The 144,179-nt window shown below is 47.0% G+C and overlaps 1 protein-coding gene across 1 annotated transcript; it reads left to right on the forward strand.

Moving 5' to 3' along the window:
• Positions 1 to 10,931: 10,931 nt before the first annotated feature.
• Positions 10,932 to 113,353, forward strand: LOC144827871 (embryonic protein UVS.2-like). The gene is made up of 12 exons (XM_078686036.1): positions 10,932 to 11,438; positions 47,534 to 47,558; positions 48,051 to 48,116; positions 59,524 to 59,664; positions 59,767 to 59,884; positions 77,108 to 77,283; positions 79,385 to 79,466; positions 88,124 to 88,251; positions 94,378 to 94,493; positions 95,911 to 96,136; positions 97,743 to 97,861; positions 113,081 to 113,353. Exons 1-12 carry the CDS (start codon positions 11,370 to 11,372, stop codon positions 113,351 to 113,353), a joined length of 1,539 nt encoding a protein of 512 aa, XP_078542162.1. The 5' UTR covers positions 10,932 to 11,369.
• The last annotated feature ends 30,826 nt before the right edge of the window (positions 113,354 to 144,179 follow it).

Raw genomic sequence — 144,179 nt, forward strand, 5'->3', positions numbered from 1 at the left:
ATAAATGTGACGGCATTGCAATATGTATATAACAAAGATTTATAAACAGGATAATCACAGTTCAACACAGTGTGTACTGCTTTATTTGCAATCTCCAATTTTCAATTCTTCAACACAGCATCCAACATTTCACAATGCATTTCGGTGCTGGCTGATCAGGGGAACACTGTAAAAACATACATGTACAATCCATGTATTCCATGTCTATTTGAATTTTCCAAAATGACAAAATAAATTATAAAGTTTTTCAAATGATTATGTGAAAACACCACTAGCCAAAGCAAAGGAGCACGAAGGTAGTCCCCCAATCTGGTGTGAAATTTCTCAAGACACTTTAGAGCCCAAGTGTGCATATGACCCGAACAATAACGTTTTTTTACGCAACCCCTGTTTTTTCTAAAAAGACACGCAAAGTGAAATGAATAACATGTGAATCTCCAAGGTCATGCTATGTGAAAGTATATACACGTGATGATAATCCACACAGTGTGGCATGCTTAATGTGCAAAAAGTGACTTAGAGTACTCAATTTTCGTCAGTCGGCTCACTCACCTAAGATGCTTGTAGAGACAACCAACTATGCAGTAGCCTCATAATACCAACAGGGAAGCCCCGTACTCTATATAGAAATCACATGAGCCAAACAAACAATATCCCAATCAGCCAAAATAACTTATAAAAACTAGGCCCCATAACTGGATAAAAATATCTGACTTGCACGTACCTGTGCTCGTATTCGCTAACACCAACTCTCTCCCCACTCTCTCTAAACTGAAGTTCCAACGTTGTTACACGTGCTGCAGAGAAGAACGCTACAGTCAATACTCGAACCTGTAGCATAATCATCACTATTTTCTAGAGAGATATTGGTTAGTTCACTCACATTCTTACCTATGGTTTAAAAGGTACAAGGTCCTCCGAAATCACTCGCGATGTAATTGGGTTGGGCCCGAGGTGTTCTACACGCTTCTATTTCAACTTCCTCCTTAGCGCCACGTAAGGAAAATCGTACATATAAACGACAGACTCCCGTTGTCTGTATGCTAAACCTGAACAGAGGACAGACTCCGCGTGCTACTTAAACTCTAACATCTCAATGCCAATCGAGCGCTACACTATTGCACCAAAAGTGTTAAAATGAATCAGAAGAATACCAATAAGTCGCTACACCCTTTTTTGATAATATAACCACCAAAAGTGTAAAAACGAATCAGAAAAAATTAAAGAAAGTGAAAAACAGGTTGCCCCAAGTACATTGTACGGGCACATTCTACATTTGATGAAGCATAAAATAGACTCCAAGTATTCAAGACCACAGAAATCTCTAAGAAACCACCGGGTGGCCCTAATGCACAATAACCTGGATCTGTAAGCCCAAATCCATCCAATGACCATAGTAGCTCACCATATTCGTCCTTCTGTACAGAAAGTACTATGTGGGTCTATTGTTGCATGTATTTTTAAAGAAAACCATATAATACGGTCATATGTTTGAATGGACCCTATACACATTTTCTTGTAAGAAACATTTATGCAAAAAAAGGTATATGTAAAAGAGATTATGTGAGAAACCATATTCACTTCCATACATGCATATTTACAAAAAGCATGTGAATTCAATTTTATCATTCAACCCGCAAGGACTCATAGTCTTCAAAAATCGGATACAAAATGTCTCTCTTTGTGCCAGATATGGTGTGTTTCCGCTCTCCCCAGTGCAATGCTAAACATGACTTCACATTTGCGGTTCTAATTATGCTTTTGTTTTCTGTCATTCTAATTTTTACTTTTCTGGTGGTTCTTCCAACATATACAAGTCTGCAAAAACACTTGATGGCATATATGACCATGCTGGAATTGCAATCTGATATATGTTTGAGCTTGATTTATTTCCCTGTATGTGGCTGTGCAAACTTGTCACCCACAATCATGTTGCCACAGTGGCCACAGTTATGACATTTTCGCATCCTGTGTGTGATGGTTGGCATACGATCTGTGTTTGTCTTGCTAAGTATCTCCCTAAGGTTTTTAGATCTGGAGAAGGCAAAAATTGGGCTACCTTCAAACCCTTCACTGAAATCATGTTCCTGCTCTATTAATTCCCACCGTTTCTGAATGCACCGCTTAATTGTCATAGCGGCTGTGGAATATTTTAAAACACAAACTTCTCAATGGGATGTGGATTTCGCTGACTTTTGTAATAGTTGGGATTTATTGCGCTATAAAGCTTTCTGCTTGGCCATCTCTAAAACCACCGTAGGGTACCCTCTCATGGAGTATTTCGTGATAGTTCATCAAAATCTATTTGGGCTTGCTCGTCATCTGAACTAATCCTTCTGATCCTAATAAACTGTGATAGTGGTAGATGGATGTTAAGGGTGAATGAGTGGAAACTGTTATAATGTAGATCGTTGTTCCTGTCCGTCTGTTTTTTAAATACCCTGGTCACTAAACTGTTCCCTGTCCTTTCAATGAGAATGTCCAGATAGTTTATGCTTGTTGAATCCATTGTATGTGTGAATTTTATCTGAGGGTGACAGGTATTCAGCATGAGTATAGCATTCTCAAATGTATTCCGTGTTCCTTTCCATAGGATCAGGATGTCATCTATATATCGAAGGTACAACATTAGATGATCTATCCAGACACTGTTGTGTAAAATGTGTGTATCTTCGAATTTAGCCATAACAATATTGGCGTATGTTGGTGCCCCGGTAAAACCCATAGAGCTTCCAGTCCAAAATAACTGTGGTAGTGGCTGAATTGTAACTTTCCAATAGAAAGATGCTTAAAGATTCTTCGTAATCATGAGGCAGCAGCATCCACTCAACAGCTTGAATACCTTCTCCATGGGGAATGGATGTGTACAATGCTGATACATCAATGGTTCCCAGCCAAATTTCTGTATCTGATGGTATATTAATGTCATGTAACTTGATTAGACAGTCTGTCGTGTCTTGCACATAGGTAACCCAGTTCTGAACAAGGGGTTATAAGTGATGATCTAGAAATGTACCCACAGGTTAGTGCAAAGAGCCACACCCTGCCACTATAGGGCAGAATGGGGGATCAATTATATTTTTGTGCATTTTCGGGAGCATATACATATGCAGCCTTTTTGGATAATCAGTAATCAAATATTTGTAAGTATTGTCATCTATCCATCCAAGATCTTTTGCTTTCTTCAGAATCTGCAGTAAAATTGTTTGGAATGCATTCATGGAATCAGATTCCAAAAGTATGTAGGAGTCAGTGTCCTGTACATGCTGGTCAACTGTGGATTCATAATATGTGGTGTCCATGCTCACCAACGCTCCATCCTTATCAGCAGGCTGGAATGTCATCTTTTCGTTAGTGGCCAAGTTGCGTAAGATGGTCAACTCCTTTCTGGACATGTTGTGCTGTGTGTGTTCCTTCTGATGTAATGCAACCAAATCTTTTTTGACCATTAATTCGAATAGGTCAAGTGTCTTATGCGAAATAGGAGATATGAAAGTACTCTTTGGTTTAAAACCTTTTTTATGCTCTGCTGGTGACGTTTCTTGTGCTACATGATGGAAAAACCAACGCAATCTCAGTTTTCGCATAAATTTGAACATTGATACTTCTGTTTCTAATGCATTAGTATTGTACGTAGGAACGAAAGACATGTCTTTCTTTAAAATTGACCGTTCACAGGGTGTCAACTCGGTACTTGAAATATTCCTAATTAATTCCTATTCAGATTGCGTCGTGTTCCGTTTCGTTTTTTTGACCCCTTGTCCCCTCCTGTTTCGTTTGATTTTCCAACTGCTGCCTCTTCCGGTGGATGATTGGTTGTACGTCCCGTTTCTGAAAAAGACTGTTTCGGTGTTCCACTGGTGGCGGCAGTGTCATCTGTGGTTTCAACAGTTCTGGACTGAGCTCCAATTGGAGGATGTGTTGGCAGTGTATCCTGTTCTGTCGCAATACTCTCTTCTGATGTGGAGGCTTCTGATTTTTTAAAGGTGCATCTTTGTGCGTACATATCTGCCCAAGTATAAACTTCGTCCAGTTTATAATCCATTGTGTCCCGTCTGAATTTGCGCAGTTTACACTCGTGCATCTCCTTTGCGTGTAAATCAAATGTTTCATTCGGGTCCTTAAGTGTTTGGTCTAATTCCTTCGAAGTCATTCTCGTGGATAAATCAGTTTTCAGATCATGTATTTCTGTTTCAAGTTCCTTAAGTATATCAGAAATCTCTTCTATGATCAGAAGTATCAAGTCTAAGGAGCATGCGTTCAATATAGCATACCATTTAGTCATAAATGGTTTATTAAATGTAAACAACATAGGTCTTAATTCTATAGGCAGTCCTCTAGGAATACGCCTCGCCTTGTGGTATTGGATGAGGGTGGTGGCATGTAGCCGTTGATTAATTTCTCTTCTAAGGGTGTATTGTAACTGTTTAATGATTTGGCTAGTGGATCCAGGTTTAGCTTGAAATGCTCTCGTTTCTCGAATCAGAGAGTATATACTCTTTGCTTCTTCTACTGTATAACTTTTAGTTTCTGCCTGATTGGCTGTTAAATGCGCAATATCATCAAAATCCATAACTCTGGGCGCTGGTTATCAAATGGGGTCAAAAATGTATCTACAACAACAGATGGATAACCTGCACACCTAATTCAGTGCTCCAAAAAATTATTCTCTTATTAACAACGTGCACAAAAATTTTAACACCGTTTTTTTACAAAATGGTGCAACCCCAGACAAACCTGACTAACCCCCGTCAGGTGAAAATATGTTAAAACGTCAAACAGAACCTGCTTGAATGCTAGGGTGCACTGTTCACATGCACAACTGGTGCTATATGTATTCCATTTTTCAAGTGGACATTTCACTTAATGCAAAAATCTATGCAAAATCACTTCATCAACATTGAATAAATGTGACGTGATTCCTCAGTTGTACATCAACCGTAATTGAAGGTTAAAGATATTTCAAAATAAACGAGATGGTATTGCAATATGTATATAACAATCATTTCTAAACAGGGTAATCACAGTTCAACACAGTGTGCACTGCTTTATTTGCAATTTGCAATTTTCAATTCTTCAACACAGCATCCAACGATTCCCAATGCATTTCGGTGCTGGCACCTTCATCAGGGGAACACTGTGAAAAAATATATGTACAATCCAAGTATTCCATGTCTATTTGAATTTTCCAAAATGACAAAATAAATTATAGATAAAGTTTTTCAAATGATTATGTGAAAACACCACTAGCCAAAGTAAAGGAACATGAAGGTAGTCCCCAATCTGGTGTGACATTTCTCATGACACTTTAGAGCCCAAGTGTGCATATGAACAGAACAATAAAGTTTTTTATGGGCAACCCCTGTTTTTTCTAAAAATACACGCAAAGTGAAATGAATAACGTAGGAATCTCCAAGGTCATGCTATGTGAAAGTATACACAAATGTGATGATAAACCACACAGTGTGGCATGCTTAATGTGCAAAAAGTGACTCAGAGTGCTCAATTTTCTTCAGTCGGCTCACTCATCTAAGATGCTTGTAGAGACAACCAACTATGCAGTAGCCTCATAATACCAACACGGAAGCCACGTACTCTATATAGAAATGACATAAGCCAAACAAACAATATCCCAATCAGCCAAAATAACGTATCAAAAACGTATAAAAACTAGGCCCAATAACTGGATAAGAATATCTGACTTGTACGCACCTGTGCTCGTATTCGTTAACACCAGCTCTCTCCCCACTCTCTCTAAACTGAAGTTCCAATGTTGCTACACATGCTGCAGATAAGAACGCTACAGTCAATACTCGGACCTGTGGCATAATAATCACTAGTTTCCAAAGAGATATTGGCTAGTTCACTTGCAGTATTACCTATGGTTTAAAAGGTACAAGGAAGATACTTAGCAAGACAAACACAGATCGTATGCCAACCATCACACACAGGATGTGAAAATGTCATAACTGTGGCCACTGATTGTGGGTGACAAGTTTGCACAGCGACATACAGGGAAATAAATCATAAATGAAGCTCAAACATACATCAGATTGCAATTCCAGCATGGTCATATGTGCCATCAAGTGTCCTTGCGGACTTGTATATGTTGGAAGAACCACCAGAAAAGTAGAAATTAGAATGACAGAACACAAAAGCATAATTAGAACCGCAAATGTGAAGTCATGTTTAGCATTGCACTGGGGAGAGCGGAAACGCACCATACCTCAGCTACGGTTCACTATATTAGATTAGGTGTCAGCCCTGCCACATGTTGATATAGCCAGATATCTGGCGCAAAGAGAAACATTTTGAAGACTATGAGTCCTTGTGGGTTGAATGATAAAATTGAATTCACATGCTTTTTGTAAATATGCATGTATGGAAGTGGATATGGTTTCTCACATAATCTCTTTTACATATATCTTTTTTGCATAAATGTTTCTTACAAGAAAATGTGTATAGGGTCCATTCGGGCATATGACCGTATTATATGGTTTTCTTTAAAAAGACATGCAACAATAGACCCACATAGTACTTTCTGTACAGAAGGACGAATATGGTGAGCTACTATGGTCATTGGATGGATTTGGGCTTACAGATCCAGGTTATTGTGCATTAGGGCCACTCGGTGGTTTCCTAGAGATTTCTGTGGTCTTGAATACTTGGAGTCTATTTTATGCTTCATTAAATGTAGAATGCACCCGTACAATGTACTTGGGGCAACCTGTTTTTCACTTTCTTTCATTTTTTCTGATTCCTTTTTTACACTTTTGGTGGTTTTATTATCAAAAAATGGTGTAGCAAATGGCGAAGGACGAAATTACCATGACTAGGCATAGAGTATACGAGATGGGGGATAAAGCAGGGAAGATGCTAGCCTGGCTAGACAGCAAAGAAAGGGCGAACAAAGTCATTGCACAGCTGGCCTCGCCCACGGGCTCCATGGTCTCCGATCCTGATGGGATAGTTAACACCCTGGCTGACCACTATGAAACAATCTACGCTCCCCGGGCACCATACACGATTGCGGAGGCATATGACTACATAAAAGATCTGACGATCCCGAAACTCTCCCCTGAGGCGGCGCTCCAGTTGGAGGCAGACATTACCACTGAAGAAATTCAGGCGGCTACCTTCTCGCTGGCGTCCGGCAAGGCGCTGGGACCCAATGGACTCCCAGTGAAACTCTATAAAAGGACAGTGCAGTCTACGGCTCCTTTTTTACTGAACATGTTCCATGATAGTCTCCAGGCGGGGGAACTGCCGAGAGATCAGCGACTCACAACAATTGTCGCAATTCACAAACCCGGTAGGCCCAAAACAGATTGCGCGTCCTACCGTCCAATTTCGCTAATAAATGCAGAACCTAAGATCCTAGCTAAACTACTGGCATTAAGGCTGACTCCACACCTTTCCTCCTTAGTAAATCCGGACCAGTCTGGATTTATGCCTCACCGCAGCACGGCTCTCAATTTGCGTCGGCTGTATGCGGTCCTGGCGCGCCAAACGTATATTCAGGAACCTGCAGTCCTCATTTCCTTAGACGCCACTATGGCGTTCGACACAGTCGAGTGGCCTTATCTGCCAGCTGTGCTCCTTCACATGGGTTTTGGTCCGGAGTTCTGTGCCTGGATTCGCCTGTTATACAATAAACCCCTGGCGCATGTTGCCGCTAATGGACAAATCTCAAGAGACTTTCCTCTTGGGCGTGGCACGAGGCAGGGATGCCCACTGTCCCCGTTGCTTTTTACACTGATCCTGGAACCACTTGCGATCTGGATCAGATGGGAACCCTCTATCAAAGGACTCTATTGGACCTATGTGTGGAAGGACCGCATATCCTTATATGCGGATGATATCCTTCTATACCTCACCTCCCCCAAAAAGCCGATTCTTGAATTATTAAATGTATGCGAGAAGTTCGGCAGGGTGTCAGGTTACAGGATTAATTGGTCCAAATCCATCCTCTATGTTCTTGTGCTGCTTTGTCTTACTCCAAATCTATGCAGCCATGCAAAGCTCTCAAAGTGGCTTTGCGTGGCCTCGTAGATATGGTTGAGAGGGTTGCGCCACTGGAGCGTCAGAAAAAGTGATAATCCGGTGGTGCCAGCCTCTCATAAATAAGCCCTTCAGGGAGCGCGTAGCTGTGGCCACAGCTGATGGTGTCATGTAGCACTTAGTACTATGTGCATAAAGTACATCCTCAGGCCATTTTGGACATAAAGGAGCATTTTGCGCTAAGAAAATAGCGCTATATGCTGGATTACACTTGCCATGTACTTACGCATAATTACGAATCATTTCGCAGTAATTACGAGTAATTTGGCTTTAGAGAATTACACCCAGCCCTAAAAAATCGAAAGACACCAGGCTCTATGAAAGAAAACAAACGATTGGAGGTTAAAAATTGCAGCTTATTGGTGAAAAGCTGGCAGGCAGTGGACGGGCTCTTATATTGTGTCTGAATTTCTAAACTATGGAGATGTTGAGCTGAGAGTGGGGTATGTAATTCGGGAAGGGGCACCATATCCAATCATGAGGGGGTAAGGTTGAATGTCCCTGGTACCATCTTTCCATCCATCATTTTACTCTTTCACCCTTCTTTCCACCCGCCCTGGCCTTGCACCTTTTTTTAACGCAAGTAGCCTTCTACAATCCTTTTCCTCAACCCACCCTTCCTTACGTCCAGCCTCCACCACGCTTTTCATCCACACGTGTTCATACTCCAATCCTGTCTTTCATTCTTTCACCCTTCTTTCATCCTCCCACCCTTCCTTTCATCTGCCCACCATGCCTTACATAGTCCCACTCTGCTTTTCTTCCTACTCTGCCTTCTATCCTACTCCCCTGCCTTTCGTTCTTATACTCATCCTTTCATCCTTCCACCCTTCCTTCCATCATTTCACACCCATGCCTTTCATTCTTCCACCCTTCCTTTCATACCCCCACCCTTGCTTTCATCCTCCCACTCTGCCTTTCATCCTCCCACCACGCAGTTCACTCTTTCACCCTTCCTTTCATCCTCTCACTCTTCCTTTCATCGTCCCAGTATTTCTTTCTTCCTACTACTTTGCCTTTCATCCTACTCCTCTGCCTTTCATTCTTATACTCATCCTTTCATCCTCCCACCCTTCCTTTCATCGTCCCACTCTTCCGTTCGTCCTACTACTCTGCCTTTCATCCTACTCCTCTGCCTTTCATCGTACACCTCTGCCTTTCGTTACTCCCCCCACCCTTCCTTTAGTCCAGCCTCCAGCAAGCTTTTCATCCACGCATGAGTTCCTCCTCCAATCCTGTCTTTCATTCTTACACCCTTCCTTTCATCCTCCCACCCTTCCTTTCATCCACCACCATCCATTTCATTCTTCCACCCTTTCTTTAATCCTCCCACCCTTCCTTTCATCCTCCCACCAAGCCTTTCATTCTTCCACCCCTCCTTTCATTCTCCCACCCTTGCTTTCATCTGCCCACCATGCCATTCATAGTCCAACTCTACCTTTCCTACTACTCTGCCTTTCATCCTGCTTCTCTACCTTTCGTCCTACTTCTCTGCCTTTTGTTCCTATACTCATTCTTTCATCCTCCCACCATACCTTTCATCATCCCACTCCTTTCTTCCTACTACTCTGCCGTTCATCCTTCTCCTCTGCTTTTTATTCTTACACTCTTCCTTCCATCCTCCCACTTTGCCTTTCATCCTCCCCCATGCTGTTCATCCTTCCAACCTTCCTTTCATCTTCCCACTTTTCCTTTCTTCCTACTACTCTGCCTTTCATCCTGCTCCTCTGCCTTTCATCCTACTTCTCTGCCTTTTGTTCCTATACTCATTCTTTAATCCTCCCACCATACCTTTCATCGTCCCACTCCTTTCTTCCTACTACTCTGCCGTTCATCCTTCTCCTCTGCTTTTTATTCTTACACTCTTCCTTTCATCCTCCCACTTTGCCTTTCATCCTCCCCCCATGCTGTTCATCCTTCCAACCTTCCTTTCATCTTCCCACTTTTCCTTTCTTCCTACTACTCTGCCTTTCATCCTGCTCCTCTGCCTTTCTTCCTACTCCTCTTCCTTTTGTTCTTATACTCAGCCTTTCATCCTTCCACCCTTCCTTTCATCTTCCCACATTTCCTTTCTTCCTACTACTCTGCCTTTCATCCTGCTCCTCTGCCTTTCTTCCTACTTCTTTTCCTTTCGTTCTTATACTCATCCTTTCGTCCTCCCACCTTACCTTTCATCGCCCCACTCTTCCTTTCTTCCTACTACTCTGCCTTTCATCCTACTCCTCTGCCTTTCTTCCTACTCCTCTTCCTTTTCGTTCTTATACTCATCCTTTCATCCTCCCACCCTACCTTTCATCGTCTTACTCTTACTTTCTTCCTACTACTCTGCCTTTCATCCTACTCCTCTGCCTTTATTCCAACTCCTCTGCCTTTCGTTCTTCTACTCATCCTTTCGTCCTCCCACCCTACTTTTCATCGTCTACCTCTCCCTTTCTTCCTACTCCTCTGCCTTTCATTCTACTCCTCTGCCTTTCTTCCTACTCCTCTTCCTTTTCGTTCTTATACTCATCCTTTCATCCTCCCACCCTACCTTTCATCATCTCACTCTTCCTTTCGTCCTACTACTCTGCCTTTCATCCTACTCCTCTGCCTTTCTTCCAACTCCTCTGCCTTTCGTTCTTCTACTCATCCTTTCGTCCTCCCACCCTACTTTTCATCGTCTACCTCTCCCTTTCTTCCTACTCCTCTGCCATTCATCCTACTCCTCTGCCATTCATCCTACTCCTCTGCCTTTCATTCTTACACTCTTCCTTTCATCCTCCCGCCCTGCCTTCCATCTACAGCTGTTTAACTCTGATCCATCTACGAAGCTAACTAACTTTGCTTGAAACATTAAATCTGCTCTCCAGACCCAAGCCCAGCTCATCAGATGCACTTTTTGTGTCTGCTGTGATCTTCTCCAATCGGGTCTTTTGGTTCCTCGAGGACTTTTGCTGTTGTTTGAGGAGCCAATCCCTGAAGGTGTGCCTGTGTCCAATCCCAACTTCACCCTCCTACAGAAAGAATACAGGCAACACGAATATATCACGGTGCAGGGACTGTAACAAACCCAATTTACCACACTCGAAAGCTGCTTATTATTATCTTAGCTCTGCCACCTCAGAGGCGATCCCAGGGCAGTCTCTCCAGGACAGACACACCTTGTGATCTGTGCAGAAAGAGACGTCATCCTTGGGGCTGAAGGCTGATTGGAGGATGCTCAGCCTCTTCTGGGTATATAAAGGACTGGGTCTAAGGTCAACGAAGCATCTCTCTGAAGGAAGAAAGATTGTCTGGAGGTGACCTGAGCTCTGTTCCAGAACCAGAGAATGGACAGCAGAGCATGGACCCTGGTGGCAGTGTGCCTGGTGGGCACCTGCTGGAGCTTACCTGTACAGGTGAGACCCCCTTTAACAATGGTATATAGAGCTGAGTGCAGGTACAGGTGAGACCCCCTTTAACCATGGTATATAGAGCTGAGTGCAGGCACAGGTGAGACCCCCTTTAACAATGGTATATAGAGCTGAGTGCAGGCACAGGTGAGACCCCTTTAACAATGGTATATGGAGCAGTGTGCAGGCACAGGTGAGACCCCTTTAACCATGGTATATAGAGCTGAGTGCAGACACAGGTGAGAGCTCCTTTAACAATGGTATATAGAGCTGTGTGCAGGCACAGGTGAGACTTCCTTTAACAATGGTATATAGAGCTGTGTGAAGGCACAGGTGAGACCACTTTAACGATGGTATATAGAGCTGAGTGCAGGCACAGGTGAGACCCCTTTAACAATGGTATATAGAGCTGTGTGCAGGCACAGGTGAGACCCCCTTTAACAATGGTATATAGAGCTGAGTGCAGGCACAGGTGAGACCCTCTTTAACGATGGTATATAGAGCTGTGTGCAGGTACAGGTGAGGCCCCCTTTAACAATGGTATATAGAGCTGAGTGCAGACACAGGTGAGACCCTTTAACAATGGTATTTAGAGCTGTGTGCAGGCACAGGTGAGGCCCCTTTAACAATGGTATATAGAGCTGAGTGCAGGCACAGGTGAGACCCCCTTAAACAATGGTATATAGAGCTGAGTGCAGGCACAGGTGAGACCCCCTTAAACAATGGTATATAGAGCTGAGTGCAGACACAGGTGAGACCCTTTAACAATGGTATATAGAGCTGTGTGCAGACACAGGTGAGACCCCCTTTAACAATGGTATATAGAGCTGAGTGCAGACACAGGTGAGATCCCCTTTAACAATGGTATATAGAGCTGAGTGCAGGCACAGGTGAGACCCTCTTTAACGATGGTATATAGAGCTGTGTACAGGTACAGGTGAGGCCCCCTTTAACAATGGTATATAGAGCTGAGTGCAGACACAGGTGAGACCCTTTAACAATGGTATATAGAGCTGTGTGCAGGCACAGGTGAGGCCCCTTTAACAATGGCATATAGAGCTGAGTGCAGGCACAGGTGAGACCCCCTTAAACAATGGTATATAGAGCTGAGTGCAGGCACAGGTGAGACCCTCTTTAACGATGGTATATAGAGCTGTGTGCAGGTACAGGTGAGGCCCCCTTTAACAATGGTATATAGAGCTGAGTGCAGACACAGGTGAGACCCTTTAACAATGGTATATAGAGATGTGTGCAGGTACAGGTGAGGCCCCCTTTAACAATGGTATATAGAGCTGAGAGCAGACACAGGTGAGACCCCTTTAACCATGGTATATAGAGCTGTGTGCAGGCTCAGGTGAGACCCCTTTAACAATGGTATATAGAGCTGTGTGAAGGCACAGGTGAGACCTCTTTAACAATGGTATATAGAGCTGTGTGCAGGCTCAGGTGAGACCCCTTTAACAATGGTATATAGAGCTGTGTGCAGGCACAGGTGAGACCCCTTTAACAATGGTATATAGAGCTGTGTGCAGGCACAGGTGAGACCCCCTTTAACAATGGTATATAGAGCTGTGTGCAGGCTCAGGTGAGACCCCTTTAACAATGGTATATAGAGCTGAGTGCAGGCACAGGTGAGACCCCTTTAACAATGGTATATAGAGCTGAGTGCAAGCACAGGTGAGACCCCCTTTAACGATGGTATATAGAGCTGAGTGCAGGCACAGGTAAGACCCCTTTAACGGTGGTATATAGAGCTGAGTGCAGGCACAGGTGAGACCCCTTTAACAATGGTATATAGAGCTGAGAGCAGGCACGGGTGAGACCCCCTTTAACAATGGTATATAGAGCTGAGAGCAGGCACAGGTGAGACCCCTTTAACAATGGTATATAGAGCTGAGTGCAGGCACAGGTGAGACCCCTTTAACAATGGTATATAGAGCTGAGTGCAGGCACAGGTGAGACCCTTTAACGATGGTATATAGAGCTGAGTGCAGGCACAGGTGAGACCCCTTTAACGATGGTATATAGAGCTGAGTGCAGGTACAGGTGAGACCCCCTTTAACAATGGTATATAGAGCTGTTTTCAGGCACAGGTGAGACCCCTTTAACAATGGTATATAGAGCTGAGTGCAGGCACAGGTGAGACCCCCTTTAACAATGGTATATAGAGCTGAGTGCAGGCACAAGTGAGACCCCCTTTAACGATGGTATATAGAGCTGTGTGCAGGCACAGGTGAGACCCTTTAACAATGGTATATAGAGCTGTGTGCAGGCACAGATGTGACCCTCTTTAACGATGGTATATAGAGCTGTGTGCAGGAACAGGTGAGACCCCTTTAACCATGGTATATAGAGCTGAGTGCAGGCACAGGTGAGACCCCCCTTTAACAATGGTATGTAGAGCTGTGCGCAGGCACAGGTGAGACCCCCTTTAACAATGGTATGTAGAGCCGAGTGCAGGCACAGGTGAGACCCCTTTAACAATGGTATATAGAGCTGAGTGGTGCAGGCACAGGTGAGACCGCTTTAACAATGGTATATGGAGCTGAGTGCAGGCACAGGTGAGACCTCTTTAACAATGGTATATAGAGCTGAGTGCAGGCACAGGTGAGACCCCCTTTAACCATGGTATATAGAGCTGTGTGCAGACACAGGTGAGACCCCTTTAACCATGTTATATAGAGCTGAGTGCAGGCACAGGTGAGACCCCCTTTAACAATGGTATATGGAGCAGTGTGCATGCACAGGTGAGACCCCTTTAACCATGTTATATAGAGCTGAGTGCAGGCACAGGTGAGACCCCCTTTAACAATGGTATATAGAGCTGAGTGCAGGCACAGGTGAGACCCCCTTTAACGATGGTATATAGAGCTGAGTGCAGGCACAGGTGAGACCCTCTTTAACGATGGTATATAGAGATGTGTGCAGGTACAGGTGAGGCCCCCTTTAACAATGGTATATAGAGCTGAGTGCAGACACAGGTGAGACCCTTTAGTAATGGTATATAGAGCTGTGTGCAGGCTCAGGTGAGACCCCTTTAACAATGGTATATAGAGCTGTGTGCAGGCACAGGTGAGACCTCCTTTAACAATGGTATATAGAGCTGAGTGCAGGCACAAGTGAGACCTCCTTTAACAATGGTATATAGAGCTGTGTGCAGGCTCAGGTGAGACCTCCTTTAACAATGGTATATAGAGCTGAGTGCAGGCACAAGTGAGACCTCCTTTAACAATGGTATATAGAGCTGTGTGCAGGCTCAGGTGAGACCTCCTTTAACAATGGTATATAGAGCTGTGTGCAGGCACAAGTGAGACCCTTTAACAATGGTATATAGAGCTGAGTGCAGGCACAAGTGAGACCTCCTTTAACAATGGTGTATAGAGCTGAGTGCAGGCACAGGTGAGACCCCTTTAACAATGGTATATAGAGCTGTGTGCAGGCACAAGTGAGACCTCCTTTAACAATGGTATATAGAGCTGAGTGCAGGCACAGGTGAGACCCCTTTAACAATGGTATATAGAGCTGTGTGCAGGCACAGGTGAGACCCCTTTAACAATGGTATATAGAGCTGTGTGCAGGCACAGGTGAGACCCCTTTAACAATGGTATATAGAGCTGTGTGCAGGCTCAGGTGAGACCTCCTTTAACAATGGTATATAGAGCTGTGTGCAGGCACAGGTGAGACCTCCTTTAACAATGGTATATAGAGCTGAGTGCAGGCACAAGTGAGACCCTTTAACAATGGTATATAGAGCTGAGTGCAGGCACAGGTGAGACCCCCTTTAACGATGGTATATAGAGCTGAGTGCAGACACAGGTGAGACCCTTTAACAATGGTATATAGAGCTGAGTGCAGGCACAGGTGAGACCCCTTTAACAATGGTATATAGAGCTGAGTGCAAGCACAGGTGAGACCCCCTTTAACAATGGTATATAGAGCTGAGTGCAGGCACAGGTAAGACCCCTTTAACGATGGTATATAGAGCTGAGTGCAGGCACAGGTGAGACCCCTTTAACAATGGTATATAGAGCTGCGAGCAGGCACGGGTGAGACCCCCTTTAACAATGGTATATAGAGCTGAGTGCAGGCACAGGTGAGACCCCTTTAACAATGGTATATAGAGCTGAGTGCAGGCACAGGTGAGACCCCTTTAACAATGGTATATAGAGCTGAGTGCAGGCACAGGTGAGACCCCCTTTAACAATGGTATATAGAGCTGTTTTCAGGCACAGGTGAGACCCCTTTAACAATGGTATATAGAGCTGAGTGCAGGCACAGGTGAGACCCCCTTTAACAATGGTATATAGAGCTGAGTGCAGTCACAAGTGAGACCCCCTTTAACGATGGTATATAGAGCTGAGTGCAGGCACAGGTGAGGCCCCCTTTAACAATGGTATATAGAGCTCTGTGCAGGCACAGGGGAGAGCTCCTTTAACAATGGTATATAGAGCTGAGTGCAGGCACAGGGGAGACCCTTTAACAATGGTATATAGAGCTGTGTGCAGACACAGGTGAGACCCTTTAACAATGGTATATAGAGCTGAGTGCAGTCACAGGTGAGACCCCTTTAACAATGGTATATAGAGCTGTGTGCAGTCACAAGTGAGACCCCCTTTAACGATGGTATATAGAGCTGAGTGCAGGCACAGGTGAGGCCCCCTTTAACAATGGTATATAGAGCTCTGTGCAGGCACAGGGGAGAGCTCCTTTAACAATGGTATATAGAGCTGAGTGCAGGCACAGGGGAGACCCTTTAACAATGGTATATAGAGCTGTGTGCAGACACAGGTGAGACCCTTTAACAATGGTATATAGAGCTGTGTGCAGGCACAGGGGAGACCCCCTTTAACCATGGTATATAGAGCTGAGTGCAGTCACAGGTGAGACCCCTTTAACAATGGTATATAGAGCTGTGTGCAGACACAGGTGAGACCCTTTAACAATGGTATAGAGCTGTGTGCAGGCACATGTGAGACCCCCTTTAACCATGGTATATAGAGCTGAGTGCAGGCACAGATGTGACCCTCTTTAACAATGGTATATAGAGCTGTGTGCAGGAACAGGTGAGACCCCTTTAACCATGGTATATAGAGCTGAGTGCAGGCACAGGTGAGACCCCTTTGACAATGGGATATAGAGCTGAGTGGTGCAGGCACAGGTGAGACCGCTTTAACAATGTTATATGGAGCTGAGTGCAGGCACAGGTGAGACCCCTTTAACAATGGTATATAGAGCTGAGTGCAGGCACAGGTGAGACCCCCTTTAACCATGGTATATAGAGCTGTGTGCAGACACAGGTGAGACCCTTTAACAATGGTATATAGAGCTGAGTGCAGGCACAGGTGAGACCCCTTTAACAATGGTATATAGAGCTGAGTGGTGCAGGCACAGGTGAGACCGCTTTAACAATGGTATATGGAGCTGAGTGCAGGTACAGGTGAGACCCCTTTAACAATGGTATATAGAGCAGTGTGCAGGCACAGGTGAGACCTCCTTTAACAATGGTATATAGATCTGAGTGCAGGCCCAGGTGAGACCTCCTTTAACAATGGTATATAGAGCTGAGTGCAGGCACAGGTGAGACCCCCTTTAACGATGGTATATAGAGCTGAGTGCAGGCACAGGTGAGACCCCTTTAACAAGGGTATATAGAGCTGAGTGCAGGCACAGGTGAGACCCCTTTAACAATGGTATATAGAGCTGAGTGGTGCAGGCACAGGTGAGACCCCCTTTAACGATGGGATATAGACCTGTTTGCAGGCACAGGTGAGACTCCCTTTAACAATGGTATATAGAGCTGAGTGCAGGCACAGGTGAGCCCCCCCTTTAACAATGGTATATAGAGCTGTTTTCAGGCACAGGTGAGACCCCTTTAACAATGGTATATAGAGCTGTGTGAAGGCACAGGTGAGACCCCTTTTACGATGGTATATAGAGCTGAGTGCAGGCACAGGTGAGACCCCTTTAACAATGGTATATAGAGCTGAGTGCAGGCACAGGTGAGACCCCCTTTAACGATGGTATATAGAGCTGAGTGCAGGCACAGGTGAGACCCCCTTTAACAATGTTATATAGACCTGTGTGCAGGCACAGGTGAGGCCTCTTTAACAATGGTATATAGTTAAAGTTCAAGTTCAGAAATTTGTATAGCGCACTATTCACCCAGAGGGTCTCAAGGCGCTTGAGGGAGGGGGGGAGCTTTACTTATCGAATATCCAAGTTTTTAGTTGCTTTCTGAAGGAGAGATGGTTCTGTGTAAGGCGGATGTGGGTGGGGAGAGAATTCCAGGTTTTGGCCGCTAAGTAGGAGAAGGATCTTCCCCCCATGGTGGATCTATGGATGCGCGGAATTGCGGCGAGGGCTTGATTGGACGATCGTATTTGGCGGGTGGGGGTGTAGAAGGACAGTCGCGTGGTGAGGCATTCGGGTCCTAGGTCGTATAGGGCTTTGTGTGCGTGGGTGAGGAGACGGAACGTTATTCTCTTGTTGATGGGGAGCCAGTGGAGGTCTTTCAGGTGATCGGAAATGTGAGCTTGGCGGGGGATGTCCAGTATGAGTCTGGCTGAGGCGTTTTGGAGGCGTTGGAGTTTTTTCTGTAGTTTGGCTGTGGTTCCGGCGTAAAGGGTGTTTCCGTAATCCAGTCGGCTGGTGACCAGTACGTGGGTGACCGTCTTTCTTGTTTCGGTGGGGATCCAACGGAAGAATTTTTTTGAGCATGCGTAGGATGTTGAAGCATGATGATGAGACGGCGTTGACTTGTCTGGTCATCGAGAGGGAGGAGTCAGGATGAAGCCCAGGTTACGTGCGTGATCCGTAGGTATGGGTGCGGTTCCCAGGGCCGGAGGCCACCGTGAGTCGTCCCAGGCAGAGGGGGATGAACCTAAGATGAGGACTTCCGTTTTGTCCGAGTTTAGTGCAGGCACAGGTGAGGCCCCTTTAACGATGGTATGTAGAGCCATGTGCAGGCACAGGAAAGGCCCCTTTAACAATGGTATATTGAGCTCTGTGCAGGCACAGGGGAGAGCTCCTTTAACAATTGTATATAGAGCTGAGTGCAGGCACAGGTGAGAACCCTTTAACAATAGTATATAGAGCTGAGTGCGGGCACAGGTGAGACCCCTTTAACAATGGTATATAGAGCTGAGTGCAGGCACAGGTGAGACCTCCTTTAACAATGGTATATAGAGCTGAGTGCAGGCACAGGTGAGACCCCCTTTAACAATGGTATATAGAGCTGAGTGCAGGCACAGGTGAGACCTCCTTTAACAATGGTATATAGAGCTGAGTGCAGGCACAGGTGAGACCTCCTTTAACAATGGTATATAGAGCTGAGTGCAGGCACAGGTGAGGCCCCTTTAACAATGGTATATGGAGCGGTGTGCAGGCACAGGTGAGACCCCTTTAACAATGGTATATAGAGCTGAGTGCAGGCACAGGTGAGGCCCCTTTAACAATGGTATATGGAGCGGTGTGCAGGCACAGGTGAGACCCCTTTAACAATGGTATATAGAGCTGAGTGCAGGCTCAGGTGAGACCCCCTTTAACAATGGTATATAGAGCTGAGTGCAGGCACAGGTGAGGCCCCTTTAACAATGGTATATGGAGCCGTGTGCAGGCACAGGTGAGACCCCTTTAACGATGGTATAAAGAGCTGAGTGCCGGCACAGGTGAGACACCTTTAACAATGGTAAATAGAGCTGAGTGCAGGCTCAGGTGAGACCCGTTTAACAATGGTATATAGAGCTGAGTGCAGGCACAGGTGAGACCCCTTGTATCATTTGTATATAGAGCTGTGTGCAGACACAGTTGAGGCCCCCTTTAACAATGGTATATAGAGCTGTGTGCAGGCACAGGTGAGACCCCCTTTAACAATGTTATATAGAGCTGAGTGCAGGCACAGGTGAGACCCCCTTCAGCGATGGTATATAGAGCTGAGTATAGGCACAGGTGAGACCCCCTTTAACGATGGTATATAGAGCTGAGTGCAGGCACAGGTGAGACCCCCTTTAACGATGGTATATAGAGCTGTGTGCAGGCACAGGTGAGGCCCCTTTAACAATGGTATATAGAGCTGAGTGCAGGCACAGGTGAGACCCCTTTAACAATGGTATATAGAGCTGTGTGCAGACACAGGTGAGACCCCCTTTAACGATGGTATATAGAGCTGAGTGCAGGTACAGGTGAGACCCCTTTAACATTGGTATATAGAGCTGTGTGCAGGCACAGGTGAGAGCTCCTTTAACGATGGTATATAGAGCTGTGTGCAGGCACAGGTGAGACTCCTTTAACGATGGTATATAGCGCTGTGTGCAGGCTTAGGTGAGGCCCCTTTAACATTGGTATATAGAGCTGTTTGCAGACACAGGTCAGAGCTGCAAGAACAGGGTGTATATGGTTCTGCGTTTGCCTAAACTCTCAGGTGTGCATCACTGTAAGTACACCTGTGCAGGTGAGAGCCGCAGTACCAGGGTTATATATGGTTCTGTGTAGGTGCAGACTCTCAGGTGTGTATCACTGTATGTACACCTGTGCAGGTGAGAGCCGCAGTAACAGTGTTGTATATGGTTCTGTGCAGGTGCAGTCTCTCAGGTGTGCGTCACTGTAAGTACACCTTTGCAGGTGAGAGCTGCAGTAACAGTGGTGTATATGGTTCTGTGTAGGTGCAGGCTCTTAGGTGTGCATCACTGTAGGTACACCTGTGCAGCTGAGAGCCGCAGTAACAGCGTTATATATGGTTCAGTGTAGACTCCCAGGTGTTCATCACTGTAAGTACACCGTGCAGGTGAGAGCCGAACTAACAGTGTTATATATGGTTCTGTGCAGACTCTCAGGTGTGCATCACTGGAAGGACACCTGTGCAGGTGAGAGCCGAACTAACAGTGTTATATATGGTTCTGCGCAGACTCTCAGGTGCAAGTACACCTGTGCAGGTAAGAACTGCAGTAACAGTGAATATATTTATGGTTCAGTGCAGTCTCTCAGGTGTTCATCACTGTAAATGTAAATACACCTGTGCAGGCGGGAGCCAAACTAACAATGTTATATATGGGTCTCTGTAGGGGCAGACTCTCAGGTGTGCATCACAGAGAGTGCACCTGTACAGCAAGAGTATATGAGTGACAGTATCACAAAGCCCTGAGTACAAGTAACTCTTCTCAGGTGTGCTTCACTGTCAGCGCACCCGTACAGCAGAGTGTATCAGTGACAGTATTACACAGTCCTGAGTACATGTAATAACTCTCAGGTGTGCTTCGCAGAGAGTGCACCTGTACAGGAGTGTGTATCAGTGACAGTATCACACAGCCCTTAGTACATGTAGTGACTCTCAGGTGGGTTTCATTGAGTGCACTCTTGAGCAGGGGAGTATGTCAGTGACAGTATCACACAGCCCTGAGTACATGTAACACCTCTCAGGTGTGTCTCATAGAGTGCACTCTTGAGTAGGGGAGTATGTCAGTGACAGGATCACACAGCCCTGAGTACATGTAATGCCTCTCAGGTGTGCTTCACAGAGAGCGCACCTGTGCAGCTGAGTGTATCAGTGACAGTATTACAGAGCCCTGTAGAGGAGAGTGTATCAGTGACAGTATCGCACAGCCCTGAGTACATGTAACGCCTCTCAGGTGTGTTTCGTAGAGTGCGCTCTTGAGTGGGGAGTATGTCAGTGACAGTATCACACAGCCCTGAGTACATGTAACGACTCTCAGCTTTCTTTCATATAGTGCACTCTTGAGCAGGGGAATACGTCAGTGACAGTATCACACAGCCCTGAGTACGTGTAACGACTCTCAGGTGTGTTTCATAGAGTGCACTCTTGAGCAGGGGAGTACGTCAGTGACAGGATCACACAGCCCTGAGTACATGTAACGCCTCTCAGGTGTGTTTCATAGAGTGCACTCTTGAGCAGGGGAGTACGTCAGTGACAGTATCAAACAGCCCTTAGTACATGTAGTGACTCTCAGGTGTGTTTCATTGAGTGCACTCTTGAGCAGGGGAGTATGTGAGTGACAGTGTCACACAGCCCTGAGTACATGTAGTGACTCTCAGGTGTCTTTCATTGAGTGCACTCTTGAGCAGGGGAGTATGTCAGTGTAGGAGATATAACCGCGAGGATTATAAGGCACCTAAGAGTATATGGTATGGCCTTATCCTGAAACAGCTTAGGGAGTTGTTCCCGACGGCTGCAGACAGGCTCAGCTCATGCTAGAGCTCCATCTCACATTAAACCACGCACTCTGCCTCCAGGATTGATGAGGCCTTCCATAGGAGTGGCTCACAGGTTAATATGTGTCCAGATATAGGTTTAGATATAGGTATACTATATCTAAGCAAGGGGTGGTTGCACCACCTTACCCCAGCTGAGTGATCAGCCAGTTGTGTCAATTGAAGAACCAGCCAGGGGTGGCAAAAGATATGCTGCAGCCCCTGGTAGGCCTTGGTGGCCCCTATGCCCTGGGCACCTATAGTGCATTATACAGGGGCTGACAAGGAGTCCATTTCCAATTGGGGTATGTACCTATAGCACATGTATTAGTAATTTAGTGAGAGAACAGCAGGCTGGGGGTCTGATCAGCAGGCCCACAGCCTCAGTAGTCGCAAACCAGTGAAGCAAAAAGCAAAAATTTGGGGTGACCATAGGATAGCAGACCCTACTCTCCTACACAACCCCCACCCCCCCCCCCCCCCAAACGCAGGGACATTAAACTAACCTTGACCAGATAAGTCTTCATGTTCTAAGTGGAAGTACCTGGAGAGACCATCTGCATTACCATGGTCAGTCCCTGGGCGGTGCTCCACTGTAAAGTCCATCCCCTGTAGGGAAATGGACCACCTGAGTAGTTTGGGGTTTTCACCCTTCATCTGATTTAGCCACAAGAGGGGCTTATGGTCTGTCTGAACTAGGAAGTGAGTTCCAAACAAGTAGGACCTCAACTTCTTCAGGGCCCAAACCACAGCAAAGGCCTCCCTCTCAATGGCTGACCAACGTTTCTCTCTGGGGGTCAGCCTTCTGCTAATGAAAGCAATGGGCTGGTCTTGACCATCTTGATTAAGTTGTGAGAGCACAGCTCCCACCCCCAACTCAGAAGCATCTGTCTGTACAATGAACTGTTTGGAGTAGTCAGGACTCTTTAGGATAGGTGCAGAGCACATGGCCTTCTTCAGGTCTTCAAAATGCCTTTTGACAGCTAGCTGTCCACTGAACCTTTTTTGGCATCTTCTTGGATGTCAAGTCATTTAATGGTGTCACTATAGACCCATAGTTTTTCACAAACTTTCTGTAATACCCAGTCAGGCCCAAGAAGGCTCTGACTTGTGTCTGGGTAACTGGAGGAGCCCAGCCCTGTATGGTCTGGATTTTGCTCTCCAGTGGCTGAACCTGACCCCCACCTACTAGGTGGCCCAGGTACACAACCTTACTCTGCCCTATCTGGCACTTAGTAGCCTTGATAGTCAGGCCTGCCTTTTGCAGGGCCTCCAAAACCTTCTTCAGGTGGATCAGGTGATCCTCCCAGGTGGAGCTAAAGACAGCAATATCATCTAGATACGCTGCACAAAAGTCATCCAACCCAGCAAGGACTTGGCTCACCAACCTTTGGAAAGTGGCAGGTGCATTCTTCAAACCAAAGGGCATTACCACAAACTGATAATGTCCACTAGGGGTAGAGAATGCTGTTTTGGCTTTGGACTCCTCAGCTAGTCTGATTTGCCAGTAGCCAGCTGTCAGATCAAATGTGCTCAGAAACTTGGCAGAAGCCAATCTGTCAATGAGCTCATCTGCTCTTGGAATGGGGTGAGCATCTGTCCTAGTGACAGCATTGAGACCCCTGTAGTCCACGCAAAATCTCATTTCTCTCTTTCCATCTTGGGTATGAGGTTTTGGCACAAGGACTACTGGGCTGGCCCATGGGCTCTCTGATGGCTCAATCACTCCAAGCTCCAACATCTTTTGCACCTCAGCCTTGATGCAATCCCTGACATGGTCAGGTTGCCTGTAGATCTTATTCTTCACAGGCAGACTGTCACCAGTGTCCACCACATGGGTACACCAGTCAGTCTGGCTGGGTGTGAGTGAAAACAAATGCCTGTGGGCCTGCAAAACTTGTCTGCAGTCCATCTGTTGCTGGTCCGTGAGGCTGCCCGCCAAGACTACTCCATCAACTGAACCATCATCAGGGTTCTGAGAAAGCAGGTCTGGGAGAGGGTCACTCTCTTCCTCCTGATCCCCATCTGTGGCCATGAGCAAGCTCATGTCCTCCCTGTCCACAAATGCTTTCAAACGGTTTACATGGATCACCCTGTGAGGGCTCCTAGGGGTTCCAAAGTCAACCAAGTAGGTGACTTCTCCCTTTTTCTCAATGATAGGATAGGGTCCACTCCATTTGTCCTGGAGTGCTGCTGGGGCCACTGGCTCCAGTACCCACACCTTCTGTCCTGGTTGGAACTCTACCAGTACAGCCTTTTGGTCATGCCAAGCTTTTTGCAATTCTTGGCTGGCCTCCAGGTTTTTGGATGCTCTCTCCATGTATTCAGCCATCCTGGAGCAGAGACCAAGTACATAGTCCACTATGTCTAGCTTAGGCTTTTTGAGAGGTAACTCCCATCCTTCCTTCACCAAACACAATGGACCCCTCACAGGGTGGCCAAACAAAAGTTCAAAAGGGCTGTAGCCAACCCCCTTCTGTGGTACCTCTCTGTAAGCAAAGAGCAGGCAAGGTAAAAGAATGTCCCATTTCCGCCTGAGCTTCTCTGGTAATCCTTTTATCATGCCTTTTAGGGTCTTGTTAAATCTCTCCACAAGCCCATTGCACTGTGGATGGTAGGGGGTGGTAAACTTGTAGTTTACTCCACACTCCTTCCACATTGCTTTCAGATAGCTAGACATAAAGTTCGTGCCTCTATCTGATACTACCTCCTTTGGGAAGCCCACTCTTGAGAAAACTGCAATGAGGGCTTTTGCCACCACAGGTGCTGTGGTGGTCCTCAGGGGAATAGCCTCTGGATACCTGGTGGCATGATCCACTACCACCAGTATAAATCTGTTCCCAGATGCTGTTTGGGGGTCCATTGGACCCACAATATCAATTCCAACTCTTTCAAAGGGGACCCCCACCACAGGTAGTGGTATTAGGGGGGCCTTTGTTGTGCCACCTGACTTACCACTGGCTTGGCAAGTGACACAGGAGCGACAAAACTCCTTGACATTTTCTGACATGTGAGGCCAGTGAAAGTGTGAAACAAGCCTGTCCCACGTCTTGTTCTGGCCTAAGTGTCCTGCAAGGGGAATATCATGGGCCAAGGTAAGAAGTAACCCCCTAAACTTCAGAGGTATAACCAACCTCCTGGTCATGCCAGGCTTGGGGTCTCTAGCCTCTGAGTAAAGGAGTCCATCGTCCCAATACACAGTATGGGTACCTTGGGCATCCCCAGCAGCCTCAGCAGCAGCCTGCTGTCTGAGGGGTTCAAGGGAAGGGCAATCTAATTGCGCCTGCCTCAGGTCTGCCCTTGAGGGTCCCCCTGTCCCCAGAAACTCAACCTGGTAAGGTTCAAGTTCCTCAGAGACAGTCTCCTCTTGGACTGCAGAATCAGTTTCCTCTGAAACTTGATCCTCAACCTGGGGCAAGGTGGAAGGCTCAGCCTTTCCTCTATTGCTCCTCCTCTTGGGTTGTGGTTGGTCTATTGTTTCAAGATCCACCACTGGTTCAGGAAGGCACTTCTTAGCCTGAGACCTTGTCACTGCAAGGACATGGGCTGAAATCCCTAGCATTTCTGCATGAGTCCTGTACTCCACTTCTGACCAAACTGAGCTTTCAAGAGCATTGCCTAACAGACGGTCTACTGGGAGATCTGCATTCACAACAACTTTCTTTAGGCCATCTACCCCTCCCCAGGAGAAGTTCACAACTGCCACACTATGGGAAGTAGTGGAGTTGCTGGCGTTGGTCACTAGGTAACTTTCACCTAGTACAATTTGTCCAGGGTCCACAAAGTCAGGTGTCACCATTGTGACACTGGCACATGTGTCCCTGTAGGCCTGAGCCAGTTTCTCATTGATTAAAGGCGTCTGCCTATATTTGCCCAGGTTACTGGGGCTCACTGTAGTGGACAAAGTCAAGTCCACATCATATAGGAGAACTGCCTGAGTAGGGGTTCTGACTAGGCCAGATCCTACTTCAATACCCAGGGTCAACCCTGCTACACCCTTGGACTGTGTTCCACCACTGCTTACTGGACTAGGGGTTGCAGTTGCTTTAGGAGCTGGAGTGGTGGGGACTGGATTTGTCTTAGTGCATTCACTGCCCCAGTGTGAAACTGATTTGCAGGTATTACACCAAGGTTTCTTTGGGCCATTATTCTTCTTCTTCTTGTTTCCATTTTGGGAACCACCCTCCTTACTATTAGTTTGGGGGCCTGAAGACTTCTGGTCTTTTTCTTTATCTTTCTGATTTCCACCCTTCTGGTCTGTTTTCTTCTGGTCACCACCTTGGTTCTGGGGTTTCTGCTTGATCCTTGTTCTGACCCATTTGTCTGCCTTCTTTCCCAATTCTTGGGGAGAGGTCATATCAGAGTCAATAATGTATTGATGCAACAGCTGGTTTGTACAGTTATTAAGGATCTGCTCTCTCATGATAAGATTGTACAATCCTGTATAGTCTGAAACTTTACTTCCCTGCAACCAACCCTCCAGAGCCTTAGTGGCACAATCTACGAAATCAGTCCAGTCTTGAGTCTGTGCTTTTTGGGTGTCTCTGAACAACAACCTGTATTGCTCAGTGGTTAGGCCAAACCCTTCAATAAGAGCACTCTTCAAGACAGAGTAGTTTTTGGCATCCTCAGGTCTAACTGTGAGGAGCCTGTCCCTCCCTTTCTCAGAAAAGGAGTACCATAAAATTGCAGACCACTGATCCTGAGGAACCTGCTGTACCATGCAGGCTCTCTCAAGAGCAGTCATCCATTTGTGGATGTCATCCCCTTCCTTGTAGGGGGCCACAATTTTTGTCAGGTTTCTATTATCATAGCTCCTGTCTTTTTCTCTAGGAATGTTGCTGCCACCAGTGGCATCTAAGCCACACAATTTCCGCTCTCTTGCCAAGGCAAGTCTAGCTTGAGCCAAGGCTACCTCCTCCCTCTCTATTTGGAGTTTGACAGCCGTCATTCTGGCCCTATGCTCTATCTTCTGAGAGGCAGTCATACCTCTCTGAGATTCTCTTGAGGCACTAGAAATATGAGAGTCCCCTGAGGGAGATCTCACTCTTCTGTTGCCTGGGAGAATGATACTGTGGGATCTGGGGAGGTGCTGGCCCTCTCCATTTCCCAGTAGGTCTAAGTTGGCCTGGTTAAGCCTGGCAACTAGGACCTGGCTACCCCTCTGATCCTGATCTTCTGGGTCCTCTACATCTGAGTCCTCCTCTCCCTCCTCTCCTTCTTCTCCTTCTTCCTCCTGAGGGGCATCAGTTACAGTGGGGTTCACTCCATCTCCTGACTCTAAGGTAACTTCATTCACCTTCTCTAAGTCATCCTGCTCTAGAATGGCTATCAGGATAGGACAGGTGGGACTTCTGCCCCTTTTTAACCCTCTTGAGATGCACAAGGCAATCAAGTCCTTTCGGGTTAATTTGTCATAGCTGGAAGTTGCCTTGGTAAGGTCAACTGTCGCAGGAGTGGACCCTGAGGCTACTCCTGTGTCAGACATGACTCTAGTGTGGTGTAAGTGATGCACCTACCTACACTAAGTGTTTTCCTACTGTACCTTGCTAGTGAGTTGTAGTCAGGGTGTGCTAATCCCTTTAATCTACAACTACTAAGTTCAGTAGAACTTAATATGCTAAGCTTTTGATTTATATGTACCTAGAGGTACTTGATGTGATCTTTCAATTTGATAAAAGATTGCAATGGTAAAACAACAGCAAGCTCAAATCCGCACCGCTGCTCACCAATGTGAGAAGTTGGCCTGATAGGTGATGTTTCCAATTCTGGATCCACCTGTTATCAGACCAAACAATCCCTTATGGTGTTTGGTTGTAAGTCAACCTTATTAGACAAGCTATCCTAGGGGTAGCATGGACTAAGCAGCCTAAAGGCTTAACTTAAGAGGTCGTGTTAAGCGAGCTGTTTTACCACATACAATCCTGTAATATCAAATGAAAGGACACCACACAAGTATATATTATAAAAATATATGTGTTTATTACTAAAAACAATCCCCAGTATTCTTTATGAATAAAGGGGCACAAGCGGTAAATCAAAAGCACAGTTTAAACATACAAAGTTGCACAATTATGGATGAGGGCAGGGGCCACTCAAACCATATACTAAACAAGTGGTATAAGAGATACCAATCGAACAGTGGTTAGGCCTAGGGCCTAGGGAATCGCTGGGAGCAGTCAGGACAAGCAGTGCTGAAGTCGGGAAAAGCCCGCGGGATTCGGGTGCAGTGCGGAAAGCGCACGCATGCACCAATGTTAACCAATGGTGCGTAAAAGTTGTAAAGTTAAAGTTTAAGGACACTTCCGCTGAACCTAGAGGAACAAAACTTAAGACACAGACCCTAGAGATGTGTACCAGTGTGGGAACACCGGCGGAGCAAAGTTACCTCACCCACAGGAAGCGGGTGCACAGGGTCGAAGTTGAGTCGGGTTTCGTCACGCAGGCTCTTGGTGCTTGAAGCTGAAAGGGCTGCAGGTGGGGTGAAAGAGAAGTGTCCAGTGGAGTCCAAGGGTGGACTCAAGTCGAAAAGTACCTGAAAGCAGAGGGGACAGAGTCTGGGTCACTCAGCAGTGACCAGGGTGGAACCAGGACGGAACCAGGCAATGTCGGGCGCAATCAGGTGGTCGTCGAGGAGCTTCTCTCCGCTGTCACGTGGGCTCTGGGGCATCTGCGACATCCAGGAGCAGGTCACGATCTGTCCCACGAGGGCTCTCACCGTCGGCGCAGTCGGCTTCAAGTTTGGAGCAAACAACACTTGGCAAGAGCAATCCACGCGGAACCGGGAGATTGCTTCTCACTCGAACCAGGAGGGTCAGAGTGGGGGCTCCTTTTCAGGGGAGCTGGTGCAAGTCTGGGGTAACCAGAATCACAAGTCGTCTTTGTAGTTTCGTCGGCACAGGGACCACTAGCCAGCTGGCAAGTGACCGGGCCAACGCGTTGAGCCAAATGGAGCAGAAGGGCCCCACGCAGCACTCGTCGAGTGTGGAGGGCTGAACTTCGGTGCAAGAGTGGCTCAGGGTGGGGGCTTCTCAAACCCCGGTGTACAGCTTCGAGGGTCACTCGTGGGCTGCACGGTCAGCGTCTCGTGGTCAATTCAAGATGGCGTGCCCCACGCTTCCGGTCGCCTCCACGGGTCTCAGCTCTGCAGGGACTGTGGATTGGGCTGTTGGAAGGCAGGCAAGCTTGATCTCGTCGATCTCTGTCGCTCGAGTTCCGGCGGGAACTGCGAAGACGACTTGTGATTCTGGTTACCCCAGACTTGCACCAGCTCCCCTGAAAAGGAGCCCCCACTCTGACCCTCCTGGTTCGAGTGAGAAGCAATCTCCCGGTTCCGCGTGGATTGCTCTTGCCAAGTGTTGTTTGCTCCAAACTTGACGCCGACTGCGCCGACGGTGAGAGCCCTCGTGGGACAGATCGTGACCTGCTCCTGGACGTCGCAGATGCCCCAGAGCCCACGTGACAGCGGAGAGAAGCTCCTCGACGACCACCTGATTGCACCCGACATTGCCTGGTTCCGTCCTGGTTCCACCCTGGTCACTGCTGAGTGACCCAGACTCTGTCCCCTCTGCTTTCAGGTACTTTTCGACTTGAGTCCACCCTTGGACTCCACCGGACACTTCTCTTTCACCCCGCCTGCAGCCCTTTCAGCTTCAAGCACCAAGAGCCTGCGTGACGAAACCCGACTCAACTTCGACCCTGTGCACCCGCTTCCTGTGGGTGAGGTAACTTTGCTCCGCCGGTGTTCCCACACTGGTACACATCTCTAGGGTCTGTGTCTTAAGTTTTGTTCCTCTAGGTTCAGCGGAAGTGTCCTTAAACTTTAACTTTACAACTTTTACGCACCATTGGTTAACATTGGTGCATGCGTGCGCTTTCCGCACTGCACCCGAATCCCGCGGGCTTTTCCCGACTTCAGCACTGCTTGTCCTGACTGCTCCCAGCGATTCCCTAGGCCCTAGGCCTAACCACTGTTCGATTGGTATCTCTTATACCACTTGTTTAGTATATGGTTTGAGTGGCCCCTGCCCTCATCCATAATTGTGCAACTTTGTATGTTTAAACTGTGCTTTTGATTTACCGCTTGTGCCCCTTTATTCATAAAGAATACTGGGGATTGTTTTTAGTAATAAACACATATATTTTTATAATATATACTTGTGTGGTGTCCTTTCATTTGATATTACAGGATTGTATGTGGTAAAACAGCTCGCTTAACACGACCTCTTAAGTTAAGCCTTTAGGCTGCTTAGTCCATGCTACCCCTAGGATAGCTTGTCTAATAAGGTTGACTTACAACCAGACACCATAAGGGATTGTTTGGTCTGATAACAGGTGGATCCAGAATTGGAAACATCACCTATCAGGCCAACTTCTCACAGTCAGTGACAGTGTCACATATCCCTGAGTACATGTAACGCCTCTCAGCTGTCTTTCATAGAGTGCACTCTTGAGCAGGAGAGCATGTCAGTGACAGTATCACACAGCCCTGAGTACATGTAACGACTCTCAGGTGTGTTTCATATAGAACGCTCGAGTAGGGGAGTATGTCAGTGACAGTATCACACATCCCTGAGTACATGTAACACCTCTCAGCTGTCTTTTATAGAGTGCACTCTTGAGTAGGGGAGTATGTCAGTGACAGTATCACACATCCCTGAGTACATGTAACACCTCTCAGCTGTCTTTCATAGAGTGCACTCTTGAGCAGGGGAGTATGTCAGTGACAGTATCACACAGCCCTTAGTACATGTAACGCCTCTCAGCTGTCTTTCATAGAGTGCACTCTTGAGTAGGGGAGTATGTCAGTGACAGTATCACACATCCCTGAGTACATGTAACACCTCTCAGCTGTCTTTCATAGAGTGCACTCTTGAGCAGGGGAGTATGTCAGTGACAGTATCACACAGCCCTTAGTACATGTAACACCTCTCAGCTGTCTTTCATAGAGTGCACTCTTGAGCAGGGGAGTATGTCAGTGACAGTATCACACAGCCCTTAGTACATGTAACGACTCCCAGGTGTGTTTCATAGAGTGCGCTCTTGAGTAGGGGAGTATGTCAGTGACAGTACAACACATGTGAGGCCTCCACATCTCCTGCACCAGTGGAGACAACATGGCGGACGCAGCTCCTTGCACAGCCGAGGGAGCTTCTTGTAAACTCAGATGGGGTGACAGGTCACCACAACCAAGGTTTTAAGGTACACCTTTTACAGCGCTTTGAGGCTATGAGACAGGCACCGCAATGTCAGCAGTGTAGCAAGAGTGCCGTAGGCCCTATGCAAGAAAGAGAAATGTCCCCTCCTGTGCAGATGTTGTGTAGTATAAGACAGGCATAGCAGCCGCCACAGTAGGAGTAAAGTGGGACTCTCTCCCCTGTGGGCCCTAATGCCGCAGCAGCATTGTAAACTACAACCCTGATCCAAGTGCCTAGACACCGAGAGTAATCATACCTACTTTGCCTGTGACTGGGTCGGATTGCTGCTTGACCCCAACAGCCGTTCTTCCTGTAACTGCGGATTTTCCAGTAACTGCTAGCGGAACCCGCTTCGCGGGTCCCGCGTCGCCCTGGGTCTTGGGCAGAAGCATTCTTGAACACCTGTGGCCGTGGACTGGGACAGAGGGCTGCGAGCGAAGGGGTGTGGACTCACTTTCCCAGGAGTCCAAGGGAAACCCCGCACCCGTAACACCTGGGCTGCTCTCCCTCATCGTCCCGCCTCCTGCCTCCTCGGATCGAGATAAAGTGCCCCGCTTGGTTCACGAACGCGGGACACATACCTACTTTGCCTGTGACTGGGTCGGATTGCTGCTTGACCCCAACAGCCGTTCTTCCTGTAACTGCGGATTTTCCAGTAACTGCTAGCGGAACCCGCTTCGCGGGTCCCGCGTCGCCCTGGGTCTTGGGCAGAAGCATTCTTGAACACCTGTGGCCGTGGACTGGGACAGAGGGCTGCGAGCGAAGGGGTGTGGACTCACTTTCCCAGGAGTCCAAGGGAAACCCCGCGCCCGTAACACCTGGGCTGCTCTCCCTCATCGTCCCGCCTCCTGCCTCCTCGGATCGAGATAAAGTGCCCCGCTTGGTTCACGAACGCGGGACACATACCTACTTTGCCTGTGACTGGGTCGGATTGCTGCTTGACCCCAACAGCCGTTCTTCCTGTAACTGCGGATTTTCCAGTAACTGCTAGCGGAACCCGCTTCGCGGGTCCCGCGTCGCCCTGGGTCTTGGGCAGAAGCATTCTTGAACACCTGTGGCCGTGGACTGGGACAGAGGGCTGCGAGCGAAGGGGTGTGGACTCACTTTCCCAGGAGTCCAAGGGAAACCCCGCGCCCGTAACACCTGGGCTGCTCTCCCTCATAGTCCCGCCCCTCATCTAACTGGAGGTACAGCCCTATAAGAATTGTAGCGCCTTGCTGCGCGGGAGCGCGCGGGAGTGCCCGGGGCTAAGCCCGGGCAAAGGGCGGGCCCTCTGTGGCCCTCCGTGGCCTGCAGTGCCTGGCCTGGGCATACCTCTATTTTTCTTTGTATCCTAGTTCCTATATTTTTCACTATTGTCTATTGACTCTATGCTTGAGGCCAACCGGCCAATCACTTGTCTGGTTTTCCACTTTCTGTGTGGCTAGATTTACTCGTTTTTGTGCCTATTGTCAGTTTGGGGTCCTTTGCTAGTATTGTCTTATTACCCTTAGCTGCTTTTTGTCTTGCCAGAGATGTCCACTCGTAAAACCAGGAGCCAGAGAGCTGGTAACGATAAAACTAAAAAAGTTATTGGCACCCTAGATAATTTTATTTCTCGTACGAATTCTCTGATAGACCAGGGTATTTCTCTAATGGAAAGGAGGGTTTTGCTTGATCTTGCTCAAGCGAAAAGGTCATCACTCGGCAACATAGCATTGATACATTCCCCGCCCCAAGGCCGAAACAACCTTGCTCTTCCTGCTGGGAAACCGATTGAAGATATTACCCCTGCCATCTGCCCACCATCATTACCCACCGATGCCCCCGTTATGAGTATATCACCTTCCAATATCCCCCATCTATCTGTGACAGTATCTCACGGTGATATTGATTCCCCCCAGGTGGGTGGGTCTGACACTAATATGTCAGCTTCAAATGTCCCGAATTTGTTAAACCCTCCAACTGTTAACCCCGTCATAATTCCACAAGGGGCTATGGGGTCTAACTCTGGGGGGGATAACCTGGGTGTGACGATGGTAGATGATGGGACCTCTCAGGCTTCCATTAATCAACCTGAGTCTGACTTATTAGACGCCACTCCTCATTTATTATCTCTAGGGGTTCCGGATGATATATCACATGATAGCAGCCTGGCCAGTATTTTGGATATTAGTGGAAGTAGTGTCTCATCAACCATTTCAGGGGAAGGGCTTGATTCTTTAATGAATTCTATGTCTACCTTGATTAAATCATTGCTCTTGCCCCTGGAGACTAGGCTCGCTAATATAGAACATCAACTTGTTACCATCCTTGCGTTGCAAGACCCTAAGTCGATTCTTCGTGGTCCCTGCACTTCGGTGGTTTCACCGCCTGTCGCTAATACTGTGCCCGGCAATAAAAACCCATCCACGGGGAGTATTCTGGCACCCACAACCAGCTCATCAAACACTTCTCAGCCGGTAAACAACACACAGAACAACAATAAACCCTCCACCTCTATATGCCCAAGCGCAGCGATTAGAAAGGTACCTAGCATTCCAGCTCCTGCTATTCCCCAGACACAGCCCAGAAAAACCACCACACGACGTAACATCAATCTACCACCTGATGCATGTCCGTTTGTGGTCGTTCTGACGGGCATTCCTGAGTTGCCCACGTCCACCTCTGAGCCTTTCTGGGCGATTAAAAACAAAATATGCCACTGGCTTGACAAAAACTACCCTCCACCCCCTGGTCTAAATAAGAACATACTCATGGTAGAACGGGCCCCTTGGGTAGGTGGGAAGAAGAAAAGTATAAAGGGTGATTGTGTCGTTATCACGTTTGAGGACCCACGATTAGTAGAATTTATTTGTTCTTTTCCTCCATGTGATAACAAATCGGTGGTATCAGCCAAACCCCTGTCTTTTTTCTATGCGCAAGAGGGTCATGAGGATGTCAGATGGAGTTGGTTGAGGCCGGCTAAAAAAGGTCTGGGGAGAGGTAGTAATGGGAATGCTATATCTACCTATCAGAACCCCCAACAATGGGGAATGGTTGCGGAGGAAGGTTGGAACTTAGTCCATAGGAGGAAGGGGCATCAGTGGAAGGGTGATCCTCAGTTTAATGGAGAAGGGTGGGGCCCACAACTCAACTATCCTTTATTCCCTTGCTACAATCGTTTTAGTGGGCTGGAAGAGGTGGACTGACCATCACCTAAGTCCCCTGAAGCTGTCATTGGAAGTGGGGTACTTACTCCCCTAGATAGTGGCACTATCCTTAATGCTAGGGAGGGATTACCCATCCAGGATAGTATCATTCTAGACCCACTGGCAGGGGATATTGATATTTTGGCACCCTTGGAAAAACCTTCATTGTCCCCTTCCCTGGTTAAAATCCTGTCTTGGAACATAGCGGGCTTAAAGAAAAATCTGTCTAATCCTGCATGGAACAAATTCCTAGAGGATTACCATATCTGCATGTTCCAGGAAACCTGGTGTGTCGAGCCAGAACATAAGCATGGTTATTCTACATTCTTTGTCCCTGCAACTCAGCAAGGGAAGGGGCGTCCATCAGGAGGCCTACTTATTTGGATTAGGATAGATTTGAACTGTGAGGTTAATGTTAAACACATCCCCACCAACGACATACTCCACATAACTGTTAAAAGGCAGTCTGCCAGAAATGTTTTGGAACTCTTCTGCATTTATGCCAGGGGGCTCCCAGGGGGCCAATCTTCACCAATATTAGAGCTGTTAGACAACAGGCTTTCAGTCCTCCCCCCTAAATCCTCAGTACTGGTGGGAGGTGATTTTAATTGTACATTTGAGCCCCTCGATGAGGAGGATTCCCTGGGTTTTCATAATAAACCAGGGAACCAGCTCATTCCATCTTTATCACTGGCCCCAATTAAGAAGTGGTCTGCCCGAGCCATCCAGTTAAATGCCCTGGTGTCTGCCCATGACCTATGGGCCTTAAACGGCCGCACTACATCAGACAGTATGGGCGCAATGACTTTTAATCGAATAGGCTGCCCGTCACGGATTGATTACATCCTTTTAGATGTTTGGTCATGGGCTAAGCTTGTTGATATGGAGGTCATTCAGAGGATCGATAGTGACCACAATCCGCTCTGTATGGGCATGTTTTGGGGTGATAATACTTGTAAAGATGTCTCAAATGAGCTGATCACCAAAGAATTAGTTCCATCTAACTGTAATCGCAGGATTAAATGGAATGTGGTCAGGTGTAATGAAGGGACACTCGAGAACATCAGAGTTCTAGTTTTGGCTGCTTCAAACGCCTTGGCATCAGTGCACCAAACTCCCCCCCAGCCTTGGGGGTCCACGCTAGCAGTTAAGTACAAAGACCTAATAGGGGAGATTAGTATGTTTTTTTCGAAAAAAACCAGGGGATTCCCAGTGATCAAACACACCCAAATGAAGGGGAACCCTTGGTATACTGCCTCCTGTAGGGAAAAAAGAAAAGCCATCTGCCTGGCTATAAAAAACAAGGATGCACCAGCAGCCAGATCAGCGAGACAAGATTACCGCACTAGTATTGTGAAAGCCAAAAAAGATTGGGAAGAGGAACATTGGCAAGCATTAAAGGAAGCGGCCCATGGGAAAAATGCCACTGTATTCTGGAAACTGATAAATATTCTTGATAGAGGTGGTGCTGAGACTATTCCTAACCACATAACTGAGTGCCAATGGCATGCCCACTTTTCTAAATTATATGGTGTAGGCACCTCGGAAGTTGCGTTAGCACTCCCAACAATTGATACTGGCTGTCTGGCTCAACCAAATGGTGGCTTTACAGATGCATTGTTCACGCCTTGCGAGGTCCAGGAAGCCATCCACAAAATAACACCGGGTAAGGCACCTGGCCCGGATGGAATACCGGGTGATTTACTGTTGCATAATCCAATGGTTTGGGCTGAACTTATTGTAAATATTATGAATCTTATTCAGCTGGGTCACCAAGTACCTGACTCATGGAAAGGTGCCGAAGTTGTCACCATTTTTAAAAAGGGCGAGAGAGAGGACCCTGCCAACTACAGACCAATTAGTTTAATTGATGTTATTCAAAAAGTAGTTGGTAGGGTAATTGTAAATAGGATTGAGGGCTGGCTTATGGAAGAAAACATCCTTTCCCATTTTCAGGCAGGATTTAGAAGTAATGTAGGAGCAATCGACCAAGTTTTTAGATTCTGTGCAGTTTTTTGGAAAACAGTGTCAATAGCCAGAGGGAGTCTTTACCTGCCTTTTATAGACTTAAAAACTGCATTTGATGTAATACCCCGTGTCAAATTATGGAATGTCCTATTGGATATGGGCTTCCCATCCTATTTGTTAAATCTTATTATCAAACTTCATGAGGGTACCTATGCTAGGATACGTTGGGGGACGCAGGGGCATCTGACTAAGAGTATCCCTGTTAACAGAGGGGTGCGGCAAGGGTGCGTGATGGCTCCTACTTTGTTCTCCCTCTTTATAAATGGGGTGGTGAAACATCTGCAAGAGTTACCAGCAGATGCCCCCATTATAGCGGGGGAGAAAACACCATCGCTCCTCTTTGCTGATGACACCCTTCTGTTATCAAAAACTCCCACAGGTCTCCAAACTCTCCTTGACCAGTTTAGTGTTTTTTGTCAGGAACGGGGACTCACAATAAACACAACTAAAACTAAATTAATGGTTATGACCGCCAAGAGGAAATACAGGAATATTCACCTGACTTTGAACGGATCTCCCCTCGAGGTGGTCGAAGAGTTTGATTACCTCGGTGTTAGGATTAATAATAGTATGAAGTGGGAACCCCATATAAACAAAATGATTTTAAACCTCAAAAGAGTTTCCGGCACTATTTTAAAAAACCAGCGTCTCTCTGTGAGCAGGCCAGTTGCTCCTGCTTTGTCAGTTTATGAGGGTAAAGCAATAGCCTCAGCTGTTTATGGCTCAGAATTATGGGGCATTGAGAACACCAACGATCATGTCCTAACTGAGAATAAGTTTATGAGGGACCTGGTTTCATTACCAACTTCCACCCCACTCAAACCCTTATTTGCAGATCTGGGTAGGAGGTCCATTCGGGACATTCTCCAGCTTCGTCCCCTCCTATATTGGGTTCGTTTGAGGAGGACCCCCGAATTAGCTAATTATGCTTTAGTGTTAGATGAAATGCTAAAACTAAACACTTCAGGCAAAATCAGGTGGCTAAATGTCTTAAAACAACTTGTAGCTAGTGTGGGTTTAAGTGACGCATGGGCCTCTCAATCTCCCCCACCAAAACAACTGGTGAAAAAACTATACTGGGACTGGATTGAGGCCAATGCCTTACAGAACCCAAATTGGGGACACTTAACTGAGATCTTTTTGACCCACAAGTGTAATATAAAGCTAGAACTGTTCTTGGATTTTATTCAGATTCCTCGGGATAGGACACTTTATCTGAAATTTAGATATGGAACATTGCCCCTTAAAATTTTCACATCTAGATGGAATAGAAGGAGGGAAGAGGATATAAAGTGTCCAGGTTGTACAAATCCTGAAGAATCATTAGGCCACTTCTTTTTTGCCTGCAAAGCGTACATCCTACCTAGGAACAAACGGTTAAAACCTGTATTAAAGAACCTTGGAGTTAGGGACTATAAATCAGCTTTGCGTATCCTTACCTCCAACACCTCTTCCATGGTTATTATTTGTGGGGTTGCAAAGTTTTTATCATGTGCCTGGATCATTAGGACTAAATTGTTGGAAAATGTCTTTTCAGTCAATATCTCCACATGACTTTTATATGTATTCCTGTAAATGATGAATTGGTTTTATATTTATGTGTGTATTACATGTTTGTACTTTTTATGATACATGTGTCGAATAAAAGTATAATGACTGACAGTAATCTTAGAGGCGCATCACAGGCGTAAGAGGGACTTCCCTGAGCACATGTGAGGTATAGGTCTGGTAGACCGGGGTCACCATAAGGGATCGAGCTGTGATCAGAGGTCCCCTTACCTGCACAGGTGGTAAGTGTCAATCACACTTGAAGTGACTTTGAAAGTATGATTTCCACCTGGGCTTACTTTACAAATCCTAATAGAAGTAAGACTGCGGGTGGGGTGGGGTGGTCGTAGTGACACTCCCAGGACATCCTCCAGTACCCAGGTCCTCATTGTGGGCTGGCATCCCACCAGGAAGTTCACACGTCTCTGATTGGGCCATGTAATTCCCGCATCAAACCGAGCTCATTGTAAGCGGTGGTACTGTGTGGGGTGGTATTTAGTGTAGTGTTCACACGGTGTACGGCCACTGCACAATCTGCTCACTTTTCTGCATTTGAGGTCTCAGAATGGGGGGGTGAGGCCTAAATCACATGTGCTAGAAGATGTAAATATATTTGGATACTCCACCATGGATTTTGTGGAGTGTGCCTGCTCGATTTTTGACACTTTTTACCAGGAAGAAATTTTTCTCGCCAAAAACCTGTGGGTATGGAATTACCAGCAAGTTTGAATTCCGATTTCGGCGCAAAGAGGAGTTTGCACCAAAATCAGGATTAGTGCGGCCATCTGATGGTCCTACTTGAGGTACCTCAGAGACAACTCACAGACTCTTCTGTTCCATTATACGAGATTTCTGTACATCCTCCGAGCCATCTGTGCTGCTGAAGGCCATTTGTTCTTGTGACACATTTTACCGAAACGTTCCTCCAGCAGTTAAGTCAGCATCCAAATAGGTAGAAGAGCCACAGACTTCACCCTTGACATCTGTGCAACCCTGAGTGCATGAAACAAGGGGCGAAACCATGCCAGGAGCCACAGTGTTTAACCACCATATGGACGCTTTATTATCGACTGCAGCAATATTGACGGCAAGATATCAGCTGCCCAGTATCGACAAGGAGAGTTAACAAGGAGGCATCGGAACAGTAAATCCCCGCATCCCAATATACTCTTACCTTGATGATACTGTGCAGGGTGATGTCCTGCAGCTCAATCCATTGCAGGTCGAGGTTTGCTGTGTCCATATTTTGACATAAAGCCCAACGTACATCTTGTGATATTTTTTAAAACATTGCAAAAAACACAGTTGATGGACAGAATGTAGAACAATGTCATACATTCACCCCAGTACAAGGATCTGGGCCTAAATCCATCGTTTTTTTGCACTCCACACCACCCTGGCTATATGCAAATCAGCTCTGACCCTGTGCCTCATGGGAACAGTCCAGTCCAAACTACCAAGCCATGTCTTTCCCAGACCGGAATCAAGTATCCAAGGACCGGTTTCTGGCTATCAGCCTTCATCAGCCTGGATAGCTTAAGTCCAGTGCTGTGGAGAGCCTGGGACTCACGTCTGAGCATCCCCAGCCCACTCGGGGTGAAATTGCAAAAAACACAGTTGATGGACAGAATGTAGAACAATGTCATACATTCACCCCAGTACAAGGATCTGGCCTAAATTCATAGTTTTTTTGCACTCCACACCACCCTGGGTTAGACACTGGCTATATGCAAATCAGCTCTGACCCTGTGCCTCATGGGAACAGTCCAGTCCAAACTACCAAGCCATGTCTTTCCCAGACCGGAATCAAGTATCCAAGGACCGGTTTCTGGCTATCAGCCTTCATCAGCCTGGATAGCTTAACTCCAGTGGTGTGGAGAGCCTAAGACTCACGTCTGAGCATCCCCAGCCCACTCGGGGTGAAATTGCAAAAAACACAGTTGATGGACAGAATGTAGAACACTGTCATACATTCACCCCAGTACAAGGATCTGGGCCTAAATCCATTGTTTTTTTGCACTCCACACCACCCTGGGTTAGACACTGGCTATATGCAAATCAGCTCTGACCCTGTGCCTCATGGGAACAGTCCAGTCCAAACTACCAAGCCATGTCTTTCCCAGACCGGAATCAAGTATCCAAGGACCGGTTTCTGGCTATCAGCCTTCATCAGCCTGGATAGCTTAACTCCAGTGGTGTGGAGAGCCTGGGACTCACGTCTGAGCATCCCCAGCCCACTCGGGGTGAAATTGCAAAAAACACAGTTGATGGACAGAATGTAGAACAATGTCATACATTCACCCCAGTACAAGGATCTGGGCCTAAATCCATCGTTTTTTTGCACTCCACACCACCCTGGGTTAGACACTGGCTATATGCAAATCAGCTCTGACCCTGTGCCTCATGGGAACAGTCCAGTCCAAACTACCAAGCCATGTCTTTCCCAGACCGGAATCAAGTATCCAAGGACCGGTTTCTGGCTATCAGCATTCATCAGCCTGGATAGCTTAACTCCAGTGGTGTGGAGAGCCTGGGACTCACGTCTGAGCATCCCCAGCCCACTCGGGTGAAATTAAAAAAAACACAGTTGATGGACAGAATGTAGAACAATGTCATACATTCACCCCAGTACAAGGATCTGGGCCTAAATCCATCGTTTTTTTGCACTCCACGCCACCCTGGGTTAGACACTGGCTATATGCAAATCAGCTCTGACCCTGTGCCTCATGGGAACAGTCCAGTCCAAACTACCAAGCCATGTCTTTCCCAGACCGGAATCAAGTATCCAAGGACCGGTTTCTGGCTATCAGCTATCATCAGCCTGGATAGCTTAACTCCAGTGGTGTGGAGAGCCTGGGACTCACGTCTGAGCATCCCCAGCCCACTCGGGGTGAAATTGCAAAAAACACAGTTGATGGACAGAATGTAGAACAATGTCATACATTCACCCCAGTACAAGGATCTGGGCCTAAATCCATCGTTTTTTTGCACTCCACACCACCCTGGGTTAGACACTGGCTATATGCAAATCAGCTCTGACCCTGTGCCTCATGGGAACAGTCCAGTCCAAACTACCAAGCCATGTCTTTCCCAGACCGGAATCAAGTATCCAAGGACCGGTTTCTGGCTATCAGCCTTCATCAGCCTGGATAGCTTAACTCCAGTGGTGTGGAGAGCCTGGGACTCACGTCGGAGCATCCCCAGCCCACTCGGGTGAAATTGCAAAAAACACAGTTGATGGACAGAATGTAGAACAATGTCATACATTCACCCCAGTACAAGGATCTGGGCCTAAATCCATCGTTTTTTTGCACTCCACGGCACCCTGGGTTAGACACTGGCTATATGCAAATCAGCTCTGACCCTGTGCCTCATGGGAACAGTCCAGTCCAAACTACCAAGCCATGTCTTTCCCAGACCGGAATCAAGTATCCAAGGACCGGTTTCTGGCTATCAGCCTTCATCAGCTGGTTAGCTTAACTCCAGTGGTGTGGAGAGCCTGGGACTCACGTCTGAGCATCCCCAGCCCACTCGGGGTGAAATTGCAAAAAACACAGTTGATGGACAGAATGTAGAACAATGTCATACATTCACCCCAGTACAAGGATCTGGGCCTAAATCCATCGTTTTTTTGCACTCCACGCCACCCTGGGTTAGACACTGGCTATATGCAAATCAGCTCTGACCCTGTGCCTCATGGGAACAGTCCAGTCCAAACTACCAAGCCATGTCTTTCCCAGACCGGAATCAAGTATCCAAGGACCGGTTTCTGGCTATCAGCCTTCATCAGCCTGGATAGCTTAACTCCAGTGGTGTGGAGAGCCTGGGACTCACGTCTGAGCATCCCCAGCCCACTCGGGGTGAAATTGCAAAAAACACAGTTGATGGACAGAATGTAGAACAATGTCATACATTCACCCCAGTACAAGGATCTGGGCCTAAATCCATCGTTTTTTTGCACTCCACACCACCCTGGGTTAGACACTGGCTATATGCAAATCAGCTCTGACCCTGTGCCTCATGGGAACAGTCCAGTCCAAACTACCAAGCCATGTCTTTCCCAGACCGGAATCAAGTATCCAAGTACCGGTTTCTGGCTATCAGCCTTCATCAGCCTGGATAGCTTAACTCCAGTGGTGTGGAGAGCCTGGGACTCACGTCTGAGCATCCCCAGCCCACTCGGGTGAAATTGCAAAAAACACAGTTGATGGACAGAATGTAGAACAATGTCATACATTCACCCCAGTACAAGGATCTGGGCCTAAATCCATCGTTTTTTTGCACTCCACGCCACCCTGGGTTAGACACTGGCTATATGCAAATCAGCTCTGACCCTGTGCCTCATGGGAACAGTCCAGTCCAAACTACCAAGCCATGTCTTTCCCAGACCGGAATCAAGTATCCAAGGACCGGTTTCTGGCTATCAGCTATCATCAGCCTGGATAGCTTGACTCCAGTGGTGTGGAGAGCCTGGGACTCACGTCTGAGCATCCCCAGCCCACTCGGGGTGAAATTGCAAAAAACACAGTTGATGGACAGAATGTAGAACAATGTCATACATTCACCCCAGTACAAGGATCTGGGCCTAAATCCATCGTTTTTTTGCACTCCACACCACCCTGGGTTAGACACTGGCTATATGCAAATCAGCTCTGACCCTGTGCCTCATGGGAACAGTCCAGTCCAAACTACCAAGCCATGTCTTTCCCAGACCGGAATCAAGTATCCAAGGACCGGTTTCTGGCTATCAGCCTTCATCAGCCTGGATAGCTTAACTCCAGTGGTGTGGAGAGCCTGGGACTCACGTCGGAGCATCCCCAGCCCACTCGGGTGAAATTGCAAAAAACACAGTTGATGGACAGAATGTAGAACAATGTCATACATTCACCCCAGTACAAGGATCTGGGCCTAAATCCATCGTTTTTTTGCACTCCACGGCACCCTGGGTTAGACACTGGCTATATGCAAATCAGCTCTGACCCTGTGCCTCATGGGAACAGTCCAGTCCAAACTACCAAGCCATGTCTTTCCCAGACCGGAATCAAGTATCCAAGGACCGGTTTCTGGCTATCAGCCTTCATCAGCTGGTTAGCTTAACTCCAGTGGTGTGGAGAGCCTGGGACTCACGTCTGAGCATCCCCAGCCCACTCGGGGTGAAATTGCAAAAAACACAGTTGATGGACAGAATGTAGAACAATGTCATACATTCACCCCAGTACAAGGATCTGGGCCTAAATCCATCGTTTTTTTGCACTCCACGCCACCCTGGGTTAGACACTGGCTATATGCAAATCAGCTCTGACCCTGTGCCTCATGGGAACTGTCCAGTCCAAACTACCAAGCCATGTCTTTCCCAGACCGGAATCAAGTATCCAAGGACCGGTTTCTGGCTATCAGCCTTCATCAGCCTGGATAGCTTAACTCCAGTGGTGTGGAGAGCCTGGGACTCACGTCTGAGCATCCCCAGCCCACTCGGGGTGAAATTGCAAAAAACACAGTTGATGGACAGAATGTAGAACAATGTCATACATTCACCCCAGTACAAGGATCTGGGCCTAAATCCATCGTTTTTTTGCACTCCACACCACCCTGGGTTAGACACTGGCTATATGCAAATCAGCTCTGACCCTGTGCCTCATGGGAACAGTCCAGTCCAAACTACCAAGCCATGTCTTTCCCAGACCGGAATCAAGTATCCAAGGACCGGTTTCTGGCTATCAGCCTTCATCAGCCTGGATAGCTTAACTCCAGTGGTGTGGAGAGCCTGGGACTCACGTCTGAGCATTCCCAGCCCACTCGGGTGAAATTGCAAAAAACACAGTTGATGGACAGAATGTAGAACAATGTCATACATTCACCCCAGTACAAGGATCTGGGCCTAAATCCATCGTTTTTTTGCACTCCACGCCACCCTGGGTTAGACACTGGCTATATGCAAATCAGCTCTGACCCTGTGCCTCATGGGAACAGTCCAGTCCAAACTACCAAGCCATGTCTTTCCCAGACCGGAATCAAGTATCCAAGGACCGGTTTCTGGCTATCAGCCTTCATCAGCCTGGATAGCTTAACTCCAGTGGTGTGGAGAGCCTGGGACTCACCTCTGAGCATCCCCAGCCCACTCGGGGTGAAATTGCAAAAAACACAGTTGATGGACAGAATGTAGAACAATGTCATACATTCACCCCAGTACAAGGATCTGGGCCTAAATCCATCGTTTTTTTGCACTCCACTCCACCCTGGGTTAGACACTGGCTATATGCAAATCAGCTCTGACCCTGTGCCTCATGGGAACAGTCCAGTCCAAACTACCAAGCCATGTCTTTCCCAGACCGGAATCAAGTATCCAAGGACCGGTTTCTGGCTATCAGCCTTCATCAGCTGGATAGCTTAACTCCAGTGGTGTGGAGAGCCTGGGACTCACGTCTGAGCATCCCCAGCCCACTCGGGGTGAAATTGCAAAAAACACAGTTGATGGACAGAATGTAGAACAATGTCATACATTCACCCCAGTACAAGGATCTGGGCCTAAATCCATCGTTTTTTTGCACTCTACGCCACCCTGGGTTAGACACTGGCTATATGCAAATCAGCTCTGACCCTGTGCCTCATGGGAACAGTCCAGTCCAAACTACCAAGCCATGTCTTTCCCAGACCGGAATCAAGTATCCAAGGACCGGTTTCTGGCTATCAGCCTTCATCAGCCTGGATAGCTTAACTCCAGTGGTGTGGAGAGCCTGGGACTCACGTCTGAGCATCCCCAGCCCACTCGGGGTGAAATTGCAAAAAACACAGTTGATGGACAGAATGTAGAACAATGTCATACATTCACCCCAGTACAAGGATCTGGGCCTAAATCCATCGTTTTTTTGCACTCCACACCACCCTGGGTTAGACACTGGCTATATGCAAATCAGCTCTGACCCTGTGCCTCATGGGAACAGTCCAGTCCAAACTACCAAGCCATGTCTTTCCCAGACCGGAATCAAGTATCCAAGGACCGGTTTCTGGCTATCAGCCTTCATCAGCCTGGATAGCTTAACTCCAGTGGTGTGGAGAGCCTGGGACTCACGTCTGAGCATCCCCAGCCCACTCGGGGTGAAATTGCAAAAAACACAGTTGATGGACAGAATGTAGAACAATGTCATACATTCACCCCAGTACAAGGATCTGGGCCTAAATCCATCGTTTGTTTGCACTCCACACCACCCTGGGTTAGACACTGGCTATATGCAAATCAGCTCTGACCCTGTGCCTCATGGGAACAGTCCAGTCCAAACTACCAAGCCATGTCTTTCCCAGACCGGAATCAAGTATCCAAGGACCGGTTTCTGGCTATCAGCCTTCATCAGCCTGGATATCTTAACTCCAGTGGTGTGGAGAGCCTGGGACTCACGTCTGAGCATCCCCAGACCACTCGGGGTGAAATTGCAAAAAACACAGTTGATGGACAGAATGTAGCACAATGTCATACATTCACCCCAGTACAAGGATCTGGGCCTAAATCCATCGTTTTTTTGCACTCCACACCACCCTGGGTTAGACACTGGCTATATGCAAATCAGCTCGGACCCTGTGCCTCATGAGAACAGTCCAGTCCAAACTACCAAGCCATGTCTTTCCCAGACCGGAATCAAGTATCCAAGGACCGGTTTCTGGCTATCAGCCTTCATCAGCCTGGATAGCTTAACTCCAGTGGTGTGGAGAGCCTGGGTCTGGGAAAGACATGGCTTGGTAGTTCGGACTGGACTGTTCCCATCAGGCACAGGGTCAGAGCTGATTTGCATATAGCCAGTGTCTAACCCAGGGTGGTGTGGAGTGCAAAAAAACGATGGATTTAGGCCCAGATTCTTGTACTGGGGTGAATGTATGACATTGTTCTACATTCTGTCCTTCAACTGTGTTTTTTGCAATTTTCACCCCGAGTGGGCTGGGTATGCTCAGACGTGAGTCCCAGGCTCTCCACACCACTGGAGTCAAGCTATCCAGGCTGAATGAAGGCTGATAGCAAGAAACCGGTCCTTGGATGCTTGATTCCGGTCTGGGAAAGACATGGCTTGGTAGTTCGGACTGGACTGTTCCCATGAGGCACAGGGTCAGAGCTGATTTGCATATAGCCAGTGTCTAACCCAGGGTGGTGTGGAGTGCAAAAAAACGATGGATTTAGGCCCAGATCCTTGTACTGGGGTGAATGTATGACATTGTTCTACATTCTGTCCATCAACTGTGTTTTTTGCAATTTTCACCCCGAGTGGGCTGGGTATGCTCAGACGTGAGTCCCAGGCTCTCCACACCACTGGAGTCAAGCTATCCAGGCTGAATGAAGGCTGATAGCAAGGCACCGGTCCTTGGATGCTTGATTCCGGTCTGGGAAAGACATGGCTTGGTAGTTCGGACTGGACTGTTCCCATGAGGCACAGGGTCAGAGCTGATTTGCATATAGCCAGTGTCTAACCCAGGGTGGTGTGGAGTGCAAAAAAACGATGGATTTAGGCCCAGATCCTTGTACTGGGGTGAATGTATGACATTGTTCTACATTCTGTCCATCAACTGTGTTTTTTGCAATTTTCACCCCGAGTGGGCTGGGTATGCTCAGACGTGAGTCCCAGGCTCTCCACACCACTGGAGTCAAGCTATCCAGGCTGAATGAAGGCTGATAGCCAGAAACCGGTCCTTGGATGCTTGATTCCGGTCTGGGAAAGACATGGCTTGGTAGTTCGGACTGGACTGTTCCCATGAGGCACAGGGTCAGAGCTGATTTGCATATAGCCTGTGTCTAACCCAGGGTGGTGTGGAGTGCAAAAAAACAATGGATTTAGGCCCAGATCCTTGTACTGGGGTGAATGTATGACATTGTTCTACATTCTGTCCATCAACTGTTTTTTTTGCAATTTTCACCCCGAGTGGGCTGGGTATGCTCAGACGTGAGTCCCAGGCTCTCCACACCACTGGAGTCAAGCTATCCAGGCTGAATGAAGGCTGATAGCCAGAAACCGGTCCTTGGATGCTTGATTCCGGTCTGGGAAAGACAAGGCTTGGTAGTTCGGACTGGACTGTTCCCATGAGGCACAGGGTCAGAGCTGATTTGCATATAGCCAGTGTCTAACCCAGGGTGGTGTGGAGTGCAAAAAAACGATGGATTTAGGCCCAGATCCTTGTACTGGGGTGAATGTATGACATTGTTCTACATTCTGTCCATCAACTGTGTTTTTTGCAATTTTCACCCCGAGTGGGCTGGGTATGCTCAGACGTGAGTCCCAGGCTCTCCACACCACTGGAGTCAAGCTATCCAGGCTGAATGAAGGCTGATAGCAAGAAACCGGTCCTTGGATGCTTGATTCCGGTCTGGGAAAGACATGGCTTGGTAGTTCGGACTGGACTGTTCCCATGAGGCACAGGGCCAGAGCTGATTTGCATATAGCCAGTGTCTAACCCAGGGTGGTGTGGAGTGCAAAAAAACGATGGATTTAGGCCCAGATCCTTGTACTGGGGTGAATGTATGACATTGTTCTACATTCTGTCCATCAACTGTGTTTTTTGCAATTTTCACCCCGAGTGGGCTGGGTATGCTCAGACGTGAGTCCCAGGCTCTCCACACCACTGGAGTTAAGCTATCCAGGCTGATGAAGGCTGATAGCCAGAAACCGGTCCTTGGATACTTGATTCCGGTCTGGGAAAGACATGGCTTGGTAGTTCGGACTGGACTGTTCCCATGAGGCACAGGGTCAGAGCTGATTTGCATATAGCCAGTGTCTAACCCAGGGTGGAGTGGAGTGCAAAAAAACGATGGATTTAGGCCCAGATCCTTGTACTGGGGTGAATGTATGACATTGTTCTACATTCTGTCCATCAACTGTGTTTTTTGCAATCTTTTAAAACATGGCTTCAGGGTTTCCTAAAGTTCTGAAATCCTCATACTTGCATTGAGTGATTAAAATGTCATTTTTCTCTTTTGCAGATTTTCTATGAACTGGAGAAAAATCGTAAGTAAATTTTTAATCTGGATACCTTTGAACTCGTGCATAGCGCCTGCACTGAACGAGGCGCTGTATTCTGAGGCGGGTGGTGGCTGCATCGAGTACTATCTACTTAGTCCCTTTAAATCGGATTTTGTGTGTTTACAAAGGGATAGAGAGTAAGATGTGCAGCCTTGAAAGAAACTGGTGTTTGGGAAAGGATTTAGAATGTCTCGCATTTTAAGAGTATCCGGCTCTTAAGAAAGATGGGCCTGCACACTTTCCCCAGTTTGCAGCATATGTCCCAGCGCCCACAGGGCTCTGCACATTTCTCAAACTCCACCCAGTCTGGGCATGGACACTTTTGCGAGTTGGCAGAAATAGACAGTTTGTGCACTGACACTGATGCACACTAGGACCCAGTGAATATTTCACCTTCTGTAATTGCTTTATGAATCCATCTATTCCTGTGCACGAGCCGCCGCTGATGTGAGGCTGTGAATGTGCCTTTTCTTTCAGACACCCGGCATTCAGAGGAGCCCCTGATACCAGATGTCTTCGAGATCATCACCAATGAGAACCAAGGTAAGAGACAACCTCAGGCTTCTGGGCACTAGACTTTATCACACGTGACCCTGAGCCCAGACATCTCCCAGGTCATCACCAATGAGAACCAAGGTAAGAGAAAACCTCAGGCTTCCGGGCGCTAGACTTTATTACAAGATAGTCAGCTGAGACCCTGATCCCAGGTGCCCTTGAGATTAAAATTGAACCAACGTAAAAGCAAACCTCTGGGCCTCAGGGCGCTACACCCTGTTACAAGAGAGTCAGCTGTGAGCCTGAGCCGAGGTGTCTTCACAATCATCACCGAATACAGCCAAGGTGCTGGACTGCCTGCAGGGTCCCCCCAGATGTGTTCCTTCCTCTGCCGTCTTGTCCTGAACTCATTGGCTTTTAGGACTTTTTCCCTGCTGACCAGTGGTAAAGTGCTTGTGCTCTCTCCCTCAAACATGGTTCTATTGGCCGATACCTAATTGGCACGTTTAATTTACTTGTAAGTCCCTAGTATCTGGTGCTAGGTGTACATTAAACTCTACTCTGGGCAGTCGCACTCCTTGTGGCACCCTCTAAAGTAGCCTTTTAAACATGTCTCAGGCCTGAGCCTGCAGCCTGCAGTGCAGATTGAAGCAGCCTCTCGACCTGGTCTCAATACTTCTTCATTGGCTCATACTTTACAAATGTAGTATATCTGGGAACAGGTACCATCCATTTAAAAACATATAGAGGAGTGGAATAACACACTTGAAAATAAATGCATTCTGGGAAATAAAGTCCTCCTGAACACAATTCAAATTCATAGCATAGAAACATCTGGAGGCAACATGCACATATGTATCATGTCATCGGTGTACAACCTTTACAACGCAACTTTTACCACGCAGTGCCTTTACGACGCAACTTTTACAACGCAAACCATTACAACGCATTGCGCTGGGGGGCGCTCTAGGATAGGGAATATATTTAATTTACTATCCAACACCTTCCCTACTATCCACGGGGACTGGAGTTGGAATAGTAAATTAAATAAATCACTATCCAGCGCCTAAAAGCACTATGCGTTGTAATGGTATTCGTTGTAAATACCGCGTTGTAAAGGCATGCGATGTAAAAGTATGCGTTGTAACGTCATACATCCATGTCATCACCACATAACTACTATTATTAATCAAAGTGCATGACTGGCCCACAAAAGTATATATTTTAAAGGAATGTCTGAATACAATTATATCAATGGAAATTAAACTAACCTTTGCGTGCGTAAATTGAACCTGCTCGTTGGTCTAGTTCAATTCGTAAATATTCAAAGAATTCTAAATATTGGTTAATACTTGTATGTAACACAGATAATGATGGAGTCGCGTGAGTACGCGAATCAAGATGGCCTCTCCGCGTTAATCACCGGGACGTAGGCCATTCATTGACTGTGATTCTGACTAATATTAGGCTGGTCTTGCCATCTAATTTGCTTCCACTGGCTTGCCAAGAACAGCACTTTCAGAATTAGTGCTTACTTCAGCGTTTGAGTGAGGTTTTGGAGAAGTATTTTCAATTGAACTCTTCAGCGGTGTTTCCTTCCACGTACTGCTGAGGTTCTCAGTCAGGAGGGCGGAGTCACTCACCGGAAAGGGAGCGGCTGTAGCCTGGTCACTCCCACAGATGGTTTTAGCTGCTGCACAGCATTATATTGTACACCCTTTCTTTTAGGTTGTTTACATTTATAATAATTATTGCTCCCGAGCGTAGTGTAGTGCTAGTCATCTGTAGGTTATTGTTTCGGTCAAAGCGCCAGGATGCCCTTTGGGTGACAGCTGCGCTCTAAAAGTGTGTCTACATACATACATACATACATAGCTTTAAAATTTGTTCATAATTATGGAAGGTAAAAATACTCCTATGATACATATCAAGCATAAAAAAATTGTTCGCCTCTGCCAGCCAATTCTAAATTAGTAGGAGCCAAAGAACCTTCTTTGGCTGTATTATTTGATGAAATACAAGCTATTCGTTCCAACACAGACACTATTGCATCCGAAATAAAAAATATACGCTAAGATATGGCTAGTCTTTCGATGAAAGTCTCTGACAACCCAATCAAAATTCAAGACAACAAAGTCAAACTAGATAGTCTTATAACTATTACAGCACAGATAAGCCAATGAACAAATTATTACTTGAGTTAGAAACTCATAATATGCAGTATAACTTGAGAGTTTTTAATTTTCCAGAAGATGTGAAAGGTAATTATTGCAGGATGTATTTAGAAATGCTATTGCCAGGCCTCTTGCGCCTATAGTTTCCTGAAAATTTTGAGATTGACAAGGTGCATAGAATTCCTTCCCATAGAAATCCAAACCAAATTAAACCTCGCCAAATGATACTTAAAATGTCGCATCATCATCATCTAGTGCCGATACGGAAAGCGGCAAGGGGAATTCAATTGTTAATGGTCAATGGGAACAACATTTTTATTAATCAAGACTTTGCCAAAGAGACTGTAAAAATCCGCAAAGAGTTTGTTGCTCTTCGTTGAAGTCTGAGAAGTTGTGGTTTCAAATATGGCTTATTCAATCCCTCCACGATGAGAATATGGAAAGACGGATTCTTAAAGTCCTTCCAGCATCCTCATGATTTGGTTTATACTTAGATCACCGCTCACAGCTCTCCATGGAAACCAATGAGACTGTTACTTGAAAACTATGATTTAAATGCTCTTCTAACTAGCCTAAACAGCTGAAATTCTTAAAAGGGCATTTCAGGATTAGTTATTCTTGTCATGCGTGTGTGCAATTAAAGAATTCTATTTATGTTTCTATGTTGTCTTTTTTATGTGTAGGTCCGTCTCTTTCCTTTTATCCTCTGTTTTCTATTAGAGCTATGCTTACTCTGTCAGGTGATTATTTTTTCTCTTCTATTTTCACTTTTTCATTATGATGTCTAATAGTAACGGTATTAAAATTGTTTCTTTTAATGTAAAAGGTTTACAGCACCTTGTTAAACGTACTAAGGTTTTAGATTATTTAGCTAGACATAAGGCTGATATTTGTTTACTACAGGAGACTCATATCGATGATACTGTTTTATCATACATAAACAAAAAATGGGTTGGGAATATTATTTCTTCACCTGCTCTTAATAGGAAAAATGGAGTTGCTATTTTGTTTGCAAAAAGAAATGCATATTCAAATATTACATAAATGTTCTGATTCTATTAGTCGTTTCCTTATAACTAAAATAAAAATCGATGATACTGTTTTACACTTGATTATTGTATACGGTCCCTCGAAGGATGACCCCGATTTTTGGTCTCTTTTTACATCGCAAGTTCTTAAATTGGCTAATGTTCCACTTAATATTGGAGGTGACTTTAATCTTATCTGTGATCCTTTATTGGCTAGAATTTCCCAAATTAAATATCACCCTCCAAAGGCTTATTTTACTCTTAAATCATTTTTTAGAACTACTAGATTAGTGGATATTTGGCATTTGCATCATCCAACAGATAAACAATTAACTTTTTTTCTTATCCTCATTCTCGAATAGATTATTTATTAATATCCCTTCATTTAATACCCTCTATTTCTGATCCTACTATCCAAAATATTGATATTTCAGACCATGCACTTGTTTCATGCACTTTATGCCCTAACGTTTCTCAACAATCTCAAAAAAGATCGCGCATAAATATCAGTCTAACAGTTTTAACTCATAAATAATATAATGAATTTATGAATTACTATTCAACATTATATTATCAAACTTCTTCTAATGATTTATAACATATTGGACAGGAGGAACATGGCGGCCGCTAGCTAAACGGCTGCGGTCGGGCTCCCTCGGGCTCTCTGTTGGGGACCTTTGATGTCAGAGCCCTGAACGCATGTGTTTAATCCCCTCTCTCGCTTACCTCGGGGGGGATGATGCCTTGTGAGCCTTCCTTTCTTCCCTCTCCTCGTTCCGGCGGACGTGCACTTCTGGACACCTGCCGCGGCTCACCTGGATATTTGCACTGGAGGTGGAGGGCAGCAGCACGGGAGTGGAGACGCCAGAGCGCAGCTTGCTTCCTGCTCCGGATCGCCAGAGGCAGGGGCAGCACAAGGGTCGGCTCTGGGGGAAGTACTGAGCAACAGGCAGACTCTAGGAGGCAGAAGGCTGGTTCTAAGGCCGGTTTCCAGGTAGGGCATTGGAATTTCATTCTTCTAAAGAAAGCAAGAACTATTGGGCTAAGTGAAGGTAAGAAGGAGCGAATATTATCCCCAGATAGCCTCACTAACAGTCATACCTGTAGTATCTACTTACCTCTCTGTAAAAGGTCACTTGGTATCATAAGGGTGTAGCGCGGGGAGAGGTGCCTCATTACTGTATGGAGACAGGCAAAGTGGTAAAAGTTGCAAAAGTGGACTCCTCACAATCTAAAATGAGCAGATATACTCTGCGGGCTAGGGTGCCCCACTCCTCCCTTAATACAGATACTATTCAGCCTATCTTGACCCTCAGAGTCTCCCCTCCTGTATCAGAAGTTAAAGCATCAGTAAAGCAATGGAAGCAGAGAAGGGACACAACGGACTGCGGTCTCAAAGAAAATATTGCCCCTAAAGGTGAAAGTCACCCCATTTTTTAAAACATACTACAAAGTTATGTCTACCTCAACAGCAACTACCGGCGTACCCATAAAGAGTGTGAAGAGTGCAGACCAGGTTAGCCCTCAGGGAGGTGCACATAGCCCACAGTGCCTTGCAGATGTGGATGTGAGTAAACCCCCTGATCAACTGAGTGAAGCCCCAGAGGACATGTATTCCATCCAGCCGAGTAATTTAGAAAGGCCAATCTCCCTGAGTAAGCAAGCTGAGAGTTTGAGCAGATCAGCCATCCATTCTACAGTGAGCCTCTCAAATAGGTACTCTGTTTTGGGAACTGAAGATAGTTTGGAAAACCAGCCGGAGGTTACAAAAACTACAAGTGACATTATCACACCGCATAATGCTGTCTTAGACTCTACGACTCACTCATTGGCTGATTTACTACTAGTCATGAAAGAGGAGATGGCTAGTAGGTTTACGGTTTCAGAAACAAACCAGGCTGAGATGGCTAGCAGGTTCTCGGTTTCAGAAGCTAACCAGGCGGCTATCCAACTATCATGCGAAGTGCTGACCCAGAAATTGGAAGAAGTTACTACGTGGACGGATGCAACAGAGTCTGAGATCCCTAAACTTAAAGAAGCTATAAACACTAACTCAGCGGATGTGGTAAAATTAACGGTCCAAAACAAAGAACTTAAAGACCATCTTGAGCGCCTGGAAAATAATTCCAGGAAAAACAATCTGAGGCTCCTAAATATCTTGAAGGATCGGATATAAAGGGGTTCGTGAATTCTCTGTTAACGGGAACAGTTTTATAAACTCGTCCAGTATAGATCTCTCACATGAGATCCAAAGAGTATGCCGCGACCCTTTCAAGAGGAACCCCGGCAGACAAAGACCAAGGAAGATACTGGTTAATTTTTTGTCATACTCTGTTAAGGAGTTAATTCTATCCTCTGCCCTCAAGGAAGGTACTATTACATCTACATCAACATCCACAGGTCAAACCCCATTCTCCTTCCCTATAAGATCAGATGTCTCACATATCACCGCAACAAGACAGTGGGAGCTGGGGAAGAGGCTCGAGGATCTCAAAAGTTTGGGGGCAGGAGCACAGTTGAGGTTTCCTGCGTCATTATGTGTAATGTGGTATAATCAGATGCATTAATTCCGCACGACTGAGGAGGCGGACACATTCATAGCCAGAATCAAAATGGAGGCGAAGGGGAGAGAGGGAGATCATTGAAGCTATGGGGGGGGCTCTTTGACATCAAGGTTTGCTGATGCAACTAAATGCATTCACGTTTGTTTTAATTTTTAGGAAGCCCGAGGGGTTGGTGATCGAATAGGCTTAGCCTATTGGAAGGGAGGGTTCCTCATGGGAGAAGGGGTCACAGGATGGGAGGGGTGTGATGGTGGTGGGAAGATAGGGAGCACAGGGTGGGGTGCAGTGGATAAAATAAAAAAATATACCTCGTCTCACTTGAAGCTTAGGAAGTCTTTGTTTAGTCAACACCAAGGGTCTGTAAGCTGATAGCAGGAATACCCATAAAAGACAGTAAAGTCAACTTTATCTCTTGGAATATAAACGGGCTAAGATGTCCACGCAGACAAAGGCTGATACTGAAGTATTTAAAGCTCTCCCCAGCTCAGGTTTGCCTTATACAAGAGACCCATTTAAGTTTTGTAGAATGTTGTTCAATATTTTCTAGAATTCCCTGGATAAAATGTTTTTGTTCCTCACAACAAACGATTAACAGCAGGGGTGTAGTAATTCTGATAAAGCAAGGGGCTTCCTGTTCTATTAAATCAGTGCAGATGGATCAGACAGGGAGGTGGATAGTGGCACAATTGGCTTTTCGAGCGACAGAACTAGTCTGTGCCTCCTTCTATGGTCCAAATGTTGATGACGCAACCTATATCTGTAAGCTGCAATCAAAATTAATTACGGCATTTCCACCTATGATAATAGGAGGAGATTTTAATGTCCTCCTTGACCCTTTAAAAGACAGGTCAAATCAGAGTCACTTTATAGGGGCTCCTCGGATCCGCCAAGCAATGAAAAATCTGTTGCATGACTTAGACTTGGTGGACGTCTGGAGGGGAAAGAGGGGAGATCTCCAGGGGTTCACATTTTATAGCAAAAATATTGTCACTCATCCAGGATAGACTATATTTTAACAAACAGACATGTCCTGGGTAGTTTGACGGGGGTCTCAGTATTGTCAAGTCACCTCTTGGATCACGATGCAATATAATTCTCTACTCTTAGGAAGAGAAATACACTACAAACTAGATGGACGCTCAACAGAGCAAAGCTGTTAGACCCCGAAATTATACAGGCTACTAAATCATCCTCCCTAGAATACTTTGTTCTCAATATTAGCTCCACAACTATGGATTTTGTCTGGGACGCCTTTAAGGCCACCCTGAGGGGCAGACTGCATTGTCTTATCTGCTCTAACAATCGGGCTGAAGCCCGGGAGTTAAGTAATATGGAGGGGAGAATCCTGCAAGTAGAAACGGAAAGGAATTGACTCAGCCACGGGAGCCCAGGAAGGTTGGCAAAAGTCCAGGGAGAACTAGAGGGGACCAGGCAGGAGCATAGGGGAAAATTGGACCAGAAATTCAGGGCGCAATGGCTTATCAAGAACATGAAACATTTTCAGTATGGGTAGAAGACCGGGGCTCTACTGGCCTGGAAAGCAAGAACTGATTACTCCAAGAATAATATCAATGAGCCTATAATAAATAATAAAGGGGATAAATCAAAAAGAGTAGAGGACATGCAAACTTGTCTCCTCTCCCTTTTTTGGATCTCTACAGAGAGAACTTAGCCCCCTCCCTAGACCAAATACAAATTTGGTTAAGGGGTAAATCTTTGTCAACATTAACCAAAGCTAGCTGTAATCTCCTTGATGCCCCTATTAATTTAGAAGAGATTAAAAATCAAATAAAAAAATCTAAAAACAACAAAGCATCAGGAACAGACATACTGCTGAATGAAGTTTAGAAACCCTTATCAGAAGAACTAATTCCGGTATTGGGCACCTTGTTTAACTCAGTATATAGCTCAGCAGGCCAGATCTCCACATCCTGGAAGGACGCAAACATAGTACTAATATTAAAACCTTGTAAGGACCCATTAAAAGCAGACTCCTACCGTCTGGTCTCCCTGCTGAATGCTGACTATAAGATCTTCATGGGTATTTTAGCAAGGAGATTGACTAAATTGGTCCCCAATCTGGTCAACATTGACCAGAAGGGCATTGTAACTGGGAGATACATCCAGGAGCAGACACAACTGCTGATAGGTAATATCAACTTGGCCGTAGTAAGATCAGATCCCTTTGCAGTAGTTGCCTTGGACGCGGCCAAGGCATTTGACAGGGTCTGCTGGGTGTATCTCTGGGAGGTACTTGGGACTATGGGCTTCGCCACTATTTTCATTCAGACCCTGAGAAAATGTTATCAGGGAGCATCTGCAAGGATTCTATTGAACTGCATGCTAACCTCTAGCTTTAATATCCAGAGGGGAACAAGACAGGGGTGTCCTATCTCCCCCCCCGCTATTTAACATCTATATAGAGCTGTTGGCGCAGGCCATCAGACTGGACGATCTAATTGATCCCTTTAAATCCCAGAATTATCAATGTAAGTTAGCCCTATATGCGGACGACGTAATATTATACACAATTATACCCTAGAGCGACCATCCCAAGGGTTGAAGTTCTTTTGGAAGAATTTGGCTCCTTCTCTGGCTATACAGCTAACTCCTCCAAAATGGAGGGGATGTGTTGGAACATCGAACAATGGGAGGGCCCTACTAGCAAAGAGATAAAATACTTTGGTATCTATATAGTGAAAGAACTACATAAAATCGCTCAGATAAATCTCAGTAAAATTACTAAAGAAATTGATCGTCTCTTCACTAGATGGAGGAATCTTCTCTTGACAATTTACGGGAAGGTTAACTTGGTGAAGATGGTTATCCTCCCTAAATTGACTTACCTGTTTAGCGCAGGCCCCTTGGTTTTTCCCAGCTCATGTATTTCTCAGATTCAAATATAAAATCGGGAGCTTTATTTGGGGAGATAAAAGAGTAAGCCTATCCTGGAAGAAGTTGGGGCGTAGGCTCACTAAAGGAGGGTTGGCTTTTCCGGACATTAGATGGTATTCTGTTGCATTCCTATTTAAAGGTATTCGGATGCTACTTTCCAAACCGGCGGATTCATTGTGGGGAAGACTGTTGGGCGAAATGGCTATGATGGAGGGCGGAGGAGGTGGAGGAGGCTTTTTATACAAGTTTGGGGCTCCAAGGTACTTTAAACAAGTGCGACTGAAGGTCCTTGGGGCCGCCCTGGAAACATGGCATAAAGTGAGATGTAGGTGGGGAATTGGCTATTATTCGGAATTCTCACCTATATGGGATTCCCCTGGGACACCACTCTGCCTCCAAGATAGGCTGGCTGAACCTATTAGGAGAGCAGGCATAACCATATGGTCTGATTCGGTAGATGCAGAAGGAATTCAGCCTTGGGAGTTACTAAGAGCCAAGATAGGCCCGGGTCTTCAAAGTTTAAGTATGTACAACTTAAATCTTGGTTTGAAGTAGGAAAGGGGGAAATAACTGGAGACTGGGATACAGAGATTCTTTTCCAATCAGTACAGCCAAAAAAGAAAGAAATTTCTATTTGGTATAAGAAGTCTCAAGATGCAGAAGATTTGGATCTTCCACCATTGGAGATTTACTTGAGCCCTCTCTGAAATTATTATATAGATTTAGCCAGCCTAAAGAAAAATCTTTTTTTTGTCACCAATCGACTTTACTAAGCGCCAGCTAAGATAGCCAAGTTTGCCCCGTTGCCTACCCCAAAATGTCCTAGGTGTAAGGCACTCAACGCTATTGACATCCATATTTTCTACGAGTGTCCCGAATTAAGTGCCTTCTGGAAGGGGGTGGGGGACACTCTCCGTGGCATCTTTAAAGTAAACATTGAGATGAATCTATCATTGGTATTTTTTGGCAACGACGGCATATCTACTCCGAACCTATTACAGATTCATAGTGGGTTGCTTCTATACTTGATGCTAATTGTCTGGAGAGAAATATGTATGAAGTGGAAAGATCCCCATCCTCCGAAGAGAGAAGATTGGCTTAAAGCCACATTTGCTATGGCTCACCTAGACCAGGACGGAACTGAGGCTAGCTCTATAAACATCTGCCATCCCCTTTTGAGCTGGGGCCGAGATTTGAGATTAATATAATCTTTGCTGGCTCCTCCTATGGTCCTATGATTACACCTAGCCCTCATTACATCTGGGCCGATCTGGTCGACCTTAGCAAGTGCAGTAAGCCATAGGGAGCCCAGTTGAAGATTGATGGCTTTTTAAGATCTGCAGAAGCTTCCGGTGAGATGAGGACAAACAAAAATAAAAAATGTCTAACATATTGATAGTTTTTTTTAGAGCAGTGTGGCTTAACTAAAATTATATTGTCAGTTAGAAATAAATTAGATATTCCAATTCCCTTAGATGCAGTACGTTTAGCTATTAAATCAATTAAGCTACTTAAATATCCAGGTCCAGAAGGTATCCCGGCTGATTTTTATAAAGAATTTGCTCCATACCTATTGTCACATTTATTCAAACTATTTACTCATTTTAGCATGTAGGGGCAACTTTAGGAACCTTTACTGAAGCATTGATTATAGTCCTTCCAAAATCTGATTAAGATCCCTCTATTGTTTCAAATTATAGTCCTATTTTTTTGATTAATCAAGATTGTAAACTTTATGCAAAGATCCTTGATACTTGGTTGGCTACTGTGCTTCCTCCCATCGTACATATTGACCAATCTGGTTTTATGAAAAACAGACATTCAATGAATAATGTAAGGTTATTATTTCATGCGATTGAAGTTGGATTATCATGTCTTCATCAAGCTGGATTCCTGGCATTAGATGAGGAAAAGGCTTTTGGCAAAGTACATTGGCAATATCTTTTCCGTACCTTGAATGCATTTAATTTGGGCACCTCATTTATTCATATGATTTTATCTCTATATTCTTGTCAGTCGCCCAGCTTTTTATTAATGGTCAGATATCTAATACATTTTTACTTTTCAGGGGTACTAGACAAGGGTGCCCATTATCACCTTTGCTTTATCTTCTTGCTATTGAACCTTTACGAATTGCCATTAGAAATTCTATGGAAGTCAAAGGGCTCATTATAAATAATTTTCTATTAAAACGTCAGCTTATGCTGTTGATGTACTTCTATATATTGGTGATCCGGCATCTTCCATTTCTCAATTATTAAAAACACGTATTCTCAGTTTTCGGGACATACGCTAAATATGAATAAGACAGTTTTTTTTCTTTTAAATGTTCATTGTTTACCGCTTAGAAGACAGTTAGCTATCACGGTTGTTAGTCTGATTTTTCTGTCTTAATATTCTCAATATTATTAAGGCAAGTTAGTAAAATGCTTTTTGTGGTGCCATAAATCACTCCTGATATGACAAGATGACAACACTATAGGAATGTAAGACACAGGAAATCATTCACAGTAAACATTAACAGCTGCAATCACTCACTGTGCATGGCTGTGTGCTGAGGTCTTTTTGGTCCTTAGGGTAATTTGTTTTCCTAAGTAGGTGCTTAGGCCAAGGTTTGGCGTTTGACGGGAAATGGGCGATTTTTCCTCCGCCACGAGTGGTTCTTGCATTTTTTTATTTTTTTCTTGAGATTGTGCTGTAGGTCTAAAATCAGCTTCCTTCTCTTCAGTGTGCTCTTGTTCCTTCCAGTTATATAACAGACACTGACAACTTTCACTGTGTTTTACTGTTGTAGGCATCTCACAGCTGGTGCACGAGGGTGACATTGCCATCCACCCAGGCCGCAGTGCCCTCGTATGTCCAGACAACAGCTGCTTCTGGCCTAAATCCAGTGATGGGACTGTCCCTGTACCCTACACCCTCAGTCCCACTTACAGTAAGTTCACTTTTATACCAAGGCCCAGCTTTGACTTGAACTGAAACCTTTCCAGGTTGCTTCCCCTTATGTCATCCTCTCCTTTCCTCTGCTGTTCCTCAGGTGCTGAAGATGTGGCTACCATTACAGATGCAATGAGTGAGTTTGCAACAGTGACCTGCATCCGCTTTGTGACCCACACGGAGGAACCAAATTACCTGCAGATCATTCCTGGTGGTGGGTAAGTGCACATGACACCCTGAGGACTGACCCTACGCTCACCATCACACCAGAGAGGGCTCCATCAGATAGACTCATTACTTCTAGAACTTTCCAGTGAATGGGTAAGAGCACAGGACATCCTAAGGCCTGACCCTACATTCAGCATCACACCACACTGGGCTAAATCACGTGGGCTCGCTGTTACCAGCCATGTTTCCTGATTGTAACAAGACAAGGTGAATTAACGTGCATGATCTACAGATCACATAAGACCCATGGTAGAGAAATATATCCCCACACAGCATAGTTAAGAAGCTTAGAATGGGGCAAAAGTTAGTGGTGCAAAAATATTTACATTTAACGGTGTAGTCTCCCTCAGAGATGAAAGGTGGTTGTTGTGCAACTTCATGCCCCATTTTGTTTTCACTAAAGCTAAACGTCAAGGGGGAGAGCTAGCCTCAGGGAATCCCTTTACCTCTCGGTTACTTAGGGCTGCTGTTCCCAAATGAGTGATACCACTAAAACTGAGATCTTCAAATTGGCAAACCAGACGTGTGGTCTCTCATTGGTGGCCTAGTTCCTTTCATACACCATCAAATCCAGCAGAATCAGCTCACAATCTGGGAGTGAATTTCAGTTCCAATTTATCTTTTATTTTTCAAATTTCAAAACTAATATGCACTAGATATTGTATGTTGAAAGTAGTCAGAAGAGTGCTCTCCTTTTTTTTTTTAAACAATTTTTATTGATTTGATATCTCATGAAGCCATTACATCAGAAACGAAAATCAGCTTTAGACCTCGACCCAACTCTAGACGAGAATTCGTTGACATACATTGTACAGTAGGACATTATGTATTCATGCTTAAATGGCTCTTGGGAGCGACGTCAATACGATCAACTCATTGTGAATGTTACAACAAAACCCCCTATGTGATCTCCCTTACCCCCCCCCACCATCTACAGTCTACCAATACAATAACCCCTACCTCCCCCCCATCGAAACATCTCCCCCCCCTCTTCCCCCCAGGCGTAAGATTGCTCTCCTTCTGCCTTTTAACTCCTAGAAAATCCTGGTCCAGTCCTTGTTATTAAGTAAACCGTATTTTTCTGACTCTGTCTAAGGCGGTCTTCCTGCGCTTCTGACCCACAAGTTTCAACTTTTTCAAAACGCAGCAACACAATTGATTTACAATGCACCTAATGAGGACTCTATATTGATATGTAGATCTTCAAGCTGTATAGATGTTTAGTTTAGAATAATATGTCTATACTCTATATGATTTTAGGTCAATATAAAAAAACAACTTGATAACGTAGTACAACACCCTAAATGAGCAATGACCTTTTCGTCGGCTGAAAGCCTGCATTCAGTGACTATCATTGTACTACTGACTACCACTATGGTTTTTGTTGCTTCAGGAATGACCATCCATGTCCTGTGGGCTCTCACTGAGATATCCCCAGGGGTTGTGTACTCTGCTTGTGAGAGCTTCCATGGGTCCAGGACTGTCCATGATGACCCACTTTGGGTTGCAAACTCACCGTGAAAGACCCCACATGCGTGGTGGATTTTAAATGATAGCCCGTACATGGGCTGTGGGCTCTCAGTGAGAGATGGTCCTCCATAGGTTGTGAGCGCTCATCACAGGAATGCCCGTGGTCAGTGGAGGGTTAGTGATAGATCCTCTACTGAGATATGACCCTCAAGGAATGGAAACTATCAGTGGGAGACGCCCCTCTATTGGCAGTAGAATTTGAGTGAAAGACTTTCTACGGGCAGTGGACTCTCAGTGAAATCCTTTCCATGGGCAGTGGACTCTCAGTGAAAGACTTTGCATGGGCAGAAGACTCTCAGTGAAAGACTTTCCATGGGCAGAGGACTCTCAGTGAAATACTTACCATGGGCAGAGGACTCACAGTGAAAGACTTTCCATGGGCAGAAGACTCTCAGTGAAATACTTTCCATGGACAGTGGACTCTCAGTGAAAGACTTTCCATGTACAGTGGACTCACAGTGAAATTCTTTCCATAGGCAGTGGACTCTCAGTGAAAGACTTTGCATGGGCAGAAGATTCTCAGTGAAAGACTTTCCATGGGCAGAGGACTCTCAGTGAAATACTTACCATGGGCAGAGGACTCTAAGTGAAAGACTTTGCATGGGCAGAAGACTCTCAGTGAAAGACTTTGCATGGGCAGAAGACTCTCAGTGAAAGACTTTCCATGGGCAGAGGACTCTCAGTGAAAGACTTTGCATGGGCAGAGGACTCTCAGTGAAATACTTTCCATGGGCAGAGAAATCTCAGTGAAAGACTTTCCATGGGCAGAGGACTATCAGTGAAAGACTTTCCATGGGCAGAAGACTCTCAGTGAAAGACTTTCCATGGGCAGAGGACTCTCAGTGAAATACTTTCCATGGGCAGAGGACTCACAGTGAAAGACTTTGTATGAGCAGAAGACTCTCAGTGAAAGGCTTTCCATGGGCAGAGGACTCACAGTGAAAGACTTTCCATGGGCAGAGGACTCACAGTGAAAGACTTTGTATGAGCAGAAGACTCTCAGTGAAAGGCTTTCCATGGGCAGTGGACTCTCAGTGAAAGACTTTCCATGGGCAGTGGACTCTCAGTGAAAGACTTTGTATGAGCAGAAGACTCTCAGTGAAATTCTTTCCATGGGTAGGGCACTCTCAGTGACAGGCTTTCACTGTGATGTGGATTTAGTGGTGGGCCTTTCATGGAGTTTCACCTCTCTGTGAGAAATAATACCAAATGGGTTTGACCTCTCAGTGACAGTATATCTCTCAGTGCTGGGCACCACTGGACTATAAATAGCTTAGAGGTTTTGATGGCTGGATCCTGTATGGTTTGTTCATTCCCTAGAGGTTCTGATGGCTGAATCCTGTGTGCTTTGTTCATTCCCTAGAGATTCTGAGAGCAGGATCCTTTGTGCTTTGTTAATTTCCTAGAGGTTCTGATGGCTGAATCCTGTGTGCTTTGTTCATTCCCTAGAGGTTCTGAGAGCAGGATCATGTGTGCGTTGTTCATTCCCTAGACGTTCTGATGGCTGAATCCTGTGTGCTTTGTTCATTCCCTAGAGGTTCTGAGAGCAGGATCCTGTGTGCTTTGTTCATTCTCTAGAGGTTCTGATGGCTGGATGCTGTATGCTTTGTTCGTTCCCTAGTAGTTCTGATGGTTGGATCCTGTGTGCTTTGTTCATACCCTAGAGGTTCTGATGGCTGGATCCTGTGTGCTTTTTTCATTCCCTAGAGGTTCTCATGGCTGAACCCTGTACCCTTTGTTCATTCCCTTGTTTTGTGATGGGCTCCCACCACTGGGTTCTCCATGGCTCTGTCTATGTGTTCCTATCAATTTTTTAGCACGCCGTGTATATTTTTGTCTGTGAATCACGTGTCCCTCAAATATAATCAGCACCATTACACCACATTACACATGTTATACGTTTTCTTAGCATTGTGATAGCCTCACTGAAGCTGTAACTCCCTAGCTGAAAGAAGTCATCCTGGAAAAATCTGTGAGTGGCCACTGTTTTTACAGTTGTTTCAAAAAACTGTTAAGATATTATTAAGATTTCTGGGACAGTGAGTGGTTACTGGGCAGTATCAATGGTTGGTGCCTACTGTGCCCTATCCTTCACCGCTGGTGTCCCAGGGCCACAGGGCCACAGGTCCCTTTGCACCACAACTGAATTACTAAGTTTCTCCTGTTGTACTTGTGACGGCTTAAGAGCAGCAAGGCTGCGTAGCCAAGGTTTGCTCCAAGAGGAGGTTGAGGGTTTGGAACTCACAGTACAACAAAAGTGATTGTACACGATTAACAAAACATCCAGTAAAAAGGCTATTTTGGCCCAAATACAGCAAGCAATACCCTAGCATGATTCTAGTGCAGTGCAGTTTGAGTCCTTGCAAAGTGTTATCCTATCGGGGATGGTATGCTGTCCTCTGCTATGGCCAGGAATGGGTCTTCACGCTTTCAATAGGGTGCTGTATGTCAGTCAGTCAGTCAAATATCTTTATTCGGTTAATTAAAACCATAAAAGCAATACACAATTCATTTTTAAAAATAAAAACTATACAAATAGATTAAAATTGGCAATTAAACAAACTATACACATGTTGCAGTTCCTAAAATGATTCATTAAAAGAGGTTTTTTAAAAGAGGTTTTTTTGTTATTAAAAAAGTTTGAATACAAAACAGGTTCACTATAAGAAAAGGTCCAGAAAAAGACAAGCGCCTCCATGTCCCAATGATCCTTATGCGATGTCCCAGAATAAAGTTGACGAAATGTCAACCAGGATGTATATTTGTCTGGGTGAGTCTTGTTTTATTTAATCGGGCAGCCGCCACCAAGAAACTGGCTACACCATATGTGACCTGCACAGAGTTCAACATTTGCAGGTGTAAAAGTGCAGGCCTTACTTGGACAAAATTAAGTTCCTTCAGAATGGGATATAAAAACTTTTTCCGGGGCTCCAGATAGTGTTCGCAAAACATCACAAAGTGGACTGTATCCTGATTTGAGAAGCTATCACAAGTGCAAGGTGGGGTATTTTCAAGGGTCCCCCACTTTATGTTGGAACCCAGCACTAGATGGATAAGATTGAACCTAAATCTCAATAAAAGAAAACGGTGGTATGGTTTGGTCACAAATTTTAGATAAGGTTCCATGGCTGAGGAGGTAGAAAGTTGATATATTGTTCTCACCATGGGTTTGTTGAGTTCAACCTCTTCCCTATCTAACTCCAGCAAATTCCGGAGATGCAACTTAACCCACCCTACATCTTCTTTCTTGAGGCCCTGTGGAGAAGAGTACATATCCGGGCGCCCTAGCTTCACGCATGCCGCTCTAACATACGCTAGCCAGGGAATACTACCCGCCTTGTCCAGGGCCAAACAGTCTTTGAGTATGAGATGGTTCAACGTGATCTCCTCATTTGTCCAGGTTTTCACCCAGCATAGCAGGGGGGCAATTTTTAGAAGGTCAGTAATGTGGCCCAGGCCGACTTCACTATGAATGGAATATGTAGGCGATGACTTTGGGAGTGACAACAAAGTTCGTATAAAATTATTTTCTACAATTTGAATGCCTTGAGAGGGAGCATAGCCCCAGATGTCAGCCCCATAGGATGCAATAGCCAGGCACTTGGATTTGTAGATACGGATCATGGCCTCCATGGGCCTAGAACCTAATTTTTTAGAAAAGCTCATGAGTCCTGTAGTAGATCTTGCAACTACGTTGGCCTTCAATTTTAGTTGAGGTCCCCAGGATCCTTTTTCGTCAAAAGTGACGCCTAGATAGCAAAAAAAAGGTACCCTAGAGATTTGTAATTCGTTGCAACTAAAAGTTTTAATCTTCAGGCTTTTCCTATGTGTGCCCGTGACCATGACATGGGATTTTAGTGTATTGATCTTTAAATCTAAAGATTCCATGAATGATCCGAAATGGTCTAACAATTTTTGCAGGCCAATGCCTGTGCGGGCTATTAGGACGGCGTCATCCGCGTACAGGAGGACCGGGATAGGGGACCCTCCCATACGCGGGACGTCCATGGTGGCTAAATTGAGTGATTTACCCAGGGAGTTAATGTAGAGTGTGAATAGAAGAGGGGCCAGGATACAACCCTGTCTGACCCCTCTCCCTGATCTAAATTTTTCAGTACATCTACCTTCCCTTGTAACCCTAACGGAGGCAAACAAATTCTGGTGGAGGTCATGTAAAAAATTCACCAAAGTAGTGTCCAAACCCAAATCCCGCAAAATAAGCCAAAGTTTAGAGCGATTAACCAAATCAAAAGCGGAGGATAAGTCCATAAACCCTAGATATAAATGCCCCTCCTTCGCCACGGTGTATTTACTAATTATGAGGTGGAGGTTTAAGCATTGGTTCATGGTCCCCCTGTGAGCTCTAAAACCATACTGAAGGTCAGAGAGGACCCCACTCCCATCAAGCCAATCCCCGAGTCTTTGTAGAATGACTCTGCCTAGGATTTTAACAGCAGAGTCAAGCAAGGAGATTGGCCTGTAGCAAGCCGGGTCCCCCCTGTTCCCCTTCTTAAAAATCGGAACAATTATAGAGGTGGACCAAGAAGGGGGAAAGCCTGCCGAAGGTATCGCATTAAAAACATTGGTCAATATTTTGGACCAGAATTGGGGATACTGCATGTAGAGATCAGCAGATACCCCATCAGGTCCCGGTGCCTTATGTTTACTTGTGTCTTTAATGGCCTTTTCAACCTCACAAATGTTAAAATCCATGGTCATGATATTCCGCGAAGGGACACTAACTGACGGGAATGAAACCTCAGTTTCATAGATTTGTTTGAAATGATTAAGCCATCTTTCGTCTTCGATCACGCAATCCATGTCTGATTTCCCATCCTCAGTAAAGAAGGGCTGGTTAATGATGGCCCAGAATTTCCTACTGTCTCTCAGTATATTTACGGACAGTAAACTCTCCCAGGCCTCCTCCTTAATCTGAGTCTTGCGTTTGGCAAGTGCAGTTTTATAACCCTGCCGAAGACTTGCCACTAGAGTCCTGTCTCTGGGTCTCTGTTGGAGTGCTTTCAATAGGGCGTTATGTTTTTTTGAACATTCCCTATCGAACCATCTATGTATATGCTTATTACCTTGCGGGCCATTCCTGGACTCCAAATTCTTGGAGATGCTTGAACATATCTCAGTGTAAGCGGCCACTACCTCAGACCCCAAGGAAGTAGGATCAAGGCAAACTGCCATCTTTGCCTCTGTTTCCTGGGCTAGTATTTGGAAGAAATTTTCGGGGACAATCTTCTCCCACTTAATCCTCCTCCCCTGCTCTTTAGAGGTGAGATCCCTTGGGGCTACCACCCCTGTTTCCCTCTCGGTCATGGAGCAATCCAGGTCCAAGGTCAGCAAAACAGGGTTGTGGTCGCTGAAGACAGCGGACACCACACAGTATTCGCAAGCCCTAGCTAACACCCCTGGTGATACAAAAATGTAATCAATGATGGTATTAGCATCTCTCCCAATGAATGTGGGTGGTCTGATTTCATTTGTACCAAAACCCAATTCAAATAGATTTAAAGTGGCCAGAAAGCTCTCAAGCCCCTCCCCCTCCTTAGTGTGTTCAAAATGGGGGATCCCTTCAACCAATGATCCTCCGTACCTGTCATTGTAACAGTCCCCATCACAGGGGTGAATGTTAAAATCGCCCAGGATGACAATCTCTGGGACGGAAGTGCAATCGTGTCTATAGACTGACAATAAATCTAACACAGCAGACAAATACTCGTTTACAAAAGAACCATCCCTGGAATTATAAAAATTAATAATTAAAAAGGATTGATGGTCCGAAATAGCCCACTCAATTATCAACGTATTCCTGGGAGCAGGTTCTATTTTTTTTTTGTTCAAATCTGTTTTTATTGTGAACACAGCGATAAGCCTACAACCCCTTTTCGGGGCCGGCCGCGCATGGAAGGGCCAGTAGGTAGAACTAAACAGGGGAGATGGAGTCATTAACACAGCGCCCTGCCTACAACCCCCGGAGGGGGGGGCCGGCCGCGTGGCTTAGGGGAGAGCAGAGCAAGAGGTGGCCATGAGCTGGCAATGCGCCGTTGTGTGGGGTAGGCACGTATGTGAGGAATAGCAATGGTGTCACATTTTCAACAGGCCCAACAGGGACCTAACTGCCCCAGAGAGGGGTGGAAGCCAGAGTGGCAAGTAGGAAGGAAGTAAAGTCAGGAAAGGAGCTAGCAGTGACAAGGTGAAGTGGAGGTAGAGGGGCGCACCCGTGGCAACAAACAGGGAGTGCAGAGCACAAGGCGGCGTTGGGGTTAGCGGTTAAGAGTCTAGTCTGCTGGGGTCAGCAGGGATGAGGGCGTCCTCGAACAATTGCAGAGCGCGGAGCCTGGGAGGCATGTGTCGGGCATAGCTAATCGAGCACAAAAGGCGCACTAGGGGTTCCCACACTGCCTTGAAGCGCACCCCCCTGAATTGTATCCGCGCTGTGAGTAGTTCCATAGTCAGGATCTGCCAGAGGCGCACGAACCAGGATGCTATCGGCGGCGCCTCTGTTCGCTTCCAGTACAGGGCAATGAGCTGTTTGGCAGCACCTAGCATGTGGAGGGTGAGGATCCAGTCGCTGCGCGTGAGGGCCCTAAGTGTGGGGGGTCGGATGCCCAGCAGGAGTGTGCAAATCTCTTCAGGGAGGGGGAAACCCAACACCTTCTTGATGTGACTGAGGACCTCCTTCCAAAAGACAGCTAGGGTAGGGCAGGACCACCAGATGTGTACGAAGTCGCCAGTCGCAGTGCCACACCTCCAGCACAACGGCGAGGCAGTGGGGAACATTTTGCTGAGTCGCAGGGGGGTGTAGTACCATTGCGTCAGCATTTTGTATGCGTTTTCCCTTTGCGGGATGCTGCGGTAGGTTTTGGGGATGTCGTTCCAGAGCCGAGTCCATTGAGAGGGCGTGATGTCAGCGCCTGTCGCCGACTGCCACTGTTTCTGATAGGGGTGTACAGGTGGGGCGGTGGGGTGTTGCAAGATGTTGTAGATCTGGGAGATGAGCCGTTTCAGCCCCCCGAGGGATCGTGCCAACTTCTCAAAGGGGGTATACGTCCTAGTAGCAGCTTGGTACATGTCCTCCCCCGAGGTCCAGTGGCGCAGCTGCGTGTACTGTAAGTGGGCGGTGGGGGGGAGCCTGAATTCCTCCTTGCAGTCTAGCCATGTTTTAGGCGATCCGCCAAGAAAAAGGTCTCCTGCAACTCTGCAGTCGCCTTGCGTCCAGCTCTCAAAAGCTCGGGTCCGGGCGGCTGGAGGGAAGTGCGGGTTACCCGCAATGGGAGTATGCGGAGAGGGAAACGTGGTGAGACCCTTGGCCACTGCCACCCTGTCCCATATCTCAAGAACCGTCCTCGTGGGGACCGCAAGATATGCACTTCTGGAACGCGCCACTCGCGGCAACCAAGGTAGGTCCCATATGGTGCGCCCCGTGACCGATCGGTCCATGTGGAACCAGTGCTTGTCGCTTTCGCGTGCACCCCATTCGATCACGTACCGGAGGTGAGATGCCCAATAGTAGTGGAGGAGATTCGGGCAGGCAAGACCGCCCCTGTCTCTTGGTTCCATCAGGACTTTCTGCGAGAACCGGGGTCTTTTGCCCCCCCATATGAAGGACGTAAGGTCGCGTTGAAGGTTTCTGATGCAGTGAATCGGGATCGGGGTGGGGAGGCACTGGAAAACATACAGAATGCGGGGAAGGACGGACATCTTGACAGCGTTGAGCCGCCCCAGCCAGGAGACCATCAAGGGTTTCCATTTGCGCAGGTCAGCCAGGACTTCCTTGCGGCAAGAGGCCCAATTCCTCGAGGACCACGAGTCAAGATGGGGCGCGAGATCCAGGCCCAGGTATTGAATATGGCTGTCCGCCCAGCGATAGGGCGTGACCCCCTGCAGGAAAGAGATCTCCTCTTCGGGGACGGTGAGGTTAAGCGCCCAAGACTTGGCATGGTTGATTTTAAGGCCGGACGCCTGTTCAAACAGGGAAAGGGCTTCGTGCACCGCGGGGAAGGAGACCCGAGGGTTCGTGAGAGTAAGAATCAGGTCGTCGGCGAAGAGTGCTACCTTATTGGTGCGCCCTCCGAGGGGGACACCATGAATATCAGGGGTACGCCTAATCAGCTCCGCCAGCGGCTCAACCGCAAGGGCGAACAAGAGCGGCGACAGCGGGCATCCCTGCCTCGTACCCCTGTGGACCGAAAGCGGCGATGTCAATTGGCCATTGACCCGAATTCGGGCATGCGGTCCTAGGTAGGGGGCCATGCACCTGGAGATCATGATAGGGCCAAGACCTAGTTTCTTGAGGACCGCCCGCAGGAAGGTCCAATCGATCCGGTCGAAGGCCTTTTCTGCGTCCAGCGAGAGGAGACAAGCCGGTAGTTTCCAGTGGTGCACCTTTCCCACCAAGTGCGCCAGCCTGCGGACATTGTCGGCTCCCTGGCGGTCTCGGATAAATCCCACCTGGTCCGGATTCACCAGGCCCGGCATGTGTGGGTCAAGTCGTTTGGCCAAGACCTTGGTGTAAATTTTAAGATCAGTGTTAAGAAGGGCGATGGGGCGGTAGGAGGCGCACAGGTCCGGGTCTTTCCCAGGTTTGGGAATCAGGGCTATTTCCGCCAGACCCATGTCAGGGGAGGGGCCGACGGTGTCAGAAAAGGAGCTGTATAGTCGCAACAGATGTGGGCGGAGCTGGGTCAAGGACAGACGGTAGAAGGCCAACGGCAGGCCGTCTGGCCCCGGGGTTTTCCCCACGGGGAGATCCTTAACAGCCTCCGTTATTTCCTCCTCCTGTAAGGGGCTCTCCAGCGAGGCCGCACATGCCGGGGACAGGGTAGACCCCCCATAGTCTGCGAGGACGGCCTCCCGGGCCTCCGGGGAGGTGGGCTCCTCGGCATATAGGGAGGAATAGTAAGCAACAAAGGCGGCCTGCTTGGCCCTCTCGGCGGTGGCGCAAGTGCCGTCCTGCTGCTTGACGTTGGCGATGTGGGCCCTAGCGGCACGTGCCCGCAGCCTGCCGGCCAGTAGGCGGCCAACCTTGTCCCCACCCTCGTAATATCGTTGCTTGAGTGCTAGCAGGGAGTGTTCCGCCTTGTTGGTGCGCAGGGTGCGGAGTTGCCCCCGTAGGTTAGCTAGAGCTCTCTTTGACGCCCGCGAGGGGGAAGTCCGGTCTCGGGCCTCCGCAAGCTTGATTTCGCTAGCCAGGTCGGTTTCCATCTTGAACTCCTCCCTCCTCCGTGCCGCCGCCAGGGAGGTGATGTGACCCCGAATGGTGGCCTTGAAGGCGTCCCAGATCGTGTGGAACGGCAGTTCAGGGGTGTCGTTAACGGCGAAGTACGAGTCTATGGCGTCACGGATGCTGGCTACGTCGTCCGGGTCCCGAAGGATCCTCGGGGGGAGCGTCCATCGGCGTTCACGAACGGCGTGGGACAAGGGGTCCTGCAGTAAGAGCTCCACGTGAGCGTGGTCTGACAGGGAGATGTCGGAGATAGCAGCAGCCAAAGAGTCTCGGGCTATCTCAAGGGAGGCGAAAAGATGGTCGATTCGGGAGTATGTCCTATGAGAGTGCGAATAGAAGGAGTAGTCCCGGATCCCCGGATTGTGGTAGCGCCACACATCCACAAGTCCCAGGTCCCGTAGCTGTGATTTAAGAGTGGAAGACATTGCTCCCGCTCCATTAAAGAGGGCTCCCGCCCGATCTAGCTCGGGGTCCCAAACAAGATTGAAATCGCCGCCCAGGATCACATTACTATCGCCCGATGGGAACTGCTCCCGCAGGAGCGTCTGGAGGTATTTGTCCTGCGACTGGTTGGGAGCGTAGACACACCCAAGCGTGAACTGCGCACGGCCCAGCTGTACCGTGGCTCGGAGGAAGCGCCCGTCAGCACTTTTGAAAGGTTTCACGGATCCCCGCCTAATGCCAGCCCTGCATAGGATTGCCACCCCCGCTGTCTTGGTGTCAGAGGATGCCCAGAACTGTGTAGGGTATCTAGGGTGGGCCATGCGTTTGGTGTCTCCCCTGAGAAGGTGCGTCTCCTGGAGGAGGATAATGTCAGGGGCGTGGTGTAGGAGGTAGCGCCATACCTGCCGCCGCTTGTTGGGGGAGTTGAGCCCTTTGACGTTGAGAGAGAGGACTTTCAAGGGTGTAGGGATGTTCGCTGTCATAGCACTAAGGGGGAGTAGAGTCGCGCATGTCCCAGTGTAACAGACCCTCCCGTAGACAGCACAGCGGCAGCCGCTTCTCGCCTCCAGCGCGGCAGCCCCCGCAGTACCCACCCCTCCACCCCACCGCAGGCGCGAGAGGGGCAGTATAAAAGTAAAGTAGGAAGAGGAAAGGGAGAAAAAAGAAGAAAGGCACAAAAAAGAGATCGAATCAAAACAGGCCAACAGGGCCAGCATACAATGTCCCAGGTACCGGACATCCTCTACCCGAGGGTTTGGATGAATCCAGGAATGTCACTTCCTACAGGACAAGGGGAGGAAGCGGAGTTCCGGGCAAGTAGAGCAGAATCAAATCGTCTCAGAGCCCGTCCACCCCGCTGCCCAGAGGTAGTCCGGGGGTGTGTCAGGCTGCGGGATCACTCAGTCCGTTTAGGCGCCAGTGGGGCGCAGGGGCCCTGCGGTGAAGTCCATGACCTGAGGGAGGCAAGGGGCGTCATCTTTTCCGCGAACATTGAGGGTAGGCCATCATGGAGCAGGGAGACACGCTGAGGTGCCTAGAAGGCGAGCGTGTGTACGGGGTAGCTGGAGTCACAGTGGCAACGTTCAATGGTCAGCCGGAGTTGAGGGGCGATCCCCACCCTCAGAACCTGAAGCAGGGGGCTGGGAGGCTCGCTCCTCGCGGTCGCTCTCGAGGGAGCGGATGTGGGCAATGATGTCCTGCTTAGTTTGCGAGGTAGAGAGTGTGTCCACCGGAGGGGACCGCCGTCGTCTGCGCACAGTGGACCATTCAGAGCGTGGAGGAGCCCTCCCCGAGGGGGGAGGGCGCGTCGGGCTGTGATCCGGTGACTCTGGCATGTCCAGTAGTTGTGCCGCCTCTCGGTAGGATCTAAGTGACCTGCGCTTGCCTTCCCATCTGAAGATGAGTGCAAAGGGATGCCCCCATTGGTAAGAGATGTTGAGGGTCCGGAGCTTCTCCGTGATCGGGCGGAAGACTCGCCGTCTGTGGAGTGTGGTGGGGGCCAGGTCCTGGAAGATCTGGATCTTGTGGCCTTCGTAGCGCAGGTCCGGGTTATCCCTAGCCGCCTTCAAGATGGCCTCCTTCTCGGTGAAGTAGTGGAGCCTGGTGACGATGTCGGGCAGGAGACCCGCTTTTCCCCCCGCTCCGAAGACACGGTGCGCGCGGTCCAGGCGCGGTGGGGGGGCGTCCTCTTCACCCCACACCGCTTGCAAGAGTAGGGCCACATAGGCCATGGTATTAGTCCCCTCTTCTCCGAGTGGCACACCCCGTATGCGTAGGTTGTTGCGGCGTCCCCTGTTTTCCAAATCTTCCTGCTTGATCTGGAGCTGGATATGTTGTTCCTCGAGGGTCGCCACTCTCTGCCAAATCTGTTCTAGGTCCTCCGTGCGGGAGTCGACCGTTCTTTCCAGGCCGTCGACGCGATCGCCAAGGTCAGTGACTTCTTTGCGCATTTCTTTGACGCAGGAGTGGACCTCCGTCCTGAGGGACCCAATTTCAGTCTTCAGATCGGCCATAAAGGAGGTCATGAAGGCCTGCGTCACCGGTGGGGAGTCGGGCGGCGGTGGGGGCTTCCCCCCTGGCGGTGCCGAGGGCCCACCGGTGGGTGATGGCGAGCCCGCCTTACCCCACATAGAGGCTACTGACGCCCCTCTGGTCGTCGTGGGTGTGGGGTCCGGTTTACTCCCCCTGCCGCGTGTCATGGTCCACGGGGGCCGCACTCAAATAGGGGAAGTCCAGGCCGTGGAGGGGCCGCCGGAGCTAGGGTGGGCAGCGCACCTGAGAAGATGAGGCAGCGCGGAGGCAGTGGAGGCGGCGGAGAGGTGAGGGCTGCAGAAGGGCCACAGCAGGCCGGGCCGGTGTTCGCAGACGGGGGGCCTCTCGCAGGCTCGTGGTGTGTCTCAGTACCCCGGCGCCGGCCAGACCAGGGCCTCCTCCCAGTGTCGTGCCCAGCCGGTCCCACCGCAGCCGGCAAGGAGTGTCCAGGAGGGTCCCTGCCTCCCAGCGGTGGGGAGTTCAGTGGCAAGGGGCAGCAGGCAGTAGAGATCCCTTAGGGCCCCGTGCGAGTACAGCAGGGTCACCCAGTCCGGGGTCCGCCAGGCGTGGTAGGGTCGAGTCTCGGCGGCAGGGTGGCCAGGGATCGGGTGCTGCAAGGCTGGGGCCCACCAAGGCCCAGGGGTCGCCAATGCACCGCGGTCAGCAGCGCGCCAGGCCGCAGTCCATGTGTCCAGGGCGGCTGGGGGCGTTCAGGCTGGGACCGTCGGTGTGTGGGGTCGGCCCGCCGTCAGAGGTGGGAAGTGGCGGGAAGAGCAAGCGTCGGGCCCCCCGGGAGATGGCAGGCGGGGGGGGGCAGCGCGCTGCAGCTCACCGTCTGGGCCCAGGACGGGCGATGAAGTTCCGACCAGGATTCGGGGGCCGCCGGCAATCCCACGGGTCAGGGCCTGGGTTTCCCGCCAAGGCCGGGGGCTCAGGTAGGAGCGGCGTCCGGGCCGCCGCTGTGCCTCCCGCTGGTGGCAGCCCGGCAGTCCGGCTCCAGCAGCTCCGGCGCGGCTCCGCCGGCGACAGACCGGGTCCGCTGCACCCGCACGGCCACAGGTGAGGCCAGGAGTGTTCCGGTGTCCCCTCTGGGCCGCAGTGTCGGTCTCCTCCCCAGGGGCTCGTCCCGACACCACAGCAGCAGCCTCAGGGCAAGATGGCGGTCTGCGACCGTTGGTGAAATCCCCGCCGGCTGGCGGTGTGGCCGCAGGAGCTTTCGCGGCCGCGCCTCTCCGTCAAAGAGGGGCACCAGCAGGGACCGTGATGTGTGGGGGTCCCCCGGAGTGATCACCCCCCGAAGACTACGCTGAAGCAGGCGAATTAAAGCAGCGGGGCGACGGAGCTCAAGTGAGACACGTCTGCTCACATCGCCGCCGTAGCCACGCCGGTTCTATTTTTTTAAAAGACCCAGCCAGATTCAGTGAGAATAATGTTAGAAGCCCACCCTTGGGTCTCCCTCTCGCACCTGATACGGCTGGGATTGAGAAACTGTGAAAACCATCCAATGAAAAACAGGTTGACGTGTCCCACGTTTCTTGAAGTGCCACTATATCATATTGTTTAACAAACCCTTGCCAACTAGGATCTAAGGCCTTAGCAGTAATACCCGCTATATTCCATGTGAGGAATTTACAAAGTGGCTTATTGGATTTATGCTGGTTATGCACTCCTCTAACCTCAGTAGCTTCCAAGCCATCATCAGGAGAGAGAGTTGAATTAATCTTCTGCAGGGTGCTGTATGTAATCCTCCTGCTCAGAGGAGCAAAGGTGCGAAGACTATGTGCTCCAGTGCATCAGCCTGACTTCGACATGTCTGATGTTTGACTGGTCAAGTCTGTCTATTCGATGCCCATCACAACACAAGGCTCTTCATAGTTATGCTGTGGCTCATTGCATGAAGATTAACATAACCAAGAGTAAAGTTATGTGTATAGTAGGTAAAAGGAGGTGTCGAGCAGCAGATTTTGGTTGGTACATTGGGGGGCAAAAGTTAGAGGTTGTCAAGTCATATATTTTTTTGGGGAAAATTGTTACGGCTAATCTGAGTGAGAAACTCCACATAGAGCACTGTTCCCGCAAAGCTCTTGCTCATGGCAAAGGTCTAAACTCTCTATATCATGCAACGGGGAAACGGCACTTCCCGATCTTATTGGAGGTGTACAGAGCCAAAATCCCGGCAACAATTCTCTATGGCATAGAGTTAATAGAGGTGAAAAAGTGGGACTTTTGCCATCGGATTGAGGGGAAACTCTTAAGATCTCTTTCCTCATTAAATACTGCATGCTCTTTGGCCGCCTGTAGGCTCGAATTCGGTCTAAGGAGCAGTTGGGTACAGGGACTCTGTGCCCTAGTAAGATGGGTGGCTTGTCTTGCAAGAGCGGAAGTTGGGACATTGAGAGCATTTCTCAAAATGGAACTATTAGGTAGTTTCAATGAGTTCTCCCAACTTGTTCGTAATTTCAGAATAGCCGTAAAGTTTTTAAAATTAGATGAAACTATTCTTTTTGTGTATTCCCCTACACAGTTAAAACTTGTTTTAAAAGCAGCCTCTTGGGACCCCTGCTTCCAATCGGACAAAAAATTAATTCATGGAAAGAGGAATGTAGATATCCTCCTTGATACTTATATGATGAAGCAGCCACAACCTTATGTGCGATGGTCCCTCCCACACGGCATACGAAGATTTTGGTTCTTGTTACGTTATGATCTAATACCCTTAAATCTTCTGCTATCCAAATGGTATGGCTCCACCTCTTTGTGCAATCTATGTAATTTAAATATTCAGGACTGCATGCATGTGCTACTGATTTGCCCGGCGTTATGTAAATGGCGCTCTAGATGGATAAAAGTAATTTGTCTCCGTCTTGGCATCCTAACCTTGAATGATTTTCTTCATGCACTGTATTGTCCTCCTAACGAAATGTTCTGCTTCCACATTTTAAATTTTTTTAAAGGTTTTCTAGCTATTTATTGATACCTCATGGAGATGCTTCTTGACCTGTCAATTATTTACTGTTCTGGTGTGTAAATTAGTCAGTATGTAAGTTAGATATTTCTTGGGTGGATAACCCTCTGCATTTGTATTGTTTTGTATTGTATTTCTGTATATTTTATGTGGCCCTCTGTAGAGAACCAAATCATAATAAATAAATAATAATTGATTGACAAGGCAGGAGGGGGTCCCAGGGCCTTTTGCTAGGCAAAAATGTTGTGCCTAGCAGAAAAGAGATGTACTTTATATTCTAGGTCCACCCATAGATCCAAGAGGTCTAAATGCAAAGATTGCAGAGGCAGAAACAAGTACACAAATGATAAAGACATGCTGAAGGGACTCATCATTTTAGGACACCACTCTCAATGCCTTTGCTTTCTCAGCTGCACACACATGTAACATGCCACACGCAACCAGAACACTGACTGTGTTGGAGTATGGATCCCAGTCATGGGGGACTGAGCAGAATGACCCATGGGCTGCTGGTAGATCTGTCCCCCCAGGCAGACAATAGTCACAAATTCAATTCAATTCATGACATTTATAGAGCCCACAGCTACCTCCAGGGAGGTGTCCAAGGCTATAGCGGAAAGCTCATGAAAGTGATGGGAGAACTGTAAGATTACACAACCATAAGAGAGGTTATCAAACAGAAAGGTTTTGAGATTGAGTCTGAAGACCGATTCCAAGGGGCTACAGCGCAGACTGATGTGGAGTCTACTGGGAGGAAATATCACAGGGTAGGCCAGAAATGCATCAGACTGGTGCAGGATGACACAGCTTTCCTTTGGATGCAAGATCTTTCATCACAACCTAGACTGTGCATTGTCTTTTCCTAGAACCCCTCTTCCCTTGCAGATAGCCAAGTCAGAGAGGAGACGCACAGGCAGATCCCTTGTATGTAGTAAGATTGTAATATTCTTTCTCTAAAGGTGCCATTGCAGTAATCTATGGGTCTCCCTGGTCCATCTTCTTCCCTAGGTGCTGGTCATACATCGGGAAGACAGGAGGAGGTCAGCAGGTATCTCTTCCCTCGGGATGTCTGTCGAAAGGAACCATCCAGCATGAGCTGCAGCACTCCCTGGGCTTCTACCACGAGCAGAGCCGCAGCGACCGCGACAACTATGTGACCATCATGACGGAGAACCTCTCGCCCGGTCAGTGTCACCCCCGGGCTCCACTTACCACTCAGAGGGAAAACGGAGTACAACTCAGATTGCAGCTGAGCACACCTTGGCACTGATTTAGACACCCGATTGGTTCAGCTTAGGTTTGATCACAGATACTCGGCAACACACCCGTTCTACCAATCTGACCCTTGGTTACGGTGATCAATATTTGTTACTGTCACAGTCTGGTGTCCTTTTCACGAACGCTACCACTGCTGAGGGCATTAACTGGACCACATAAAAATTGCCTGACACAGGATAAATAATGACCCTTGTTTAAAATGCATTTTCCTGAAATCGATAATGAGGATCAGTGATTGCTAACTGCAGTGCCCACTTCAGAGACACGGGGTCCAGATTTACAAAGAAGTGTTCAGCTGAAGTGGCTGCGCTGCATCGTGTGAATGAAATACTTTGATGTGGCACTACACTGCTGCCGCCCAGTGCTGGTGGCAGACTTTAGACAGACATGCACCAACACAGAGACCCTTGCGCCATGGTGCTAGAATGTATGCGATGTTTGAAGCACAGACTTTGTGCTGAAAAGGGTCCCTTTCAATACAAAAATGATGCTTTGAGACTTGTCCTACTTTGTGTGCTGAACAATGCAGCACGAATGCAAAGTGGGAAAAACAAGGAGAAATGAAAATACTTCATCCTGGTACACTTGCATTGAGGAGGCACAGCATTTTAGCCCAAATCCCTGTTTACCATGTTTTGTAGATATGGATTTATGTCAAAACCCATGGGTGACGGCATAGTAACACCTGTGCACCAGCCATAGAACACCCCCTTGACGCAAAGTAATGCAAGGCAGCGCAAAGCATAACTTTTTGTTACTTTGGGTTACAATTCATATTGCGATTAGCGTTGGATTGTAAATCCCACCTGAACACTTTAATTTGGGTTTGAATTAGAAAAGTAACATAAACCCGACACAAAGCATGCGTTGTTAAGTGGGCCCGGGGCTGGTTGGGATGTACAGCGCCTTGAGCACCACTCTTTCGTACTCCCATATCTCACATACAAATAATGGTGTTTCTTTCTACAGTTTTTTCATCCTCCGATTGCATGGCTTCTCAAAAACCCTCCTCTGTAATCCCAAAACTGCATGAAAAACTCCCCTCTCCCTTTCATTTTCATTCGAATGACTATCTCCTTATTTTTCATACCACGCATGTCTCCACTCTCTGAGCACAGCCTACTTTACATCACAGGCATGTTTGCCTTAATCTTTACTATTGCATTTCTGTTAATGTCCTCATTTTCTTCCAACCTTTCAACTAAGTCACCTCTTCCTTGAAAGTCATACCTGCGAACTAATAATTCCTAATCCCTCTCAGGTATTAATCCCACAAATCATCTCCATGAACTCGCATACTCGATCCACTTCCCAAATGATCACAACAAACCCCAAATAATTTACTCTTCGTCAAAGAAACTGGAGTAAATGCATGGAATGGTTTTCTTGAGAGCACAAGATTGATCCCAATAACCAACAACCACTGGATTAACCATTAAACCTTGGGTGCCTGGAGCAGTGTGCTCCAGTGCCTTGTCAATGATAGTAAGCGCTATATAAATGCAACTACAATACAGTACAATACAATCTAAGGTGAAGGGTGCATCCTGGAGATGGATCCCTTTATGAGGCAAAAAAGTTTTCATAAGGAAAAAACATGATGATTTTCCCTTCAAAAGGACAACAGTGAGCTGAAACTCCAGTGTGTCCTTCCCGGATGTATGTAGGCGCTGGTATTTATTTAGTGTGATTCTCGCTTGGGAGCAAAATGGTGCACCTCATTAAATAGGATTTAGATTTAGAATTATACAACTTCTTATCACATGCTGAAGGTATTAAGTGATTAACCTCAAATCACATGCTTTTCGATCTTATGCCAGGGTCCAGATTTGAACCCCCTCCCCCATGTTCCAAATTCGACAGCTTTGCCATTAGACTACTCCTAACCCCTGCAATGACACATGGGAGCACTGCCCCCTGGTGAGCTGGGACCCTCTCTTTATGGGAATGTGCCCTATCATACTCAGTCCTCACTAACTCATCTTTACCGTCTGCTCATCTCAACAGACAGCATCGGCAACTTTAACAAAGAGAACACCAACAACCTTGGCCTGGAGTACGACTACGCCTCCGTGATGCACTATGGGATGTAAGTCTCCGATACTCAGCTAAGAAGAGATTTCTGTTTACAACTCTGATGAAAGGCTTTTATATATAGACAGTGACGCTGATTTAGATTTTGGCAGACAGGGTACTCCTTTGCAAACATGACGGATTACCCTCTCCGCCAAACCCTTGGACCACCCGCTTCATTTAAAGTTGGGCAGACCGTAAGTATCCTGTTGACAGACCTTCTATAGGGTCTGTTGATGAAATACTTCCTCTGATAGCCCGATACAGTAACAGCCATCTGAGGAATGGCATTACAATGCCTGCCCTACTTTGGGGGGATAGTGTAATATCTTTTTTGCTTGTCCATCATCATCTGGAAAAATCTAGCATTGATCGACAGGACGAAAATAATAACTCCCACAACCCGGGTGAAAACCTTTAGTAACTGAAAGGAACAGCAGTAATGATGGTTCCTTTAATTATGGAGAGATGGCTGCTGGGCTGAGGTCATGTCTAAATTTGGCCATGGTGTGCCATCGGGATAGCATTGGTAATGTCCTCTGCCACCTCCCATAATCCTCCTTCCATCCAACTCTAAATCAGACCCAGTGATTGTGATCACATTCTGATGTGATCTTTTTAATTAGAGCTGAGACTGTTGGAAATGGGAAGTAGAGTGTGGTGTTTATTTCACATTTGATTGGGGGTCGGGAGGACAGAGAGCAGAGCATGGTGCCTATTGGAACCTATATATCCGAGGAAGGGCACTAGAGGGGTGACTGTGACTGTTAAAGGGAAGAGGAGCAACAGAAAGATGGCTGTGTTGGTGTACATGATTGGTTAGGATTGATGCTCTGTATGTGTAGCGGGTACGGAATGATGGCTGGGTTGGTGTATATGGGCACCAGAGTGTGGAACTGCCATAGATTGTGAAGGTAAGAAAGTGAAGTTGAGTCATGGCTGAGTCACTGAACTTGTTCCCATAGAGTTGAATGTCCACATGTGAGGATGGGCAGGTGAACGTTGTCTGAATTGGTGAACAACTTGGTTTAGAGTGGAAGATCCATTGTTGATGAATCGCATGAGGATGGTATCTCAGTACTAAAGCCAGCCTCTGTCACAAGAGAAAAAGTCATGAGGCTACAAGGGAGACATTTTTCAAATCAGTGCTATTTGGTGGGGCGCTAGGTGGCGCACTGGTGAATGGCAGCCTCTTTGTAAGGCTCCCACATCCTGGCGACCGATATCCTCTCATTGATCCTCTTATCGGCATGTAATCAGGCTGCAACTGCCCTCGCTTGTTCAAGGAAGTCAGCGGAGGCTCCGGTGCGAGTTTGAAGCGGATTGGACGCTGTGCGCCGCCGGTGGAGACGTCCTGACGGGCAGCGGGGATTGCAGCTGGAGGCACCAGCGGACTCGAACGGCCTGACTGGTGACGCGAGGCCGGGGCTTGGTGGGCGCCAACTAGGCCCTGTAAGGCGCGAAAACGCCGGAGGACCACGAAAACTCGGCGGGGGAGGACGGCGGACCCGATTTTCCCTGCACGGGACGTCGCTGCCTGTAGCGCAGGTACTATCCTGTCTTTCCTGCTCCCTGAAGGTGGCTGCGGGCTCTCTGCCTGTCACTGCTGGACCGGCGCGGCATACCTCTGCGGGGAGCGGCTCCCACCTCTGTCGTCTCCCCACCAAGACTACCGGCCAGCTCTGGGTGAGTGTCCTGCTGTCCTCAGACCCTCTGGGGGCCCGACTCGCGTAACCCTCGCTGCAGGGCCGCCCCCGCTGGACGACTGCACCGCGTATGAATGGCCTTTCCCTGAGGTCTCATCGCCGGCGGCCATAACCACCGCTCCGGCCATAGCGCTTCGTTCTGACCCTGCGCCTGAACACTGGGGTGCGTGGACTGCTGGCTGGGGACTAGAGCGGACAAATCCTACTATAATATAATCCTCCCGCCCTGGCATTGTGGGGGACATATGCGCACTACACGGATTGCTCAGAAGAGCCTGGCTTAGATCCTATGCAACGTATGTGCCTGGGGTACGCTTGGTCGTAGCACATAGCGGTGGTGCATATTCCCGCGGTATTCGGCAATCTGGGCCCGCACCTCTGGCACACCCGCTCCTTGCTTCTGCTTGGCACGTACTCCTGCATGACAGCCGCCTCTCCTGCGAAGGCTGACCTTTCTGTGGTAGGCTCCAGAGTGTCGCACGGAGGGACGGCTGCATTGTTGCACTCCCGGAGGACTGCTGAGTTTCTACGCCTGGGGGGCGCGGTGTGCCTGGACACTACGACAGTCGCCTACCTTTCTCTGCTGCCCGTGGCCCCCTCATCCCCAACACGTGCGCAAGTGCTGCCACATATTGGAATGCAGCTGGTGAGTGGGAGCTCCACGGCCTGATCTGCTGACCAGCGGGATTGCATAGACGGTGCGACTCTCCCTGTCTTCCGAATTGCGGATTCACCTGTCTTTGCTGGGCCGCTAGGATGGGTCGACCTGACACACGGCAACCGAAGCTTACGTTTGATGCAGCAAAAAAGACGAATCGTACCAGCCCGGACTCTCAGAAACAGATGGAGGTCAACAATCCCTCTGATAACCAGGCGACCACCTCCACGGATACCCAGGAACTCCTTCGTGAAATGCGCCAGGGATTCGCGACCATCGCAGACAAGGTGGACAGGATGTCGTCCCGTATGGATGCTGTAGTCCACAAATTGGAGGTCCATGAAGGGAGGTTGACGGAAGTGGAACAGCGGGTGTCGGATGTCGAGGACACCTCCGGACAGCACACAACGCGTCTAGCTCGGATGGATAATTTGTTGCGCACCATAGCGGCTAAGAACGAGGATTTAGAAGCGAGAAGCCGGCGTAATAATGTACGCATAGTAGGGATTCCGGAGTCCACCAATGTGGGTAGAATGGAGGAATATGTAGAACGCCTGTTGAGGACTGCAGTGGGGTCGGAAGCATTCTCCCCCCAGTTCATAGTGGAGAGGGCGCACAGATCCCTGGGACCGGTGCCCAAGCCGGGCATGAAACCAAGACCTATCATAGCCCGTCTATTGAACTACAGGGACAGAGATGCGGCCTTGCGAGCAGCTCGATCTTCCAAAAAACTAGTGTGTGATGGTAACGAATTCACGATCTATCCTGACTTCACACCCATGGTGCAGGAAGAGCGGCGCAAATTTCTGGACGTTAAAGCGAAACTTCGGGCCCTACAAATTGACTATGCCTTACTCTATCCGGCCAGACTGCGAATCACTTATCAGGCACGCCAAAAGTTCTTCACGAACCCGCAACAGGTTGAGGACTTCATTAAGCAAGTGAAACGCTCAGCACACCAGCGCAGGGAGGAGGCGGAAGATCCAGCTCGCGGAGACGACCGGCTTGAAGATGATGAACACTGACCCTGCTGCATCTGCACCGTTGGGTGTTGCGGGGGATCCTGTATGTGAGTACCGATGTAGAGTACGCAGAGAGATGAGGTCTGTGGTTACGGCCTATCTATCTCCCCCTTTTTGATGACTTGGGCGAGGGCTGAGGCCTGGGACATGCTGAAACTGTACTGCGTCGCCAGGTACCCCCCTCTCCCCCGACAGCTGAGGTTGGTCTGCCATGGGCAGCTGATGGAGAAGAGGGGTTGTTGTGTTGCCACCTAGAATGGTCCCTAACGGGTATTACCCTTGCTGTTGCTGTTGTTGTAGCAGGGATTGTTCCTATCCCTGGTTATTGAGGGAGGTGGGGTGGGTTGGGGAGGGAGCTAGCACTGGCGAGTTGGGGTTGCCTCTGTGGGAGGAGGGAGGGGTCTGGGGGAATGTTTGGTTGATACGTGATCTGTATGAAGTTTTGATACACAAGCAAAAGGCCACAGTCATTTACTTGAGGGAAGTGATCTGGTTTATAGCTATTTCCGCTATGCGATTGGGGAGTATGCACCGCACATTTTTACAGCACAGCCAATTGAACCAATATGGGTGTGGGGCCTGATACTAGATGTAATTTTCTATCCTGGAATGTACGAGGACTAAAAGATGCGCGTAAGCGTCGACAATTGTTGGCCTATTGGGATAGACACGATGTGCAGGTGATTATGTTACAAGAAACTCATATTCCCCCATTAACGACTTCTACATTTGGTGCGAGATGGGCGGGGGTGAGAGTTTTCTCAAATTTCTCCTCATATGCTAGAGGTACTGCTATTCTTATTCACCGTAATCTCCCATTCACGCTGCAGGGGCAACAAACTGATAAAGAGGGTAGATATGTCATTGTCTGGGGGAGGCTGGGAGGGGAGACGGTTACTATTGCCAACTGCTATGCTCCCAATGTTGACGACCCTCATTTCTTCACCCGAATCTGGGGAGGTATAGTGGATATCGGCTCCAGGTATCTGGTTTGGGGCGGAGATCTTAACATGGCCTTACACCCGAGAATGGACAGAGCAGATGGATGCTCCACATACCATACTAAGGCGAGGGACTCCCTTGAGGGGATAGTTGATGAAGGAGGGTTGATTGATAGTTGGAGACACTTACATCCTGATTTGCTGGAGGTCACACACTTTACGTCCTACACGGGCACGTGGGCTAGACTAGATTACATCTTTGTGTCCCAGAATTTAGCCCAGAGTATTCTCACTTCTCGACAATTACCCAGAACACATTCCGATCACTGCCCTGTTTTCCTATCTTTAGATATGCCTGGCTTTCACAAACCACGTCCACCCTGGCGACTACATCCCAACATCCTGATTGACACTGTCTTCTGCGAAGAACTTAGAATCGACATAGCAGATTTCTTCCCCCGAAACAAGGACACGGTGGATAGTGTGGAAACGGTGTGGCAGGCATTTAAGGTCATGGTACGGGGGTGGTGTATAGCTAAAAGCTCGGGGGTGCTAAAAGATATACAACAAACACTTTCCAGATTGGAAGAGGAGCTCAGAGCTTTGGAAACTCGTATGGCGCAGGGGATAGATGGGGAGGCACACAGCACGTTCAGAACTAAACTATCGGAGTACGAAGCGGAAGCGCAGAGAGAGGTGCATTTCAAGGGGAAACACTGGTGAGCCCGTGCTTATAATGAGGGAGGGAGACCAGGTAAAGCGTTGGCCATGGCAGTGAGGATGGCACGAGGTTCGAACACTATCTTGGAACTAACTGCAGCGGATGGGGAGGTACACAAAGACAATGATGGTATACTCAACACACTCCAGGCACACTACGAACAGTTATATACCTCACGAGCCGCTGGGGAGTTTGATCTGGACGGCTATCTGGGGGATGTAGCACTTTGCTGGATCAGTGATGTCCACAGGCAGTTTCTGGGGGCACCACTCGAGCTGGAGGAGGTGCGAGATGCCATAATGTCCCTGAGCAACGGGAAAGCACCGGGTCACGATGGTCTCCCCGCGGAGTTTTATAAATGCTACGTGGAGATTATGGCTCCGGTGCTACGTGAGGTATTCAATGATGCAATGGAAGTGGGGGTACTCCCGAGATCTATGCGAGAAGTGATTATAACATCTTTACTTAAACCTGGGAAGGTTGCCACACAATGTGACTCGTATCGCCCTCTGTCCTTACTGAATTGCGACGCCAAAATTCTGGCGAAGGTACTTGCGACCAGACTTTCCTTACTTATGACCACGATTATTTTGCCTGACCAGTCTGGCTTTGTCCCCACGAGATCCACCTCGCATAACCTCCGTACGGTATTCTCCCTCATTCAAACGGTGCACCCAGAGATTCCCCTTGCCGGGGTTTTTTTAGATGCCTCAAAGGCATTCGATTCTGTGGAATGGGGATTCCTCTTCGCGGTCTTGCAAAAGATGGGATTTCCCCCTGTCTTTGTGGCCTGGGTACGGTTGCTCTATACCTCCCCAATGGCGAGAGTGCTAGCAAATGGTCAACTTACTGCCGCATTCGCGATAACGAGGGGGACCCGACAGGGGTGCCCCCTTTCCCCATTACTCTTCGCGGTGGTAATTGAACCGTTGGCCTGTCGTATCCGACAGCTCCACAAACCCAGCGCCTTCAATTGCTTTCAGCGCCAACTCTCAATTTCGCTGTATGCCGATGATGTCACACTGTACGTTAAGGATCCCCAGACTAATCTTAATTCGCTATTGCGGGAGTTCGTTACCTTCGGATGCCTTTCAGGTGTCACTATTAATTGGAACAAATCCCAGCTTTTCCCGCTGACACCTGCAGTCACTGAATTCTCGCTAGATTACCCGCTTGAGTGGTGCACTTCAGAACTACGCTACCTCGGGATACAGATCTCGAGAGACAAGGGGGAGACGTTACGGATGAACTACGGAGTGGCCATCACTAAACTGACAGATTCGGTGTCGCGGTGGATCAAACTGCCCTTGTCTATGGCGGCGAGGATCTCCCTTGTGAAAATGGTGGTACTGCCGCGTTTCTTGTATATGTTCCTTAATATTCCCTATTACCCAGGCGCATACTTTTTTAAAACCTTACGCTCGGAACTTATCCGACTGGTGTGGGGGGGAAGGCAGGCTCGGCTCCGTTGGGCAGTATTGACGCAACCCTATGGGGCGGGGGGTTTTGATGTCCCGGACTTCGAAATGTACTATTTAACTGCTCAAGCGCACTACCTATACCATTGGTTGCGCCCAACTGCTTTCATGCCACAAGTGGCAGCGGAGGACTGGATAGCGCACCCACTGCCGTTGGAGGGAGTAGTACACGGCCCCACAGCCGCACTAGAGATGCACTCTATCACGGTTTCCTGCACGATAGAGGCATGGCATAAAATAGGGACGCGATTGCAAACCCCGTTACTTTATACGACCCGTATGCCACTATCCTACCACCCACAGATAACGCTCTTACGCGAGGTGGGATTGCAACGAATGTGCAGGAGATTGGGGGTGGGGGTGTGGGGGGATCTATTCCGTGATGGGAAGTTCCGCTCTCGAGATGACTTTTTTGGAGATAGCGCGTATACCCCTCTGGAACTCTTCTACTACCTACGGCTCAGGGAAGGCTTGAGAGCCCTATTACCTGATTATCCTCATGAACCCCCCAGCCTAGCCCCGCTCACTGTAGTGCTGAATAGCCTTGATGGTGCACACCTGGTTTCTAAACTATATAAGTGCATTCGCGAGGAATTACCTGTGGTGGCTAGTGCGGCTAGAGCGCACTGGGCAGGAGATTTTGGAAGTGATATCACAGATGCACAATGGAAATACTGCTGTGATTTGTCGGGAGAGGTGATGTCTAGCTGTCGCTTTAAAATCATACATTACAAATTCCTCCATAGGTTATACTACACTCCAGCTAGGAAGTTTCGGTTCGGGCTCGCCGACTCGGACAGGTGTGAGCGATGCAGGCGGGAAGGAGCGGACTTCTTCCATTTATCATGGACCTGCCCGCAAGTGCGGGAATACTGGACACGGGTCTGTGAGGGCCTATCCCACATGATAGGTGCTGCGCTGACGCCAGAGCCGATGTTGTTCCTTCTAGGCTACACTGCGCAGGTAGCACGGACAGTTAGGAAGTTCACTAATGTAGCACTACTATTAGCTCGGAGACATTTAGCCTGTAGATGGGGCCGGGGCCGCGCTCCTAAGTTTAAGGTATGGATGCATGATATGTTATACTGTCAGGAGCAGTATGGTGTGTTTTCGGAACTGGTACCTTTGCGCTCGAGACCGGCGGACATCTGGGGCCCCCTGCAGGCCTACCTTCTCGCTAACACATCGCACGGGGAGGATGACTCTGACAATGCCGACACATCACACACACAGATTATCTAACTGGCTTGTTCTCATTTCACACTTCCTGGCCTGTGCTGGGAGGGGTATATTGGAGGATTGCTGCATTGTTAGGGATATATCCGGTATGGAGATTCCTCTCCGGAGACAATGTATTATTTGACTGATGGACTACCTTTGAAATTGTGCTGCATGCCTTGAATCGTTGTTTTTTCAGGTGCTATCTACCGCCACTGCATTGCCTTGCCCTCCCTGGCTATCCTACCATGCAACCTACTTGCATCGTCCTCACTGGTAGAACTGCATCGTTGTTTAACTAATGTGTAATGCCCCTATCCCCTTGCATTCCCTTCTGCAGCTGAGAGCTACCGATTCTGTAACGACATGTCACACCTTCTTGACTACACACCTTCCTCAATTTCTCCCCTGCAGCTATGATCTGCTGTGAATGTATTGCTTCGCTCGTGTATTGCTGATGGATGACCCTCACTGTACTCCCTGGGTCTGTGAGCTCCATGTCTATGATTGCTATAATGCATGTGTATCGCTGCCGGCCTTGTATGGTTGTAGGCACACTGCTGTGTATGACTGCTTGAATGTTAATAAAAGTTTATAATCCCAAAAAAAAAAAAAAATCAGTGCTATTTGGGATCTGAGATACTGAGTGTGAGTGAGGGCGATAGGGGGAGCGTGTGTTGCCTACATGGATTTGAGGCTCATGAAAATGAGAACTTAGAAGTTTCAGACTGAGCTGGACAGGATCTGCAGGGGGATCGTTCTAGAACAACATTGAGATTGAGTTTAGATATGAATCGAATTAAGCAAACACCAAATATTTGACCCTCACCTGTCCCCACCTGGACTCGCTGTATAGTTCTATGGGTTAATAATGCGTTATAATGGTGCATAAACGGTGGGATTTACCCATGAGGTCTTCCTTTCCCCAGGTATGCTTTCACTACCAAATCTGGACAGCCGACCATCGTCCCCAAGCCAAATCCTAACACAGTCATCGGACAGAGATATGGGCTTAGCAACCTGGATGTTTCCAAAGTCAACGCCCTGTACCAGTGTGGTAAGGAGTGCATCCCTGCAGATAGATGCAGAAATGTCATAGCAGACACAGCATCTTTTCCTCGTAGGCAGTAGAATTATCTTTTGTAATGATTCCAGCTCAACTTCCACCAATATCATCCATCATGTTCCTAACTAACGAATATAAAATACCATACATGTAACTGCTGCAAAAAGAGAACACAAGAGGAATGTTGTAAGGCTTTCCTAATGGTAAGCGGAGCATTTCTATTCTTAATATCCAGATGCAGGCAGTACATTCAAAATCTTTGGGCCGATGAGTGAGAATCTGCAGTTTCCCTTTCCCTGAATGTTAGTACTTCCAGCATTGAGAAGAGATAAGCCACAGGGCCCTGGGTTACGTGAGGGAACATGTCTAGTAATTTTTTCCCACAAACAGGCTGATGCTGTTCCCTTTATGCACTTGAGACAACAAATACTTAGTTGAAGATAATTACCTTTTGGATAGGGCTTTTTGATGGGTACCACCGAAGTCTAGCCTGCTGATAAGATAATGACCACTGGATAGGGCTCTTGGATGGGTACCATTGCAGTCTAGCCTGTTGAAGATAATGACCATTGGATAGGGCTCTTGGATGGGTACCATTGAAGTCTAGCCTGTTGAAGATAATGACCTTTTGGATGGGTGCCACTGACATCTAGTCTGCTGATAAGATAATGACCTTTGGATAGGGGTTTTGGATGGGTACCATTGAAGTCTAGCCTGTTGATATGATAATGATGTTTTGATAGGGCTCTTGGATGGGTACCACTGAAATAAGCCTGCCGATAAGATAATGACCTTTGGATAGGGGTGTTGGATGGGTACCATTGAAGTCTACCCTGTTGAAGATAATGACCTTTGCATAGGGGTTTTGGATGGGTACCACTGAAGTCTAGCCTGTTGATATGATAATGACGTTTTGATAGGGCTCTTGGATGGGTACCACTGAAATCTAGTCTGCTGATATGCTATGATATATCCTTAGTTTTAAAACAAGTTGTGCCGCCATGTCTTGTACATGTTGCATCTCAGCAGTTTTATTTTTGGAAGCCAACTCAGAAAGGAATTGGCATAATCTGGGTTTGAATCAGTCAGTGAACCAGATAGGATTTTGTGATATTTGTTTTCGATATAGGGCAATGTATATTTCAGTTGTCTTATGCTGAATACATTTGAATGCTCTACAGAGCTGATGTGAGCCTCAAAGTTCAATTCCGTATCCCAGATGACCCTCGGATTTTTAGCTTTCTTAATCAAGGTGGATGGGCTCTCAAATAACTCCGGGGGCTAAGCGAGGTTATTCAGAAGTCTGTGTCTTGAGCCTATGCAGAGCATCTCAGATTTGCTCCATTTAACTCGGCCCACTTTTATTCATCCCCATGTCCTATGGGACCAACACGTGCACGTAGGTCTGTACGTCATCAGCAAATAAGCATTATTTGAGGTATCTGGCGCTAATGGTAAGAAATAGCAGCTTGAAAAGCAAGAGAGGGAGAAAGGGTGAACCCTGGGGTACTCCACATTCAAGCTTCCCCTCTGATGACTTGAAGAACTCCAGTCTGACATTTTGTGTCTGTCCTCTAAGAAAATTATCGGAACCATTTTAGAGCTGTATCTGACCCAATAGCCACTATTCCCCACTGGTCATGTAAATAGATATAACAATTTCAGCCAAGATAAAAATGTTTCAACATCATCAGCTACGGCAAGCATCTAGAACTGTCCTATTGCCCTTCTGGGAACTAAAACCTGCTACAGAGACTCCCTCTTTGTTCTTCCTGCTGTTAGGATGAAATCTCAGCATTGTTCTCCTGATGAGATCCCAGAATTTATCCCCTGGCTGAATTCCAGCCTTTGTCTCATCCTGTTGCGATTTCAGCATTTATCCTCTGATAGGATCACAGCACTTGCTCCCAGTATGATCCCAGCATCTTTTTCCCAGAGTGGTTCCCAGCATTCATCTTTTGACATGATGCCAGCATTTATCTCCTGATGGGATCCCAGTGTTCATCCCCTAATAGGATCCCAGAATTTATAACTTATTGGCCTGGCAATTATTGGCCCCTGGAATCCCGAATTGCATTGCCTCAGTGAGTTCTTGCATGTATCCCCTGAATGGATTCCAGCATTTATAACCATCTTATATTCCAGCATTTATCCCCTCATTCGATACCAGAATGTAACCCCTGATTAGATCCCAACATGTATCCCATTACTGGATTCTAGCATTTATTCTGACTAGATTCCAGCATTTATCCCCTGATTGGATTCCAGCATTTAGCCGCTGATGGGGTTCCAGCATGTATCCCTTGATTGGATTCCAGTATTTATCCCCGTCTTATATTCCAGGCTTTATCCCCTCATTGGATACCAGAACGTATCCCCTGATTAGATCCCAACATTCATCATATAACTGTATTCTAGCATTTATCCTGACTGGATTTCAGCATTCATCCCCTGATTGGATTCCAACATTTAGCCGCGGTTTGGATTCCAACATTTTTCCCTTGCCTGGATGCCTGCATTTATCCTGATTGGATTCCATCATTTATTCCCTTATTAGATTCCAGCGTTTATCCCCTGATTGTATCCCAGTAGTTATCCTCTTATTAGATCCCAGCATTTATCCTAGTGCGCTGTCAGTATTCAGTTCATGATGGCATCCCAACATGTATTCCCTTATGAGATCCCAACATTCATCTACTGGCATAAATCCAGTGGATCCTGGAATTTGCTACTAATTGGATCCCAGCCTTCATATGTAAATAGGATCCCACTATTTATTTCTGGCTACAATGTCTGCTTTGGTTCTACTGGAATCCCAGCATTCATGTACTCATCGCATCCCGGATACATCCACCGATGAGACACCATCACTGACCTTCGATAGGACCCGAGCATCCGTCTACTGATTGATTCCTTGCATGCACCCCCTTGTTGGAATATCAACATTCTTCCTTCCATGAGAGCTTGAAATTCGTATGGTAGGCAGACAAAATATCGAAATTAAAATATCGATATACAATAATATCGATGTTTTAATATCGATGGTATAGTAAATCGATGTGCACTAATATCGACAGACAGAATATCGAGATTAAGGTATGTATGTTAGTAATATCGAAATTTTGTTGTTTAGTGTTATGTATTTTATTTTGTTGTTTATATGTTTGCTAAATATGTTTAGAAATGTATGTTTGGAAATTAGTAATTTTGTTAACATTTTGCGTTTTAGTATTAGAGCGGGTTGTGGCTTTATAGGGGAATAGGGTGGGAAGTAATTTAATAATAATTAATTAATTAATATATGTTTGTGAATATTTTTAATAAATAATTAATTGGTAATTAATTAATATTAATTAGTTAATTAATTAATATATGTTTGTAAATATTTTTAAATAATAATTAATTGGTAATTAATTAATATTAATTAGTTAATTACATTAATATAATTTTGTACATATTTTTAATTAATAATTAATTGGTAATTAATTAATATTAATTAGTTAATTACATTAATATAATTTTGTACATATTTTTAATTAATAATTAATTGGTAATTAATTAATATTAATTAGTTAATTACATTAATTAAAGTAATTTTTAAATATATATAATTTTTTTTATTGTTAATTAATTATTTGGGAAAAATTAATATTAATTAGTAAATTAAATTAATTATAGCTAATGTGCTAATATATTTACTTTATTGCTATTGTTAATTAATAATTAATTGGTAATTAAATAATGTTAATTAATTTTGGGTGAAGGAGTATTTTTAGGGTTCAGGGTCAGTTTTCAGTTCTTGGGTAAAGGGGTATTTTTTGGGTTCAGGGTCAGTTTTCAGTTTTTGGGTAAAGGGGTATTTTTAGGGTTCAGGGTCAGTTTTCAGTTTTTGGGTAAAGGGGTATTTTTAGGGTTCAGGGTCAGTTTTCAGTTTTTGGGTAAAGGGGTATTTTTAGGGTTCAGGGTCAGTTTTCAGTTTTTGGGTAAAGGGGTATTTTTAGGGTTCAGGGTCAGTTTTCAGTTTTTGGGTAAAGGGGTATTTTTAGGGTTCAGGGTCAGTTTTCAGTTCTTGGGTAAAGGGGTATTTTTAGGATTCAGGGTCAGTTTTCAGTTCTTGGGTAAAGGGGTATTTTTAGGGTTCAGCGTCAGTTTTCAGTTTTTGGGTAAAGGGGTATTTTTAGGGTTCAGGGTCAGTTTTGGGTTTTTGGGGTACAGGGGTATTTTTAGGGTTCAGGGTCAGTTTTGGGTTTTTGGGGTACAGGCGTACAGGGTAAAAATAAAAGAAATTTAAATTTAATTTAAATCAATTAAATAAAATAAAAAAAATTACATTAAATTATTAAGTTTTTTATTTATTTTAAATGTATATGTATTACTTTTAATTTTTTAATTATGTTTTAATGTTTTTATTTAATATTTGTTTAATTATATGTATTTTAAAATTATTTTTACATTATTAATACATTTTAAAAAACGATATATTTATTTTCGATATTTTTGTACTACGATATTATTTTTTTGATATTTTTGTACTTACCATTATGTAGATATAATTTCGATATTTTTGATTTCGATATTTTTGTGTCGATATTTTTGTATGTAGATATTCTGTCTGTCGATATTATGTCAGACATTCAATTCGTATCATGTAGCGATCCCAGGAGCATATTTACATGGGGATAACATCACCAGAACACCACTCTTAGCGACCTTCTGGTGGCGATATGCCCTTCTCCATATGTACAAAGCGTCGTAAGCCCCTTTTTGTGGCTCAACCCCGCCTTGTAAAAAAGCCCCCCTCACACGCATCATTTAGTGTGAAAGGAGCGTGCTATGGGTGTTGCTATGAGCGTTCCACCACAACACCCACTGCTCTTTGATGCGCCCAGATTCACAAGGAGGTGTAAATCTGAGGCAGCGCCAAAACTAACGTCATGCAACAGCAGGCGTTACAATGTAGGAACAAGGAGAAATGCTTTTATTTCTCCATGTTTTTGCATTCTGCAGCAGACGATTTGCTACTTCTATGTATGATGCATTCAGCAGCACACATAGAAGTAACAATCACCATAAAGGATTGTTTATGTGCAGGAAGGGACACCTTTCTGCACATAAATAATCATTCCTGCAATGCAGGCACCCTTGCACTATGGGTCAAGGGTACCTGCGTTGGCTCTATGCAGTTAATTTTAGCGCCAGCACTAGGGAAAACACAGGGGAGCGTTGTATTGGTGTAAATACAGTGCATTCCTGCATTTTGGAAATGTCAGAGTGCTGCGCTGCCGAAGATGGAGCAGTTACGCTCTCCGACATTTCGTTTTAAATATGCCTCCCCAGTATCCATTCACCGATGGGATCCTTGCATTTATCCGCTGGTGGGATCCCATTCTTGGGAGAATTACGTAATTTATCCTCCGACTGGGTCCCAATGTGCATCACCTGAAGAGTTCCAAGCACAATCTACTACTTTATGGAAACATACTCCTCTTATATTGGAGTTTCAGATGGGTTGAATGTTAGAGTTCTACTATGACCCTGTTTGTTCCCTTTATGCAGCTTGACATTTGGGTTCCCAGCTTTGAAAATGTCCCTGCCGTTGGGTTCATTGTCTTCTTCGCAATAGGAGTTATGTGGCCTTATAGATATACACCATGTAGGTTTCTTTGACCTGAACTCTGAAGTCACTTTAGACCAGTGAAGAGAAAGTGGAGTGACAGAAAGATTCTGTTCTTGGTCCAAATTAATTAGCTTTTGCAGAGTTTAATTTTTATCTGTCTGCCAAAAAAATCTATCCCACCTATACTGCCATTTTATCTGCACCAGGACAGATTGTGTTGAAGTTTAGTGTGCACAGTGTAGTTTTTGGTACCTACTTATATTCTTGTCTGAGCTTCCATTTCATTGCTGAGACCTGCACAAGCCACAGAGACCATTGTTTAGGTCAAGGCACTTCCTCCTGGTGGAGATATAAGATGCCAGCTTAAATACTAGTGAATCTAACTGAGAAATAATTCTCAGGAGGAGCCACTGGAGGGAAGAAACTCAACCTGTCAGTGTCATTGTGCTGTTGCAAGACATTAATATTTAATGGATTTTCCTTTTCATATTTGATTTCAGGTGTTTGCAGCACTATTTTATCTAACCCGACCGGCACCCTGGCGTCTTCCAATAACCCTTCCTCGTACCCAAACAACGTCAACTGTGTCTACCTGATCCGAGTGCCTTCCAATAAGGTAGGTTCTTCACTGAGAAGCTGATGGGGCTAGTCGCGCTTTCCTCCTGCCAGAGTCCTGAGCCGCCTAGGGGTGGGACTTAGAGTAGTGCACTAGGTTAGGAGCTGCCTGATTGGTGGCCAAGGTAGCTGCTGAGATAGGTCAATCTAGTTAGAGTGGTCCATCAGAGAGGAGGAGAAGGACCTACCCTTGGAATTTTCTCTCCAATGATGTCAGCACCATAGCTGCAGAGCTTCAGAGAAGAACCAATCAGACGTTAATATTGAGATCTACAGTAGTGCTGACACCGCAAAGTAGACAGAATACAACTTAAAGAGTGGGTCTACAAGGGGCAAATAAGTCAGACTTTAATCAAGTTCAAATTCCACTTCAAAGAAATGCCACATGTGGGCAATAAGCAATGGTGAGAGGGAATGCCAGTCGAGTTCCTCAAAGGACTTGGGCACACAAGGATTAACCTATTAGTGGGCAGTGTAGCAGGACAAACTACTGAGGTGACCAGCAAAAGGTACCCCCTCGGTGTATGGCTCAAGAATATTGAGTTTTGAATACAGTGCTACAAAAACATCTTAGCCAAAATATCAGCTAACAAAGTATGGTTTAGGTCAATATGTATAGGTAAGTGTAGACTTCGGTACTTATTTCACATTTATCTTGAGAATATATAGGTATATGCCTTCAAGGTAGGCTGATGTGAAGAGTAGTACATCTTTACTTAGCTGTACACACTCTGGATGATGTGATAGCTGATATTCTGGCTACAATGCTATTGTATGTGATATTTCTCTGCTCAAAATTCACCGTCAACCCTTGCACAAAGCATGAGCATCTGTTCCCAGTGTGGAAATCCTTTGTGAGATTTCGTCTGAAGAGCTGCAGCCTTCTTTCTGTCATGGTCTGCTGGTGGGCATCACTCACACTCAAAGGTAGGACACAGGTGATTGGTAATCCAGAGGCAGTGCCCCAGAGAGGTGGAGGGCCATCCTTATCAGCCCAATGAGGAGCCAACTGTACCATGTGCCATGAAGCTTACCCCAGCTTGGCTCTCCTGGTTACTCCTTTAAGTTGACTGACAGCCCCAGCTTAGCACAGGCAACAAGAACCCAGTGTGTAACTTCTTCACAAGAGGCAGCAAAGCTTCAGAACAGGTTTGGTTCCAAGTAGAGGCACCATGAGAGAAGACAGGAGGTGCAGGGACAGCATAAGGGTGTCATGTCTCTTTGAACACACAAATGAAGTTTAGGGATGGTGGTGAAGGAGGCTAGAAATAGAACAAGTCAATGCAAAATCACCAGCTGAGTCTAGTCTGCGGATAACTTTCAAAAACTGAAAATCTGTCCTTTTTCAACAAATGATGGATAGAAAGTTCTAGATACCCTGGAGGTTGTATGTCTGATTTACTGCTCTTTCTTCTCAGATTCTTCTACAGTTTGATGCCTTCGATCTCCAATCCTCCTCAAACTGCGACTCCGACTACCTCACAATTTACGATGGCGACAGTAAGGCAGCCCCAGTCTTAATCAGCAAAGCTTGCGGGACCGGACAGCTCCAGCCATTCATCTCGTCTGGAAATGAGATGCTGCTGGAGTTTGTGACGGACGGGTCCATCACCGCCAGTGGGTTCAAGGCCTCCTACAGCAGTGGTACGGTCCTTGGTGTCAGGCCGCTCTTATTCAGGGAGCAGGAATGTAGAAGCCTCCTACAGCAATGGTATGGTCTTGGTGTCAGGCCGCTCTCATTCAGTGAGCAGGAATGCAGAAGCCTCCTACAGCAATGGTACGGTCCTTGGTGTCAGGGTGCTCTCAGACAGGGGACGGAGGACACAGAGGCCTCCTACAGCAATAGTACGGTCCATGGTGTCAGGCCGCTCTCAGTCAGGGAGCAGGACTGTAGAAGCCTCCTGCAGCAATGGTATGGTCCGTGGTGTCAGGGCGCTCTCAGTCATGGGAAGGAGGTTGCAAAGCACCGCTATGGCAATGGTATGTCCTTGGTGACAGGCCACTCTCATTCAGGGAGCAGGAATGCAGAAGCCTCCTGCAGCAATGGTATGGTCCTTGGTGTCAGGCCGCTCTCAGACAGGGAGCAGAACTGTAGAAGCCTCCTACAGCAATGGTATGGTCCGTGGTGTCAGGGCGCTCTCAATCATGGGAAGGAGGTTGCAAAGCACCGCTATGGCAATGGTATGTTCTTGGTGGCAGGCCACTCTCATTTAGGGAGCAGGAATGCAGAAGCCTCCTACAGCAATGGTACGGTCCTTGGTGTCACTCTCAGATTGGGGAGGAAGGAAGCAAAGGCCTTCTACAGCAATGGGGAAGGAAGCTCGCTAAGACCTCTTGTTGGGATCCAGTGAGCTGTGCTCCCAGGATATCTGGGTGTGTTGGCATAAGGCTCACTGCAGGAAGTGCTTGTTTCTCAGAGTCAATAGAGGTTTTACCATGGAATACAAGGTATCGTGGGGCCAGTACACCAACAAAATTCTGTTGAGTCTAGGGAAAGGAGCAAGGGGTGGTCATGGATTAACATTTTTTTGTTTCTGATTTCTCTGCCGGTGGAGTCTTGGCCACCGATGATCGGGGGTTGTCAAAGATCACAGTGTGCACAAAATATATGGGAACACATATGATTAGTGACATGGGACAGTAGTGACACGAATCTCTGAAAGTGGGGGTCCTCTATTGGCCGTGACATGAGCTCTGTTATTTACCATCCTAACACATATTTGTACTTTCTGACTAGAACCCCATACCATGTCTCCAGTTTCTTGCCATGTACCACTGAGGCACAAACAGCGTGCAGGGGATGTATGACGGTACAACGCGTGGTATTACCACGCGTACCGTTACAATGCAGGTTTTTCAACGCACGTCGTTACAACGACTTGCGTTGGGGGGCGCTAGATAGTGAATAGTTGAATTTACTATTCCAACTCCAGTCCCCGTGGATAATAGGAAAAGTGTTGGATAGTAAATTAAAGTATTCCCTATCCTAGAGCGCCCTCCAGCGAAAGTCGTTGTAACGACTTTCGTTCTAAAACCTGCATTGTAATGGTACCGCGTTGTTAGGGTTTTGTTGAAAAGGATGCTCCCTGCGTGCAGGCGGCATCAGGCAGGACCCTACTCCTGGCTCTGGTTTGGCACACAGTTGTGGAAGGGCTGAAGCTGAGATGTGTTTGTGCATGCGGACTTTGTACATTTATCACCAGTACTCTATGTGCAAAGCACTAAGATGAGTCTTTCTTCTGTTTGACAGTAAAATGTGGTGGCACATTCACCAGCTCTGACGGCACCGTCTCATCCCCTAACTTCCCCAACAATTACGATTCCAACATGGACTGCGGCTTCTACATCACGGCTCCAGCTGGATCCAAGGTAAGTGCAGGACCTACCCAATGTCATTCTAGTACTGAGAAAAAACAGAAGGCAAGCAGACCCTGGAAGCATGAAGAACCTTCTAGAATGTTCGCCGAGAGGGCAGTATGACATCATGACTTTCCAGCACAGCTTTAAACAAGCATTAGTAAATGCATTAGGTTTCGCCTATGTGATTAATAAGCTTTTTTTGTAAGTTGTAGTTTGCTGAGTAGTTGTACAATGTTGTACAATGTAAGTTACAGAAAGTCTGTTAAAGTGTTATGACTTGTTTATGTACAAAAAGACAATGGGCTTGATTCACAAAACTAACTTAAGACAAGATCCTAAACCTACTACCATTTTGGTATTCGCAGAAGGCACTTACTCATTTCGGTATTCACTACTCCTAAACTGAGAAAAATCCTAACTTTAAGACTTTCGGTATTCAGAGAAGGCATTTAGGAGTCCTAAAGTTAGGACTCCTAACTTCTGTGAATACCGAAATGGTAGTAAGTTTAGGATTTTGTCTTAAGTTATTTCTGTGAATCGGGCCCAATATATTGTGTTGTTACTAGTGGTATTATAAAGTGGGGAGATTGGGTAAATGGTAGAGGACAAACATAAAAAAAACATATACCTGATAAGTAGACTTGAAAATGGTGCAGCTATGGGAATAATAGGTAAAGGGTGGATGAAAAATCATACAAGAACAGCAAAAGCACTGTTTTTGCAAATCAAAACAACAAGATTACGAAAACTAGATATAAAAGGTGCTGTTTGGTTATTGCCCATTGGTAAGATAAACAAATGAAAATTAAAATGTTTAAATAAGCATTTGAGCAGGTGTGCAATATAAGTGAAAGAAACACACTGAAAGTGAGACTATTGTTTTATTGAGAAGTGCAAGTTTTTTTTATTGCAGATTTCTCTTACAAAGTTTTTATTTATTTTGCTTTGCACATTTTTCTTTTATTATTACGAAAATACTTAAGCATGAACATAAATTCTGAAACAATAATGAACTGTTAGAAATGGGATCTCTGGTTGGCTAAGGCTTGCGCCAAAGCCAGGCACAGACCACCACTCTAGTCAGGGCAAGGGAGTTACACGCCAAAGATAACCCCTGCTCACCCCCTTAGTAGCTTGGCACGAGCAGTCAGGCTTATCCCTGAGGCAATGTGTAAAGCATCTGCGCAACACACACACACAGCAGCAACACACTAGGCACACCACAAAAGGAACTCCACAAAAGGTTATATATAAAAATAGCCTTTGTATTACCATAAACACATTAGATCATAATCACACAATTTACACTGTGCCAACTGGCACTGGGCAGTATCTACAGGAGATTATATACACATGACAGGGCCAATTGGGCCACAATCAGAACAATCAGTGAGGGAAATTAGCAAATGTAGAACATATACTAACTGTAGCATAAAATAATAATTGTAGAGCACAACTAGTAATTACTGGCGGAATAATGACCTCAGCATTATCACATTAGGCATAAACACATTAAGAGGCATAAATCACGGAGAATAAATACAGCACATAACTCACATGTCCTACGCACCTACATAAATCACAGTATGCACCAATCACCTTGCGCAAGAATCACATTAGGCCTAAATCACATTACGCAATCGCCATCACCGTACAAATACAGTGTGTATTTACCATCATAAACCCAGTGTGCCCTAAGCGGGGGCACCACACACTGAACTGGCCCTAGGCCAACTGGCCTCTCACAGGGCTCCAATGTTGCCTGCAAGGTAACTGCATTTGTGAATGCCTGTTTAGTAGTAAAAAATAGCGATATTAAGTGATTAGTGGTGTTCCTCGAGCCTTTGGTCCCCGTGTTACTGCACCTGCTGCACCATTATGATCATGACCAAGGTGCCTGCTATATAACTGGACTTGTGACTGTCTGTTTAGTAGTAACAATTAGCAGTAATCTGGGTTTAGTGGGATCCGTAGAACTTTTGTCCCTGGTGCCACTGCACCTGCTGCACCATTCAAATCATGCCTCTTTTAACTGCAAGGAAACTGCAATTGTGACCGCTTGTTTATTTGTAAAATATAGCAATATTAAGTGCTTAGTGGTGTTTCTCGAGCCTTTGGTCCCCGTGTTACTGCACCTGCTGCACCATTATGATCATGACCAAGGTGCCTGCTATATAACTGGACTTGTGACTGTCTGTTTAGTAGTAACAATTAGCAGTAATCTGGGTTTAGTGGGATCCGTTGAACTTTTGTCCCTGGTACCACTGCACCTGCTGCACCATTCAAATCATGCCTCTTTTAACTGCAAGGAAACTGCAATTGTGACCGCTTGTTTATTTGTAAAATATAGCAATATTAAGTGCTTAGTGGTGTTCCTCGAGCCTTTGGTCCCCGTGTTACTGCACCTGCTGCACCATTATGATCATGACCAAGGTGCCTGCTAGATAACTGGACTTGTGACTGTCTGTTTAGTAGTAACAATTAGCAGTAATCTGGGTTTAGTGGGATCTGTTGAACTTTTGTCCCTGGTGCCACTGCACCTGCTGCACCATTCAAATCATGCCTCTTTTAACTGCAAGGAAACTGCAATTGTGACCGCTTGTTTATTTGTAAAATATAGCAATATTAAGTGCTTAGTGGTGTTCCTCGAGCCTTTGGTCCCCGTGTTACTGCACCTGCTGCACCATTATGATCATGACCAAGGTGCCTGCTAGATAACTGGAATTGTGACTGTCTGTTTAGTAGTAACAATTAGCAGTAATCTGGGTTTAGTGGGATCCGTAGAACTTTTGTCCCTGGTGCCACTGCACCTGCTGCACCATTCAAATCATGCCTCTTTTAACTGCAAGGAAACTGCGCTTGTTTATTCGTAAAATATAGCAATATTAAGTGTTTAGTGGTGTTCCTCGAGCCTTTGGTCCCCGTGTTACTGCACCTGCTGCACCATTATGATCATGACCAAGGTGCCTGCTATATAACTGGACTTGTGACTGTCTGTTTAGTAGTAACAATTAGCAGTAATCTGGGTTTAGTGGGATCCGTTGAACTTTTGTCCCTGGTACCACTGCACCTGCTGCACCATTCAAATCATGCCTCTTTTAACTGCAAGGAAACTGCAATTGTGACCGCTTGTTTATTTGTAAAATATAGCAATATTAAGTGCTTAGTGGTGTTCCTCGAGCCTTTGGTCCCCGTGTTACTGCACCTGCTGCACCATTATGATCATGACCAAGGTGCCTGCTAGATAACTGGACTTGTGACTGTCTGTTTAGTAGTAACAATTAGCAGTAATCTGGGTTTAGTGGGATCCGTAGAACTTTTGTCCCTGGTGCCACTGCACCTGCTGCACCATTCAAATCATGCCTCTTTTAACTGCAAGGAAACTGCAATTGTGACCGCTTGTTTATTTGTAAAATATAGCAATATTAAGTGCTTAGTGGTGTTCCTCGAGCCTTTGGTCCCCGTGTTACTGCACCTGCTGCACCATTATGATCATGACCAAGGTGCCTGCTAGATAACTGGACTTGTGACTGTCTGTTTAGTAGTAACAATTAGCAGTAATCTGGGTTTAGTGGGATCCGTTGAACTTTTGTCCCTGGTACCACTGCACCTGCTGCACCATTCAAATCATGCCTCTTTTAACTGCAAGGAAACTGCAATTGTGACCGCTTGTTTATTTGTAAAATATAGCAATATTAAGTGCTTAGTGGTGTTCCTCGAGCCTTTGGTCCCCGTGTTACTGCACCTGCTGCACCATTATGATCATGACCAAGGTGCCTGCTAGATAACTGGACTTGTGACTGTCTGTTTAGTAGTAACAATTAGCAGTAATCTGGGTTTAGTGGGATCTGTTGAACTTTTGTCCCTGGTGCCACTGCACCTGCTGCACCATTCAAATCATGCCTCTTTTAACTGCAAGGAAACTGCAATTGTTACCGCTTGTTTATTTGTAAAATATAGCAATATTAAGTGTTTAGAGACGTTCTGAAAACTTGTGGGCCGGGTGCCACTGCATCTGCTGCACCATTCAAAACATGACCCAATCGCCTGCAAGATAACTGCACTTGTGACTGCCTTTTAAGTAGTAAAATATAGTAATATTTGATGTTTAGAGGGGCTCCTACAGCTTTGGGCCCCAGTGTAACTGTACCTGCTGCAGCATTTAAATCACGTAATTGGTGTTTATAATAGTTCAGACAACTTTTGGGTCTGGCGCCACTGCACCTGCTGCACCATTCAAATCACGTAATTGGTGTTTAGAGTAGTTCAGACAACTTTTGGGCCTGGCGCCACTGCACCTGCTGCACCATTCAAATCATGACCATAGTGCCTGCAAGATAACTGCACTTGTGACTGACCGTTTAGTAGTAAAATATAGCAATAATTGTTGTTTAGAGGAGTTATTTTTAAAAAACACATTTTATTGAATTTTCAAAACTAGGTCATACAGTTCATCAAAGCATGCAATTTCACTCCCTCGATCCTACACCATCTGAGCAATGATGACATCCCCACTGAATGATTGCCGCCCTCAGCTAAGTCTGCGTTAGTCGAACTGAATGTTCCGCATACCAAGTAAGGCCTTTCTAGTAGTAGAAGGTACATCCCATAGGTCTTGTGACACAATTCTACAGGCCTAAGGTGTGTCTCTCTTAGCCTATTCAGGCCCCGGCAGTCCCGGTGGGCCAGTATGGTTAACAACGAACCAAATCCCCCCCTCAAACGCCCCCTCCCCATCCCCTACCCCCGAGCCCCACCCCTCTCCTCCCCTCAGACCTGTCGCTTACCCTAACCGCGCGTGTATTGCTCATAATGTGTTCTGCACCCTCCATCCGAGTCCAATGTCAGTAGCCCACTTCTCTGCTGGGGGGATGCTCCCGCCTACCCGATCACTCCTCCCCGCCTCTCAACTCCCTATTCGGTGCTGTGGTCTCATGTGACAAAGAGGGCACTTATATCCGACGAGGTCAGTCACCATCCTCAACCGGGTTCTTGAGCAGATCCACCATCGCCACCCAAGCTCTCGCCGATTCCCAGATTTTGTCATTATCAGTCCTCCTAGCCAATTGGAGGCGGAGTGTCCCCTCGCAGTCCGCCCACTTGGTGAAGTCACGTAGCCAGCGCGCAACGCTAGGGGCCGTGACCGCCTTCCAGTGGCTAGTGATTTCACGTTTGGCTAGTACTAATCCCAGGTCTAGGAACTTACTGGTAATTTTGTTGCGGGAAGTATGGGGAAACCAGTGCAGCAGGCACACCCCAGGGGTATTCTGCAGGTCCCTCTCGGTCACCTCTGTCAGTTTGGCCATTACCTCTCCCCAGAATCCCTAAAGCAGCGGACAGTCCCAGAACATGTGCATGAATACTGCATCCTCCAGTCTGCACCGTGGGCAGGCAGCGTGTGAGCAAAAGAACTCATTAATTTTGTGCGGTGTAAGATACGCCCTATGAAACACGTAAAATTGGATAAAGTTGAAACCTCGCGTTTCGGGAGCACTTCCAGGCCCGTTCCATTAACAATTCCCAAGGCTTCTCCTCTATAGGTGTTCCCAGATCAGTTTCCCACTTAATGCGCAGTCCCTCCAGGGGTGCCCTCAAGCCCTGCGTCAACCTCCGATATAAGCACGTCACCGCCTTGATCCTACCTGCAGAGGTGACCGCATATTGGCAAGGGAGGAAGACCCGTGGCTCCGCCAACCCTGTTTTCCAGTGCTTGCGCACAGCAGCCGTTACGCCCGCGTGTAAAAGAAAGTCCTGAGCTGGAAGGTCGTGCCTCTGCATGAGGTCTTGAAAGGGCAAGAGTGCACCATCTTCATACAGGTCTCCAATCGAGGAGACCCCGCCTCCTCCCAGTCATGAAGCTGCTGCCAGTCTCCTCCATGGGGGAGCTCCACACAGAACCACACCGGGATCTCAGGGGCATATGCCGGGCTCTCTTTATTGCGTCTCAGGGCCCTATACCAACATTGTCTCAGGACCCACAGATCCCTGGGCACCTCACGATCCTGCATAGGGAGCTGTAACAAAATCCGACTCAAGTGGGTGTTTAGAGGAGTTATGACAACTTTTGGTCCTGGTGTCACTGCACCTGCTGCACCATTTCAATCATGACCCTACTGCCTGCAAGGTACCTGAACTTGTGAATGTCTGATTAGTAGTCAAATATAGCTATATTAAGTGTTTAGTGGTGTGTCTCAAGCGTTTTCTCCCGGTGTCACTGCACCTTCTGCACCATTGTAATCAGGACCCTAGTGCCTGCTAGTTAACTGCACTTGTAACTGTCAGTTTAGTAGTAACATTTTGCAATAATCTGTGCTTATTGGGGTCCCTAAAGCTTTTGTCCCTTGTGTGACTGCACCTGCTGCACCATTTATATCCAGCCCTTCTTAACTTTAAGGTAGCTACAATGGTGACTGCCTGTTTAGTAATAAAATATAGTTTAGAGGGAAAGATAACAAAATGTAAATAGTATGCAGCGTTAAGCAAAAAAAAAAGAATTTTAAACCACAAATGCGGATGGGAATGAGTAGTTAGGCCATAGGAAATTGATAAGAAAGACACCAAAGGGAGGATGGGAACAACATATAGAAAAGGAGGAAAGTAAACTGGCAAGCATATGGGCCAATAAAATGTGAAGGTGGGTTGCAAGTCCTTTTTTTTCATATGTCTTTTTATTTAATCATAAAACAACAAAATACAAACATCAACAATGCATTGGGAATATTATGACATTAATACAAATGTGCTAGGAGCAGAGGACGTCTCGCAAGCAGGATAGAAGACAGTATAGTAAAAGCTTGGAATCAAGGGGAATCCATAGTGTCCAAATCGGTTCGCCTGGCTGGGGGAACGCAAATATCTCCCCGATATACATTCCACAGCCCCCATATCTTCGTCCATTTCTCTGGGCAGCCCCTCGCAACATACACCGCAGACTCCCTGAACATACACCAGTCGAGGTCCTAGGCCCACTTGGCTCGTTGTGGTGATTGAGTGGCGCCCCACAATTGTGCTATATTGCGCTTGGCAATCATACAGGCCAGTGTAACCCATTGCTTTAAATATTGATTGAGATCCGTGGGTTCCCAAACAATTAAGAGACACCTACGCGCCTCCAAGCGCACGTCACATCCCAGAACATCTCGCAGGCTCTCATGTATGTCGCGCCAATAGGCCTGAACTCTATTGCAGTGCCACAATATATGTAGGAACGTTGCAATCTCCCCGCAGCCCCTCTTGCATTCACTATTCGTACTCCATCCCATCTTCACCAGCCCAGGACCAGTAACATAGGACCTATGCAAAATCTTCAATTGTACCAAGCGCAACCTCATCTGTACCGCCACCACCTTGGGGGAGGATACCGCCTCAACCCAGTCTTCATTATCCAGCTCTAAACCATCTGCAATCCAAGCCTCCCTGAGAGACCTCAGTGGGTCATCCAAGTGATTGATCAGCTTACGGTAAATCAGGGAAATGTTTTTTTCAGGTGTGTGCCCATCCAACACACGATCCTCAAGGGGGGAAGCCTCGGGGAGGGGGTCTCCCGGCAAAACATGGGATAAAAGGGCATGTCTGACCTGTAAATAACGGTAACGCTCATTGGCGTGAAGGTGGTGACTCTGTTGAAGTGCCTCAAAAGTCAGCAACCCCTCCTTCCCCAGACATCTTTTATCTGACTTAGCCCAATCAACTCCCACTTGTCAAAGCCCTTGGTGGTCCACAAGTTACCCAGTTTGGCGGAGCCAAAGAGAGGGGTGGCGAGGGTCAATCTCTCTTCCCATCCCAGATTCCTATTAGCCGCATGCCAAACCCTTATTGCATGTGAGGTGGGACCCGCGAGAGAAAATCGCCCCGGCCGATTATGCAGAGCCCGAAGGAAATCTCACCCGGGGGACTGACAACGATCCATAGCATATCCAAGGTCTCCCGGCAGGCCGCAGACTATCTGATTGATAGCTGCTAACTGGGAGGCCCAATAATATTTTCTCAAGTCAGGAAGACCAATACCGCCATCATACCAGGCCAATGTGAGTTTGGTGTAGGCAATACGGGGTCTACCACCCCAGAGGAGGAGTCTCTGGAGCGCCTCAACCTCCTTAAAATACTTGGCAGGCACCGGGTCCAATGCATTTTGAAGAACATATAAAAATCGCGGAAGAGCTAACATTTTAAAGAGAACCGATCTGCCCAGAAGCGACAAAGGCAACGCCCTCCAACGCTCAACATCTGCACGCAACCTAACCAATGGCGATAGCAAATTCTCTGCATATCTCGTCTTGGCGTCCAAAGCAATGTAGATTCCCAAATATACGAAACCCTTAGAAGCTATCTGGAGAGGGCAGTTCTGTGGGACCACCGGCGGGGCCCCAGACAACACGAATAACACCGACTTAGACCAATTAATAGCAAAGCCTGAGAACTCACCAAACACTCTGAGAATATCAAGAAAGACATCTAATGAGGATCTATGTGTGGAAAGGTAGAGAAGGACATCATCAGCATAGAGAGAAATCTTATCCTCCCAATCAGGGGACCACCGCAAACCATGTACCATCCTGTCCCATCTAATCCCGGCCGCCAGGGGCTCTAGTGCCAGCGCAAACAGAAGGGGCGACAGTGGACATCCCTGCCGCGTTCCTCTCTCCAGTTCAAAATCACAAGATTGACAATTATTCACAACCACGCGGGCCAAAGGGGCAGCATAAAGCAAACGCACCCATCAAATAAACTCGGGCCCGGTGCCCAGCTTTTCCAACACAGCAAAGAGATACGACCATTCAAGTCGGTCAAAGGCCATGGTAGCATCAAGAGACACCAAGACGGCGGGTTGCGACATGTCGCGGGCTCTACCCAAAACGCCATGCAAACGTCGAAGATTAAGTGCGGTGTTACGGCGCGGCATGAAGCCCGACTGATCCGGGTGCACTAAGGTAGAAATCACCTTGACCAACCTAATCGCAAGCAATTTGGCCAATATCTTGGGCTCTGCATTAAGCAGGGAGATAGGTCGATAGGAAGAGAGGGAGGCACAGGGCTTAACCGGTTTGTGAATCACGACAATATTAGCTATGCGCTGATTATAAGGAAGGACGCCGACCTCCCTGCTTTTAACGAACATGGCCCTCAAGTGCGGCGCTATTTTCTGAGCATTCAATTTATAGAGCTCAACTGGTATACCATTGGGGCCCGTAGCTTTCCCTGAGTTAATGCTCCTAATAGCTCCCCCAATTTCGTCATCAGTAATAGCGGAATCTAAATATTTCCGGTCATCATCGGACAATTTAGGCATAATTATATCACGGATCATCTCAGCGTGCTCAGAGTCGTCGTGTGTATCCGACGAAGAATAGACATTTTTGTAGTAGGAACCAAAGGAGTCCGCGATCAACTGAGGGTCTGTCAAAGTCGCAGGACCATCACCATCAAGCTCAGGGACCAACCTGGAGGCGCAATCCCCTCGCTCCAGCCACGCTATAAGCTTACCAGCCCTATCACCGTGTTCATAGACTCGACTCTGGACCTCATTATGCTGTGTCACAGCCGACTATCTAGACAACCCGTGATACTGGTCTTGTTTGAGGCGCAGTTGATGCCGATTCTCGGCAGTTGCATAACTCGCAGCTCGCTTTTCCAAGCGGATAATCTCCGCCTCAGCGGCATTGATTTCCGCCAAATGTCGCTTTTTCTTACCAGCAATGAGAGATAACGCCTCTCCGCGCAAGACCACCTCATAAGCCTCCCACAAAGTCTTGGTCGATTCTACCTTTCCACAATTGTGCTGGAAATAGCGCTCGGAAGCCCCACATAATTCCTTCTAAATAGCAGGATCGCGAAGATGCCAGGCATTAATGGGAGCAATTCTACCTACCATGGGCTGTCCCAGCTCGACTCAAACCCAAACTGGGGAATGATCGGATATACCCCTGCCCAGGTGACGCGCCTCCCTTACAGTATCAACCATTGCAGCCGGAAGTAGGATATAGTCAAGTCGCGACATAGAGCCATGTGCCGCCGAGAGATGAGTATAACTCCTAAGTGTAGGATTCAAAAGACGCCAAACATCGACCAGACCCAAAGAGTCCAAGAACTCAAAAAGCCACTGACGCGCCGGGGGGAGCGATCTCGGCGGGATACGGTCTAGGCTGCCATCCAAAACAGTATTGAAGTCACCACCCAAAATCAGAAGGCCAAGTGGGAGTGAAAGGAAAACATTAGCAAGATCCTTAAAAGTATTGGATTGTAGGGCCGGGGGAACATAAACAGAAAGGAAGGTAACCACTTTACCCCCGATCCTCCCAGACACTCCCACATATCTGCCCCGTTGATCCGACCATGTTGCTTGCACATCGAACAGAAGTGCCTTCCTCACCAAGATCCCAACACCCCGAGAACCGGTCGTAAACCCAGCATGTGCGATTAATTTGTAGCCCCCTCTATGAAGAGCCATACAGCGATTGGCCACAAGATGAGTCTCCTGCAGAAGTACCACATCTGGCGAGTGACGCCTAATAAACTGGCTGACCATGCCCCGCTTAATTTTGTCTCCCAAACCATTCACATTCCAACTCAGCACACAAATCCCCGATCCCTGATTGCCATTAGACATTCACCCCACTCCTCCACGCACACGCACAACCGTCAGCACCCAATGCAATGTGAAACGATACTGAAAACAAAAAACAAGAAACAACCCTCCTCCCCAACTCAGAAGACTTCCCCCCTCCCTGCACCCCAGCATCAGGACTACGCCCCAACCCCAACTCGCAGTGTGCCTGTCGCCCCGCCCAACCATGGTTACTAAAAGTAGGAAGAGGAGGCGCCTGCCGCGCAGCCCCTAACCCATCCCCCCGACAAATCGTCCCAAGGAACAAACTGTTCAGTCCAAATCAATACAGTTACACGTTAACGGAAAGACTTCCAACACCCCCATATAGGTAAAAATTCAAATAAGCAATCGAGACAGAAGTCACTCATTCTGGGCCCTGCCGAACATCCTCAGTGTCTTGTTGTAAGTCTCCAGTGTCATCAGGTCTAACGGTGTCCAACCAGTCCGATGCCACCTCCGCATTATCAAAAAACCAAGTTCGCTCATTCGCCTCGACCCGGAGCTTAGCAGGATACAACATAGAGTACTTAATCCCTTTATCCCTCAACCTCCGCTTGACTTGGAGGAAGCTCTGACGCATCTTCTGTACCACTTGCGTGAAATTCGGGAAGAAGGACACGTGACGTTCTTATACCGTAGCGGGCCGTCCGTCCGCGAGGCCTGCAGAATGGCATCTCGGTCCCGAAAGTTCAACACCCTCGCATTCATGGGCCTAAGGAAGCGCACCCACTTTCGGCGGCCCGCCCGGCTCTTTCCACCGTGAAAAACTTGCTGAGTCCCTTAGGCTTCAGGTGGTTAAGGATCAGATCCTCAACGAAGAGATCAGGCGTTCGCGATTCCGCATTTTCGGGAACACCCAAAATGCGAACGTTGTTACGGCGATTATGACCCTCATAATCATCGAGAAGCCTTCTGGTTTCCTCCCGCGCCGCCTGTAGGGCCCGGACCTCTCTCTGGAGCTCGGCGGTATCATTAACCAGGCTCGAAGTTTTGATGTCCAGGGATATAACTTTTTCGCTGGTCTTAGCGTGATCTGTGCGCAAAAGGTTAATGTCAATCTTAACCGAGTCCAATTTAGTGTCGAACGCATCCATTCTAGACACCATAGATGTCTCAATTCTGGTGACGACCTCCATTATGTCCTGCAGGGAAGTCTCGGCGCAGACACTCGGGGAGGTGGTTACAGTCACTGGAGGTTGTTTCTGGTCGCCTGGAGATCCCTTAGGGAGAGTATATCTATCCAATTTATTGGACTGGACTGATCTCTGGACCCTGCCACCCCTGGTGGAAGGTCTATCAGTGTCCGATCTCGCAGCCATGACAAGTGACCAACGAAAATTCAAGCAAACCAGGCTGTCGTAACGCTCGGGCACACCTCCGACAACACTTCACACGTCCACAAAGCTCCACAGACCGAGCCAGGGGCGGTCGAATCAGGCAGAGGAAAGCCACATTAGAAGTGCCCAGCCACCAAAGGCAAGTCTAAGGAATGGTTCCAGGAGGGGGGACCACTTCCGGTAGTCACTGCCACTGTTGTCGCATTAGGTCCCAGTCACACCTGACACCAGAGTCCGCTGTCTAGACGACGTGGAGGCCCAAAACTTCGGACGACGCTTTGAGGGGGTAGAAATGCGTCCTTCGAGCCGCAATTTCACCAGGACGCAGTAAAACTATTCCCTCATCGAAAACGGGCCTCGGGTCTCAGGATATGTAGCAGGATATACGAACGGAGGAACGGGTCTCACGGAGCTACACGATCACGCGGCCATCTTGGTCCCGTGCTAGGCTCCTCCCGCAAGTCCTTTTTAAGATATATTAAAAACATAGGGAGCATGGCTAACAGCCCAAGATGGCTGATGCGGAATCTGTGTGTTCCTGGACCCAGGCCCCAATATCCTTCTTTTATCCTAAGCCTACGTGCAGCATGGGGCTCCTACTCAGACCTGGAGTGATACCGTGCTGTGCACTAACACCCCTGGCGGGCGTTTAGTGGGTGAAATAAGGCCTGACCACTAAAAACTCCTATACCTCACTGTGCTGACAACATGGTGGGCACACGAGTGAACTTGAAGGTTGTAGCATAAGAGCGACCCAGGCGGGCCCCAGTGCTCATCACCCCACAATCAGCTATACCCAACAACGGGGCGGCATAGCTGACGCGACTGGGTTTGGCACAAATGGACTGCTGCCAAGCATTTCTGCTGCACGAGTGGGCCTGATGCAGTCACTGGCCCGCTCCGCGTTGCGGCCTATATACTCCCCAACTACCCCAGCAGCTGCACTGATTAAGGTGAGGAGAGGCCCTGGTTCTGCCCACGTGGGCATCTGGGATGACTGTGACTGAATGCCTGGGGTGGAGATGTGATGCATTGAATTCAAGTGCCCTGATCTGGCATTAGCGCTCGGCGATTTGCTTTCGCGGTACCGGAGGATCTATAGCAGACCGGTCTGCACCTGCAGAATGCCACCCTGATTCCGTGGGCTACCCCCCTCTATTAGGGAACCTCTCGGAACATCCCTGTGAAACCCTGGTATCATTACTGAATACAAAATATAACATTCTCAGTAAAATTTTGGCCTGCCCACTGCTCCCATTACTCCTGCACTTGATCCACATGGATCAATGTGGTTTTGTTCCCAGACGCATCACCTCCTTGATCATGAAGTGCCTGTTTGGAATAATGGGCATAGCCCAAGACCACCACCCATATACCGGCTGCCTTTCCGTAGATATCTTACAAGACTTTGATACCCTAGGCTGGGAATCCCATGCTTGCTGCTTTGATTCGCTAGGGGATACTCCCAGCTTATATCCGTTGGGTGAAACTACTATATTCAGGGCACAAGTCGTAAAAAAGAAGTGGGGGGACGCTGTCACCGGAAGTGACGTGACCACAGGAAGTGACGTCACGAAAGGTCCCGAGCTCCTCGTCCCAGAGAGGCCAAAGAGTGAAGTCCAGCTGTTTGGCAGGGGGGGACCCCCCCCGGTAAAATAAGTGGGGGGACGCCGTCCACCCACGTGGTACCCCGACTCGAGCACTGACTATATTCATCACCTACGGCCAGAGCCAGAACTGGTCCCCATATCTTCGATCCCTACCAGGTGTCTAGCGGCACTCAGTAGGGTAGCCCTGTTTCCCCACCCCTCTTCACATTGGCGGTTGAGCCAATCGCACAGGGGATCCGTCAGATCGTGGACCACAGCGGGGTCACTTTAGGTCGAGTGGTGCATTGCATGTCTCTATATGCCGATGACATGCTTCTGTATTTCAAAGACCTCCGGGAGGGCAAATTAGAGATAGCCAAGTTGCTGTCCTTCTTTGGCCACTTGTCAATACTGCATATTAATGCAGATAAATATTGTGCTTACTTCTTTACTAATACCTATACAGAGCCCACATTTGGATTTGGTTACACACAACTACAAACAGCACAAAGCACCTTTCGCTACCTTGGGATTCAGATATACCACAAAACACAAGACCTATTGGAGGGCAACCTCATGAATACGATTAACAGACTGATATCTCATGTGTCGTTTTGGGTCACTTTACCCCTGTCGATAGAGGGCCGTCTGGCCCTGACAAAAATGCTGATGTCGCCAACTTGCCCTGCTTGCTGTACCACTATGTGAATTTACCGATGATAATACCGGCATGGGTGTTTAAACTGTTGAACACCATACTGATTGATTTCACATGGGAGAGGGGACCCCGCAGAGTCAGCTACATAAACTGCAGTTACCAGAGTCCAGGAGTAGCATGGGGGCTCCAGACTTCAAAGCCTATTTTATAACCGACCAACTACAGTGGCAGGATAGTGATGGTAAATAAGAGCTAAAACATACTTCTGTTTCCTTATGTCACACTGCCCCCTGCTGGCAGAATAGTAATGTTAAATAAGGGCTAAAACATACTTCTCCTTTCTTATGTCACATTGCCTCCTGCTGGCAAGGCAGTGATGGTAAATACGGGGCAACGCATAATTCTTGTACCTTATGTCACACTGCCTCCTGCTTACAGGACAGTGATGGTGAATAAGGGGTAATTTATACTTCTGTTTCCTTATGTCACACTGCCCCCTGCTGTCAGGACAGTGATGGTAAATAAGTGCTAAAATATACTTCTCCTTTCTTACGTCACACTACCCGCTACTGGTAAACCAGAGATAATAAATAGGGGCTAACACATACTACTGCTTCCTTATGTCTAACTTCCCCCAACTGTTAGGACAGTGATCAAAAATAAGGGCCAGTACATACCGCTCGTTCCTTACATCACATTGTCTCATGCTAGCAGGACAATAATGGTGAATAAACGGCAATGCATAATTGTCCTTCCATATGTCACACTGTCCCCCACTGGCAGGACAGTGATGGGAAATAAGGGGCCAGTGCACACATATGTTTCCTTATGTCATACTGCCTCCTGCTGGCAGGACAGTGATGGTAAATAAGGGCAAACTATACTTCTTCCTTATGTCACACTGCCCCCTACTGGCATATGAGAGGTGGTAAGAAACAACTGTCACGTAGTTTTCATCCAGATGGCACACTGCCTCCTGCTGGCACTACAGAGGTACTATTTATGGACTAACACATACTTCTTATTTACATCCTGCAGGTCTCATTGACATTCACATCTATTGCCCTTGAACCTAATCCTACGTGCAACGCTGATTCCTTGTCTATTTTCGATGGTGCCAAGACCACCTCCCCGCTTATGGGCAAATACTGCAGATCCATGCCCGTCGCACCAGTGACTTCCACCGGGAGCTCCCTTCTGCTCCAGTTCCACAGTGATGGCTCAATGAACATGAAGGGATTCCAGGCCACCTACACCTTCGGTAAGTTTATCTGCAGTAAAGAGACTACTGGCTCTTCATCACTGAGCTAGGCACAGCAGGGAGGTGTCTGTTCTTATCTGAGAAGAAGTGGCAGAAGGCCTTTGTGACACCATTTCATGCACTCCAGTTTACTGTGCATGGGATTAGCCTGGACCCTCTTGATGCTGAGCCTGTGCAAAAGAGATACCCAATGCTCTATCACGAATAAAGTGTGTACAAAGAGCACAAGTTGGCACTGTAGTCCACCCATTAATTACAGGGGTCAAGAAGGGGCCTTTCTTGCCTTAAGGGTCAGTTGAAGATGTTCACACAAACGGTACATGGAATGGATTTAAAGGTTTGACCCTAGTGCATTGGAAGGCTGAACCACACACATGTTCACCAATACTCCAACAAAGTTCCAACACATGGGACCTTACTTTGTGAAAGTCCTGCCAGGGCTGTCACATGTGATGTCAATTAGTGAAAGGTTGTGCAATTTAGATCAGAGACCAGGACTCAATGAACAGGGGAGCAGGGGCAGAGAAACTATGATATGCAATTATAAAATGACCATACATTTTCAGCGTTCAAGGTCAGCATGTGGAAGATTGCTGAGGTCTGACCAATGAGCACCACTCCGTAAGGGATTGAGATTGGTGTGGTAGCAGCAGAAAAGGATAAACATACTAGTCTATATATATAAAAACGAATGTATGTCTGTCTGTCTGTCTGTCTGTTTGTCCTTCATGCATTACTACACCATTCATCCGATCGCCATGAAACTTTGGGAAGTTGTTGAGTACATTCCCGCAAAGGTTTCTGGCATATGCATTACTACACCATTCATCCGATCGCCATGAAACTTTGGGAAGTTGTTGAGTACACTCCCACAAAAGTTTCTGTCATACATTTTTTTTAAATATCGCCCCCCCAGGGCCTTCATAATCTTTTGAGTACTGACGTACACACCAGACGGAAAAACAACAAATCGTGTATCCACAAGCACTTGAATAAATAAATAGAATTAAAACACCATTCATCTGATCACCATGAAACTTTGGGAAGTTGTTAAGTACACTCCCGCGAAGGTTTCTGCCATAAATGTTTTTTAAATATCGACCCCCAGGGCCCTCATAATCTTTCGAATACTGATGTACAAACCAGACGGAAAAACAACAAATCGTGTATCCACAAGCACTCAAATAAATAAATAGAATAAAACACCATTCATCCGATCGCCATGAAACTTTGGGAAGTTGTTGAGTACACTCCCGCAAAGGTTTCTGCCATAATATTTTGTTAAAATATCGGCCCCCCAGGGCCCTCATAATCTTTCGAATACTGAAGTACGCACAAGACGGAAAAACAAAAAATCGTGTATCCACAAGCACTCGAATAAATAAATAAATAGAATTAAAACACCATTCATCCGATCGCCAGAAAACTTTGGGATGTTGTTGAGTACACTCCCGCGAAGGTTTCTGGCATAAAATGTTTTTAAATATCGGCCCCCCAGGGCCCTCATAATCTTTCGAATACTGATGTACGCACCAGACGGAAAAACAACAAATCGTGTATCCACAAGCACTCGAATAAATAAATAGAATTAAAACGACACTTTGAAATGTTTTCCATATTAAAATGAATAAGTTTCAAGAAAAATGACACAATGTAAATTGAATGTTATCATGACGAGTTTCCTTGAATTTCCTTTCTTCGGAGATCGCAGCACCGCGCGACGGGTAAGCTAGTTTACTATATAGAAAAGCATTCTAGAATACCCGAGAGCTTTGAAATAGATTTCCACTAACTCCTGAAGTCAGGGTGTGGGATCAGATACACTTCCAGATACAGCTGTGGCCACTGTTGGACCCTTTCACATCTCCGAGGATGCCCATGACAAAAGGCAATAGAGCCAGTTAATAAATAGCCTCGTCTCACACCTTCTAACTCTGGTAGTAGTGACGTTTCTTGGGGCACTAGTAACAAATAATTAATATCCTCCTCTCCTATTATCTAACTCTGGTAGTAGTGGCATGCGTTGAAGGGCACTAGTACATATTAATACATATCCTCCTCGCTCACCATCTAACTCTGGTAGTAGTGACATGAGTGATTGCCCTTCCAGTGGAAGGCAAAGGAGGTCATTTAGCAGTTGGTGGAGTGACAGTCCTGCTGCTCATTGGCATTTCAGGGCCTGGCGCGTCTCCTGTAGATGCCCAGTAAAGACGGAAACTGGTGCCAGTTCATAAAAAGCCTCCTCTTCCACCATTGTAATATAGGAGGCAAAGGGGACACTCGTTTACCGAGGGGGGTCCTGTTGTAAATTAGTGGGGTACTGCTCTGGGAAACCCTTATTCCCCCTTCTTATTTGGAGGTGGGCAGCTGCTGACTGGTACAGCCTCCACTGGCAGTAAGCCATCTGCCACATGGCTCTGTCTTTGATGCATCTTTAAACCCACTCTGTGTAGAGGGGGCACCCAAAGCAGGTCTGCCCCGCCTGTGACTGCCATGGGAGACGTGGGCGAAACCGGGCAGGGAAAAACAACTGTGGTCTCCAGGGGCTGAGGAAACACCCGACATGTCAGGGACATTGGTTTTGTCTTATTTTGTAATAAATCCCTGCTTTGATGTAGAAGTGCACTATGCACCTGAATGATCACACCGAGGCAAGTACTGGTGAGGGGAAGGGCTTTATTAATTTACAAGTTATCTTGGGGAAGAGCGCCGGGCGCCCGCTGGGACTCGCGCTCGGCCGTTCGCGCATGCGCAGTCCTCCTAGGACCACCGGCGCGTGTTACGTCACACGCAGGCCGGTAGCGTCTAGAACGCTAACACCACATATCTCCCTTTTTTCCCACAAAGGATTAAGACAGTTCAATGTTCAATGTTCTCTCACTCAAAGACTCTGAGGTGTGAGGGTCTGACCACCAATCTCCCAGCGCGCGTGCGTCTTACCGGAGTGGAGGTTCTTCGGACTAGCTCAGGAGCGGGGCTTTCCACCTTTTCTCTCACTTGATCATGTCCCACTCTCCCAGGCATCGATTCTGCCCTCGCTGATGTTTCCTTCACACTGGTCTCACCCTGGTCTTCACTTTCCATGCACGCATCTCCACCTCTCATGCTTTCTTCCACCAACTCTTTTTCTTCAGTTCCTCCGCCTGTCCCTGAACGGGCATGCTGATGCTTTTCTCCTCCGGCCACTTCACTATCTTGTTGATCTTGGCCATGCGATCTTGGGACCACACTTTGCCGTCACTAAGGAGTGCTGCTCTGCTGTACACTTCCTCCACTTGTAGGGGTGGGCTGTATTTACTCTCTCCCTTCTTCCTCAGTACAGCTTGTTTAACTCTCACCCACTCTCCTTTTTCCAGCGAAGAGCCTTTCACTCTCTTCCTTCGATTGTAGTGGTCAGTGTACACTCTTTGGGCTTTCTCCAAGTTGTGCTGGACCACAGCAGGTGACCACTTGCTGGTGATGGTTTTTTCTCTCCAGGCTACATTGTCCTTCGTGAACGGGTGCCTGTCTCTGAGGATCTGAAAGGGACTGTACCCTGTTGCGGTGGGAGTAAGTCTATACGCCCACAGCATTCTTTGAATCTCTGTTTCCCAGTCCTTTCCTTGCATTATGGCAGCTTGAATTGACCCCATCAGAACTCGATTAAACCTTTCCACTTGTCCATTGCTGGCAGGATGATACACTGACGTGTGTTTGGACTTGATTCCATTTCTCCCTGTGTATCTGTGCCATTTCTCTGATGTAAACTGCGGGCGTTGTCTGTCAAGATAGTCCTTGGGATACCTTCCCTCAGGAACACTGAGGTGAGGAATTTGATTACAACCTCCGAGTCCATTTCGGGGGGCGTGGCTACAGCGCCGACCGGGATGGCTGCGTGAGCGAGTTGCTCCGCGCCATGTCCCGTCTTTTCTCCTGCTGATCATCACCCCGTGTCACCTGGCGGCCGGAATCGTGGTCCGGGGGGGCCGCTGATCATCTGGGGAGCGTTTGGCCCCGGTCGGAGCCCTGGCTGGTGAGCGCGGGTGACCCTGGTGCTCGGCTCGCCTTGGAGCACGGACAAAGGAAGATGGCGGCGCTGCCTCCGTGAGAGCTCCGGGAGTGGAGCGGTGTGTGGTGCCGGAGGGCCTGCAGGCGCCTGCGGGGCCCTCGTGTGGAGCGGTGGACCATAGGAGCGGCCATGCGGTGACGGTCGGCCGGGATTTACTGGTGAGAGAGGCGCCCCTCCCCCACCCGGTTCCTGGGACAAAGAAGCCTGCCTTGCGCAGCGCCGGCGGCGACACTGTTGGACTGCGAGGCCGCCCGCCCACTGGCTGGACAGCGGTGGGGGCCGACGGGACTCGGAGGGTGCGGTGTGATGGTGGGGCAATAGGAGGGCGGCCGCCCACAGCGCCTGCACGCCCTGGGTCGCAAGCTGACTAAGAGGTAGCGGTCGGCCCGCTCCGTGGCGGGGGATCCGCCCAGTGGAGGGCGAGGATATAGCGTGGTGCTGGGCCCCACAGCGTGTGGCGCATTACGGAGACCAGTGTTGCCGGGGGTGATGGGCTCAGCTTGCCCGGGACCTTGCTTGCCTTACTGGCCACCTCTTCAGTGGAGTTTGCTCCCCCTGGCCCTGGTGGGGTTTGCGGGCGTTCCACGAGTGACTGTGGGGCAGCACAGTGGGCACTTCCGGACTGGATGTTGGCGGATGGCCGAGTGTGAGGTACAGCTGGCGCTGCGGATTCCCGCTTGACCTGGGGATTGGTGGGCCGTGCTGATTGGGATACCCCGCTGGGCATCTCAGGTGGACCTGGCCATTGTCCGAGGGAGCTGCTCGAATAATTGACTACCTGCACACAAGATGGCCGCGCAGGGAAATGGCGACGCCGAACCGCCTGAAAGGGGAAGCCGGAGGCTGGATGACGCGAATGGCGGTTTCCCAACGGGGCCCACGCCACAAGAACAGAGGCTGAACCTCCGCCTGGATGCAATTTTGGCCGCGATCACTGCTACGAAGGATGAGCTGCACCAGGATATTGCGCAGGTGGCGTCCGGGCTTGGTCTGCTGAGAGCGGACCATGCCAAGCTCTCTGACCGTGTGAAATCCAACGAGCACCTGCTCCAGGAGCTGAAACCAGCGGTGGTCACGGCGGAACACAAACTTAATGACGTTGTCCATCGACTGGAGACTCTGGAGCGTCGCGTGGAGGACGCGGAAGGGCGCAACCGCCGGAACAACGTGAGGGTGGTGGGGCTTCCAGAGAAAATTGAGAAGGATGATGCGGTGGCCTACTTGGAGAACTGGTTTCGCACAGTGGTGGCGCCGGAGGGCCTTTCCCCCTTCTTCTCCCTGGAAAGGGCGCATAGGGTGCCCGCGAAGCCGCCCCTGGAGGGCAGACCGCCCGACCGCTGGTGGCTAGGCTGCTGCACTATAAAGATCGGGATCTGCTGATCCAAAGGGCGAGAGATCGTGGGCCCTTCCAGGTGGACAACAGCAAGGTGACGTTATTTCCGGACTACACGCAGGAGGTGCAGCGGTGCAGGGCCTCTTTTCTGTCGGTGAAAAAGGAGTTGAGAGATGAAGGGATTCAATACTCCTTGCTTTTCCCGGCCAAGCTGCGGATCATCGTTGACGAGAGGACTCACTTCTTCCAAACACCTGATGAAGCATGGTCCTGGCTGGAACTGTATCGTGCTGAGACGGATCGGGCACACAGGCCCGCCAGGGATCGTGAGCAACCGGTTGGGGTCAGGAAATCGCAACGTATCCGCTCCCGGAATAGGCGCAAACGGGCCGAGCGGGAGGCGCAAATGCTTGCCGATAGACAGAGTGCGTTGGATGCCACGGCGACCATCACGGGCTCGCAGCGAGAGGACGCCTCCAGGGGTTCGGCTTCGGATGGCGAAGGTGAGAAGACCGGTCATGAAGACTCGGAGGTGGGGGGAGCGCAGGGGCCGGAGGTTACTCCCCAAACGTCAGATGGTATCTTCAATGGGTGAAGCCCGGGGCCACTGAACTTTTTGTAAGGCCTGGACTCTCCTGACTTCTATTGGACTGCCAGGTATGGGGCTGCATTGGCAGTATGGGGCTGTGGGCGCGGGGTGGTTGCTCTGTCGTCCTGGTACGGGGCTCCATTGCCCTCGTTAGACCCTTAAGGTCTTCTGTGGTGTCGACCACAGATTAGTGTGATGTGTTGGGTGTTTGAGGTTTGGAACGGGGCTGAAGCTGGGTTACTAGGCCCTGTCCTGGGGTGGGGGTGGGTGGGAGTTAAGGGGCGTGTTTTAAAGGGGTTGTGCAATTGCTGCGATGCGGGTCACATGTATGGGCGTACGCCACTGTTGGGATTGATGCTCCATGGGGACGTTACCTAATTTGAAATGTGTCACATGGAATGTCCGGGGTATTCGTACAATGGTTAAACGCCACAAGGTGCATGCCTACTTGGTGAGGAGGGGCATCCAGATAGCAATGCTTCAAGAGACTCACTTGACACAACAGGAATGCGAGGCGTTACAGAGGAGGTGGCGGGGTCAGGTGTTTGGCACGACCTACTCAGCGTTTGCTAGAGGGGTGTTAATATGGGTCAGAGCGGGCACGCCATTCCAAGTCACGAGCCAGAAGATTGATCCGGAGGGTCGTTATGTGGTGGTGGAAGGGAGGCTGTGTGGTAGGGAAGTGGTGCTGTGTAACATCTATGCCCCCAACGCTGATCAAGCACATTTCTTTGAGGGTTTGTCGCGCTCACTGGCGTATTATTTGGCGGGTCCTGTATTGCTGGCGGGGGATTTTAACTCCATCTCAGATGTGCTCTTAGACAGGTCTCACCCGCCCCTGGTGGACTCCCCGGTGCGCAGGCTTGCGACCCATAGGCGGGACTGGCAGAAGAAGTGGGGCTTGGTGGATGTGTGGAGGGCGCAGCACCCAGAAACTAGAGATTACTCCTACTTCTCGGCGCTGCATGATCTGCATGTTAGATTGGATTCGGTACTGTGTTGCGAGACTCTAGCGAAGGTGGTGATTCATTCTGAGTACTTGTCTAGAACCATCTCGGACCATAACCCACTGCTGATTTCTATGCAATGGCAGAAGGCGAGATCGGCGGTCCCTACGTGGAGACTTCGTCCGGAGACGCTGGATGACCCGGCGTTCTGTGACACGGTCCGACAGGGCATAGATGACTATTTCACGATCAATGCTGGGTCGACAGCGACTAGAGCGAATGAATGGGATGCGATGAAAGTGGTGGTGAGGGGGGTATGTATGGGACGATTTCTGACTGTGAGAGGGACAGTGCTGAATGATCTCGCAAAGGCGGAGGAGGCGCTGAGAAGGGAGGAGCAGCGGCGACCCGAGAAGCCGGAACTGCAAGACAGCTTGTTACGTGCCAAGGAGGCGGTGGCGACTGAGACGGAGCGATTGCGGTGCTATGATTATAAGTTGTATGCGGTGAAAGTGCATGAGGAGCGCGATAAGGTGGGCACGCTCCTAGCAAAGTTGGCTGATCCGAACCCTAGGGGCTGTCCAGTTATGAGTGTGCGGCAGGAAGATGGGGAGGTGGTTTATTCGCAGTCAGCGGTCCTGGGGCGTTTTCAATCCTACTACACGAGTCTGTACACCAGCCACCTCGAGGTGGAAGCCGCGGTCATTGGCGATTATTTGGATCAGATCCCTTTGCCGATATTGGACGAGGGGGAGGCCCGGGATCTGGGGGGCCCTGTCACCCTAGCCGAAATCAGAGGGGCGATTAGTCATATGGCGAGGAACAAGACCCCAGGGGTGGATGGTTTGCCGGTCGAGTTCTACGCCAAATTTATGGACGTGCTTGCGCCCAGACTGCAGGCTGTGTATGCGGAGGCGAAACAATTGGGTCGGTTGCCTGACTCTATGACGGAGGCGCTGGTAGTGCCCCTGCTGAAGCCGGGCAGAGATGCTTTGGATGTCTCTTCCTTTCGTCCGTTGTCTATGCTGACTGTAGACTATAAGATCTTGAGCCGCATCCTGGCCACCCGGCTCCTGCCACTGATGACCTCTCTGGTGCATAGGGATCAAGCTGGATTCATCCCCTCTAGGAGCACTTCGATGAATATCCGTCGGCTGATTGGGGTCATAGATAGTGCCGCCATGGCGGCTCCGGGCCCGGTAGTGCTGACGGTTGATATTGAAAAGGCGTTTGATAGCTTGGAATGGGATTTTTTGGATGGCGTACTGTTGAAGTTCGGGGTTGGGGAGGGGTTCCGGGACTGGACGAGAGTGCTCTATTCCTCGGCTAAGGCACGGGTGCGGCTGGGGACCTTGGTCTCCTCGGTTTATCCGGTCTGTAGGGGCACGAGGCAGGGCTGCTCGCTATCCCCTCTGCTCTTTGCTCTAGCAATGGAGCCGTTGGCGGCACAGGCGAGAACGGGAGTTGTTTATGACGGGATTGCGCAGGGACTTGACTCGCATTATATTTCATTGTACGCAGACGACTTGTTACTATACCTGGCGAACTCTGGAAGGGCTCTGGAAGGTGCGGTGGACATGTTGGGCAGGTTCGGGAGGCTTTCAGGCCTCAGGGTGAACTGGTCTAAGACTTGCGTGTTACCGCTGCGAAAGTCCACGCTCTGCCCGCGGCTCACGAGGCCGGTGATGTGGGAGCCCTCTTGTTTTGTTTACTTAGGAGTGCGCATCTACCATGTCGCGGCAGACCTCCTTGAGGGGAATGTGGGGCGCTGTATTAGGGCACTGAGAGGCAGTATGGACTTCTGGGCCACTCTTCCGCTGTCTGTACTGGGTCGTGTGGCGCTATTGAAAATGGTGGCACTCCCGAGGCTCCTCTACTATTTTAGGACGCTGCCGGTGTGGATCCCACAGGGTATCTTTCGGGAGCTGAAGACGTTGGTGACGGGCTTTCTCTGGGGCCACGGTCGCAGGAGGATGGCATTGACCACCCTCCTGAGACCCAAGTGTGAGGGAGGGATGGCTGTCCCGGACTATGAGCTATACTATCTGGCAGCGCAGCTCCAGGTCCTGACGCAGAAAGTGGCCAAAGAATTCAGGGGGCCTATAGAAGACCGGGGGTTCGGCATTCAGAGGCATGTCTTGTCGTCTATCGTGATGCAACAGAGACTGGCCAGTAAGGACCTCACGATGGAGGAATGGACACTCAGGTTGTGTTGGAACAGGAACCTGAAGAGGGCTGGGAAGCGCCGGCCGTACGCACCGGAGATTCCGCTGGGAATGCTCACTGCCTTACCGCACGGAGGTGATTGGTCCCAATTGTTAGAGTGGGAGGACCTGGGTTTGCAGATGGTAGGAGACCTATATGTGGACGGGACGTTGGCCCCGTTCCAGACCCTACAAGAGCAGTTTGGCCTACCGAGTGGCACCTTCTTGCTGCATGCGGCGGTCATTGCGGCTCTGCAGAAACATTGGGGGGGTGGACTGGCTGAACCGGAGGTGACGGCGGTATGCCAATATGTGGTGATGGCGGCGGGCACCGTCAAGGCGGTGACCTGCCTCCACAATAGGATGTTAAATGAAGGTTTGGCCCCGTTGGTTGAGTTGAAGTCGCGTTGGGAGACCAGCATCGGTAGGCAAATCCCGGATTCCGTATGGGGTCAGGTGCTACACAGGACTTGGAAAGGGACGAGGAACGCGAGATTCCAACAGGTGCATTATTTTGTGCTCCATAGGGCATATTTGACCCCGGAGAGGTTACGTCGACACTTCCAAGTGCTGGATGCCATGTGCCCGCGATGTCTAGAACCTGAGGTGGATCTTGACCATATGCTGTGGAGTTGCCCGAAGCTGGGGGAATACTGGTCTGAGGTGGGGGACCTTTTGAATGCTGTCACAGATCGGGAGGTGGACTTTGATATGGCCGCATGCCTGCTTCTTTGGTTCCCGCATACCAAAAAGACCAAGGTTACGAGCAAATTCATTGGGCTGGGTCTGGTGCTGGCGCAGCGTGAAATAACTTGGCATTGGAAGTCTAGGGAGGGGCCGTCTGTGCGGAGGTGGAGGAATGAACTGGTGAAGTGGTCGAGCTGTGAGAGTGTGTTACGAATGCGCCAGGCGACTAGAACTGGACATGAGAGGAGCTTGGAACTGGCACGGTCATGGGAGATGGTGGTGCAGGCGTTAAGGGACTACCTAACTGAAGGCGACGAAACTGATCAGTTATAGGCAGGGATTCCGTGTGACTACTTGCTTGTCAGGACTTCCTGATAGATGCATCCTGGAGCAGGAGAGGGGGAGTGGAACCCGCATTAGCAGCAGTTGAGGGGGAGGGCACTGAGAAGGAGTCGTAGGAGGCAGTGGTTTGCCGGCTAGCGGCATCCTCCCTGAACCGGATGGCTCAGGAAAGTAGTAGTGATGATCTAGTGACATGACATCGGAGTGGCCTACGATTTGCTGGGTGGGGGGGGGGTTGGTTGTGTTGGGGATAAAAGCAGGACCGAAGTCTTATGCTAGACCTGTGTCCCGGTTGGGGCGTGCACCGAGGTACCTCCAGTGAACTGACTCTTTGAAGCGCCGCCCAGCCTCCGGGATGTGGGCTAATTGGCTGTGTATTGTATTAATGTTGCACTGTCTGCTGGGTACCGATGGTGTATGGGCTGGCTTGCTGGAAGTGTTTATTCCTGATTCTGCAATAAAAATATATTTTAAAAAAAAAAACCTCCGAGTCCATTTCTTCCTGTACATGTACCTCTGGCCATTTGGAATACTTGTCCACCAGCACACACAAGTACTTGGCCGTTCCTTGTCCGTCTAATATCGGCCCTAGGATGTCGACAGCTACATCTTCTCTGTAAGGACCTGGTGTAACCAGGTCTGACTGGGAGCTCAACCTAAGTCCATTCAAGGTTTCAGAAATGTATAAACAAATTTGTATATCACTTGTCCCAATTTAAACATAATGTACCGTGCAAAGGTTCTGGTTCAAAATATTCGTTTGTTTACTGTACATAATACAACATATTCATGAAGTTTAAACAAATCTGGAGGTTGTGATTTCATAAAATACACTTTGGCTTAATACATTGTTAAATCACATATGTATATGTCATTCCTTGCATCTTTTCAAAAATACTTAAATAAATGATAAACATCAAAACATATCCCAATGCATTTCGGGTCACTACTGGACCCTTCTTCAGGGGTTGGTCCTTTCCAATCGGTATTGATCCTTGATATTCAATGAATGTTCTATTTGTGAGCACTTCAAAGTTGTGTTTCAGACACTGTGAAAATAGTAATCGCCATAATGGGAATGTAAGTATCTTAATGTGAAAGTCACAACTGCACTGTATCAAATGTGATTAATAATGAAGAAATGAAATAAAGAAACAAAGTAGTGAGGATACTGTGGAACTAACTAGGCAAGGTGGAAATGTGAGTGGAAGCTCTTTTTAAAAGGTTAACCGTGACTGTGCTGAGGTACCGACTTATTAGAAAAAACCTACTACCACATATGAATTTGCCATTCACCAAACACCAAGTGATGGAGAAACTACAAACCAAGTGCGACTCGTGTACACCTAATTAAGAAATGCCGGCTTACCCACCAAGCAGAAACAATAGTGGACGGTCTCAAGGATTCAACGAAAGTATCCGGTTCTGAAAATTACGTGTATACATATGTCAATCAACCCATGACATGAGGAAAGAAACGTCTCCAAAACACAATATTTATCTGCTGGCTTACCAAAAAGACGAGTGTTGTGAATGAAAATTCCATAATTCCCGCAATCTGCGGTGCATCAGAAACACGGTGGCCAGAAACTCCCTGTAATGTAAAGGGGCGAGTACATAAGTAACCCGCCTTCGTTTTACCCGTGTGATGAAAAATCAAAAGCAGCGATAAGCGCTTAAACGGTTCCTACCTTCAATATCGCAGCGTGCTCTGACCCTCGACCTCGTAACTGCTTCCGGAAACAACATCCGGTCCAACGCAACCTCCATTAAATAGTCTTACGCCCTGTCCTTTGCCTAATGTCCGATTCTCTGTGCATGTGATCTTAAAGGGCTAGATGCTGTTTAAAGACTCGAACGCTAACGGAGAAGTGTTAAAGGACATGGTTGCCTATGATGTATGTCTTTAATTAAACCCAGTGGTATTCAGATGCAGCGGTTTGCTAAAGAAGACTCAACGCTTAACCAAAGCCGTAAGTGGTGTAAAAAGGTGCCAATATTTCTAAATCCCATGGTGAAAAAATAATGATATTGATAAAAAGGTGTGCGCTCATCATATTATCAAAATAAGCATAGTGGAAAATACTGAACAAGAAAATATGGAACTAAGGTGTACCCTATAGAAATCGTTATGTTGCTCCTGACCAAAAAATTAAAAGGTGTGCACTCATGATGTCTTGGAAAGAGGAACATAGTGGAAATAATAAACAATACAATGTGCAACTGGAGTGAACACAATCGGAATTGTTATCGTGCTCTTAACCTAGCTGTGCAAATAACACTAATACGGTCCCAATGACTACGTATAAACAATGAGTTAAACAGTTGTCAATGAAATAGGCGATAAGAGCTATATTTAACAGTGTCCGCGAAACTACTGAATCATATTATAACAGTACATGTTGAATCAACTAATTATATGCAGTCTCTTTCATAATTCGTCACAAAATGACAGTATAGTCAGGCATGTATTACCACAAGAACAGTATAAACATTGCAAAACATATTTACATTGTATACAAAACATGTATGGATCTGATCATATGATAAGGCCTCATGATGGCATGATAACAATGCCAATCCTTTCAAATCATTTGCATAAAACCATATTCATATTGAGTCTGTTCATAAAAAACAAAGCATCTCATATTGATCATTAAGCCCCCCCGGTGTGAGGGTGCCTAATTTCTTAATCCAAAAGGTTTCTCTACGAGACAAAGCCACGTTGTGATCTGTTCCTGAGTGTTTTTCTACCACTTCTAGTACTGTGTATCTCAATTGTGGTATAGTGTGTGATGCACTGATCCAATGTGTCGCTAGACTGGAGGTAGTGGATTTGTTGCGTATTGTGCTTTTATGCTCTATAATTCGAGTCTTAATTTTTCTCGATGTCCGTCCCACGTACGTGAGTCCACATGGACATTGTATAGCATAAATGACTCCTACAGAGTTGCAATCAGCACTGAACTTCAAAACAATGTCTTTACCAGTTTGTGGATGTGAAACGGTTTTACTCACTATTGTGTTGTTGCACTGTCCACAATTATGACACTTTCTCATCCCTTTGAAAGTGACCATCTGGTTTCTTTGAGGTTTTTTGAGTATCTCCCTTATGTTCTTAGCACGGGTGTGTGCTATTATAGGAAAATTTTTGAATATGTGGATAAAGTCGGGTTCATTCGCAATCATTTCCCACCGCTTCTTCAATATTTGTCTGATCCTATGTGATTGAGTGGAGTGTTTCATAACGAAAACTATGCGTTCGTTAGGTGACTTTTCAGTTTTTTTCAACAAACTCTCACGATCGATTTGTCGTACTCGTAGATCTGCGTCTTCTAGTACCTTTTGAGGGTAGCCTCTATCAGTGTACCTCTTTAGTTGCTCTTTGATTGAACTTTCACATTCCCCTGCATCCGATGAAATTCTTTTGATGCGCATCAATTGGGATGTAGGCAAATGGTTCTTCAAGTTTCTTGGATGTGCACTGGTGTAGTGCAACGCATTGTTAACATCCGTGGCTTTTCGGTAGACAGTGGTTGAAATACCTTGTGATGTTTTTTGTATTTCTATATCCAAGAAATGTATCCTTGAATCTTGAATGTCATAGGTGAATTTGATTCGTGGGTTGCGTTCATTAAGTTCTTGAATTCTTTCAACAAGTTCCTGTTTGGTGCCCCGCCAGAGGACCAAAATGTCATCAATATACCTTAAAAAAAGTATCAAATTATTCATCCATCTGTGGTCTGTAAGTATATACTGTTGTTCAAAATATGCCATAAACGTGTTAGCATACGATGGTGCTCCTGAAAACCCCATAGAGGTACCTGTTTTCTGCAGAAAGAAATCCGATTTCCAATTGAAATAACTGTGAAATAGTGAAAAGTGTAACAATTCAAGTAAAAACACACACAATTGTTGATCTATCTCTGATTGTAACAGTCTCCATTCTATGGCTTCCAGACCTTCCATGTGAGCAATAGACGTATAAAGTGCCACCACGTCTATGGTGCACAGTATTGTCCTGTCGTCAATAAGATCGTTTACTTCTGATAATTTGATTAAGCAATCTGTGGTGTCTTTCAAATAAGTTCCCCATGATTGTACTAGGGGCTGTAAATAGAAATCCACATAACGTCCAACTGGTTCATGTATAGATCCGCATCCAGCTACGATAGGTCGAAAAGGTGGGTCCTCTAAGCTCTTATGAATTTTAGGGAGCATGTATATATGTGGCACTTGCGGTTCAGTGGTTTTCAAGTATCTGGCCGTGTTGGTATTAATCGTACCAGCATTTTCTGCTTTGGTGATGATCTCATCTAGAAATACACTGAATTCCTGAGTAGGATCCTTTTCAAGTTGAATATATGTGGATGTGTCATGCACATGCTCCTCTACCTTTCGATCATAAAAGGTAGTGTCCATAATTACAAGCGCTCCTCCCTTGTCCGCTGGTTGAAAAGTGATGGACGTGTCCTGTCTCAAATTATTCAAAATACGTTTTTCTCTTTTCGAAAGATTAGAGTGCTTGGGTGTTTCATACTTGATGGATTCTAAATCCTTTTTTACAAGAGTTTCAAAATTGTCCAAAATTTTGTGCGAGATGGGGGACATGAATTTGCTTTTAGGCTTGAATGTTTCCCTGGGTCGCTGTGACCCGTTTGGTGTTGTGGTGGAAAAGAACCATTTGAGTCTCAATTTTCGTAAGAATTTGAAGAGCGCTATTTCCGTTTCCAAACCATTTGATACATAGGTGGGAACAAATGAGGTCCCTTTATTTAAAATGTTCAGTTGTTCTATCGACAGTTTTTGGCTCGAAATGTTCACCACTAAGTTACCTTTTTCGTGACTACTCTCTGTGGTCTTCCTCCTTCTGGAACTTTTTTTGCTACTTTGTCCCCTCCTGATCCGTTTGGTCTTACTTCTGTTGGTAAATCGGGTGGGTGTGTTGCTGATTGTCCTTCTGCTAAAAAAGAAGGTTTCACGCCTCTGGATGATCCAGATGCTATGGGTTCTTGAGATTCTGTGCTCACAACAGGAGCCGGTGCCCTTTGTAAAGACAAGTCTTCGTCCTGTACTATGCTTTCCTCTGATGATGTTTGTTTGGGAATCGGTCTACTTGTGAATCTTCTTTGTGCGTAGGCTTCCGCCCACGTGTAGACTTCGTCTAATTTATAATCGATCATATCCCTACGAAACTTTCGTATTTTACGATCATGCACTTCTTTCGCATGGGTATCCAATCTGCGATTGATATCCTCTAAAATTTTTGTCCAATCCTCTGATGGTATGGTTCTGATTAGTTCCTGTTGCAAATTGTAAATGTCTTCCTTTAACTCATTCAAAATCTGCGACAACTCTTCTATTATCAAGAGAATCAGATCAAGTGAACACTTATTGAGGATCGCCTGCCATTTGATCATGAACGCCTTGTTAAATTTGAACAGCATAGGTTTGAGTGCAATTCGAAGACCTCTCGGTATCCTCTTAACCTTGTGGTATTCAATGAGTGTTGTCGCGTGCAGCCGTTGATTGATTTCTTTACGCATAACATATTCTAGTTGCTTCAACATCTGTGCTGTAGTGCCTTTAGAAGTGCTGAACGTGCGAACCTGTTCTATTAATGAATAGATTGATGCTGCCTCTTCTGTACCATATGCTTTAATTTCTGCCTGATTCAGTGTGAGGTTTGAGATTTCTTTAAAGGACGCCATTTTACGTTTGATTATGTGGGTGCTGGTCTAGTATATGGGCCGTGTGAAACTGCAATGTAATTAACTAGCCTGCACACCTACCTAGTTTCAACCAATTCTTCGAAGTGTAAATCAAGCTTGCTTGTGTATGGGAGCTATCCCAGTATGAATTGTGCCCACAATCCCTTGTACAACAGCTCTGTAAGGACCTGGTGTAACCAGGTCTGACTGGGAGCTCAACCTAAGTCCATTCAAGGTTTCAGAAATGTATAAACAAATTTGTATATCACTTGTCCCAATTTAAACATAATGTACCGTGCAAAGGTTCTGGTTCAAAATATTCGTTTGTTTACTGTACATAATACAACATATTCATGAAGTTTAAACAAATCTGGAGGTTGTGATTTCATAAAATACACTTTGGCTTAATACATTGTTAAATCACATATGTATATGTCATTCCTTGCATCTTTTCAAAAATACTTAAATAAATGATAAACATCAAAACATATCCCAATGCATTTCGGGTCACTACTGGACGGGACGGACATCGAGAAAAATTAAGACTCGAATTATAGAGCATAAAAGCACAATACGCAACAAATCCACTACCTCCAGTCTAGCGACACATTGGATCAGTGCATTGTGGAAAAGTAAATTTTGCCATGTTCTGTGTCCCTACGCCTCATCCATCATATGTTATGTGTGCATGACCAATATGCATATGTTATTCCCCCTGTCCGATTAATGACGCGATTATAGTTGTGTCCACCTCTGGTATGTCATTTTCCAGTCCTCGTGAATACTACGAATATCAGGCCTATGTAAAGTTATGTTGCCACGTTTCTCAGTGTGCACGTTATTCCATTATAAAGTCCCCGTTTCTAGGCCTCAAAAGGGCCCGGACATCAGATTCAGCTCCTGTCTCCTGAAAGCCTCGCTGAGGAGCGATACAGCCCCCACCTGTATCCTCGACCCTTCACTTACTTCCTGCCTCGCAGTGCCCGGTGCAGCTTGGCTCTGCCTCTGAGTCTGCCAAGAGTATGTTATGATTCCAGCTATCAGTTCAGTCCTTCTTCCCTGCATTCCTAAGCTACTGAACTGCATCAATAGTTTCCGTCATTGTCTAGCCTTCTCGTCTCCATGTTAGGGAAATACTGCATTTACTGGTCATTTAATATTCTTCATCACGCACTACATGTAGAATAATGCATGGTCCAGTCTTAGAATCAAGTTAGCTTTTCCCCTCATGACTCCTAGTTTATATCAACATGTTCCCTAAACATCAGATACCAGATAGGGTTTAGGTACATGTCGCTCCGACCCTCCAGACTTTAGTCTCTGCTCCTAGCACAGAGTTCGTAGCCCCCAGCTTCTCCTAGTAACACGTCATTGCCAGTTTTCGCGCACCACCAGGTTAGAGGTCCCGGCTCCTTAGGTAGCCCCCTCCAATGTTTCCGCCCATTCATGACATATTCTGTTACGTTTGCATCACATGTCTATGTATACTCCCAGTTACACCTACTTTTACTGTTATCTCTCGCGACTGCTACGCGTCACGCCTTCTGCTCCACCCACTGCTACGCCTACTGCAATGTAATGCTATGTGTTTGCGCTATGTATATAAGTTGATGTATTGTTATTAAAAGTTAGCGCGCTCATTCCTGACCAAGCCCCGGCAGCTGCTGGGCCCCAGTTGTCCTGCTGGGCCCTGTCACCTCTGTTCCATGCAGGTTGTCCTGATCCTGTCCTTATGCTGTAATAAACCTGCAGAAACTCCTACTACCTCGAATCTTGACTCTTATTTTATTGAGCTATCTGTTATTCATTCATTCATCCAAAAATAGATCCGGTATTATTTATTTATATACCACATAATGGCGCCCGAATAGGGACTTGCCCTTTCCCCACGCGTCGGTGAAGCCACGCCGACCCCCTGACCCTCTGCAGTCGTGACGGAACCATACCGTGCACTGGCAGATATTTCTGCTCCAAGTATCCCTCAGGCCCACGGAGGAGACGGAGGAGGCGGTCCAGCATCCAAACGAGACGGTGGAGGAACGCGGCGAGTCCCGACCAGAGCCCAAGCCGAGAGTCCAAGGTCCGAGGTATCCGGAGGCCCACCTGTAACTGAAGTCCGAAGTTCGTCGTCCGCAGTCCAGTCCAGTCCGAGGCCTTCCGTTCCGTGCTGCCCGGTGAGTACCATTGCTGGGGTAGTATCTAGACAGGACCAATCTAAATTGACTCCTGGTCCGTGGGTTGGTGGTGCCCAGACTCACAAACGAAGTGTTCACCTAGGTGGATACGGGTCTTGATGCGTTCCTTTATGGGACCGGTATGTTCCGTACTGTTACAGCAGTGCATCCAGTAACTCTAGTCTGTTCCGTTCTCGAGAAATTCTGTTCTGTTCTGTTCTCAGTATTCCAGGTAATATTCTGTTCAAACTGTTATTTATGATGTTGTTCAATGTATTTCCAATGTCGTGGTATGCCTGAATTGTTTTCCCAATTGTTATTGTTTTTCGTGTATTGTATTGTGTTCCGATTCAAGTTTACAATGCCGCTCTTTTCCAAGTTACGTCAGTTAAAAACTAGAAAGGGTTTATTAGAAGAAGCAGTTCCTGTCCCACCTAGGGACAGTCCAGGTCACTTTATGTATCAGAAACATGGCATAAGCGCCATAATGTATCTAGATTTATGGGTAGAGTATACCAAACAGTTAGAAGAAAAGTATAGATGGCCCGTATCGGGTACATGGGATGCCGAATGTATCATGCGAGTAGAAGAAGCATTATGGAAAAAGAAAGCCAGACAGTCACAGAAAGATGCCATCGAGTTATGGCGTAAAGAAGCGCATAGAAGAACCGAGAAAGAAGTCAGAAAGTCAGAGTTAAGTAGAGAATCCCAGGAACGAGCCCAAGAAAGAGAATTAATCGAGATAGGTGAACAAGTCAAAACCGAACAGTCAGACAGACAGAGGCATGCCCTCATTAAGGGTATGTATCCTCTCCTTGCCGAAGGTTTGCCAAAAGCGACCCCAGAGGCATCTAGTAATTTCCCGCCAACATTAGTTCCGACCAAGCTACGTCATAAACCGACCGCAGCTGATATTTTTATTTCGTCCTATCTGGACGACACAGTCCCCGAATATGCAAATCCTGTTCGCGCTCCGCCAGTCCCTGTAAATCAGGCACTTCCCGCTCTTCCAGACACCGGAGTACCTGCTACGGTACCCCCGGTCCAGCCAGCATTTCAACTTCCCGCTCCGCCACGAAGAATGTCAGTCGACGATTCTAGTCTAGGGGCCGCAGGAGGAGGTCCTCCTCAAACCCCGCCGCCACACAAACGTTTAACGTTAGCCGAATTACATGCACAAGCATCACAGCGTACGCCTAGATATCAGTCTGTTGCAGAAATAAGAAAATCCCTTGCCGAATGTTGCTATGATCCAGTCCCAGGCGAGGATAATATGGTTTTATATTCATTCCGCGTAAGAAAAGTGACCGAGTATCTAGTCACCTTACCGAATATGAAAGAAGATCTAGACAGAATATATCGTTTCATCCGTACAGGGGATGATCCAGAAAGTATTGGCGAGATTATGTCTCAAAGAAAAGCCGAGATTCAGCTCATGATATTAAAGTTCCTGATCAATTGTCTAATAAGAGAACAAGATTACCCGTCTAAAGATTCTGCCGAAATGAGAATCCTGACAAGGTGGAGTGATAATATAGCCGAGGGTAAGCACAAGACCGTCGGTGCCATGGAAAGTATGTACAAGAAAATTCGTAAAGAAATAATAAAGATACACGAACAGCGTAAAGCAGCACAAGTAAGCGAGAAAGAAAGTATCTCTGATCCTGAAGAGGAAGACGAGAATTCCGCCAGAATAGCGTATGTAGGAAAATCTAGATTTCCAGATCGCCATTTACGTCTAGAACACAAGTCTATTTTTCATCATCCAGCACCAGAACAAGGTTCTCTAGAACAAGTATTTCAAGCTACCGATCACATTCTGAAATCACGAATCGGTTACAGTGAATTAAGTACTATGCATGAACAAGAACTAGCCCGATCAGCAGTCCGATGGATTACTGATTCTACCACTTTTCCAGACGAAATAGTGGCACAAATGTTTCTGAAACTGCCCCCAGCCGAGCAACGACTGGTGGGTATGTATATGGTCCAGCACCTCATTACTCTGTATGAGGGTCAACATTCTGATCCAGGCCCGTTACATGATGTTCTGAACGAGTTACTCCAGTATAGATGGAGAGGTCTAGGTACCGATTTAATTAGTGTCATTCTAGAACAGCGTCACAAATATAGAACGTTCCTGAACCCGCATTTTGTTCATGTCTCACCCCCAGAAAGTAAATCATTTTACATAGACAGACAGAATCCGTTACGAGAAGTCCACCCAGTCCAAGGGGCGGGTGGCGTAATGCAACGAGTGTTTGTATACACTCCGATTTCAAAGATGGAACTTCTTGAAATGAAGAAATTAATTCCCTGTCATGACAAAGATCCAGCAGGGTTCCATAGAGAATTAAAAGACATGCTCCGTATGGGAGAATACACTTACCCAGATATCATTAAAATGTTAAAAGTCCTGCTGCCCGCAGGGGTGTATGAAAAGTTAAAGGAAAAAGAATGGGAGGTGGGAGAGAAAAAGATCGATTGGACAGCTCTAGAAGCTGAAGACAAGGCACGAGTACCAGGTACCGGTCTTGGAGATAAATGTAAAGAATTACCAGAATTATTGATTCAAGTTTTACCCAGATTATTGACAACGAGAAAAGAAGACTGGGATGCAATCTCAGCCTGTAAACAGAAACAAGATGAAGATATTAGTGATTTTTATTCTAGATTTGAAAAATGTTTCAGTATCAACAGTGGTCTCAAGACAAGTAGTGAGTCATACCCTCATCTTTTCGTTACTAAATTAGTCGAGAATTCAAGCCCACAAATTAAAAATCGAGTTTTAAAAGTCGAAAGCACCTGGCAAGCAAATACTCCGTCCCAGATGCTCCAGATGCTCCAGTACCACCAGAATAGAATCAGGGAAGAGCAAGAACACGAAAGAAAACGTATGAAAGACACGAAAATGAAAGTACTAGTTGCACAATCTGTTCCTCAAGACAGTCAGAAGAGGGGTCCGAATCAAACCAGTCATCCTGCAGCTCCCGTTAAAGGGAACTGCAATTATTGTAAACAGCCAGGTCATTTTATAAACGAGTGTGCAGTTCTGAAACATAACATAGCTACTGGTAAGACTAAAGAAAGACCACGTCCGCCTAGACAAGAACAAGTCTCACAGACTCCTCAGCCACAGAATGCACCACAGACAGTTACAGTACCGCAGCCTATTGCTGCAACACAGCACGTTACATCACAGATGTACCAGTATGCACAGTCCGAGTATCCAGAGTACCAGCCATATTCATGAAACAGCCTAGAGAGGGAGGTAGGCTTGCCTCTCATCGAGATACCTGTAGATCAAGAAGGTCCCTATGTTCACAGTCAAGTATTAGGGAAAGACAGAAAGTTTTTGATCGATACAGGGGCAAGTAGGACCACAATTAGTCATGCCGAAGTTCCAGGGGCTCCGCTCTCAGGCTCAAGAAATGTTTCCCTTGGATTTTCAGGAAAGCCAATAGTTAATGAGATATCTAAGCCAGTTACTCTAGAAGTAGGTCCATTGTCCCGTACTACTGATCTGTTACTTACTAAGTCATGTCCAGAAAACCTATTAGGCATTAAGACACTGAAAGAGTTAGGTGCAGTTATTTGCTGTTCCCCAGAGGGAATACGTCTGTTCCTACGTGACTTTAAGGGTCACTATGTATTACGAGATTTTGATTCCAGATTGTCTAATGTTCCACAGCATTTATGGGCACAAGGTCCAACTGATGTAGGTTACATGCAAATCACACCCCATCGTGTGACTCTCAAACCAGGTGTAGTGTTACCCCGAATCAGACAGTACAGATTGCCACCTGAGGCTGTAGCAGCCTTATCCAAAATTATTGACGAGCTCATGGCTCAAGGAGTAGTTGTAGAAACTGACTCCAATGTATGCAATTCTCCGATCATTCCAGTCATGAAACGTACTGATCCAAATGCACCCCCAGTATATCGATTAGTGATTGATTTACGAGAGCTTAATAAATGTATTATTCCGCAGTACCCAGTAGTCCCAGATATTTCTTCCCTGTTAACAGCCATTGATTCCGAAGCCATGTTCTTCACTGTCATTGACCTCAAGAATGCATTTTTCAGTGTTCCCATTCATCCAGATAGCCAGTTTCTTTTCGGATTTTGTTTAAATGGAAGGAGCTATATGTTCACACGCGCTCCTCAAGGTTTTACAGAAAGCCCTAGTATTTACAGTCAAGCACTCAAGAGACAACTAGACAACATTCACATGCCAACTGACACTGCCCTGCTCCAGTATGTCGATGATCTACTGATCACAGCCCGTTCTGAACGTGACTGCGAACGAGCGTCACTTACAGTTTTGTATTTCCTTGCCGAGATGGGGCACAAGGTGTCACCTTCGAAGCTTCAATTCTGTGTCCAGCAAGTGGTATACTTAGGACACTTACTGTCCAAGAGGGGTAGGCAGTTGACACCCGACCGTATCCAGTTAATAGCGAGTCTTCCCCAGCCCAGAACCCAGAAGGAGGTACGTGCCTTTATCGGCCTTACTTCTTATTGTAGACAATGGATTCCTCAGTATGCATTTCTAGCCAAGCCACTGATACAGTTAACGACACAGGAGGCAGCCGTATCGACTGTCCTCCCTTGGACATCTGACCATACACTTAGTTTCAACGAGTTAAAGAAAGCTTTATGCCAAGCTCCAGTTCTAGCCACACCGAACTACAGTAAGCCTTTTACACTTTTCGTTACTGAACGCGAAGGTACAGCATTATCTGTTCTCACACAAGATCAAGCAGGACAATACAAGCCCTGTGCTTATTTTTCGAGCACATTAGATCCAGTCGCCCAGGCGTTGCCTGCGTGCCTCAAGTCAGTTGCAGCCACAGCACTAGCTATCAGACAAAGTGATTCCATAGTTTTAGGACATTCCCTGACAGTACAAGTTCCACACTCCGTAGAAGTTCTTTTAAACCGAACACAAACACAGCACTTGACAATTGCACGTTTAACAGGTTATGAACTGACACTGTTCCAGCCACACATAGAAATTAGACGCTGCAACGTCCTGAATCCTGCTACACTGTTACCATCAGTTAATTCAAATCCAGACCCACATGACTGTGTGGAAGTAGTTAATATTACGACAAAGCCAAGACAAGACCTGACAGACATTCCGTTACCAGATCCTGACCTGACACTTTATGTGGATGGTTCATGTATGAGAACTAGTACAGGAGAACTAGTCGCCGCGTATGCAGTGACTACTGACACCGAAGTTATTGAAACACACCGTATTGATACCCTGTCCGCTCAAGCAGCAGAGCTAGTCGCTCTGACACAAGCCTGTATACATGCCAAGAACCTGAAAGTTAATGTTTACACTGATTCACGTTACGCATTCGGAGTTGTACACGACTTCGGAGTGCTCTGGCAGGAGAGAGGTTTCATGACTTCTCATGGAACCAAGATTCAGCATGGTCTCCTTATTCAAGCCCTGTTAGATGCCATACATTTACCGACATCTATTGCTATCATGAAGTGCAAAGCACATACGAAAGTTACAGACATTATTTCCCAAGGTAATGATCTAGCAGACCGCACAGCCAAGCTTACAGCACAGACTCCAGACATTCCAGTTAACATGACACATATTCCGGATCCAATTACATGCATGACAGTTAAGGACCCTACACAAGATGTCATAGATATCCAGTTACATGCTACTCCCGATGAAATCAAGAAATGGTCTGAACAAGGAGGGGTCCAGACAGATCAAGGATGGTTAACGAAGGGTAGAGCCACATGGTTTCTCCCCGATTCTATGGTTCAAGTCATTATCAATACCGCACATAGTCCAGCACATTTAGGAGAAAAAGCTATGTTAGACAGTATCCAGAACATTTGGTTCAACAAGCATTTACGAGCTGCAGCCAAACAGAAAGTCCGTACCTGTATGATATGTTGTCAGTTTAATCCAGGTAAAAGTGTCCCGGTGGAACAAGGTGGTTTCCAGCCCCCTGACCACCCTTTTGAGGTCCTCCAGATGGATTATATTCAGATGGAGCGATGTCGAGGTTTCAAGTATGTCCTTGTAGTTGTATGCGCTCTGTCCAGATGGACAGAAGCATATCCAGTCCCAGATTACACAGCCGCGACCACTGCCAAGCAGTTGGTTCGTGAGTTTTTTCCCTAGATACGGACTCCCTAGAGTCGTATATTCTGATAACGGTCAGCCATTCTCCTCAGAGTTAATGAAGCACGTTTCCCTGTTGTTAGGGTACCAGTGGAAGTTTCATTGTGTACGCCATCCTGAAGCAGCCGGTCTGGTCGAGAGACATAATCAGACCCTGAAAATCCGTATTGCCAAAGTTTGTAAAGAAAAAGGTGTGGACTGGCTAGTAGCTCTGCCAGTCGCCCTGTTTTATATGCGCATGGTTGCACATTCTAGATCAGGTCTGTCCCCGTATGAGGTCGTATTCGGCCGCCCCCCTAACATGTGGGGTACTCCTAGACCCCGAAGTATTACCGATGTTTCATGTAATATGCTGACAGATTACCTAGCTTCCTTGATGTCTGCCCTCAACTCATGTCGTTCACAGGTTGCTGCCGCCTTTCCAGACAATACCGAGGTGGCACCACATGAAATCGTTCCAGGCTCCCTAGTGATGGTCCGGAATTTCGACAGATCAAGTCCGCTGGAACCACGTTGGAAGGAGCCACGTCAGGTCCTCTTGACCACCCGTACTGCCGTCAAGTTGGAAGGCAGGAAAGGATGGATCCACCTGTCTCATGTTAAACTTTTTAAAGGACTGAAATCCGTTTCTAAAAACATTTCCCAGGATTTGAAGGACTGCCAGAATATTGCTCTTAAGGACTGTCCCGCACAAGACATTATTACAACCCCTCCCTTGTTAGAGAAAACTCCGCAGCAGGAGTATAAGTTAAAGCTCAGGTCTAGTAAAATAAGTCAGTCAGTTTGATTGTATAAGTCCTCCCCTAGGTGAAACGGTTAGACTGTTTCTGACATGTATAAAATAGACCCCCATAGTGAGAGAGTCAGTAATAACTCAATTCAATGTATCGTTTTTCTAAGTTTCATATTATTCATCAGCATTATGATTTCCTGCACCAGCTATGCGTTCTATCTGTATTTTCCAGTTCCTCATGTAAATATGTCTGCTAATGCTACAGTAGAGCACACGTTTAGTGATCTGCCTCCTCACGAATATTCATACCGCCTCGCTATGCGCAACAACTCATTTATCCGTATGTTACACTATTCACACCAAACCAGCAATGCCACTAATTGTTGGGTGTGTGGTCGACTCCCCCCTTTCCAGACACCGAAGGGAGTTCTGCCACTCTTTCCTTATCCATTCTCACACAATGGTTCGTGTGGAGCATGGTCCACGTTAACGTCATCCTCAACAGATATGTCTTTTCTTAACAGTACATGTTTTCCAGACAAGCAAGGTTTCCCCCACAGAACAGGTTTAGATCTAGAAAATGAAGTATATAATTTAGGTAATTATTCGTCGAATTTCATGGTCCTGAATGTTCAGTCTGATACTACTCCAGACTTACCTGCTATTTCAGTACTACCAGTCAAAGGTGAATTATGTGTCCGTAGTCATGGTTCTGTACATGTAGGACATAGTGAATGTACTACTGTTGTCAAGTATAGTGACAGTGGGAAATCTGTTTTCAAAGCTTCACGTCATTCTTATTTTATTTGTGGTCAAACTGCATATGTCCGTCTGCCCCTCGATTGGGAGGGAACCTGTTACATTGCCTTCCTACTACCACCTGTTTTCCTAGCCCCATCTGATTATCACAGAAACACACATCTAGTACACATTAGACATAGAAGGGAGTCCCCAATTGTCGATTATACTGAAACTACTCTAGAACAGTATACAGATTTCAATAAAGGTTTCTTCTTCTTTGTAGGACCTGTCCAGAATAGTAAACTGATCCGTAGGTTAACAAGAACCCTTGAAGCTGTAGTAAATGAGACTGCCTCTGCTCTAGGTAACTTAACCGAAGAACAATCTGCTATGAGATTTGTCGTTTTGCAAAATCGTCTCGTCCTTGACGTCATACTGGCCGATAGGGGCGGGGCCTGTAGAGTCATCGGATCTAGTTGCTGCATTTTCATTCCAAATAACGCGCCGTCTGTTTATTCAGCTATAACCAGACTCCATAAAATTGCCCATCTGTTACACCAAGATCCAGGCACCTGGACATGGTCCGGTTGGTTCTGGAATATAATTTCCGCCTGGGGATGGAAAGTCCTGTCTTTTCTAGGTATTGCAGTAGCGATCATATTCAGCTGCTGCCTCTGTATACAATGTGGCCCTGCGATTTGCAGCATGTGTGCTACCTCTTGTATTCCTAGTCCCAAGCCCCGTTCTAAATCCCGTTCCAAGACAATTCGAGACGAGCAAATGGTACTGTATGAAATGATAGATGGTATCATGAATATTGATGTTTCCTGATGGAAACGTAGTGACAAGGAGGGAATGTGGAAAAGTAAATTTTGCCATGTTCTGTGTCCCTACGCCTCATCCATCATATGTTATGTGTGCATGACCAATATGCATATGTTATTCCCCCTGTCCGATTAATGATGCGATTATAGTTGTGTCCACCTCTGGTATGTCATTTTCCAGTCCTCGTGAATACTACGAATATCAGGCCTATGTAAAGTTATGTTGCCACGTTTCTCAGTGTGCACGTTATTCCATTATAAAGTCCCCGTTTCTAGGCCTCAAAAGGGCCCGGACATCAGATTCAGCTCCTGTCTCCTGAAAGCCTCGCTGAGGAGCGATACAGCCCCCACCTGTATCCTCGACCCTTCACTTACTTCCTGCCTCGCAGTGCCCGGTGCAGCTTGGCTCTGCCTCTGAGTCTGCCAAGAGTATGTTATGATTCCAGCTATCAGTTCAGTCCTTCTTCCCTGCATTCCTAAGCTACTGAACTGCATCAATAGTTTCCGTCATTGTCTAGCCTTCTCGTCTCCATGTTAGGGAAATACTGCATTTACTGGTCATTTAATATTCTTCATCACGCACTACATGTAGAATAATGCATGGTCCAGTCTTAGAATCAAGTTAGCTTTTCCCCTCATGACTCCTAGTTTATATCAACATGTTCCCTAAACATCAGATACCAGATAGGGTTTAGGTACATGTCGCTCCGACCCTCCAGACTTTAGTCTCTGCTCCTAGCACAGAGTTCGTAGCCCCCAGCTTCTCCTAGTAACACGTCATTGCCAGTTTTCGCGCACCACCAGGTTAGAGGTCCCGGCTCCTTAGGTAGCCCCCTCCAATGTTTCCGCCCATTCATGACATATTCTGTTACGTTTGCATCACATGTCTATGTATACTCCCAGTTACACCTACTTTTACTGTTATCTCTCGCGACTGCTACGCGTCACGCCTTCTGCTCCACCCACTGCTACGCCTACTGCAATGTAATGCTATGTGTTTGCGCTATGTATATAAGTTGATGTATTGTTATTAAAAGTTAGCGCGCTCATTCCTGACCAAGCCCCGGCAGCTGCTGGGCCCCAGTTGTCCTGCTGGGCCCTGTCACCTCTGTTCCATGCAGGTTGTCCTGATCCTGTCCTTATGCTGTAATAAACCTGCAGAAACTCCTACTACCTCGAATCTTGACTCTTATTTTATTGAGCTATCTGTTATTCATTCATTCATCCAAAAATAGATCCGGTATTATTTATTTATATACCACAGCATCACACACTATACCACAATTGAGATACACAGTACTAGAAGTGGTAGAAAAACACTCAGGAACAGATCACAACGTGGCTTTGTCTCGTAGAGAAACCTTTTGGATTAAGAAATTAGGCACCCTCACACCGGGGGGGCTTAATGATCAATATGAGATGCTTTGTTTTTTATGAACAGACTCAATATGAATATGGTTTTATGCAAATGATTTGAAAGGATTGGCATTGTTATCATGCCATCATGAGGCCTTATCATATGATCAGATCCATACATGTTTTGTATACAATGTAAATATGTTTTGCAATGTTTATACTGTTCTTGTGGTAATACATGCCTGACTATACTGTCATTTTGTGACGAATTATGAAAGAGACTGCATATAATTAGTTGATTCAACATGTACTGTTATAATATGATTCAGTAGTTTCGCGGACACTGTTAAATATAGCTCTTATCGCCTATTTCATTGACAACTGTTTAACTCATTGTTTATACGTAGTCATTGGGACCGTATTAGTGTTATTTGCACAGCTAGGTTAAGAGCACGATAACAATTCCGATTGTGTTCACTCCAGTTGCACATTGTATTGTTTATTATTTCCACTATGTTCCTCTTTCCAAGACATCATGAGTGCACACCTTTTAATTTTTTGGTCAGGAGCAACATAACGATTTCTATAGGGTACACCTTAGTTCCATATTTTCTTGTTCAGTATTTTCCACTATGCTTATTTTGATAATATGATGAGCGCACACCTTTTTATCAATATCATTATTTTTTCACCATGGGATTTAGAAATATTGGCACCTTTTTACACCACTTACGGCTTTGGTTAAGCGTTGAGTCTTCTTTAGCAAACCGCTGCATCTGAATACCACTGGGTTTAATTAAAGACATACATCATAGGCAACCATGTCCTTTAACACTTCTCCGTTAGCGTTCGAGTCTTTAAACAGCATCTAGCCCTTTAAGATCACATGCACAGAGAATCGGACATTAGGCAAAGGACAGGGCGTAAGACTATTTAATGGAGGTTGCGTTGGACCGGATGTTGTTTCCGGAAGCAGTTACGAGGTCGAGGGTCAGAGCACGCTGCGATATTGAAGGTAGGAACCGTTTAAGCGCTTATCGCTGCTTTTGATTTTTCATCACACGGGTAAAACGAAGGCGGGTTACTTATGTACTCGCCCCTTTACATTACAGGGAGTTTCTGGCCACCGTGTTTCTGATGCACCGCAGATTGCGGGAATTATGGAATTTTCATTCACAACACTCGTCTTTTTGGTAAGCCAGCAGATAAATATTGTGTTTTGGAGACGTTTCTTTCCTCATGTCATGGGTTGATTGACATATGTATACACGTAATTTTCAGAACCGGATACTTTCGTTGAATCCTTGAGACCGTCCACTATTGTTTCTGCTTGGTGGGTAAGCCGGCATTTCTTAATTAGGTGTACACGAGTCGCACTTGGTTTGTAGTTTCTCCATCACTTGGTGTTTGGTGAATGGCAAATTCATATGTGGTAGTAGGTTTTTTCTAATAAGTCGGTACCTCAGCACAGTCACGGTTAACCTTTTAAAAAGAGCTTCCACTCACATTTCCACCTTGCCTAGTTAGTTCCACAGTATCCTCACTACTTTGTTTCTTTATTTCATTTCTTCATTATTAATCACATTTGATACAGTGCAGTTGTGACTTTCACATTAAGATACTTACATTCCCATTATGGCGATTACTATTTTCACAGTGTCTGAAACACAACTTTGAAGTGCTCACAAATAGAACATTCATTGAATATCAAGGATCAATACCGATTGGAAAGGACCAACCCCTGAAGAAGGGTCCAGTAGTGACCCGAAATGCATTGGGATATGTTTTGATGTTTATCATTTATTTAAGTATTTTTGAAAAGATGCAAGGAATGACATATACATATGTGATTTAACAATGTATTAAGCCAAAGTGTATTTTATGAAATCACAACCTCCAGATTTGTTTAAACTTCATGAATATGTTGTATTATGTACAGTAAACAAACGAATATTTTGAACCAGAACCTTTGCACGGTACATTATGTTTAAATTGGGACAAGTGATATACAAATTTGTTTATACATTTCTGAAACCTTGAATGGACTTAGGTTGAGCTCCCAGTCAGACCTGGTTACACCAGGTCCTTACAGAGCTGTTGTACAAGGGATTGTGGGCACAATTCATACTGGGATAGCTCCCATACACAAGCAAGCTTGATTTACACTTCGAAGAATTGGTTGAAACTAGGTAGGTGTGCAGGCTAGTTAATTACATTGCAGTTTCAGACAGCTACATCTTCCCATGGATCACGGGGTTGTTCGAAACTGCCCAAAGCTGGCCTCAATGGTTTGAGCACCTTGTCAGACTCCTGGCATTGGTTGCAGTCCCTGACGTGTCTCTCGACCATGATATCCATTCCTGGCCACCAGTACATCTGCTTCACCCTCGACTTGGTTTTCACTATGCCGAGGTGACCTTCGTGCAGTTGGTTCAGCAATGTGGGGATCAGCTCTTGTGGGGGTACCACTTTGTTCCCACGGTACAGAAATGTTCCTGAGTCACTCACGGATAACTCCTCTCTCACTTCATACAGTGTCCTGAGGTCTTCCTTCAGCTTTTTCTTTTCTGGTCACCCATTTACCAAGTGTCTCTTGGTTTCGTCCAAGGTCTCGTCTTTTCCGTATGCGTGTGCCCATTCTTGTATGCTGATCGCTTTCTCCATGTCTTCCATTACTGCCACCATTTCTTCATTCTCCTGCTCAGGTGTGGGTGCGTCCTCCATAGCCGACGCTCTGCTAAGATAGTCTGCCACTTTGTTGCGTGTACCTGGGATGTACTCGACATCATACGTGTACTCCAACAGTTTGAGAGTCATCTTAGCAATCCGCGGGGTGGCCATGGCATGACCACTTGAGGTTAGTACCTTGACCAGTGGCTCATGGTCAGTTTGTAGGCGGAACCTCGTGCCCCACAGGAACTGCCAGGACTTTCCCATCGCCCATACAACTGCCAGCATCTCCTTCTCGATTACACTGAACTTCTGTTCAGTTGTGGACAGTGCTCTGGACGCAAAGCTGAGTGT

Source organism: Lissotriton helveticus, chromosome 4_1 (genome assembly GCF_964261635.1).
Source record: "Lissotriton helveticus chromosome 4_1, aLisHel1.1, whole genome shotgun sequence".
Taxonomy (NCBI): Eukaryota; Metazoa; Chordata; class Amphibia; order Caudata; family Salamandridae; genus Lissotriton; species Lissotriton helveticus.

Excerpts from the sequence above, each read along its gene's own strand:
- LOC144827871 (XM_078686036.1), top strand. The coding sequence starts at position 11,370 with ATGGACAGCAGAGCATGGACCCTGGTGGCAGTGTGCCTGGTGGGCACC. Across the intron at positions 48,117-59,523 it reads CATCACCAATGAGAACCAAG|GCATCTCACAGCTGGTGCAC; the intron begins GTAAGAGACAAC and ends TTACTGTTGTAG. Across the intron at positions 59,665-59,766 it reads CACCCTCAGTCCCACTTACA|GTGCTGAAGATGTGGCTACC; the intron begins GTAAGTTCACTT and ends GCTGTTCCTCAG.